This window comes from Pongo abelii, chromosome 14 (genome assembly GCF_028885655.2).
Source record: "Pongo abelii isolate AG06213 chromosome 14, NHGRI_mPonAbe1-v2.0_pri, whole genome shotgun sequence".
NCBI classification, from domain to species: domain Eukaryota; kingdom Metazoa; phylum Chordata; class Mammalia; order Primates; family Hominidae; genus Pongo; species Pongo abelii.
Genome location: NC_071999.2, coordinates 97,231,532 through 97,375,710, shown reverse-complemented (window position 1 = coordinate 97,375,710; position 144,179 = coordinate 97,231,532). Strand labels below are relative to the sequence as shown.

The following is a 144,179-nucleotide window of genomic DNA, read 5'->3' as shown; positions in this document are numbered from 1 at the left end:
TCCTGAAACAAAGGAAACCAGATTGTTTGCTCTTCCCTGCATGAGAGCCCTCCTGCTTGTGACCAAACAGTGACTGGACCCCTCCCAGTGGAGACATGGGTGTGGTGCTAATCTCTAAAGCGGGGAAGGATTGTTCTGCCTCAGCAGCAAGCAGCACCATTGGCCAGGAATTAACATGGAGAGGAAGTCTTCTCCTGCTTCCCCTGTCCACTGTTATGGACACAACTGTGACCTCTCCTACTGGGAGCTGGCATGGATGGACTTGGAATAAGTCCTTCCAGTGCCATGCAGGGTGATGTATCCCCACTGAAAGTGAGCCCACTGGCCCAGGCTTGCACAAAGGGAAGGATTCATCTCTCCCTTTCTATGCAGAATGGCAGTGTTCCTGCAGTGGCATGCAGACCAGCTGAGGGCTGTCTGTTTGGGGCTGAGGAAAGAGGTTCCACCCTGAAGCCATTTTGGTGGTAGTTGTGGGACGGGCATTTTTCACAGACCTCAGTTGCACTGTGGCCTGGAAGTAAAAGACAGTACTTATGTGAACTGAAGATTGCAAGTCCTGGGATGGGGTCTGATAGGGAAGTGGATCATGTTTCTGCCTGGCAGGATGAGAAACTGATGCAGCCCCCCTTGCACACCCGCTACAAAGATGTCAGAGCATCCCACCAGGAGGTATCCCCACAACCCCTGTCAAGACAAGTGATTTCATTCATTATTGGGGTATCTGAGGAAGAGTCAGCGCTTACTTGTAAGTGCCACGTACTGGGCTGGAAACTGAAATGCACAACCAAATGAAAAACCTGCTGACACAAGGGCATAGTGCTATGGAACTAGATAAGCTTGCTGGGACATCCGCAGCCCTGTAGAAGACAGTTAGTTGGCTTATACACTCCATACATTGTTACAACAACCAGAATTTGAGAAAACCACTTATACAAAATCATCTGCAACCAAGGAACTCATAGGGAGCCTTGGTCCCCTGAAAGTGCCCAGTCTTGAAGCCAAATGATGACACACAACATACATTACAGTTATACCCTCAAGGGAGAGGATAATACAAATTTAAAAATCCAACCCAAATGAAAGCAAATTCAAATATAAGAAGTGACAGCTTCTTCAAATAAGAAGGAATCATTGTAAAAACTCTAGCAGTACAAAAAGACAGTGTGTCCTGTGAACTTTGAAAGGAGAGAGGGTGAGAGAGGAGTTAGGGTTGAAAAATTACCTCTGGGGTACATGTTTAATATTTGGGTGATGGGTGCACTAGAAGCTCAATCTCCACTATTAAGCATGTACTATCCATGTAACAAACAAGCACATGTATCCCTGAATCTAAAATTTAAAAAAATAAGACAGAGTGTTTAGACACCCCAAAGAATCACACTAGATCTCTAGCAATGGATCTTAAGCAAAATGAAAACTCTGAAATGACAGATAAATAATTCAAAATATGGATTATAAGGAAGCTCAGTGGTATCCAAGACAAAGTTGAAAATCAAAACAAAGAAATTATGAAAACAGGATAGGAATGAAAAATTTACTAAAGAGATAGATATATAAAAAACAGGACTTCTGGAAATGAAAAATTTATTGAAGGAATTATAAAATATAGTAGAAAATTTAACAACAGAGTAGACCAAGTGTAGGAAAGAATTTTAGAGTTTGAAGACCCATTATTTGAATTAACCCAGTCAGACAAAAATAAAAAGAAATGAATTTTAAAAATGAACAAAGCCTTCAAGAAATATGGGATTATGTAAAGTGACCAAAACTATAACATAAGCATTCCTAGAGAGAAGAAGTAAAACAGAGAAAATTTGGAAGATGTATTTGACAGAATGATTCAAGAAAACTTCCCAGTTCTAGATAGATAATTAGATATCCAGATACAGGAACTTCAAAGAGCATTTGGAATAATCTCTGCAAGACAAGGCTCATCAAAGCATATATTCATGAGGCTATCCAAAATTGACATGAAGGAATACATCCTAAAAGCAGCTGGAGAGAAGCATCAAATCACCTATAAAGGAAATCCCATTAGACTGACAGTTGACTTCTCAGCAGAAACCTTACAAGCCAGAAAGGACTGGGGTCCTATTGTCAGCCTCCTTGAAGAAAACAATGCCAGCCAAGAATTTCATATCCTGCTAAACTAAGCTTCATCAATGAGGGAGAAATGAACTCTTTCTCAGATAAGCAAATGCTAAGGGAATTTATTACCAATACACTGGCTCTCCAAGAAATGCTCAAATGAATTCTAAACATAAAAATGAAGGGAAAGGATGTACTCAGAATTATAAAAGCACACATAAGTACAAAGGTCACATCCTACAAAGAAATTACACAATCAAGATTACAAAGCAACTAGGTAACCACATTATGACAGGAACAAAACCTCACATATCAATATTAGCCTTGAACATAAATGGCCTAAATACCCCAGTTAATAGGTATAGACTGGAAAACTGGATAAAACAAAACAAAACAAGATTCAACCATTTGCTGCCGACAAGAGACCCACCTAACAGGTAAATACATACACAGACTCAAAATAAAGGGGTGAAAAAGATATACCAGACAAACATAAAACAAAAACAAGCAGGAGTAGCTATACTTATATCACATTGAACAGACCTTAAATCAACAAAAGTTAAAAAGATAAGATTATTCTATAATGATAAAAGGTTCAATTCAACATGAAGATATAACTATTATAAATTTATATGTACCCAACAGCAGTCCACCCAGATTCATAAAACAAATCCTCCTAGACCTAAGTAAAGAGATAGAGAGCAGTACAATAATACTGAAGCCTTCAAAACACCACTGAGAGCACTAGGCAGATCACTGAGGCAGAAAATCAACAAAGAAACTCTGGACTAAAACTGGTTGCCAGACCAAAAGGACCTAATAGACATTTACAGAATATTCCACCCAACAATTGCAGAGTATACATTTTTCTCATCTGGGCATGGAACATTCTTGAAAATAAACCATATGTTTGGCCATAAAGCAAATCTCAATAAGTTTTTAAAAAACCTGAAATCATGTTGCATATCTTTTTAGACTACAGTGGAATAAAATTAGAAATCAATACCACCAGAAACTCTGAAAGCTATAGAAACACTTGGAGACCAAACAACTTGCTCCCGAATGATCTTCAGGTAAATGATGAAATTAAAGCAGAAATCAAAAAAATTTTTGAAATGAATAAAAATAGAGACACAACATAGCAAAATCTCTAAGATATAGCAAAAACAGTGCTAAGAGGAAAGTTTATAGCAAAATACCTACATAAAAAAGATAGAAAAAATTTAAGTTAACAACCTAATGTCATACTTCAAGGAGCTAGACAAAGAAGAAAAGAAATAAAAAAGATCAGAGCAGGACTGATATTGAGACAAAAAAATACAAAGGATCAATGAAATAAAAAGTTGTTTCTTTGAAAAGATAACAAAATCAATAGACTGCTAGCTAGACTAACCAAGAAAAAGACAGAAGATTCAAATAATATTCAACATTGTACTGGAAATCCTAACCAGAGCAACCGGGCAAGGGAAAGAAATAAAAAAACAAAAACAAAAACAAAAACAAAACAAAAAACATTCACATTGGAAAAGAGGAAGTCAAATTATCTCTGTTCACTGATGTCATGATCTTATACCTGGAAAACACTAAAGACCCCTCCAAATGACTCCTAGACTTGATAAATGACTTCGGTCAAGTTTCAGGTTACAAACTTAATGTACAAAAATCAGTAGCATTTCTATACACCAATAACGTTCAATCTCAGCAGCAAATCAAGAACTCAGTCTCATTTATAGTAGCCACAAAAAATTAAATAAAATACTTTGGAGTACAGCTAACCAAAGAGGTAAAAGATCTCTACAAGGAGAATTGCAGAACACCAATAAAAAAATAGTAGATAACACAAATGGAAAAACATCTCATGCTCATGGATTGAAAGAATCAATGTCATTAAAATGGTCACATATTCTAAAGCAATGTAAGACTCAGTGCAATTCCTATCAAATTACCAATATCACTTTCCACAGAATTAGAAAAAAAAATCCTAAAATTCATATGGAGCCAAAAAAGAGCCCAGATAGTCAAAACAATCCTAAGCAAAAATAACAAAGGTGGAGGCATCACATTACCTGATTTCAAATTATGCTACAAGACTATTGTAACCAAAACAGCACAGCACTGACACAAAAGTAGACATATAGGTAAGTGGAACAAAATAGAGAACCTACAATAAAATGGTCTTTGACAAAGCCAAAAAAAAAAAAAACAACACAATGGGGAAAGGACACCCTGTGAAAATTGGCATATGCAGAAGAATAAAACTGGATCCATATTTCTCACCATATACAAAAATTAACTCAAAATGGATTAAAGACTTAAGTGTAAGACATGAAACTATAAAAACCCTGAAAGAAATCCTAAGAAAAGTTCTTAAGACGTTGGACTAAGCAAAAAATTTAAGACTAAGACCTCAAAAGCAAATGCAACAAAACCAAAAATAGAAAAGTGGGAGTGAACTAAACTAAAAGGCTTCTGCAGAGCAAAAGAGGTAATCAACAGAGTAAACAGGCAACCTACAGAATGGGAGAAAATATTTTCAAACTGTGCATTGAACAAAGGACTTATATCCAAGGTTGACAAGAAACTCAAACAACTCAACAAGAAAAAACGTGATCCCATGAAAAAGTGGGCAAAGGACATGAACAGATAAGCACATTACTAGATGCTCAACATCATTATTCGTTAGGAAAATAAAATATAAATATACAATGTACTACTTCTGCAAACCCATTATAATACCTAAAATTAAAAGGAATGACCTTATCAAGTGTTGGTAAAAAGATGGAGAAACTGCAAATGTTCCACATTGCTTATGGGATGTAAAATGGTGAAACCACTTTGGAAAACCATTTTGGCAGTTTCTTAAACAGTTATAGATATATCTGTATATAACCAAGCTATTTAAATTCTAGATATTTCTGTAAGAAAAATGCAAGCCTCAATGACTTGTACATTAATGTTCATAGTAGTCTTATTTGTAACAGTCAAAGCCAGGAAACAACTCCAATGTCCATCAACCAGTGAATGTATAAACAACTGTGGTTTACACTATAAAATACTACTCAGCACTAAAAAGGAATACATGCCTCAATGCAGACAAATCTCAAATAATTATGCTGTCCAGCAAATACTGGATAAATACAAAAGGTATCTCAAAGAAGCAAATGTTCAATTTTGAAAAGTGTGATAATAAAAACCAGGAGTTGTTAGGGGAGCAAATCAGATGTTACTTTGCTGTCTCTGCGAATGGCATCAGTCTTTATTCATTTGCTGAAGTAAAATACGTGGACATCCTCTTACGCTTATTTTATCCCTTGCTCTTTCATCCAATTAGTTATAGTTGCTTTTCTCTCCTATATTAGATATTTTCAAAATGTATCTTATTTCTGTCTTGTTTTCTCTGATTCATCATCCACTACTTTGGTCAGCTCCTAATTATTTCCTACCTACAAGTACTTTGTAACCATTCACTCTACTTCCAGTCTTCTACAATCAATCTTCATGCAACAAAGGGAAGCAGTTACCTGAGGACAGGGTACCAAGCACCTACAACAAGCAGGAAAGAGAAAGTTCTAGCTATAGGGGGCCAGGTGACAAGAGCTGTAGTCTTTGATAGAGACCATGGTTCAGCACAGCCATTGCTGAACCATGGCCTGGAGGGAAATGGGGACAAAAACACTGACTTCACCTTCCTCTCTCTGTTCAGTCTCCTGTGGTTGTCTTTTATTGGACAAACCAAAACTGGAAGCCAGGGAGACCGGTTGATGCAGTCTACAAAGGTCAGCCTTCCAGGGCACAAAGCAGGGTGGAAAAGAGAATGGATTTGGAGAGGCAAATAGAGACTATATCAGTTCATCCTTCTAAAATATAACCCTGACCATATCATTCCCCTTATGAAAATAGCCTTGTGCATGTTTTGGGGCAGGAGCAGATCTTTGACCCTTCCTTCAAACTTGAAGGGTAATACTTTGTTGTTATCATTAATATTTATTTGTAAGAAAAATTATGTGCTGAATTAAATTAATGATAACTATAATTTATTAAGTGACTGCTATGTGACAGGCACACTCTTAAGTATTTTATATATATTGTCTCATTTAATCCTCTCAATATCTCTGTGAAAGAGTTGTTATTTTCATTATTTTACTGTTAAGGAAGCTTGTCTGGCTTTACCATGGTGTTGGATTACATACGCATAGTCAGTAATCTTACATGAATTCAGTAATACTTGTAAGGAGGAAGATGTGACAAGCAAAATGACAAATTAAATAATACAGATGATTCCACTCGCCTTTCCACTGTCAACACTGAGTGAAAAACTAGAGTTTATTTATTTTTTAAACATACACTAACTAGCTTATCTGGTACTCAATGGAAGAAACAAAGCAGGAAAAAAATTGGCAATTATGATTTATTAAGAGATAGTGAGTTGTTTTCCAATGTGGCTCAATTTGTGTACCTTATTTTCATCTTATTCACTGACTTTGAAACCTAACCCTTTGATAAGCTGGCTCCACTGTTAAGAATTAGAGCCTAGATTAAAACCCAGGCTGATTAGCAAAGTCTGTCTGATGATCAACCCTGTGCTCCTCAGCACTGTTGTATATAGCCTGGATAAATAAAAGGATAAAAGCAGTCAACTTTTTTTTTGTTTCTCCTTGCAGAATTGGGAGCTCATGATTATTTCCCTTTCCCTCAGTTTGCTGTTACTTAATATTTTCGAATGCCTGCAACTTGAAAGGCATTGGAAATTTTATATATCCTTCCATTGTCTTTTATTAGCATGATTTTTATGAAAGGGTACACTTATAAAATAGTATTCATATTTTAGAGTATAGGATATGTCAAATTTCTATTGGATATAAAAAGTTTATTTCTATAACATACATATGTCAGAAAAATGCTAGTGTTTTCAAGACTGGTAGCAGTTGTTTTTTTCTTTCTGTTGGTTTTCTTTGTCTAAATACTGTGCAGAAATATTTAGTACTCATAATCTAACACTGTTAGAGATTCAAATACGTCAATTTTTTAAAGCAGAAGATACTTTTTTTAAAAAGAAACTATTAATGAATACTACACTCTAGTTGGAATAATCATATATTTCTCTTTGAGTCCATATTCCTCCTTTCAAAATATCTTTCTAATTCATAAGGCACATCAACTTTATTGCTATTTATTTTTAAACTTTATCTTCTGTATTAAAGATTCATGTATTTTTTAATTTGAATTTTGAAGGTGCCTAGTATGTCCCTGCAAATAAGATACCCAGCAATGACTGCTGAATGAATGAATTTTCTAGATGACAGCTACCAAGATTTATTCTGAATTTTCATTAATTTCATTTATAGTTGACCTCGAACATCTGCAATATTTATATATAAGAAATGATATAAAATTCTGATAGAGTTATCATTACATTTTTATACTTTGAAATAAAATGCGTTTATTTTAAGCAAAAAGCAACAATAAGAGCAACAACAAGAAAACTATCAATGGCAGAAAGCAAAAAGTAGCAGTAAGTGTTCTGTTGGGTGCACATAGAATTTTTTTCAAAGTTTTTGAGTCAACAGTTTAAAGTTAGATTATTTGAAATAAAAATTGGGATTTCTAGATTTTCTTAAAATCTGAAGATAAGCCAACACTTTCTCTATTCCCAATGCAGCCTTTTAGACCTGGCCCTTGGCACCCTCGGGTTCACCACTGGCCCCACCCCTCATGCAGTGCATGCATCTTCACTTGTAACTGGCTCCAGTCATCATTTTTACCAGTTGCCTTGAGACTGAGAGCACATGAGAAGAATAGTCAGATTGAATGGTTTTAAGGAAATCGGTTTTTGGATTATCAAGTTCTGGTATTCTTTCCTAAATTAGTCTGACGGAGAACCTGCCTTAGTTCATGACAACCCTTCTTCCACTATAGAAAACAAGGTGTGTCCTCTCCCATCCCAAATCTATTTGTGGAGTAGGGCTTTGGGGCATACAATTTATTTTATACAAGCCTCTTGTAATGATTAATCAGAGCACCACAGAACTCGGGAGCTGCTTGTCCTTCCTGTATTCCATTTTTGGGTTCTTGGAGAAGCCAGGCATAAGAAAGGAGGTCCCTATCTGATGCTTTAAATTCAGATAAATTCTTTAATAAGGTTATGAGAACAATGTTTATTTTACTCATTTGCTAACTAATTAAACCTATTTTGAACAAACATATGATTCTATTGAGGGAAAGTCTCTCTATTCATACAACTAAAGAGTATAAGAGACATTGAACCAATAAAAACCTACTTATTTATTTAGTTTTTAAAATTTAATTGTAAAGAGTTATCTTTCGTCAATCTTAATTTTCTTCTTATTTCAGATTGCTATCCAGGTATGATTTAGCAATATACACCTTTCTCTTTTATAAATAAACAGGAAAAAAAATTATTATAACGTCCAATGAAATTAATGGCTTTTGCTATAACTTTGATACTCAATTATTATTTTTAATTGTTCCTCAAATCTGCACACCAGAGGACCACTACACTGTGTATTATCCTTCTCAGTCTATATATAACTTAAAATTTTAGCTACACACCTTGGATTGCATTATTACAAATTAAGTATCCGTCTTGGTCAGTGTTTTTTATTTATATAATTCCCTGAAACTCCTATTATATATATTTGAATTGAAAATGGTGTTGTGACTTTTTGTTTTTGTAAGAATATAAGTCTAATTTTGTTGATTCATTTGACAGTGAGGATGGTTCTATCAATTAGATATGATAGGTATTTTCTGTAAATCATGTGAGCTAAATCTGCAGGTCTAAGTTATGATGAAAATATATTTTAAAAGTATAATAATATAAAACTTTTACTTAAAACATTGTATGTTCAATTAACATTATATTTGCAAAATTAACAATATTTTTATTTTCTCAACTCTTCTGAGTCTTTTGGGCTAAACTAAATATTTCCAGGTGAAAGAACAACAGAACTATTTAATAATCATTTGATAAGTGTTGGCAAAGACTTTTTTATTTCGTTCCTAGAAATTGAGTAAGGGAATGATAGGACATAAATAAAATTCTATTTTTTTTTTGAGACAGTCTTGCTCTGTCGCCCACGCTGGAGTGCCGCACGGCAAGATCTCGGCTCTCTACAATCTCCGCCTCCTGGATTCAATCGATTCTCCTTCTGCAGCCTCTCTAATAGCTGGAATTACAGGCGCCCGCTACCACACCCAGCTAATTTTTGTATTTTTAGTGGAGACGGGGTTTCGCCATGTTGGCCAGGCTGGTCTCCACCGTGTGATCCGCCCGCCTCGGCCTCCCAAAATGCTGGGATTACAGGCTTGAGCCACCGCACCCGGCTCACAAAATTCTTTTACGCTTTAGGTGGTTTCCAATTCTTTGCTTTCAACAAGTTTGGAAGAGAACTTAATAAAGTAGACAGCTGATAGCATATAAAAAAGTAACTTTTAAAGATAGATGGTTATGTGATTTTGACAGATAGCTCATAAAAGTTTTAAAAATTTAGTGACACTACAATAACAAAACTTGTTTATATAAGGTTTCTCAGAGCTTACATTAATTAAAATGAAAAATTGCAACAGAATTGATACTGACCCCTTTATCAGTCTGGCCAGATGAAATATGGAATAATTGAAAAAAGGAAACCTAATCCCATCTATGTCATGCTAGAGATGCATTCACAGTAAAATTTTGTTTTATGTTCATTACGATTTGTATGGTATTTATGTTGTTTTAATCCATTGTTTATAAAATATAGAATATATTAAAATTTACATACATGTATTAGTTATAGAAAAGCCTGATGCATAATCATTAAAATACTTTGTGATTTTTAATTTTCAAGCATAATACACTACATACAAATAAAGTTCAACGGAGAAAAGGCATGGAAATACAACTTAAAGGAAAAGAAGAAAATGTATAAAATTTCTAAATGTTAAAGATGAGCTTTTCTTTATAATGGTGATGGTAAATAACATCATTAAAGTGTTTAGCTTCCACTTGATAAATTTAAAACCATGATTTAACTGCTTTGTTAAAAATGTTTTATTTATGGCCAGGCGCGATGGCTCACGCCTGTAATCCCAGCACTTTGGGAGGCCGAGGCCGGCAGATCACGGGGTCAGGAGATCGAGACCATCCTGGCTAAAACGGTGAAACCCCGTCTCTACTAAAAATACAAAAAATTAGGTGGGCGTGGTGGTGGGCGCCTGTAGTCTCAGCTACTCGGGAGGCTGAGGCAGAAGAATGGCGTGAACCTCGGAGGCGGAGCTTGCAGTGAGCCGAGATCTAGCCACTGCACTCAGCCTGGGAGGCAGAGCAAGACTCGGGACTCAAAAAAGAAAAAAAAGTTTTATTTACAATATGCTGAAAAACAAATGCATTGCAATTATTTAAACGCATAATGAAAAATTTTAGATGACTTAAAAATATGTGAGGGACGCATAGTTTTTCCGAAATTACTTTAGGGGCTATATGAGCAAAACGTTTGTTCCTGTAGCGTTTGAATTTGTAACTTCTGCTCTAAGGTAGGTTTTTGTGCATAATAGAAAACGTCTTCACTTGAGGGAAACGGTTCCAGAATATTTAAATTAATCTTAAGTAACTGGGACTAAATATTTAAAAGAGCCTCTGTAGTCAGAATGCACACTGCTTAGTGAGAAAGAGAAAAACTCTCTAAGAGAGGGGTGTCCAATCTTTGGGCTTTCCTGGGCGACTTTGGAAAAATAATTGTCTTGGGCCACACATAAAATACACCAACACTAACGATAGCTGATGAGCTTTAAAAAATCTCAAAAAAAACCCCTCATAACTTTTTGAGAAAGTTTATGAATTTGTTTTGAGCTACATTCAAAGACATCTTGGGCCACATGTGGCCAATGGGCCGGGGGTTGGACAGGCTTGCTATAAGAGATGAAGTGGATTTCAACACACAAGGTGCACGTGTTTCACAGCTAAATGAACATTAAATTCATACCAAAGAATGGAAAGAAATTAAAAGTTCTCACTGTGTACATTGAAGTTTAAGATGCTACAAACCTTAGAGAGCTATCAACAGGTTTACTGTTGTGTAGGATAAATAACCTTGTCTTACATAAATGAATTTCTTATCATTGTCTTCTGTTGAGTGAATTTTAGTACTTAAAAAAGATTTTGGATGAGAGAGTTAGCTGATTTAACTTTTTGTGTTTATATTTATAGGTTAGTGTAACTATTTAGTTCTATAAGGATAAAAAATGATAAATGTCATAAATAGAAAATAATTTTTGAATATTCAATTGACACAAACAATTTTAATGGATTAAATAACAGACCTTTAATGGTATTGGTGTCTTCCTTGATTTTAATTTTTGCTTTTGACACCAGAAAGGAAAAACAAAGAATAGTCTTTGCTTTCTTGCTTTCAACTAAACGTGATTTTAGCAAAAGGTATGGAGGGAAAATAAGTCATCCCAAAATGAAGAGGATATTAAAGAAGTAAGGAAGTGATATAAGTTTTTCTCTTTTTTGATAATGCTGTCTTCACATACACCAACTCCAGTACAACAATAGTAACAAACTGAAAAAATGATGATGAAATGTACAATGTTCGTGGATTAAGTTAAACCCACAATGAATAAAGGGACTATGCATCACAGCAATATTATCCCTAGTGATTAGCAAATTTTCTCAAAAAATCCAGTGCACTCCACAATGCAGCTCCTTCTTTCTCCTTACATTCATGACAAAAGGACACGTCAGTGGCACTGAAAATCACAGGGCACCTTTGCTAGCTGAGATGGAGGAAAGTCAGAGCTGTAGAAAGTTGTCCACAGCAATAATAATCTCCAGTCCATAAAATGACACAAATTTTGCCCCTTTGGCATATTTTGTGAATGGGGCCTGGCTTCCTGTGAGCTGGCAACATGCTCCAGACTGGGGTTCTACCAGTGGTATAGAAGCTTACCTGTCTCTGTTGCTCAACTATAGTCACTTTACAGATAAATAAATGGAGGCTTAAAAATGTAAGTAAATTACCCAGAGTACATGATTTGTAGGTGGTTGAAACTGGAATTTTACATGTCTGACTCTCTGTTCTTTATAAAAATTTTAAAAATAGATTTATAGATTTGGAGGGAGTACAAGTGCAGATTTCTTTTTCTTTTTATTTTTTGAGATGGAGTCTTGCTCTGTCACCCAGGCTGGAGTGCAGTAGTGCACTCTCAGCTCACTGCAGCCTCTGCCTCCTGGGTTCAAGTGATTCTCCTGCCTCAGCCTCCTTAGTAGCTGGGATTACAGACTCCCACCACCACACCTGGCTAATTTTGTTGTTGTTGTTGTTGTTTTAGTAGAGACGGGATTTCACCATGTTGGTCAGGCTAGTCTCAAACTCCTGATCTCAGGTAATCCACCTGCCTGGGCCTCCCAAAGTGCTGGGATTACAGATGTGAGCCACCGTGCCCGCCCCAGTGCAGATTTCTTATTTCTTATATGCATGTATTGCATAGTGGTGAAGTCTGGGCTTTTAGGGTAACTGCCACCGGAATACCGAACATCGTACCCAATAGGTAATTTTTCCACCCTCACCCTGCTCCCACCCTCCCACCCTCCTCCCCTTGGTAGTCTCCAGCGTCTAGTGTTCCACTCTGCCTGTCCATATGTACTCATTGTTTAGCTCCCACTTATAAGTGAGAACATGTATTTGACTTTTTGTTTCTGTGTTATTTTGCTTTGGGTAACGGCCTCCAATTTCTTCCATGTTGCTGCAGAAGAGGTGATTTCTTTCTTTTTTATGACTAAGTAGTATTCCATGGTATAATTAGACCACATTTTCTTTATCTAACCCTCTGTTGATGGACTCTTAGGTTGATTCCATATCTTTGTTATTGTGAATAGTGCTGTGGTAAACATACAAGTGCAGATATCTTTTGATATAATGATATTTTTTTCCTTTGGGTAGCTATCCTATAGTGGGATTGCTGGGTGGAATAGTAGTTCTATTTTCAGCTCTTTGAGAAATCCCATGCTGTTTTCAATAAAGGTTGTACCAAGGTTCCTTCCCACCAACAGTGTAAAAGCATTCCCTTCTAAGTTTGTATTCTGAACTGCTCTATTATACTATCTTTTATTAAATTTCAACCTCTCAGAAATGCACAGATCTTATTTATAAGTTTTATCCAGTTCCACCTTCTGGCTCACCTATGTCTTGCTTGTTTTGAGAGTTATCCTCCAGCCTGAGGCTCTGCAATTCCTCCTGTCCATCTGGGTACTTAGAGGTATCCTTCAACAATGTCTACCTAAGGCCAAAATAATAAAAACAAAAGAAAACAAAGACCACAAAGACCAAAAATGAAAACCCAAAACAAACAAAAAATGTTTTAAGGCATACATAAAATTGCGATTGATCATTTTATATTTTTATTACATGTGAGAATCTTAAAATCACTTAAAAGATATATCTGTGTTAATATTCAACATACATTAAGTGTAAATTACCTTGGGCTCAGTTCTGTGATCCACACTTAGGAAATACTAGTTCATGTAGCCAAGGGAATACAATTCTCCTTGGGACTATATGATGTGGGGGAATTAATTCTGATTTCTTCTGCCACAAGCAAAGTAAGTTTCCGGAAACTTGCTTTACTCCTGAAATCCATGACATATTCAGAAGTATTTAGGGGCCTTGCAAATTCCCTGCACAATTTTCTAAAACAGAGAAAATCATAAAATCTCTAAGTAACCACAATATCTGTTTATTGTTGTGGCTGTTTCACACTGACCTTAAGGAGTCAGGCTCCCTTATGGTGCTTACTTTAATTAAAATTATTATATTAAGAAAGGAAAAGAAAATCAGTCTCTTAGATATTATCACACAAAAGGCAAAATTGTTAGAACTCAATAATTTGGTTGAAAATTTTAATAACTAATGAAAAATTTTAAAGAAAATTAAAAGTTAAATACACAGTGATACACGTTGTGTTTTTAGATACACCCGTGTCTGCATTATGCGTCTGAGATTTTAAGTCTATACTAGACAAAGATTTTTTAAACTTGTTCCATATAATGCTCTCAATTTTTGAAGATAATAAGATTGAAAGTTCATGCTTCTATATCATATTGTACTTTGACAATTAGAAAGACTAATAATCAGAATCCAATTTTTGTGTGTTTCTTAATTGATACCTTTCCACATAAACTCTACTAATTTCTTTAGAATTTCCCTTCTTGTCTAGATATTAATCATATTTGATTACATAGAAAATCCCCATTATATTATGGTTTATAAATGCATGGACTCAGAAAATGCCACATTTTCTAAAATGTATTTTTTTTAAAAGCATGATCTAATATATTAGCATGTTAGTCAGGGTTCTTCAGAGAAACAGAATCAATGTGTTGTTTATTAATTTATTTATTATTAGGTACTGGTCCATGCAATTGTGGAGGCTGATTTGTCCCAAGATCTGCAATCCAAAGGCCTGACAACTAGGAGAGTTGACGGTGAAAGTTCCAGTCTGAGTCCAAAGTCAAGTGATCTCTGATGTCCCAGCTCGAAGACTGTCAGGCAGGGAGAGTGAATTCTTTCCTGCTCAGCCTTTTCTTCCATCCAGGCCTTCGGCGGATTGGAGGAGCCCATCCACACTGGAGAGGACAATGTGTCTTACCGGGTCTACTGATTCAAATGTTAACCTTAACCCTGAAACATGGGGGTTTTTAAATCAAATATCTGGGCACCCTGTAGCCCAGTTGAATCGGTACATAACATTAACCATCACAATTACTTCTGTGTGAATTTCAGCAATGTGCCTATGGTCACTGCATACAATTTGTGCAGGCTGTGTACTTCACAAATTTAGGAAACATTATTCATCAAATTATTCATCCAAAGGTCTTAAAGGTGCAGGCATTCTCCCCACTAATTTATGTAAAATTAATGTTTAGGCTAGATAGAGGATTGCCTTTACCTATCAAACTGTTATAAAAGGATCTCTAAGTTATGATTTAAAAACGGCTCGGTGGCTCACGTTTGTAATCCTAGCACTTTGGGAGGCCAAGGCAGGCAGATCACTTGAGGTCAGGACTTTAAGACCAGCTTGGACAATATGGTGAAACCCCCATCTCTACTAAAAATACAAAAATCAGCCGGGCGTGGTGGCATGTACCTGTAGTCCCAGCTACTTGGGAGGCTAAGGTGGAAGAATCTCTTGAACCTGGGAGAGCAAGGTTGCAGTGAGACATGATTATGCCATTGCACTCCAGCCTGGGTGACAGAGAAAGACTCCATCTCAAAAAACAAACAAACAAAAAACCCTGCTCCTACACAGTTAATAAGATAATTAGGTAATTATCTTTACAATAAAATAAAATTCCCTTTTCCTTTAAGGCATATTGGAGATTGAGTTGCCTCTGTTCTTCATTTACTCATTCCTAGCTTAGTGATGAGTTTTTGAAATGAAATTGTATTCTTAATTAAGTATACAATGTTGCAATCTCAAAAAATATATGGTAACTTGTAACTTACAATATTAAAATGCTTCTAAAGGGCAACAACTTAAATATTTCCAAATAGAAAATGAAGAGAAAGAAGGCAAAATTAACTAAAATAATTTTACAGTTATTTTTTCAAGTCATGAAAAAATCAGTTATGCAACTGATTATTATCAGTTTGCATAAACTATGGCAACAATGAGAAAAATCTAGTTTAATCAGTTTTGAAAATTAGAGTCTCTCTCGTTTTTTTGTTTTGTTTTGTTTTTACAATAAACTTTTTTCTCAAACTTGTTTGCCATGTTAAAATAACTGTTGATTTGGAGTTCATTTTGTCGTGAAAATCATTGCACCGAGAGGAAACAGTGTCTGGCTTGTCAGAGTATAAAAATGCAGTAATCTGGAACTGCCCCCCACCCCTTTCTGTCTAAGATGAAAGTTGTTGAATAGAAATAAAATCAACGACTTTGAATTTAGACTAATGGCTTCAGAAATCTTTGCAAAATGACCTCTTTTAGTGATCCAAAGGGTCTTATGAATTTTCATGGGAATAATATCTAGCAAGTAATTCCTAAATTTGATAACAAATTATCTTACGATTTAGTTCCATTCTCAACTACTATCACTTTTGTTGAAAGATGACCCTAAAATTAACCTAAAAATAATCTGTCCTTCATCTCAGTGATGTGTATGTGTACCCTCACCTCATGCTCAAGATTTTTATTTCTCTCTGGACTTCCTTATTTTCTCAAACTAACAAACTATCCTTGTTGTCATTCTGACTTAAGAGGTTTGCTTTATGCCTTTTTCTCATCTTCTCCAAATCCAGTAGGGAGAAACTCACAGTTATTTTTGCCTGTCATTGATACCTCATTTTAATTCCCACTGTTATCATCTTGGTACTAGAACTCATTACTTCACAGCAAGACGATTTTAATAATTTCTCGGCTGGTCTTTCTTGATCGTGTTTCTGGCCTCTCCAATATTTTCTGTATGCCACTGCTTGCTTTATTCAGTTCATCTTTCTACTCAAAATCCATCCAGAATTCCTCATAATTAATAGAATAGCTTTCAGATTCCTTTCGATTTTCTTTAAGATTTTCCACACTCAGACTCCAATCTACTAATCTAACATATGATTTGGCTCTGTGTCCCCACCCAAATCGCATCTTGAATTGTAATTCCCGCAGGTCAAGGGAGGGAGGTGGTTGGATTTGGGGGACAATTTCTCCCAAGCTGTTCTAGTGATAGTGAGCAAGTCTCAGGAGATCTGGTTGCTTGATAAGTGTGGGGCTCTTCCCTCTTCATGCTCTCTCTTCTTTCTCACCTGCTGCCATGTAACATGTGCCTGCTTCCCCTTCTGCCATGACTGTAAGTTTCCTAAGACCTCCCCAGAAATGTGGAACTGTGAGTCAATTAAACCACTTTTCTTTATAAATTACCCAGTCTTGGGTATTTCTGTATAGTAGTGTGAAAACGGGTTAATACAGTAACATCATTGATTGGCTCACTTAGAAGACATTTTTAAGAGTTACTCTGTGCCAGGGGCTGTGCTGGGAACCTGATGCATGAAGTTAAGGCGTATGATTATTGGTCTTGACAAGCTCACAATGCTTCTCAGCAAGAGGACCTTAGAGGCTGGTAATGCTTTCCACTACCCCCTCCCCAATTTCAAGTGCTATTTTTTCATTTAATAACTAGTTCATTTCTCATTTTTTTTCCATGAAACCTTCTTTAACTATCCCAGTCCATTTTGATTGCTTTCTCCTCTGAACTTTTATCTTATTACATTTACTTATAATAATCTAGATCACTTGTTCTTAACTGGGGTGGACTTTGCTCCCCAGGAGATGTTTAGCAATTTCTGGAGACATTTTTAATAGTCAGAACTGAGAAGGGGTGTGCTATTGGCATATAACAAATAGAGGCCAAGGATACTGCAAAACGTTAGGAAATATGGGGACAGCCCCCCATAACAAAGAATTATCTGGCCCCAAGTGTCAATCAATAGTGCCAGTTAAGAAACCCTGATCTAGGTAGTTGTTATCTATATATAAGCCTTATTTCCAGTTATGCTGTAAACTTATTGAAGTAGAAACCATTTATTTTTCCAAATATTTTTCTTTCTTTTTAAAAACATAGTGTAGGCTGGGTGCAGTGGTTCACGCCTATAATCCCAGCACTTTGGGAGACCAAAGCGGGAAGATTGGTTGAGCCCTAGAGTTCGAGACCTGCCTGGGCAACATAAGGAGACCGCATCTCTACAAAAACTTAAAACATTAGCTAGACATGGTGGCATGTAGTCCCAGCTACTCAGGAGGCTGAGGTCGGGGGATTGATTGATTGAGCCTGGGAGGTCAAGGCTGCAGTGAGCCGTGTTTCTACCACTGCACTCCATCCAGCCTGGGTGACAGAGTGAGACCCTGTCTCAAAAAACATGGTGTAGTGGGTTGAATGGTGGCCCCCCTCCACAAAAGATATGTCCACATCAAATCCCTGGAACATGTGAATGTTACCATATTTTGAGAAAGGGTCTTTGTAGATGTAATTAAGTTAAGGGTCTTAAAAATGAAGATATCCTGGATTATTTAGACAGGCACCAAATTGAATGATAGACAATAAATAGAAGCACAATAAATGATCCTTATAAGACATACAAAGAGGAGATGCATAGACAGGAGAGACACACAGAGAGAGGAGGAAATGTGAAGATAGAAGCAGAGATTGCAGCCATGCAGCCACAGCCCAACACAGAGGTGAGGAGAAAAGAGAGACAGAGATGGAAATGATGTGGCTACAAGCCAAGGAAGACAAGGATTGCCAGAAGCCACCAGAAGCTGCAAGAAACAAGGAAGAAGTATTCTCCCCCAGAGCCTCCAGAGAGACTGCAGTGTGCCAAAACTTTGCTTTTGAACTTCTGGCCTTCAGAACTGTGAGAGAGTAAATTTCTGCTATTTTAAGCCACCAGGTTTTCAGTAATTTGTTATGACAGCCTCAGGAAACAAATACACCTAGTAGGTACAATGCATTATTTACCCATAGTGGGTGGTTAATGAATATTTCATATTTATAATGAAAACCATCTTTCTTCTTTGTAGAAGTTCAATTATGCCTTCTTACAAAAATTAATCTAATTAATATTCTTGTACTTCAATATAACTTTCCTCAGTTAAACTTCTAGATATATCAGCACAGGCATACCACCTACCCACATGAGAAGCCACACAATACAAATATCAGATGCCAATGCAAATCCGTTTGTGTAAGTAGTCATTAATTTATTGAAAATATACTCTATGTAGATGTACTTTAATGAAAACTTAACCTACCCTGCTAAACCTATTAGCTATAAAATATAATGTTATACTTTAGAAGCTGGTTGTGTTTAATGTAGCTTGTAGCAACATCAGCTTTAATCTCTAGATGGCACTATGTTATAAGGAATCAACCCAAAATCTGATATTACAATTTTCATATAACTCTTCTTGGAAATGAAGAAAATTGTCCTGCTAAGAATCTTCTGAGGAATTATATACCATACACTGAAAGTCCGATTTTACTAAATATGGATAGGCTTCTAATTTATACATTACTGTGGGATAAGGAAAGATAATAGGGGAATTGAGTTCTTAAAACATGCTAGTCAACAGTAAAAAATATATCATAAAAGTTGTTCACTTACACTTTTGGATTATTTTGTGTACATTTTGTTGGAAAATTATATATAAACAACAGAGCCAGCGCTAGGGTTCTTACATGAGAATGTCCATATAACCTAACACTTTATCTTTGATAGTTATAGGTGAAGATTAATGAACTACTTTTCACTTTAGCTTAAAATATAAACAAGATAACACATTTGCTTTTTTAACTCGTTATTGAAATTCCAACTTTGATCTCAGTAGAAAGAGAAAAAGCTACTTGTATCATCTTTTTCCTAATTCTCTTTTTTACATTCCTGACCTCTCCTCTGAAGAATATATTTTGCCTTGAGTCTCCAGTGACTTCTAGGGATTTAAAAAATTCTTTTAACTTCCTGAAGCCTTTAGTAATGAGATTTTTCTCTATTTGCATATGTGGTAAACTCAACGAGGCAATCAATAATCTCTTATCTTGGGCTTCTTCACTTTCATAGCATTTTGAACCACTCCTAAAGTACACCTTTTCATTTATTGTTTTGTATTTTAATTATCTGCAAATAGGTCTCACCATCTCTACAAAATTATACATTCCTGGGGAGATGGCATCCTGACTACCTTTATCCACATGCTATGTGCTTAGTAACTTCCTATTGAATTAAATGGATTTAGTAGCATACAACATTATCCTATTCAAAGTGAAAAAAAAAAAAGCTTATTTGTAAGTTGACCTTCAAAAACCCCCAAAACATCACAGCATCTTTTATTGAAGTATAAAATGAAGGTTTCAAGTAAAATTACATATACTTTTCTTGGTCAGATCAATGATTTATGGATTAATTTTTAGGTAAAATTTGAGTACCTTCAAAACCAGTGTGTTTGAATTTTTGTACTCTCTATGTACAAATAGAAAAATAATCTCTATCATCACCCCTACCAATCCCATTCCCTTAACCTTTGCTCTTCCTTCAGATCTCAACTTACCTGCCAATTCTTGCAGGAACAATTCTTTCATCTTCAGAGAGATGCCACATTTCTGTGTTCCTAAGTCACACCACCCTTCCCCTATTATAGCACAATATTAGACTTACATTGCTTATTTCTTTGTCTATGTCTTTTACTAGTTCAAAAGAACAGGAACCATGTGTATTTTATTTATTCTTATAAGCCCAGGAGCTAGCACAAAGCCTGCTGCATCTTAATCCACACCTGTGGATGAGGGTAGATGGAATGATTTCAGGATGAAAGGAAAACATTTACATTTTTACTTTACAAATATGTTGGGATATTTATGAAGTGTCAAGCACTTGTGTATTCTAGACTCAAACAATAGAGCAGTGAGCAAGGCAGAAACTTCCCCTGCCTCCATGGAGCTTCCATTTTAGTGGGGCAAAGACAGGCAAGTCAACAAATAAATACATAAGTAAGCAAGTGAATACAAAATAAAGAATTGGTAAAAAAAAAGCTACAAATATTAATAAACAAATAAGTATGTAACATATATAACTTAGGTAAGTACATGTGATAAAGAATGATGGAGGCCAGGCGTGGCAGCTCATGCCTGTTGTTCCAGCACTTTGGGAGGCTGAGGCGGGAGGATTGCCTGAACCCAAGAGTTTGAGACCAGCTCATGATAATTTGAAATAAAAGATGATGGTACTTAATTATAGCACATTGAATTAAAAATATGCAGGGACGCTAGTAATACTTAGTAATAAGAAAGAAGGAAAAAAGAAAGAGGGGGCCAGGCAGGGTGGCTCATGCCTGTAATATCAGCACTTTGGGAGGCTGAGGCAAAAGGATCTTCTCAGCTCAGGAGTTTGAAACCAGGCTGGGCAACATAGCAAGACCTCATCTCTACAAAACATTAAAAAAAGAAAAAAAAAAGCCAGGTCTGGTAGCGCATTCCTATAATCCCAGCTACTCTGGAGGCTGAAGTGGAAGGATCACTTGAGCCCAGGAGTTGGAGGGTGCTTTGAGCTAGGATTGTGCTATTGCACTCCAGCCTGGGTAACAGCATGAGATCCTACCAAAAATAAATAAATAAATAAATAAATAAATAAATAAATAAATAAAAGTGACGAAGGCCTTTCCAAGGAGATACAATTGAGGCAGAATCTGAATGAAGTGGATGAGGGGAAGGGTATCTGTGTGTGTGTTTGTGGAAAGGCAGTTAATGTGAGGGGCATGGAAGCAGAAGATTGCTTGGTGTTTTCCAGGAACAGGCGTGAGGCTGGAGTGCATGAACAAGAGCAGCAGAGTGTGGTTGGAGATATGGCTGGAGAGGAACCTGGTGTCAGATAATGAAGAACCTTGTAAAACCTGACAATAACTTTGGATTTCACTGGCTATGGGAGGTCCTTGTACTGAGGTGGTGGTGATGGCGGTAGCGGGCATAGTCAGATTTGGTTTATATTTGAGTTGGAGCTGTCAGAATTTGCTGATAAATGTGGAGTATGAGGGAAAGGGAGGCATTAAAGATAACTCCAGGTTTTTGGTAAAGGCAACTGGAAAAATGGAGCTGCTGTTTATTGAGACAGATAAGAAGTAGAAGTTTTAAATTTCTGAAGCAGACATAGGGACAGGGAGGCTTTTGCTTTTAAGGTAGGAGCTATATCAGTGTGTGTGTATGCTAAAGGAAGTGATCCTCAAGTGTGGGAATGATTAAAGGTGCAGAAAAGAGAGGATAATTCCAGGAGTGCTCCTTTATTTGGTGAGAAGAGCTGTGAACCTATACAGGTGAAGTGGTTGCCCCAGGTAGTTCACCCCATGTGTAAGGAGGAACTGTAAGGGTATAAAAGTCAGATGCAGAAAAACTGATAGATTTGAAGCTGGGAGTACATCAAAGCTCTTTTTGACGCCTTCTATGTTAATTGATGAATCAATAAATATGTAATGTTTCTGAATTATTGCAGGAGGCTATGAAGAAACCTCGAGTAGCCTGGCAGCCTAAGGGTAGGTTCTGAAGTCAGAGAGATTTAGGAATTGATCCACAGGTCCTCCACTTAGTGGCTGTGCAGTTTTGGAAAAAGTAATATCTCCGAGTCTCATTTAGAAAAAGAAAAAAAAAAAAAAGGCCACCATTTATGAGCCAGTCGACCATCTGAGAACCAGGAATTTGTGTTAAAGCTTTACATTAATTATTTCATTTCATCTTTATGACATATATATAAACCAAGTATTATTTATCTCCATATCTTGATGATGTGAGAAACCAAATTTGGGAAGGCTATAAGGATCTTGATTAGGACCACATATCAGATGAGTGGCAGAGGCAGAATGCCTCTGTGGAGGCAGAATGCCTCTGTGGAGGCAGACCCCAGATCTCATGCTCTTAAATACTAAATTAAATTACTCATTAATAAACATCATGGAAATACCAGCCTTTGAATGAAATATCTGAAAATGTCTAAGACAGCTTTGGGTCTCATCCATCATATGCCAGTGCTAGGCAAAATTCTGAGATGGCCCTCAATGTTCTCTGCCCTCTGGTGCATATAGCCTGTATAGCCCCTGGATTTGTGAATATGAAGATTTCAGTCTCTAATTATATTATGTTCTATGGCACAGTGGACCCTTAAAAAGGAAGATTGGCCAGGTGTGGTGGCTCATGCCTATAATCCTAGTACTTCAGGAGGCTGAGTAGGCGGATTCCTTGAGCCCAGGAGTTTGAGACCAGCCTGGACAACATGGGAAGATCCTGTCTCTACAAAAAAAATTAAAAATTAGCTGGGTGCAGTGGCACATGCCTGTGGCCCCAGCTACTTGTGAGGCTGAGGCAGGAGGATCACTTGAGCCCAGGAATTTAAGGCGGTGGTGAACTATGATCCCATCACTGCATACCTGCCCGATTGACAAAAATGTGTGTGGCCTCAAGGACCACACAATGGCCCTGGGTGGCCTCTTAGAGCTAGAAAACCCTCGGCTGACAACCATCAAGGAAACGTGGACATCAATCTCACCGCCACAAGTAGCTGAATTCTTCCATTACCCTGAATAGCTTAGAAGTGGAATTTTCCCCAAAGCTTCCAGATAACAACTCCATTTGGCCAACATCTCAATTTCAGTCTTGTAAGAACCTGAATAGAGAACTCAGTCACAGACTTCTGACCCACAGAACTGTGAGCTAATAAATGGCCATGGCTTCAAGTCACTACAATTGTGGTAATTTACCATGCAGCAAGAGAAGCATAATACAATATCTCAAAGATTATTGTGATGATCAAGTACCCAGTATTCCTACTTACTTATCAAAAGGAGGTAGGAGACCAGCAGCACTTGTTTTCCGGTCAGAATTCTGCTGACCAAAACAGGATCTGGTCTAGACAGGATGAAATGAAGAAACTGTCAGGAACCAGCAGATGATGAAAAAAGAGATCCCAAGGTGCTCATTGCTCATTAGCATAAGACACTCCCATCAGCACCATGACAGTTTACAAGTGTCATGGCAATGACCTGGAGTTACTGCCCCTTTTCATGGCAACAACCTTGGCGTTACCACCCCTTTTCTAGAAAGTTCTAAATAATCCACTCCTCAATTTGTATTGACCTACCCCTTAATTTGCATGCAATTGAAAGTGGATTTACCTGACTATAAATGCGGTTACCAAGAGCCCATATGTGGCCAACTCTGGGCACACTGCCTCTGAGTTAGCCCTGCTCTACAAGGGGCAGTACCATTCAGTGAAACAGTGCTCTCTAACACCACTGGCTTGCCCTTGAATTAGTTCCAGGGTAAAGCCAAAAACCCTCCCTGGCTAAGCCCCAATTTGGGCTTACCCATCCTGCAACAAAACCATAGTAATTTTCTTGAGAAAGCATTCATTTTCAGTCAGATTTCATTCACTTGAGAATGGAGATCTAAAATAGCAGAAAAGCCTCAAAAGAGCAACTGGTTATGGGAAGCTGAACAGATCTGGAAGAAAGCCCAGATGTGAAAAACACAGGAGGAGGTGGTGTGTTGGAAACCCACACATGAGCCATGGGGAAATAGGAGTGGCTATTAAGGATCCTCAGAAAGTTCACACTCCAGAGGTTCTTGCTGTGGAACCTAAGGCTGAAACTAAAGGGTGGTTCTTACAGTGGAGGAAAGGTATTTAGGGTGGATAGAGCCAAAGCAAACTTGTGTGGTTTGCTTTGTGAGCAAACCATTTCACACTGGCTTTGCCCTTAATATATGTTTTTTCTAATTAGACTCTAATATTTAGTCTCCTAGGTTCAAAGCAATGCCATTATTTGTGTTGTTGTTGTTGTTGTTGTTTTTGAGATGGAGTCTTGCTCTGTTGCCCAGGCTGGAGTGCAGTGGCGCGATCTTGGCTCACTGCAAGCTTGCCCTCCCGGGTTCATGCCATTCTAGTGCCTCAGCTTCCTGAGTAGCTGGGACTACAGACACCCGCCACCACGCCCGGCTATTTTTTTTTTTTTTTAATTTTTAGTAGAGACGGGGTTTCACCGTGTTAGCCAGGATGGTCTCAATCTCCTAACCTCGTAATCCACCCTCCTCAGCCTCCCAGAGTGCTGGGATTACAGGTGTGAGCCACTGCGCCAGAGCAATGCCATTATTTTTAAGTCAGTCCTTCTACAAGTCATTGAGTCTGACGAATGATGCCTTCAAATATTTCTTACATTGCCATTTCTTCTGCTTGCTCCTTACATTAAAACTTCGTCTTCTGGTAACTGGTTTGCTGTTGCAAACACTTCCTTGGCCATTACCCAGGCCATTTCTGTGCATCAGAATGGTCTTACCCAAACCTTTCACTCCTCATGGCATTTCCTTGCTCGTACCTTCTCTGCTCAGGACTCTATCTTGCCTAGAACTTTGAGTCCTTGGGTCTGTCTCGATTCATGTATGAGGAAACTGAAGTCAATGCAGTGCACTTGTTAGAGCAGCAAACAGGGCCAAAGGAAGGCCTAGAACAAGATCTCCTGATTTAGCTCAGTGTTTTTCTCCATTACACTATTCATAGTTCTCACAATGGCTTCAAGGATTTTCTCATTTATTTCCAGCCTTACCCCTCCACCTTTGCTGTCTTTACTCCTCATTGTGAATCATCCACTCCAGACAGCTCCATTTCCCATCTGTCCTGTGAATGTGTCAGACTTACCTTATTCCACCCAGTGGATGCCCTCTTTTCTCCTTTGCCTTTCTAATGATGGTGTTTATGCTTGCCTGTCACTCTACCAACACAGATTTCTTCTTTCTCTGAATTCTGCCAGCATTCACTGTTAGTATCACTCATTAAAACATAAAGTTTACAAACCACCTTATTTGGTTGTAAATGTTTCATGGGTGCCTGTCTTATTTTCCAAGGAGATTATACATTCCCAGACGATATCCATGGTTTCCCTTTTATTTGTAGCCAGCTCTATGCCTTGTACAGCATAAATAAATAACATATTGAACTAAATTAGTCTTAGTGTTCTGCACTGTTTACAGATTAAATCATGAACATTTACTGAGGGCCTATTAGGTATTAGTCAGGGGATAAATCTCTCCTCAAAAGGAGCCCACACTCTAATGGGGAATTTAGGCAAGTGAATTGCTCCAAAGTTGTATGATAAATACATTGTGTGGAGAGTTTTGAGGTTATGCTACTCCAAATACCAATCCAATTATTACAGAAAAGCGAGATGTCATGGCTGGTCTTGCTCTTGGCATGGCTTTTCTCCAGATGAGACTGATGATTCATGCAGGGATTTTATCCATGCTACATGTTACATTAGTTCCATGCTCTAGACAGTTGAACACACTCAGAGAACTAAAATATATTGCAGCAAAGCCACATTTTAAGGACTTTGCTGTAGCATGGATTCAATTATTCTGGGTAAATAACCTATCTGATTAGATGCCATATTGTATTTTCATTTGAAAAGTTCTCTGATCCAGATCCAGTTAATTAAAAATTGATTTTCAACCTGATCTTTTTCATTTTAAACAAATATACCCTTACCACATTGTGAACAATTTACAGTTTGGAATGTTGGCCCTTCAGAAACATGTTGAACTTAATTATAATAAATTATGTTGCTTTGACACTGGCTACAAATGACAACAAATCTTTTTCACATAATACTGTCTAAAAAAGCAAAATAAATAAATAAATGAGAAAGACTGAAAAGTCCAGTTGACAAACTGCAACCGGTCTGCACTAGGATGCTTTAGTACATCATTCAGTATCACTGAAATGTAAAGGAGTTTTGTTAGGATTTAAAAAACTGAGGACTTGGATTCCTACCCGGTTGCAGTAACACAGGGTAGCATTGTTAGTTCTGATTCAAGTGCAACTGATCAAAAGGTTATTGAATATTCCTTGTCTCTCTGCCAACTCTGAATGTCTTCTCCCTGACTAGAATATTTGGATCCTGTTGTTCATTAATGCTTATCTTACATTCCACTCACTATCATGATCTACCTTTCTCAGTAATTAGCTAATTATATTTTGAGATAATTAGTTTAATGAAAGTGTGGGAAGTATGCAGTAAGAATCTAAGTGATACTGTCATGACCTCTGCAAGTAGATTAAGCAAAAAGTAAGGGACACAAAATATACAAAAATAAGGAACACTTACAATATTATGCATGTTCAAACGATGGTATGTACTTTAGTGAAATATCTCAGATAAGCTCTAGTCTCCTTTTTGTTTCTACTCTACGACTCCTTGAGAGTATATAATGGTCCATTGCATGTTAGAGATATGAGATTACTGTTTCAAGCCATTAGGGCAGCTTTTTGGCTCTATAGTGGTAATTTGTGTGTTTTGTTTATGGATTTCTCAAATACAAATAAAGAAATGCAGGAATTTAGGAAAATGAAGTGAAATAAGATGAGTAAAGTAGCTTTCTTAGTAGAGGCAACGTAGCCACAATTGTATAATTTCTCTATTTTTTAAAAAAGAGCATATTAAAAAAAGAGCAAGTTGAAAGTAAAACTAAATGCTTATTTATTACCTTGTGATCTATTTATTTGTAGCTATGTATGTGTGCATTTATGTATGTATGTCCTTGAATATGGCACTTTGCAGTTTGCTATGGAAGAAAAAAAGAATATTAGACACGATTTCCATCTGTAAGGAGGTTATTCCTCCTTAATGGCAGTTATGAGAATGTGCCGCTCAGTTCTCCAACTCTGGGGGTATTGAGTATGACTGACTGTGTTAGTCCATTCTCCTACTGCTATGAAGAAATACCCGAGACTAGGTAATATATAAAGGAAAGATGTTTAATTGACTCACAGTTCCACATTCCTGGGGAGGCCTCAGGAAACTTACAATCATGGTGGAAAGCAAAGGAAAAGCAGGCATCTTCTTCGCAGGGCAGCAGGACAGAGTGAATGCAAACAGGGGAAATGCCAGATGCTTATAAAACCATCTCACTATCACGAGAACAGCATGGAGGATACTGCCTCCATGATCCTATTATCTCCATCTAGTCCCACCCTTGACACATGGGGATTATGGGGATTACAACTTGAGGTAAGATTTGGGTGGGGACACAAAGCCAAACCATATTACTGACCAAGGACCTCTGCTGTTGTGCTTTGAAGGCCATCACTGCCACATTTGCACTGTGCATAAGGAAAATGATACACTTATCACAGCCTTCCAAGCTACAGTTAAATTCTCTACATTTCCTAGTGACTGTTCTCAGCCGATAACTGAGTACAGCTGAGATACTAAAACAGCTTATTCCCAGAAGACATGAGACTCCTAAGATAGCCCAATTTGGATTAAGGACTCTCCATGTATATTACCAGACCTTCCTCTGACTGCATCGCAGTCTAGGATGATTCCACCCAAGCTTCCTTCCCACTCTTCTTCCTTCGGGATCAGACTTGCACTGTATGTGAATAGTTCTTCCAGCCTCCCCTGGCTTGCTCCTTATTTTCCTGAGCAGGCACATTTTCCCCAACAAAAATCCTCACATGCTTAATCTTGTCTTGACATTTTATCTTGGAGGACACAGACTAACATGCTAGATGAAGAAATCAAATATTACTCAGGAAAAAATTAAAAACAACATTATCAGTAAGTATAAAACAAGAGGAAATGGACAACACAGTGGAAGAGGTCACAAAATGACATAAAGTACTTGATTCAGATAGGTAAAAAGGGGCTGATATAGAAATTATAATGCATAACATATTTTGGGCATGGTAGGCATCCTAACTGAATGGAATACCGAAGAACTGAGGATATGTTGGAAAGGTTTATTGAAATCAGATTATGGAGGAACTTGAATATCATGCTGAAGAATTTGGTCTTTTTTCTCTACATTTCTTTTGAAAATGTGGCAGCAGTGGAGCTCCAAGGATTTGAGAATGCTGGACACCAGCTGGCATTTTCTTTCTCAGACTATCAGTATAGAGGCAGAACTAATGTCTAGTGGAGTTCAGCAGCCCAGGAAGAAAGCTGTGAAAAGGAATTTTAACACTGGACTGGGATTTGCGATCCTAACCCCTTTGTAGTTTCCCAGTGAGCTAAAAACATAACTACACATGCGTGCAACAGATTGCTTTTGAGAATCAGATTTCATTTCTGCACAAGAACAAGCAAAGGAGCTTCTTTTACTTCTTTCTTCTAGAAATGGGGTAACAATGAGCAGTTATGGGCTAGAGTTGAAAGGTTTTGTTTGGCAATCCAAAATAGGGTTTGTTTGGCAACAAATATACTTAAAAAATCCAGAAATTTAACATTAAAATATAATTTTATGACCATTCTTGAATAATGAGTTTATGCAAACAGATTTTTATTCTTGCATGGTCACAAAACTAGATTTGAGTAGCAATCCCTCTGTTTAGATAGGGTAAGCGTTCTTCGGTGCACCAGAATCCCCACTCAACCCTATCATCTAACATCTCTTTCATGTTGTAAATCTATAGTCCTGTCCAGTGTTTGTAATTTTTGAGTGTATGACCCCAATCTAAACCTACACTTAAACTTTAGCTTTTTAGATCCTCCCACATTAGTGTTGAAACCTCATACCAGCTCAGTCACATGGGCAGGGTGTTTTTCTTTTGGGCAATTACTTTGTGTCTGTGAGTTAAAACAGCTGAAATGCATTGGATGCCAGGGAAATTTGCTGTGAGATTTTCTTGTTGACCAAGACACAGAAGGCTAACATTTTCTACCAAGCTCCAAGAGGAATGAATTGATGATCATGGCAACTGAGCTTCCATGCAATGATTGTTGAGAACAATGGTTGGGGAGTCTCGCTCCAAGGAATAACCTGAGTATTTTCTTCCTCTACAGGTGCTGAGGAACATCAAGCATTACTTGAAAACAAGTGCTCTCAAACTATTTAATATGTGATCACGTTATATGTCTATGTTATGTGAGAGCGTGCATAATCATCCTCTAAAGGTTCAAAAACTTTTATTTAAAGACCACAGGAGCCACCTACTCTGTGTCTCAAACCACGAGGTTCATATTTGATTTCTCTAATCATGGCACCTACCTTACAGATCCATAGATTGGAAATCAGCAAACTTTTTCTATGAAGTAGCAGATAATAAACACTTCCAGTTTTGTGGGCCATACAATCTTTGTCACAACTATTCAACTTGGCCCTTGTAGTGTGAAAGCAGTCATAGACATTATGTAAATGAAGGAGCGTGGTTGTATTCCAATAAAACTTTATTTACAAAAACAGGCCGTGGATAGGATTTGGCCTGCAAATATAGTTTGCCAACACTGCCACAGAGCATAAGGAAAATGATACACTTATCACAGCCTTCCAAGCTACAGTTAAATTCTCCAAGAATTTAGGAAGTGTAAAAACTCCAACCACCACTCCATGTATTCCAGGTCCCTTCCCACTCTGGTCAAAATGTAAGCTTCTCCATATTTCTACAATCTGCTTTCCAGAAAACTCTCATTTTTTTCTTCCTAACTTGCTCCTGAACTCTCCAAGAATTTTGTCCTTCCTAAGCCTCTGTAGTTTCTTGGCCTTACCAAAAGCCTGGTTCTCCCCCTGAGCACACCACCTCCATAGCCTGTGTAAGTGAATGGATAATCCGGAACCTGGACTTTCAGGTCATTGACCCTCTCATGCTGAAATAATTGAGCTCTGGCGACTCCTGACAACCTCCTCTAACATTTCCATTGCCTATATTATTTCCACATTTCTATCTGCAGTCCTGACAAGAATTTCAACTTGTTTATCCTACTGCATGACTGATACCCTTTTAGAGACCTAACAAAGAACCCAAACTTAGTATTTCCAGAACAGAATTTATTATTGCTGCCCCTAAATCTGCTCCATCTTTGTCTTCTCACCTCTGAAAATGACTTCACTTGACCCTCATTGCCTTAGTACCAAGCTTATCTTGTTCTCTTTTTCTTATTCCCCACCTCCAAGTCATGAAAACATATTCCAGCTCTCACCTTGTCACTGTCGCTCTTTAGACTACTCTACCTTCGTCTCTTCCCTGGATCACTGGAATGATTACCAGCAACCTGATATCCCTGAGGCCTACTGTTCACAGTCTACACAAAGCAGCCAGAATTGACTTTGAAAGCACGAAGTAGATCACTCCTCCATTTTAATCTTCTGACATGAAAAAAAAAAAAGGAGCAAACTCCATGTATTTTTCTATTAGGCTGTACACAATATGGCCTGTGTCACTTGGATGTCATTCTTGTTTATTTTATTTTATTTATTTATTTATTTTTTTGAGACGGAGTCTTGCTGGTCTCCCATGCTGGAGTGCAATGGTGCAATCTCAGCTCACTGCAACCTCTGCTTCCTGGGTTCAAGCGATTCTTCTGCCTCAGCGTCCCGAGTAGCTGGGATTACAGGCACCCGCCACCACGTTCGGCCAATTTTTGTATTTTTAGTAGTGATGGGGTTTCACCATGTCAGCTAGGCTGTTCTCGATCTCTTGACCTCAAGTGATCCCCTGCCTCGCCTCCCAAAGTGCTGGGATTACAGGCGTGAGCCACCGAGCCTGGCCGCATGTTATTCTTAATCACTCTTCTCCGTGTTTGCTCCCCCTCGTGCCGTGGGCCTTCTCTCCATTCTAAGCTCATTCCCATCTTAGTGCATATGCACTTTTGCTCTGTCATCTTTCCAAATTGTTTTTCCCTTCATGTTTCAAAGAAGAATATTTCTTGTCATTCAGATTTTAACTTAAATGGAGTCTCCCAGAGATCCTGACCTCTCAATAGAAAGTAGGCACCCTGTCCTTCTGTATCCCTTCACCATGGTTTAATTTTCTCTGTGGTATTCATCACGCTCTTCACCATTTTATCTATGTTTCTTTTATGGCTCCTCCGGTAGAATGTGAGCTTCAAAGGAACAATAATTGTCTGCTTATTCAATTACGTTGGGTCCTTAGTCATCACCCCTTCTAGTTTTCTCTCCTTGGTTTTGGTTGTAAATTATCTTGATGATCATTTCAGCAACTTTCCTGCCAATTGTTCCGGCCTCTTTTCTTTTCCTCACATCATTCTGCCAAGTCGTCATCCCTGGATAATCTAACTTCTACCCACTCTGTGCCACTAGTCTGCCTGATAAGACTTGCTGTAGAAAATTACATAACCAAGATTGGTACCATTATAAATTTACAGTCATTACTTCCCCTGGGCTCTCATTGTTTCCTTGCATTCTTAATATATTTCCCAATTGGCTCATGCTGGTGTGCATCACAACAGTTATTTTAAATCTCCACCCTTTCACTCTCACCAAATGACTTCACCCCGATTCCATATAAACAAAGTCCCAAGAGAGGTGCTTTTACACCTTCCACTACCAAACCTACAAATCTTCCTTTCTTCCTTCCCTCCTGTCATACTGGCAGAGGTGGTTCTTTCTTGGATGTAGCTGCACTCTTATTTTTGCTTTGGACACTATCCTTTCCCCTCTTTCAGGATCTTGCCCTATTAGTTATTTTCTGCTCTGTATCAGACACTTCCCCCTCTTACTGGCCCTTCCTCACTCATTGTTCTTGATAGGTTGAATTCATTTTCAGTTCCTGGCCTCCATCAACCTTACTCTCTTTCTCGCTCTTTCCTTTTTCTCTCTCTTTTGGGATTTCTAGCAGCTTCCTCTGCTTGCATCATTCCATCTTCTGTTCCTCAGCGCCCCTTCCCCTCATATCATATGGCTGATTCCCTTTCCTGCAGATTTTAGCTTAGATGTCAATTCTTCAAAGTGGTCTTTTCTTTCTGCAGACTATATTAGGGCCCTTATTATTTCTTCTATCACATTTTTATTTTCCTTTTTAAACCCCCATCATAGTTGTAATTATTTGTTTAATATCTGTTTTCCTTGAGCAGGGAATGAATGCTCCATGAGAGAAAGGACCGTGAGTATCTTGTTTGCCACCTGATATTTGTACCTGACACAGCACTGGTATTCACGCAGTGGCTATTTGTTAGATGAATGAATGAAAGAATAGAAGAAAAAGGAAGGGGAGGAGAAAGAATGACAAAAGAAAAGGAAGAACAACCAAAAGAAAAGCACACCCAAAAGCCTGAAGCTGATAAGACTATCTATTTCATACTTACTTTCACTAGAGTCACCCTGTGGCTCCCAATAGATGGGAGGCCCTGGCCCTTCCTATCAGGTAGGTGGTCCAGTCTCACTTCATTACCCATATGGGTGATAAGCATTCTAAGCTAGCTCCAAGCTCCTCCAGCCTGATGTGCTTAATACTCCATCTCCTAGTATTGTTGCCCAATGAGTCTGATGTGTACTCAGACCTCCTTGAGGGTGGATTTGGTGTGGGGACAGGGAGGAGAATGTTGTGCTCCTCTTAGTGGTCATGACCCCTAACAAGGAAGTTTTGGGTGGAGGGGAGAGATAAGAGTTTGTAGGGGTAGACTGGGCTAATAGGAGGATATTGCAATGATGAAAAATGAGGTGATAAGGATCTATGTTGGAGCAGTGAGAACTCTGGCTTTATACTGCTAATCATGTGTATACTACTGAATATTAACACACAGCTTAAAAATCACTAAAAACAGAAGACTAATTCAAACAGTTGTGTTCTTGTGTGCTTCCACCTAGGGAGATTAGGCTAAGAAATTAACAAAATAAAAATAAAAAGCTAATTTGAACATGTCAAATTGGGTTAGTGAATAACAAGAACCTTGTTTTAAACAAAGGAGGACATATTCAAAATATCAGATTACTGTTTTAATTAGTAAGTAGGGTTAAAAGAAAAAAAGAGAGAGAAGAAACAAAAAAATCCCTTTAGAATTCAATTATAGAATCCTCTTAGATAAATGCTATGTGAATTTGATTTTCCTTTTATAATCTTTACCGTGTCACATAAAGAGTAGCAGATGACATAAGCAGATGGACTTGTGTTATCTGCTACTGCTTAAAACCTTCTCTAACATTTTTTTGGCCATATTCATAAACATAGGGTATGGTAGAACTAACTTACATCTGTTTAAAATCCTTGGTAACTTCTGTTAAAATTTATTTTAGTAAGTTATAACATGGCAAGGCTTTTCTTTTTTTATTATGGACAATATTCTATCCATTTTAGAAGTAAAGTCTGAGGTATATTTCAATACTTCTAGATAAGTATAAGTTTGAAAAAGGACATGTGCCTTTACTTGAGCTTTCATATGGGTGAGCATTCCTAAGGAAACCATTGATTTTGGATGGCAGTTTCAATTCATGGAGGAAAGGGGAGAAGGCTTGTTTTAATTCATAATTTCTATAGCTTTTCACAATTTTCAAAGCATTTTAGTACCATCAATTTCATTCTTTACCTAGGCGTGGCGTTTTGATAAGTAGTATGTTTTCCAAATGAGCAGAAAATGAACCACACTCTGTTTACATTACCTTCATTAACTTTATCTGAGAAAAGAATGCAACAATCACCACTCCTTACTTGGTAATAATTTGCCTGATTATAGTTAAAGCAACCACAGGGAATTCCTTGAGCATTGTACCCAGGAAATGTCACACAGAGTCTTAAGGAATCTTAAATAATTAACCTTAATGAAAGGAATAGGTTAATACTTATGTAGTTATTGTTCAGGTTATGACCAAATTCAAATCTAATGAAATTTGTGTTTACTCCAGTTAATTTTTAAAGAAAATTATTTCTTAAAACAGGACCTCTAATAAATGTAGTTAGCTGTAGAACTAAACAGCAGTAAGAAATATACTTTCTGAAATAATAGTCATAACTTTCAAGTTCTGATTATATGACTAGTTTTTTTTTATTTTAGAACAAATCTGATGACTTTCTAAAATTGTCTTAAAAAGCAAGATTTAAAAACTAGAAGCTGAAAGCCTCAAAGAAGCTCCAGGTCAGATGTAGTTAAACACAGAAAATGTGTTAGTGAAGTATACATTCATTTGCAGGCAAATACTCTTAAAAGAGTTTCTTTAACAGGAATCATTGAGGAAGGACAATTCCTTCAGTTATGTCTGGATTGTTGCAGCAGGTCACTGATTTCAGACGAACTTTATGGAGTCCTAGAGTCCCATAGAATTCCCTGAGAGACTCTCAGTGGGTAGCAGGGAGATGAGAGGGGGTGGGCTACTTGGAAGATATCCTAAAGCATGTAGTTGAAACACAAATCCAAGAAAGTAACCACGTAAACCACAATGACTCCGTACTTTTTTTTTTTCTGGCAGATACCTAGTCAGAACAGAAAGAAATAAAATAATGATAATAAGAATAACATCATGAATAATTTTTGTGGAGAGCTTACTAGGTCCCAGGTACTAGAATAAATATCTTACATATATTAATACATGTAATTTTCACCTCATCCTCACTAGGTGGCTAATATTATTATTATCCTCATTTATGTTTGAGGAAACTGAGGCAGAAAGTAATGAAATATCTTGTTCAAAATTTATCCAGGCAGCAGGTGGTAGAGTCCAGATTGAGGCTGACTCTAAGCTTCCCCAAACTTCCCCCTTCTAAAGAGCAGCTCTGCCTTTATATTTGATTTATTGAGGTTTCATCTAAGATGTTTTATTTATTTATTTATTTTTTACTTTTATTATACTTTAAGTTTTAGGGTACATGTGCACAACGTGCAGGTTTGTTACATATGTATTCATGTGCCATGTTGGTGTGCTGCACCCATTAACTCATCATTTACATTAGGTATATCTCCTACTGCTATCCCTCCCCCCTCCCCCCACCCCACAACAGGCCCCAGGGGTGTGATGTTCCCCTTCCTGTGTCCCCTCATTGTTCAGTTCCCACCTATGAGTGAGAACATGCGGTGTCTGGTTTTTTGTCTTTGCGATAGTTTGCTGAGAATGATGGTTTCCAGCTTCATCCATGTCCCTACAAAGGGCATGAATTCATCATATTTTATGGCTGCATAGTATTCCATAGTGTATATGTGCCACATTTTCTTACTTCAGTCTATCATTGTTGGACATTTGGGTTGGTTCCAAGTCTTTGCTATTGTGAATAGTGCCACAATAAACATACATGTGCATGTGTCTTTATAGCAGCATGATTTATACTCCTTTGGGTATATACCCAGTAATGGGATGGCTGGGTCAAATGGTATTTCTAGTTCTAGATCTCTGAGAAATCGCCACACTGACTTCAAGCTACCAATGACTTTCTTCACAGAATTGGAAAAAACTACTTTAAAGTTCATATGGAACCAAAAAAGAGCCCACATGGCCAAGCCAATCCTAAGCCAAAAGAACAAAGCTGGAGGCATCACCCTACCTGACTTCAAACTATACTACAAGCCTACAGTAACCAAAACAGCTGGTACTGGTACCAAAACAGAGATATAGACCAGTGGAACAGAACAGAGCCCTCAGAAATAATGCCACACATCTACAACTATCTGATCTTTGGCAAACCTGACAAAAACAAGAAATAGGGAATGGATTCCCTATTTAATAAATGGTACTGGGAAAACTGGCCAGCCATATGTAGAAAGCTGAAACTGGACCCCTTCCTTAAACCTTATACAAAAATCAAATTCACGATGGATTAAAGATTTAAATGTTAGACCTAAAACCATAAAAACCCTGGAAGAAAACCTAGGCAATACCATTCAGGATATAGGCATGGGCAAGGACTTCATGTCTAAAACACCAAAAGCAATGGCAACAAAAGCCAAAATTGACAAATGGGATCTAATTAAACTAAAGAGCTTCTGCACAGCAAAAGAAACTACCATCAGAGTGAACAGGCAACCTACACAATGGGAGAAAATTTTTGCAATCTACTCATCTGACAAAGGGCTAATATCCAGAATCTACAAAGAACTCAAACAAATTTACAAGAAAAAAACAAACAACCCCATCAAAAAGTGGGTGAAGGATATGAACAGACACTTCTCAAAAGAAGACATTTATGTAGCCAAAAGACACATGAAAAAATGCTCATTATCACTGGCCATCAGAGAGATGCAAATCAAAACCACAATGAGATACCATCTCACACCAGTTAGAATGGCGATCATTAAAAAGTCAGGAAACAACAGGTGCCGGAGAGGATGTGGAGAAATAGGAACACTTTTACACTGTTGGTGGGACTGTAAATTAGATGTTTTATTTGTTAATTTGCTATTAAACACAACTAATAACCACCATACAAGATAAACAAAATAATTATTTCTAATTAAGGATGTTAAAATGATGAGCTACATCAAATAGCAATCAGATAGATCAGCTACTATTTTCTGAGCATTTGGGCAGTTATTTCTATTTGAATTCCACCCAAGAATCCCAGTATAGTCTCAATGTGTTTTTGAGGTTATTTTGGTGTAACATATTGGCATTAGAATATTTATAACATGCTTTTCTCCTTGATTCTTAATCGTCCTAAAAATCCTCCTTGTACAATTCAACAATTTGCTAACAAAATTTGCTAATCTGTTCATTTTCAAGACAATGCAAAATAATTATTCAATTTATAAATGCATTAAAATGATGTGAAGTCAGTTTTATATGACTAGGAACTAACAGCAGGGGAGTCTTAGCTAGTAGCAAACATAGATCCTGAAGTTTATACCTGTTTTGCCATTACTGTACTCAACAGCTACAGATGCTTAGAATCAGGTCGTAGAGAAAAGTCCAAGTTGATAGGTCAAATGAAAAATGATACTTTAAAAGATTAAAAGTCAAGAATTCCCAACCAAGAACAGAAAAAATTGGTTGAGATATGAATAGCAGTTCTTTTGTGTGTATCAGATACTTTTGGTTTCTAGTACCTGAGGATAGAAGAGTGTGATACCCACAGACATACCTACTTATATTCCACACCAATGTGTTTACTTCCAGCTCTTAATGATGGGGCTGAAGGCCTACAATTCAACAGGGCCATTCGATTCATAATGTCACCCAGGGAATACATTAATGCCAACCACTATTTCTCAGAAAAGAAACCTTCTCATTCTGAATTCCTGTGAAGCACTTTCCTTCTTTGTTGGCCACACAGTCTGAAATATTTAGCTCACAATGGAAAAAGATAAAAACTTCAACTCTATCCATTTTTTTTCGGGCTAAAGAGAAATAAACCTTAATGCCTCTCAAGCTTGTGATAGGTGACCTGTGTTGTCTGACAGGAAAATGAAAAGCCCCCTATTTTTATATTTGGCTTAGTAAGGTACTTGAGGTAGTATGCTCAGTAGCCAAAACTGACTGGTGATTTCCTTTCTAGATGACCCATTAAAATTGGCTGAAGATAATGAATTCATCCATCACTTATGACTAAGTGTACTGTCCCCTGCATGCACTCAGCATAATAGCATTTCAAAATGAAGGGTATTAAAATCATCAGATAAATCTAACATTACTGAGGAAAGTCATTTCAAAATTATCACCCTGAGGTCATCATTATGCACATTGATGCCGGTTTCCAACTGGTTGAGGCCCAAAATTGGAGACGGGAACAGGGCAAGGAGCAGTTTCTTGTGAGTGACATCACTATTTTTTAGCTACTAGGTTTCTCAGCCTTTTTCAGGAAGAAAGTGACTGAGATAGAGAGAGATAAGAATGTTTTTCAGTTCCAGGTTTGTAGAAAATTTTTCTGCATTTTACATAACTGAACCTTTATTTATTTTATTAATATGAAGCCATATGAAGTCGTAATATTTCCAGAGAATAGGATGAAAATGTGATGAAAGGCACACAGCTTTGACACAGCTCCAGGAGAAGCTGTCTCCAGCATAAGAGTGAGGGCTAACTCAGCTTCAATCTGGACTCTACCACTTGCTGCCTGGATAAACTTTGAACAAGGTATTTAATTACTTTCTGCCTCAGTTTCCTCAAACATAAATGGGGATAATAATAATATTAGCCACCTAACGAGGATGAGGTGAAAATCACATGTATTAATATATGTAAGATATTTATCATAGTAACTTGGACCTAGTAAGCCCTCCACAAAGGTTATCATGATATTATTCTTATCATTGTTTTATTTCTTTCTGTTCTGACTAGGTATCTGAAAAAAAGTACTGAGTAACTGTGGTTTTTGTGGTAACTTTCTTGGATTTGTGTTTCAACTAAATTCTTTACAATATCTTCCAAGCCAGCTTGCATTTTCTCTTATTAATTGGATTTCATAACACTCATGATCAGAAACTACTCTTGTTTAATCCAACTTACCTATTACTTTGGGAAACATGGGATACTGAGAGCATAATATTGCACTTAGTTTGTTGGTGGGGGGTGGTAGAGCAAGGAGTCTGGAATGATAAGAACCCTCTGGAATATGAATGGTCTGATGTTCTTTCATTGTGGAAGGTGTTAAAAAGACAGGATAGGAGTGTCAATCTATCTCAACCAAAACCTTCTATCGTTCATTATGGGTGACTGTTGTTATGGTAAAGGAACATAGTGGAGCAGAATGGATGTTGGAGAAGATATTACAACCAATTTACCTATAAAGCAAAATATGCCAAATTCCCCTAATCTACTTTCTCCTTATTACCCTGGGACCCTATAGGAGCTAAAGTAGGAGCCTCCTTCCCACTAAACCTGTAGGGAACATTCTCATTTTTTTCTTTTTATCAGATTAAGAGACTATAACCAACTACTGTGTACAGGGCAAACTTGCTGATGAAAAGTTTCACATATTTGTGGCCCATCTTTATTAAGAAATATCTATTTAGCTAATTAACTCTTTGTTTAGATCCTAGGACTACAAATATAAGTAAGATATAATCCTTGCCTTCAGGGATCTCACAGTCCAACAGAGGAAAACCCTAAGATAGAATGACTCTAACAAGTAATAAATCATTTAAGCATAAAAATTGTTCTAGAAACTGAGAGGAGGAAGAAGCTGGTTGACCAAGTAATCAGTTGCTGCTGACCAATTTTTATAGCATCAGTGAAAATTCATTCATTTAAATGAAGCTCATTCAAAGAGACAGATGGTCTCAGAAATTAAAATATCCCTAGATGCTTTCCTGAGTTAAGATATTTTGATAGAACTGAATAAAAAGAAGACTTCTTTAGACTTTAATGTTTTCTGTGTTACAGCACTGAAAGAGGTGATTCTTATTCAGCAAGGACTTCTTCTAGGCATTCTTGGTCTCTATGTTTGCATTTTGATTCTATTAATATTTATAGAACAGCCACAGGGTGCTCAGCGCAGTCACCAGTTATATAATTTCATTGAGTTTCACTCTTAAAAAGCAATGTTGGAGCATCCAACAGGGATAAATATTTAGTGGTGAAACTATGTATCAGAAGAAATCATTTAAATTCATTACTCACCATGCCCCTGAGCTATAACTCTATAGTATTGGAGGCAAAACTAAGAATAAACCCCCGAATGCCATAACGTGGGTTTAGAATTCAAGACAATGAATGTAGCTATGTAAATTCTATATTTCACAAATAAGATTATTATTCCTTACCACTGTAAACTGAAATGTAAAAGATAAGGGAAGAGTGAGATTACATGTCTTAACCTGATGGTTAATTGAATTATAAGCTGCGAGTTTTGTGGGCCATTTCTACTAAACTACATACATTGGAATATTTTTAAATATAGTAAACTTTTGGTTGCAAGGTAATACATAAAGGTCAAACAGAAATTAGATTGTATTTAATATATGTATCTATTCATCTTTTCTTGTAGATACTTTTAGATTTATACCTCCTCACTTTACCATTTATCACTCTTCCCGCCAGCATTATTACTTGGATGGGTTCAGAGTTCCCAACTTAAAAATTCATTCTCAATTGTATGACTAATCTTTTTAACAATTCTTATTATTTTGGTAAAATATATATATAACATAAAAATTACTATTTTAACCACTTTTAAGTATACAATTTGGTGGCATTAAGTACATTTACAATGTTGTGCAAACATCATCATTATCTAGTTCCAGGAAACTCCGTGTCCATTCAGCAGTCACTCCTTCCCTCCCTCCTTCCCCTAGATCGTGGAAACCACTAATATGCTTTCTGTATCTACGTATTTGTCTATTCTGGATTGTGTGGCTAATTGAGATGACTAGTGCTGATCTGGGAACAAACATTTTAGTACCTGGGATGCTGACCTCATTCTTATTCTGAGAAATGCTTTCAAAATTTTACTTCTTTTCAACTTTGGAATGCACATTCCAACACTTACCATTACTTGCCCCGCTGTAGGATACTGACTTTTAACTCTGTTTTGCCTTTGGGCTCACATTCTGTTTATATTAGACACCCAAGTTGTTAAGAATGCCATCTGTGAATGGCATGTAAATGTAAATGGCATGAGTGTAAATGACATAGGTGAATGAATGTAAATGGCAATAGGATAGTAGAATGAGTAATTAATTCAGAGCTACTACTTGGGGTTTACTCTCCAAAATGATCTTAAAATTCAACACATGTTTATTGAGTCCTTCCTAAGTGCAAAGTGCTGTGAGTGTGTGAAGGTAAAATTTCTGGGGACTATGGATGGATGCACAACACTCAATCCCTCCAACGATAGAAAAGAAAAAAAGGACCATCTCTCAGGCCTCACCACCAAAGGAGGCCCAGCACCTTACTGAACTTTGGGATATTAGGACAGTATGTCTCAGTTGGCCATTCTACTTGATCCTTTATATCAGCTATTCTGCAAATCCATATCCTTTGAATAGCTTGAATCAATGGGCATCTCTGAAAGTTGTCCAAAACGCTTTGACTCATGACAGTCCACATAAGTGGCAATTTTGCCTATTATAGTCTCTGGGAAAGGGAGGCCATCTGAATCACTTATGCAGATGCTTATGGTCTGTTTTATGATGAAATTGACTGCTGTGAAGCTGCTGATCCAGCCTGCACTGCCCTGGGTGACAACACTAATAGCTGGATCCTTCAGTGTATCAGAACTCATAACACATTGACCATCATAGACTGGGCACAAATTAAAAGACTTTATACTTTGAATGCAGAGCTACCACTGCGTGAAAGATTTGTGACTTTCCCCAAAAGTTGAAGGGGAGGTCACTTTGCATGGGCTATGACCTCTGCTTACTCCTGGGAGTCTATCAGGCATATGGCTCCTTTGGGGGCCATAAAGGTGGCCTGATTGCTGTTGATACTTGCCAGGGTATGGAGTTGTTGCCGTCTGATCAGCTGACTCTGGTCACAACATTGTGGCCCTTGAACTAATCGAACGTGTCATGTTTTTGGCTTTTCAGACCATTTTTAGTCTGACAGTTGTGAGCCTTCTAACACAAAAGCCACAGGCAGTGGACTGATAGTCAAAATATTCGATAGCCTTTCATACTCTGTGCTTTTCACAGGCATCTGGTATTTGGCGCACTGCAATGACCCCCTCAAAAGTTGACTCAGAAACATTTTGACTCTACCTCTCTCACTTTCTTCTGATCCATACACCTTCGTGAAGCAGTTTGCTCATTGAATGCACTATTCTCAGAAAGAGATTATTGCCTTTAGGCTACTTCCTGGGTTATGATCAAGGCAAAAAGCATTGGATTGGGAAGTTATACAGACCTAATTTGAAAAATTTGGGATTCTGTTCCAACCGTGCCTGGGCACGATTCTTCTTTCTTTTTCCTTAATGACATCCACATTTTAGTGTGGTTTATGCCTTCATGGGATGGCAGCCTGACCTAGGAGATTCAAACTTTATTTAGTTCAGCCACATGGATTCTATTCTTGCATTGACGTGATCCAAGATCATATGGCTAATGACCACTTGGCTAAGTACATTAGTCATGAATTCCCACAAAATGGCCCACATAAGACAAAACAGAGAATATAATGGGTCTTTGAAAGATTTAGTAAAATGCCTTTATCATTCCTGTGGCTGGCTCTTCATGATGAGTCGTCTGGATGCAACTAGGAGGAGATAAGAAAAAAATGTAAAGCTATAGCTACTGGACTAGGACATGCTTTTTTGCAGGGAGGTGAAATGTGAGCAATGACCTGGAGGGAAACACTGTACACCCTGAGAAGTACAAGAGAATGAGGGACATTAGTGATCACTGACTTTCAGAATCAACACTGGAACTTTTTTCACAACGGAAAATACTCTGATAAGGCTCTCTGAAAGTTTTGTAAACGCCTCGAAATAGTTAACTAACTGTTGGTCTGTCATCTTCTGCCACATGATTTTGACTATGATTTGATCTCTACTCCCTAAAACTTTACCTGGGAGTCTGTTGGAAACATCAGGGAGGGCCAAGCTCCTGCACTTCTCATGCAAAATACCCCGTCAGTACCTCAGAATATTGTTTCTAATCCCATTCCTGCAGCCATTGTAGTGACATGGAAAAACAGGCAGGTTGGACTGATACTCCGAGGCAGTCTCTTCAGAAACAAGGAGTAGATTTAATTATTTGAACTGAACTGGAAATCTAAGCCCTGCCAGTTACCTAAGAAATTGTGTTGGAAGAACTGCCTCCTGTTTCCTTAATTGATACAGGTCCCAGTTAGGAGGCACTGACATTTAATTTGGTCCCAGCCTGTGTTCAGATTAAGTACTGTGGCTGATGAAGTGGTGTACTCAAGAGAAAATTTACCAAAAGACAAGACAGTATAGAAATGAAGAGGAAATATCATTGGGAGACAGTTCTCCATGGATTTCTTCCTTTTCTGCACATCTTGTGAGCAGAGGGACTAACTCACCTTTGTTCAGGGCTCTCTTTTAAAGGATTTTTGTGTGGCAAACAGCCTCAGAAGTCGGAGCTATGTTCACCAAGGACGTGTTACTGTATGTTATAAAACACTGGGATTTCCTAAGCTCAGGGTATCTCTGCTGTAATGCCATTGACTCCACATGCAGGTGTCACCAGACCTTTTTTACATTGTCTTATGGGAATTGGAATGTAGGGGTCAGCTCAAGAAAATTGGCACTCTGACCAATGCTCTTTCTGCAAGTAATAAACTGTGCTTTGTTTCTGACCCAGGAGTCTCTTATCTTCTGCCAGCATCCATGGAACTGGCAGAAGCTTGCTCAACTTGCTAGCTTAAAAGCAGATTAAAAATTTTAGACTCTTTACTGTTTCTTAAGAAGCCTGCCCTGATATAGGGTCTAAGCTGTGATGTGGATGATGCTGTTTGTGAAAATAAAATTTCCAAAGTTTGAAGCCATGGGCCACTAGCCAGAATTGCTAATGAAAATATAGATCATTCTAATATGCTTTGGAAAATCAGAGAAATGAACTTGAGGTTTGATGATTGGTTTTACTTAGAAAGTATGAATTTTTGGTGGGCTAATCAACTGCCTTTCTATTTTAGCTAAATTGACTAAATAATATGATCCCATATTAACCATATTCCTTAACCAAAGAGCCAAAACACTAAATGCTTCTTGGTTATAGCAACTAAGCATAAATAACTGCTAATTCCTGCGTACTTGAATGAGTAACTAGAACACAACTCTCACAATATAAACCAAGATAGAAAGAAACGTAGTTTTGCAAACTGGGTTATAGTTTTGAAGTTAAAGGAAGGCAGGGATCAGGTCCCCCATTTTCAGAAAGAGGCACCATTGTGACAGTGTAAACTGATTTGAGAAACAATGCTGAACGCCCATGGTGAGTACTGAAGGACACTGGGTTAAAGTCACAAAGACGATTCACAGCACAAATGGGGAGTTTCAGGTTGGCAGAAAGAAAACCCTTTGAGATGCATAATGGAGAGAGTGACAAAACTAAGCCCCACAGAATGTGGAAAGTTGGACGGCTTAAACGTATCTTTTCAAACTCATCTTAGCAAGGAATGGATTACTATATTGCTAAACCTGAAGGTGTGGTATATTGGAGCTAGGAGGTGGTGTGCATTCTGCAATCAGTGGGTTGAAAATGTTGGGAAAATCAGGGAACGGGAAAGGAGTCAAGGAGCTGCTGCCTTCTGGAAACTTAGTATCTATGAGAATAGTACACACTGAAGGAGCTGAGGGAGTGGAGAATGGAAAACAGAAGACTGTGCTCCAGGAACTGGGAAAGATTGCCTGAAGAGGAACTAGGATAGTGCCAAAGCATACTTTCTTTGACCTCATAATTGTTTTCTTGGAGCTTCTAGCATGCTTAGTTAGGAGACTCCTCTCCGCATGCAAAGACAGAATGTTTATTGTTATTATTGGTGCCATTATTATTACATGAATATGTATGATTATGTCACACTAAAATATGTCTTTGGACCAAAAAGTAATGAAATTTTGTCATTTTATTACTTTATCAAGTTGAAAGTCACATGAATTCATTTTATTTCTATTTAGCTCTGAAGAATAAATTTGAATTCTTTCCTTCAGTGGCAATATTGCTTTTAGTAATTTCTATCAAAAGATGACAGATGAAATAATTTTGGAAAGATGGGTAGGACTAAATATATGGTTTTATTAATGGGGTCTACAGTATACATTTGCATCATGAAAATATGAATATGTATAAAACATACTTGTAAATTCTGATTTCATAAATTACACCAGCCTTGGGGAGGGATAGGAAGATAAAACTTGGGTAACCTTCAGAGTGGCATTACTCAAGTCTCAAGTCAGATCTTGAAGTTTGTAACTATATTTATTTTAGATTGCAAACTTTATTATGTTTCCTATTTTATAGGTAGGAAAAAAAGCAGATTACTTAGGGAAATATAACAGATACTGAACCAAACTCCGACTGAGTGTTGGTTAGAGAAAAGCAGGGATCAGGAATCCTATTAGCAGATGAGGGCTTTCACGGATCTTGGTTCCCTTTCACCTCTATTTCTCCATTATTTGCATCATAACATACTTTGTGTGTCCAATAAAAATACATCTCAAATGCAATGTGACATTCCCCAAGTGAGGATCATCCCTTTCCATTTTGAAGTAGAATGGCTTTGTTATTGCAAGAATGACCTCTTTCCTTTCGTTGTGTTCCTCCTGTGATAATAATGCCAAGACACAATTATGGTTATTCAGCAAACAGATTTAGTTCTGGTTTCTGCTACAGACTAACACAGAAAAAAAAAAACCCAGAAAACTGGCTCAGTCATTCAAGGTCAAGGTTAAAGAATTCTTTTTTCTAGTTTTGATTTAATTTGGATGCCACTGCCATGTGGTCACAAAGATCCTTTGCTTGGCCAAACTTCAGTCAGGCTTCTGAAATTTCTCCTCAGCCCATCTCTTACTTCCTTATAACATCCTGGTTTAGCAAGGCAGTTTAGCTCAATATCTGCTCACACCAGATATCTGACCGGATTCTTCATCCTTCACCATCCCCCAGGTGGCATCTCGTTACCGTGGCCGGCATTCAGCAAGAATCCTGTTAGGTTGGTTTAGCCAGAATCCCCCTTACCTCTGATGTTTCCTCTTAGTAATTTTCCATCCTTTGACCCCCTACTTTGCTCCTTGGATGTAAATTGCCACCTGTCCATGCTGTATTTGGAGTTGAGCCTGATCTCCCACTACGAGACTATTGCAGTGGTCTCTATACCTATTGCAATGGTCCTGAATAAAGTCTTTCATACTGTGCTTTAACAAACATCATTAAATAATTGTTTCTTTTTTTTTTTTTTGAGACAGAGTCTCGCTTTGTCGCCCAGGTTATAGTGCAGTGGCACGATCTCGGTTCACTGCAAGCTCTGTCTCCCGGGTTCACGCCATTCTCCTGCCTCAGCCTCCCGAGTAGCTGGGACTACAAGCGCCCACCACCACGCCTGGCTAATTTTTTGTATTTTTAGTAGAGACGGGGTTTCACTGAGTTAGCCAGGAAGGTCTCGATCTCCTGACCTCATGATCCGCCCGCCTCGGTCTCCCAAAGTGCTGGGATTACAGGCGTGAGCCACTGCGCCCGGCCTAAATAATTGTTTCTTTAACAATGGTGTCACTTTTTTTTTTTTTTTTTTTGAGACAGGGTCTCACTCTGTTACCCAGGCTGGAGTTTGGTGGCTTGATCATGGCTTACTGAAGCCTCAACCTCCCCAGGCCCAGGTGATCCTCCCACCTCATCCTCCCAAGTAGCTGGGACCACAGGTGCACACGACCACACCCAGCTAATTTATGTATTTTTTTGTAGAGACGGGGTTTTGCCGTATTGCCCAGGTTGGTCTCGAACTGCTAGGCTCAAGTGATCCTCCCCTCTTGGCCTCCCAAAGCATTAGGATTACAGGTGTAAGCCATCGTGCCCTGCCTACGTTTAATAAACAATCTTGCCATGCCACTCATGTGGCAGTGCAGGGAAAACATCTTGGGTGTCTGGAACAGGGTAAGTAAACACCACAGTGAGGCAGAATCGGTGGCCACCGCCTGGTGTGAACCTGGATAGTGAGAGTTAAGGCCTCTCTGTACAGTAGCATCTTCCCAAGTCAGAAAGGGCCACAGATTTGACATCACAGCTTTCTCTCCCTGAATTCGGAACACTGTTTTCTCCTTAAGAACCTCACAGGAAGGCATAAATATACTTCTAGGGTAATATCTAACAAGAGAGAATAAAATAACAATCTCAAGGCTGCCTTTAAGGGGCAATAGTGAAGTTATTCCCATACTGAGGGGAAATATTTTTATCCCCAGCTCACTTATTGCCTTATTTGCTGGGGTTGATTCCTTTGTATTCCTTAAGAATTATTAGCTAATATTTTAATGAGGGTCACTGGGAGATGGGATGTGATCATTAAACAGGGAAAAGATGAGCTTCACACACAAGCTTTAGTCTACTTTTCAGTTTTGCCCAAAGTTGGATAGGGTCTTGGTTCCTCCTCACCTTCATGTTTCCACTATTCACATCTCATGCACACTTTGTACATCCAACAATAATACACCTCAAATGCAATGCTGTTTCCTGAGCCTCTTAAGGAGCTTATTTTTATCATGCCATGAACTTTCTGCTTTCCATGAAAGTAGTTCTTTTAGTTAGCACCTTGAATATTCCTTTTTCTAAGTTCTTGCTCTCAAATGAAGAACCGCTTTGAACACTACAAAAAATCTAAGTAGAGAAGAGGACTGGGAGAAAAACAGACAGTGGCCATCTGTTGCTCTGGCTATCCTTATGCAAATTGGGAAAGCTGTTTCTTTTCTTTTTTTAAAAGACATGTTTAATTTTGAAATTATATAAATGTTTAAAGTAGCTAAAAAGCCCAATATTAAACTAATAATTTATCTCAAGGTTTATGAAACATGATTGACTTTACTCACCTTCTAGGACATAAACATACCTTCTAGCACATAAACATCTGAATAAATATTATCAAAATCAGATTACAAAATGGGAAGCTTTATTCTTGCTCAATTGGTAGTATCATTTTCTAAAACTTTTTAGAAATAAACTTTGGCAATTGGCTTCAAAACTAAATTAAAATTAGACCAAACATTATTTTTACCATATAATCGTATTTTTTCTTTTCCCCAACTTTTCATCAGACTTGAAGCCATGTATATCCTAGCTGTTTTCAAAATTCAAATCTGTTATCAACACAATTTGTTATATTTTATTTTTCAAGACATTTTCTTTTAGTTTCAGAAAAGATCCCTGATTCTATAGAAGTAACAATGAAAAAATGTCTAAAGTCACCAATGAAAACCAATACTATAAAAAGTATTATAAAGGGTCAACAATTTTTGGGTGTATGGCATATGGCAGGTTTGTTTGAAAAAGTCACTTTTCTAAATGTTATACCCCATATTTTGTCTGTTTTCAAAACCAATGTGATTGAGGAAATCAGCTTTGAGTGTCATAATAACTTCCTGAGTTTTCGTTCGTTCGTTTCCTTATTGTCGCGAGATCGCTTATTGCTTACATTTAACCATTTATTTATTCTTCTATAAAGATGCCAATGCCAGAATTTCAGCAGAGAAGCAGTCAGTAGATGTAAGAGGTTCTTTTCTGAAAGAAATAGATTCATGCTTCTTGTCTAGCATTTATGCAGTTATTCTGATAATGAATTTCTAGGTCAATTTTGTAAGTGGAAGGTATACAACTCTCACAACCATAATAGGCATTTGGAATCTGTAGTAAGAAGCACTAGACAATTTGAAAGAAGCACTAGACAATTTGAAACCAAAGTCAGAAACAGGAACTCTTAATGAAATTCATAACGAATATTCAATATATAATATGAAAGATAGCTAACTGCGGAAATCATACACTAAAGAAAAAATAATAAAATTCACCCATACTAAGAAGGCATTTGTAAACACTTTAATAACACCAAGTTGTTGTTTTAATATTTAAACCTCATCAAGATAATTACAGCAATTGAATTCAGTGGGTCCAAATGCCAGTCCATGGATAAACTGCATCAGAATTACCTGGGGAGTTTTAAAATTGTTTCCACTTTAGAAACTTTTGATATAGTCCCTAGGGCCTTACTTTAAAACTATTGAAACAAAATTGCAAAGATCAAGGTATCTTTAATTTAAAAAATATCTCAGGTGATTCCGATACAGTTTAGCTATGGACAGGACTACATTCGAGAACTCCAGGTGCAAAGGAGAGTATCCTTAGCAGTTGTCTCAGAGAAACTGCAGAGTAGGATAACCTTTATCGATCAGAGATGAACAACCCATGATTCCTGCTTTAAAAAAGCTCTGTTAGGGGAGAGGAGTTGGAGGTTGCCAAGAATGGGTTCTTTGCAGACGCTGAAGAGAGAGAAACCTGAAGAATTCTGAAGAATCTAGATGGACTTGGAAAAATGTGGAGGCTTTTACTGAGTAATATAGGATGTTAAGTTCAGCAGGTGATGGAAGATACAGGCAAGACACTATGTGTACGAAGGGATAGGTCTATAAGAGAACATGTAATGATCTCTTAAAATGTTTGCTGGGCCTCTCTCCTTAGAGTTAAATTTCCCTGCAGGGGATCTTTGGCAGATGTCCTTTGAGCTGAGAGCAGAAGGGCAAAGGGCATGACCCTTGCCCTCTAGCTGGTCCCTGTATTCTCTTATGCAGCTGTTAGAGATGCTTATCAGCCTTCAAAGGTTGCCCGCAGGGAATCCCTGCTGGTGCCTACTGGCACGTAGAAGTCCTTTTCTTTAGGGAGTCTCTCTCAAGCTAGAGGCAAATCTAACCAACACATGTTTAACCTAGGACAGTATATAAAACCCTTTTGTATGCACCATTTCATCTAATCTTCACAAAGATCCTGCAAGACAAGCGTTATTTCTCAACATTTTTTTTTTCTTAGGGGATTAAGTCACTTGCTTAAGAACATAAACAGCTAATAAGCTGTGCAGCAGGAACTCAAACCTATGTCTTGGACTCAGAATCCTGTGATCTTTGCTCTACATTTATAAAGCCTCTCTGCTTCTGGGTAAACTGATGAAATTGAGATTCTGGGTTTATAAGGCTGAAAGCCACACCTGCACTAGTCATACTTCCACCCTGAGATGTTAAGTTTCCTTGGAGTGTTCTTCAAAACGACTATGTGGATCTCAGTGAAATCACAACAAATATTTGTTAAAAAATAAACGGATATATTTTATACTTTGAGAGTCTTTGCAAAGTGTATCGAAGTTAATATTCCTTAAAAGTTTAATTCAGAGGAATTTTATTTCTTCTAGGTGTGAAAATTATGCTCCCATGCCTTTAATTAACAGAGGACAATGCCTTAAAAAGAAGGCTTTCCCAACGCAGAGAGCAACATACTAACAGATTGAAATAAGGTAAGCTACTGGTATAAGGGTGTAATGTTGACATGAGAAGGGAAAATACAAAATAGTGGGTATCAAGACCTGTGTGAATAGAAGGGGAACTAGAAGACAGGCTTACAAAAGTGATGATGAGGATATTTCTTTTTTATAATGATGTCTAGGCTTTCCCCAGTCTACACCTGCTATTTTTGTAGTTTCTTTATGAAATACTTTGAGCTATTTAGCAAATTATAGATCATTCATACTCTTTCACTTAGTCCCCTGACTTCTATTGCCAACCTAGCAACTGTTGTTTTCCTCAGTAGAAATAGATATAAAAATAAAGCATCAGACCAAATGTGCTTAAATGCAGTGATCAAATTCTCTTAGAGAGTGGTTTTAAAATCTGGATGCCGCTGAGCCCATTCCTTAAGCAAAAACATGGAAGCCCAATGAGTAAAACAAAAGCAGAGCTGATGTCATAGAAATGGGGTCAGGGGGACAAACCTCTATTTCATCACACCCTTTGGGGCAACCTTTCAACTCCTCTGGCAAGGGAGATCCACTTCTGGGATTTGAAACGAGGTGAATTATCCTGTTTTGTTTTTGTTTTACAATGGGACCTAGAATCTATTCTTTGCATGTCTTTTCTGGCTCCACTAAAAAGTAGAGTTCAGGACAGTCAGGAATCTGGGTGGCACATAAGCTAAGTCCCATGAAAATGGGAAGTGGGGAAACTGACATATATCTAGTAATATTTCAATAGCAACAAAGTACTATTTTTCTTTGAAAATTTTCACAGTGAATATAATCTCATGAAAGAATAAATGTTCTGTCATTTTCGGAATTTAAAGAGTGGGATGAATAACTTTTAAAAATACTGAAAAGTGCATTATATCTCTTTGACTTGTGGTTTAGCTCCACCATCCATCATAATTGTAGGCGATAGGAAGAGAATCTTGATCATCAATCTACCCTCCTGCTCTTGTCAGCGTTGCTGTCCTCAGATAAACATAATTTGTTTCTACTATTTTTATTTTCTGAAAAGATTTGAATAAATGGAAACATACAAGCTTTTATTTTAGGCATTGTCTTTTGTAGAACTGAGTGGCTTTGGAGCTTGTTTAAAGCTTGGACAACCAAAAATAGAGAAAGGAAATTGTATGTACATTTAATGTTATATAGTAAACTTTAGGTCAGCTTGCTTTCTGCTGGGCTAGAGGATATTAGATCTTTCGTGTTTTTGTAAATCACAGGATGAGATATTTATGAAGCTCTTATGAAAATTACATAATTTTCAAAGTGCTGTTTCTATTAAGGATATGTGTCGTTTTTTCACTGAGTAATGTTTCACAGGCAGCATTCTTCTGCCTATGTGCAATAGCTAGAAATCTTGAAGAAAGGAGATTCGGCTGAACTTGGACCTGCCATTGTTGAGTACTTCTCACTTATAAATTAGATTTACCGTCATATGAGATACAAATTCTTTTTGTGTTCAATCAAATTCTTCATTCACTTTATGGCATTTCTCTAGTCTTGGCCTTTTAGGCATCCAAGTTTTTCAGAACTTTAGTCCAATTAAACATCTCTGAAAATATTCATAGGTATACACCGACTATCTCTGAATCCCAGAGAAAATTAGGAGATGCTCGGCTTATTCTCTTTCTGTAATTATCTCTTTAGAAATAAGAAGTCTTCTAAATTTATCTCCATTCTATATTGACTTGAAAGTCCATTACATACACAAGAAAACTTAGAGGTATAAATATACAATGTGAAATATCTGTTTTCTGAGTTTTTTCTTTTCTTTAAAGTAACTTATTTAGAGATTTTGGGGTACAGAAGACTAAGGAAGACAGCACAGATTCAGTAGCAAAAAATTCCTGTGTATCAGAGCATTTCTTTGAGGAAATATCGTGGAGAGGATGTATGGAAATTTTAGTTGACTACCTAAGAAAGAGCTACCATGTTTTTATACACATGGACTCAAAATAAGTTTGGCCACCAATTTTAATTCTCCACATAATCCTTTGGCATCAGGTGGCCAGTCAGATGATCTTGTTGCTAACACTCTCCTTTTTGGTCCTTACAATAGAGACGGTAATTCCTAAAATGGCTACGTAAAGAGGGTGTCATGAAAATAACCTTAAAAATGGGTGCAAAAGTTGAAAAAAAAAAAACTGAATCCAGATTATGAGCTCATTCCACAAGAATGAATCAAACAGGGATGATATTCTTTTCTAAATGCAGATGAGTGTTGGAACAGCATGCACATTCTTACAGGCTCAGACAACCTGAAATTCCATTTCTTTGAGCCCCTCAAAGTTTTGGCTTTTCAGAAAAAGACTAAAGAGAGGAAACGACTCAGCATCATTGAAAAAAGGAATAGATCAAACTTGAACTCAAAAGTTCTATTTTCAGTTGAGGAAATCTTGTCGCTAAAGCATGGATCTGTTCGCAACTTGAACACACTGAACAAGCCCCACTTCTTTTGCAACCTCTAGTCTTACAACAGAATATGTGTAGATGTGTACCCCTTTATAATGATTTTGTTTTGCATGCAATCAAATGGTTATGAAGTTTTTGTACAAGAATTTCCGTTTGAGGCTAAACTTTATTCCTGAAGTGTCATATATAGTTCCTCTTAAAATATTTATTGCTATTACTTTTGATTCCTTAATGTGAGGTTTGGTAGAGCAGTAACTGCCATCTCTTACCGTGTTGTTATCTCAGTTGCCAACTATACTTTTCTATTTTTTAGAGCACTTTTAGATTCCCAGCAAAATTGAGCAGAAAGTACAGAGTTCACATTTACTCCCTGCCCCTGCCAATGCACAGCCTCCCCCACCATCAAGGACCCTCACCAGATGGTACATTTGTTACAATCGATGAACATACATTTATATTTCTTTATCACCCAAAGTCCATAATCTCCATTAGGGTTCACTCTTGGTGTTGTACGTTCTATGGGTTTTGACAAATGCATAATGCCATATAGTAACCATTAAAGTATCATACAGTATCACCTTAAATATTCTCTGTGCTTCACCTATGGACATATGTGTCTCTCCTTCTCCCTCCTCCCAGCCCCTGCCAACTACTGCTCATCTTACTGTCTTCATACTTTTGCCTTTTCCAGAATGCCATGTAGCTGAAATTATACAGTAGCTAGCCTTTTCAGAACAATTATACTTTTGGAAAACCGAAAGTATTTAGTTGCAAATCATAGGATTCATTTCTAAATCCATGGCTATTTTTAAGATGAAAAAATTAGTAACAATTGTAAATATAGTTATTTTAATATAAGACATAAATATATGTGTGTTTCATATAAAATAAAAATATATATGTATTCTTTGCATGATCACTGCATCCAATGTCAGGGGCCATTTTCAGATCCTGAAAGAGGCAAACTATTGTCTTGACTGTATTCATATGTAGTTTCCAAGTCTCCTTCTTTTGTATTCTTAGATAAGATACCTGCTGAGAAAAAAAGACAACTAAGGCTAAAATACTTGAAAAAGAGAGATTCGCTTTTTTCACTTTAAGATTCAGTTTTTCTATTTTCATCTACTTTTCCATCAAGAAAGGAAATCCTGATTTCTACCAGGGTCATAACTTCTTAACATATTTCCTGCCTGACTAGAATTTAGAAGACCTGAAATTTTCAAAATGGATTGCTGGAGGCTTAATTTTTAATTACTATTTTAGGTTAGCCGTCTTGTTCCTCTAAACTAAACCCCGAGTAGTTTGTGTTTATGATTACCCTGGCAGCTGTGAAACAAGGTGACAAGGAGGTCTTGTTTTTGTTTTGTCAGAAGTAACTGTTATGGACCTTGTTAGGCTATAGCGATTTCGTCCCTCTACATGGATGGTGTTAAAGTCTCCTCATAAAGTGAAGTTTTAAAATCTCATAGTAAAAAAATCAATTTTCCTTTGAACTGCCAACCAAGTTTCCATGTCACAATTTGTAAACGTCATTATGGTGTAGTGAAAACTGCTTGAGAAGTCCTAGAGAACTGTGGAAAGAAACACTTATGTGTGAGTTTTGCTAGCTGTCAATTCTTAAATATGGAAACCTAAGACAAGAAAGTGATAATATTTAGAGAAGAAGAGGGATACTGAAGGAACAAAAGAGTGTGTTAAGCTTTGTTCCATGTGTTAATAATGTTAATGCTTTTTAATTGTTATTAAAAATTTGGTAGTTGGCTCTTCTTTTTATCAATGAAATGTCAATTAATTTTGAGAATAATTTTCAACCCCACGTGAGATAAAAAAAGTCACAAAACCGAGAAACATTATTACCTGAAGAAGAAGTGGTTTAGGAAACTTGTCAATCACAGTCATGACTAGGGAACCACTTTGGTCACCGCTTCCGATCCTAACTAGCTGTTATTTGGAGAAGAACAGTTGGTGGCACCCAAGCTAGATGTCATATTCATGATAATTGCTTGCGGTGGGGATGAAGGAGATGGATTTAAGATATATCTCCATGGAGTACGTTTTATTTTAAAAAATCAACTTTAAAAATTACTTGTAAAATATTCTAGTAACCAGCTGAACCTAAAATGTAGATGTTCTTTAATAGAAATAATATTATTGATAAAATTTGCATAAAACAAAGAGTGTTAAACTCTGTTGAAAAGTAAAGCAGATTTCTAATCTAAAATAAACCACCTTTGTTATATGATATGCTGATAGGCGGATTGGTTGATTGAAAGTTATAGAAGAATTAGATAGGACATTAAACACATTAAAAACGTATGTCTGGACAAATGATAATTTGTCAGATTATGGTCAAAAGTTAAGCATGCAGACGTGCAGTCTAATAAAACTTAATTTTCAAATCAATTTTCAACAGATGTGAGTGCTCTCAAAATTCTCAATGTATGAGATACCTTTACAAGAATCATTACTTACTACAAATCCTGGCATAGTTCTGTTTCTTTAAAATGCAGCAGGGTGAAAACATGTTATCTTAACAGCTGCCTCCTGAACTCCTTTCTGGGCAGTACTGTTTTGTTTATGCAACATTCACTAGGACAGGGAGACCCTGAGGGAATGGGTATTGGCAGGAATGAAAGTAAAGAAGGAACAGTTCTGCTTCTGTGAGTCAGGTGGAGAAGAGAGGGTAGGACCAGAGAAGTAGTGTTGGAAGTGAGGTGGGTGTCAGAGATGCCAGAAAGGTTAAAGGCTGGAGTGCTACATGGCATAAATCTGTCAGTGAAAATTTCTTGGGGGAATATGCTGGAACCTCCTTGGGACCCCCAAATCTCCAGTAGAAGTTTTGTTATAGTTAATAGGCTTGATTTCGTTGTAGCTTTTGGGAGATGGGTTAGAAGAGGGACCTTTGCTCCATATTTGGGATGACCCCAGGATGAACATATAAAAATAGGCATGAGACACAGGGCAGGGGTAAAAAATTCAACCTGAGGAAGAAAATCATATCATAAGAGATTATGAGAATTTAAGGCATACCTCCACCTTCTCCATTCCCAGGAATTTGAATATAATTAGGGAACATTTTGAATTTCCACAATCCATGCAATTGGGTGTTTGAATTAATCTTATTTAGATTTTAAGTAGTGAGGAGACCAGGTGTCATGATTACACAATAAAATGTGATTCCTTCCATGGTGTTTGAAACTTCAGAAGAGGTCTTTTGTCCATGTTTTTAGTGGATTTTATTTTTCATATTAACATGTAGAAGTTCTTTATATATATGAACACTAATCCTTGGGCAGTTATGCATGTAGCTAATATTTTTCTACTCTATGGCTCTTACTTTATTGCTTTTATAGTATCTTTTGATGAGCAAAAGTTTGAAGTTTTAATGAACTGTTTATTAATATTTTTCTTTATAGTTGGAACTTTCAGGGTCTTAAGAAATCTTTCCCAATTCTGAAGTCATGAAGATAAACGGTCTTTAACAACTAAGTTTTAGTGAATACATTTAAAGTTAATGTCTATGTATGATACAAAGTATGGATGCAATTTTACTTTGTTTTACTTTTTTGCCATAGAAGCGATAATAATGAATATCTTTGTCATTAAGCTGCTTTATCTTAAAGCAAATAGTCTTAATGTTTTGCCATTAAGTGTGGCATTTGTTTTAATGCTATTTTTATACATGTTCTTTTTCAGGTTAGGAAATTTCTTTCTTGTCATTTTCTTGCTAGTCTCCTTGCTTGGATTTTTTATGAGTGATGCTGAATTTCACCACCCCCCTTTTTTTGTATCCATTGAGGTAATAACATAATTTTCCTTTTTTATTCTTTTAGAGTAGTAACTAATTTTAATACTTTATTATTATTAATTCAATCCTACGTTTCTGAAATAATTCCAGCTGGGTCATGACATATATACACTTTTAAACAATGCTGTGCTCAACTTGTTGAATTTATGCTCATAAGTAAGATTGATAAGTAATGTTTTCCTTGTTTTTCCTTGGTATCACAGCTTGAGTGTTCCATCTCAAGCTTGAGAACTACATTCAAAATGTATTGAGGAGACTATCGCTTTCTTCTATTCTCTGAAAACTTGTGTAGGATTGGAATTACCTGCTACAAAGCCATTTGGACCTGGTGTTCTCTTTTGGAGAAGATTTTAAACTGCTGATTTAATTTCTTTAATGGCTCTAAGACTATTAAACTTTTACTTGCTCTTTGAGTAAAGTTAGGAATTTGTGTTTTTAAAGGACTTATCTATTTTGTCGACATTTTCAAGATATTTGACATTACTGTTGAGCCTAAAAACTTGTCACCTTTTTAAATCTCTGTAGCGTGTGTTGTAATGTCTCTTTTTTATTACAAATATTTTTTATTTTGTGTCTTCTATTTGTCTTTCAGTTGATCTAGCCAGAAGTCTTTCTGTATTATTAATCTGTCCAAAGGCTTAATTTTTGGCTTTGTCGATTCTCTCTATTATATGTTTTTGCTTCTCATTGTTATGATTTTATTTTAAATATTTCTTTCCTCTTATTTCCTTTGTTTTTGATTTTCTGTTCTTTTTCTAAATTTCTGGGTTGCACACTAAACTTATTAATGTTGAGCATTTCTACTTCTCTAATGTAGGTATTTCATGATATATATTTTACTCTATGTATCAATATAGCTATGTCAAGTATTTTTTGTTGTGTTGTGTGTGTGTATATTTCTTTCATTTTTTGTGTCTTTTTTTTCCTTTTACTTTTTTCTCCTCAACTTGTTTAGCAGCTATGTGTTCCACGTCTATTCTTCTAGAAGTATCAAAACATTTACCTTCATCCTGAAAATTACAAGAACCTTAAAATGCTTTAACTTTGATCATACTTCCTTTCTAATTTACATACAGTGGTACCTGATATTTTAATTCTGCTAATCTTTAAAGACAGAAATTAAATGCTACTACTTTATTCAATCATTGCTGAGATTTAATAAAAAAATTAATGATATCTCTGCTTATGATCCCTTCTCATACTCAGACCTTCTCCCTGGTATTATCTTTATTCTGCCTAAAATACATCCTCAGACTTTCCATTACTAAGGATTTGGTATGACAAAATGATTTTTAGTTTGTTTCTTTCTCAGTTTTTGTTACAGAAATTCAGTTTTACTTCATTTACTCAAAAGAAGAAAGTAGTAGTTTAAAAGACAGGCTGTGGGACTGAGGGAGGGAGAAAAGAGAATTCATCTTAAAAGGTAGTGAGTTTCTGTTTGGGATGATGAAAAAGTTGTGGAAATTGATAGGGGTCGTGGTTGTACAATGTTGTGAATGCACTTAATGTCACTGAATTGTATACTTGAAAATAATTAGAATGGTTTTATGTTATTGTGTTTACACACAGACTCGCACACACACACATACACTCACACACACACGTGTGCACACACAGGTTCTGTGTGTGCATGTATAAATGTACCTGTATTCAAATCGCCCATCTCTTGCTAACAGTGATTTTCAGGCAAGTAAATTAACCCTGCTCTGCCTTTCTTATCTGTCAAATGGAACTGTACATGAGGTAGACTGCCTACCTCAGGGTTTTTATGAGCACTAAATGAGGTGGTATATGTAAAATGATTAAAACAAGGCTGGTTTATATTCACTATTTAGTAAGCATTAGCTATTATTATTGTTCCTTGTTCCTTATATGCAGAGATCGCTATGCAGTGATAACAAAGACAACACAGGCCTAGGGAGGCCATGGAATTCACTCCAAGCTTAAACACAAGCTGAAAAACGTCTATGCTGCTTCCCCTGAAATCACGGCTGCATACCCAATGATCTTACACAATTCAGACTTATTTCCACTCACCTTTTTCTGGAATATGAACATGTGACTTTAATTTCATCATTTGAAAACCAAGTTTCGCCAGGCGCGGCGCCTGTAGTCCCAGCTACTCAGGAGGCTGAGGCAGGAGAATGGCGTGAACCCGGGAGGCGGAGCTTGCAGTGAGCCGAGATCGCGCCACTGCACTCCAGCCTGGGCTACAGAGCGAGACTCCGTCTCAAAAAAAAAAAAAAAACAAAAACAAACAAAAAACAACAAAAAAACAAGTTTCAGCTTAATAATTCAGTGTTTAAGATGGTTTATGAAGCAAAAGTCATCATCCTGTGAGGGTAACTGTCATACCATTTCATGTTAGTATTAGAGTACTTGAGTACTTGTCAGAGAACAAATCTTTGGCTGCCTTTCAATTCTTGTAATAGCCTGAAGGTGCTTGTGAGTAGGATGATTTTTGGCTGTTTTATGTATTTGTTTGTAGTTCTGAACAAAGATATGTGTTTAACCTGGATGTGAAGGCCCGGTCTATTTTCATTCTTTAAATTTTTTTTTCTTTCTTGTTTTGATGTCTTGAAAAAAATAAAATTAAAGATATCATTGTAGTTTATGAAGAAAAATAATAGGAAGTTACACAATATAAACGTATCTTATTTCTTAATCTGCAGATTTTATTGGGCATAGAGTATATATTTTTGAATACAGTTAGGAAATTGCTAAAGATTTAATCAATATGAAAGAATTAATGTTATCTCTATTCTTGTAAGAGACATATTCAACTGCAGTCATTAAAATTGCTAACCTTATTTATCAGGCAGTCCAAGTATCTTTTAAAGGTATGTAGAATGTTTAAAATACTCACACATGCATAGACTGGAAAGAGTTTATATTGAAATTTACCCAGTTGTTTGGTTTGGAAAAAAATGTAAACCTCTGTAATGACATTTGTAATATGAAAATTATTAGTGAAGACAGAAAGTATCTAACTGATTGAAAACTCATAAACAGAGAAAAAGCTTCTTTCAGGCACCCATGGGATATCAGAGCTCTGCAGCCCCTTGACGCTGAGAGTCCCTCCCAGGCACAGCCACTTCAAAGCCTCCATTTTTCCCAGCTGGCTCTCCACTTCATATTAATTCCGCTAGGAATATTTCACCAAGCTGGAAGATAAAAATACCTTTCAGTGTCAAAACCTCACAATTTTTAATAATAAGGTGTATTAATTGGCTTTTCTGCTTTTGTTTTTTAAATAGGGCAGCACAGACTAATAACTCAGAGCTGGCATATCTTTTGGTGGTCAAATGTAAGAAATCCACGAATTCCAACTTTTTAATGTTGTAAATAGAGCAAGATCTGGTGGCCGCTGATTTTCAAACCAATTAAAATTATGCGACAAAAAACTTAGTGATGACTACTGTATACTGCTGGTTTTATGTCATATTTTAAGGGAAAATTAAATTAAATGTCTCTAGGAGAGACTTCATATTCGTTGTTTGTTCGTAGTTTTTGTTTGTTTTGAGGGACACGGAACCTGGAAGAATAACACTCACTTTCGAAATTAGCATCTTCAAAGATGAAGTATTGGATTTTAAATCCCCAAACTGCTGAATCATAGGGTTGCAAGGGATCTTGTTTTGTATTTTTATTCAGTTATTTTGCCTTTTAGAAGGATGTATGTAATGTAGTCGGATAAGATTATAGTCCGTATTGAAAGTTTCTCCAAAGAAATAAATGTAATATACAGTTCACTTTTTCCAATAGTAGACAGAGATATTTGCCTTACAGAAATAGAGAAATCTAAGTTAACAGTTTACTTTCTCCTCACTTTTGAATGTAATGTCTTCTGTCTTTTATTGTTCAGAAGTTTGTTGTCAGTCTATTGTTGATCCCTTGTAAATAATCTGTCCTTTTTTTTTCTGGTTGCTTTAAACACCTTCTCTATGACTGTAACTATACAGTTTCAATATTATTTGTCTATCTATCTATCTATCTATCTATCTATCTATCTATCTATCTAGATACATGTCTACCTATGTATCTATTTATCTATCATCCATCTATTATCTACCCACCCATCTATTAATCTTGAGAGGATCTCTTGCTTTTTGACTCATGAATGACAGCCTGAATACATTATCAATTAGTAACATTCACAGCCATTATATTTTTGAGTAATATTTCTACATTCCCTCTGTTATCACTATCCAGAACTCCAAATAGCTGTATATTTGAACATCTCATCTTGTTTTCTTTGATGCTTAAATTGTCTTTTATTTTCCTAATTCCTTATCCCTCTTTGATACATTTTAGGTGTTTTCCTTATCTTTCAATTTGTCAATTGTGCCTTATATTTTGTTTTATCTCCTCTGTCATCTGCCTATTAAGATTTAATTTCTATGATTATATTTTTTACTTTTACAAGTTTGAATTGTTCTTTCTCAAAGCTAGCCAGTCTTTTTCCATTGTGTCTTGTTCTTTTTAGATGTTGATTTCTCGTTCAATAATTTTAAACATGCTCATTTCCAAAGGGTTTATCAGATTCTTTTATAATATAAAGTTTGTGGGATTCTAATCCTTTTGGCTGTCCCTGCTAATCATTGCTCATAGTGGAATATTTAAAAGTAACTTTAAACATATCTTTAGCATTGCAATTTTAGTGTACTTGTAGGTATGTAGTGAGCTTAGGTGGAAGTCGTGGCCCTTCAATGCAGATTTGCTTTTGCTTCTACCAGATACCCTACAAGCTATCAACGCTCAGAATCATTTTGCTATTGTTGCTAATGTCTTGGCTTGGGAGTTCCTAAACAAGCTAGTAGGAGAATTCTGAACTGAAAATCCATGCAAGGTGCTGGTCAATGGTTTTTGATACTCAGGGGAGATTCTCTTTTTTTCCTACCTAAGCCCATGGCAGAGACATAGCTTCCTTGTTATTTTGTATGGAGTATATTTTTGCCTTAGTCTACTTGTCATTGATAGTGAAATATTTTGAGGTCCCAGATTTCGGTAGAGGTTTTAGTTCTAACTTCCTCCTTCTGTTTGGGCCCAAGGCCTCATTTCTTGTCACTCATGGTATTTAAACCCAGGCTGTAAGTTTATGGAAGCTGTCCACATCTATCATCCACGGCAAGGATAGCTGCCAGTATATTCGCATACTGCTTTAGTTTTTCAACTCTCTTTTGTTTCTGACTCCTGAGTACTTTCTGTTCTTGGACTTTCAACTACAGATTTAGGTGGATTTTATCCAGCGTTTCTAGGTGTTTGCATCTGGATAATTTTTAGTTTATTATTTTCCACCATCTTGTTAGAATATGTCATATAGCCACTAAATGCTGCTCCCTCAAAAAGCCAGCTGATGCTTTAAAATGACCTCTTCCTAAGCAAAATGCCGTCTTTCTCCATGGCTTCTCTTTGAAGTGAGTATAGTTGTAGTTATAATTTGTTGAATTATTACCATATATTTATGCTTCAATTATATTATTTAATGCTCACATAAAAACCTGAAAAGTTGGGTTTATATGCATTTTATAAGTGAGGATATTGAGACTCAGAGAGGTTAAATGACGTGCCCAAGGTCACATAGTAGAAAAATATCACAGGCATGATGTCAGTGGAGGTCTATTCAATGCAAAAACATTGCTTATAAACATTTACAGGTTGAGTATCCCTTATGCCAAATGCTTGGGACCAGAAGTGTTTGAGATTTCAGGTTTTTGGGGGTATTTTAGAATATGCACATATACATAATGAGAAATCTTGGGGATGGGACCCAAGTCTAAACACAAAATTTATTTGTGTTTCGTACACATTTATACACATAGCCTGAAGATAAGTTTACACAAGATTTGTAATAATTTTGTGCATGAAACAAAATTTTGACTGCAATCCATCACATAACGTCAGGTATGAAATTTTCCACTTGTGATACTGTGTTTTACTGAAAATAGCTTTGGATTTTGGAACATTTTGGATTTCAGATTTTCAGACTAGGGATGTTTAACTTGTGTCTATGTGGCCCACAGAGAAAATTAGTTTCAAGAGATACTATTTGATACGAATTATCTGGTATGCTCCTTGTAAAAAGTTTTGTAGCCATTAATATTTGGCTTTAGAATATGCTATTTATATGTATATATTCACATGCATACATGGAATTTTTAAATTTAAATAAAGATCCCTTCCCATTAATGTTTGACTTGAGAATGCATTTTATGATTTAACAAATTTTCTCCCTGTTTCCTAGCCAGACATTAAAATTAATCAGAGCCTACTTATCACTAATGAAAATTCACAGAGTGCCTTATAAATATATTCTTTCATTTAGCTATATGACAAGGCAATGCTAGCAGTGACTGAATGGCACAATTGTCTATAGGATAATGCCTACAGTTTTCAGCTTGTCACATGAAACCTTTGTAAACTATTCCCATCTTGTTATTACTCACCCTCCCAAACATTGTCCTATGCTTTCGAAGTGAGAGGTGAAGTAGGAAGTGACCCACGGAATGCTCCTTCTCATTCTAATTTAGTAACTGAATGGGTTGGGGCAGTTGCTAAGACAGAGAATGTTGGAGGTGAGGATCTGGTCTGGGGACTGGAGGAGAAAACAAATGAGCATTGAGCCTAATAAGTTTTAGCTCTGGTGGGACATCCAAGTGAAGATGTCTAGGAGGAAGTTTGGTTGCGGAAAAAAGGGGAGAAAGCTTTGGCCTCTATCTTCCCAATTACAGTGAATTTTCTGGGCAGCAGGGGTTGAATTTATATTTTACAATGTCCCAACACAGTGCCTTGCTCAATAGGCCCTCTTGGTCTAGCATCTGAGTCCTTGAAGTTATTTAGCTACATTATCTCCATGCATTTCTGGAACACTCTATTTACCTAAGCCTTAGCCCTTTTTACACTACGTGCCTTAGATACTATCACACTGTTTTGAAAACTTCTGCTTAATTTGTGTTCTCCCCACTGGACTATAAGCTTTTGGAGAAAAGGGAAAGCTGCCTTGTTTATTATCACAAATAGTACCTGGTGCTAAATACTTACTCGTGGACTAAATGAGTAGATGCTGACTAATTATAGTTCTAATTCAATACAGCATTACAAAAGCACAGCAGGTAAGGAAGGAAGCCAGGGAATTGTTATGGGGGAATGAGTAGTAAAAAATTAGGGCATTCTCTTTGGGCTAGGTCAGAAGAAAAGTGCCATGAAAGATAAGCTTCATGAAATGCACTTGTTTGGAATTATTTCTTAGTATATAACTCGGGAATAAACTGGAGTAAGCTCACTTATTTCTGCTCTTATTATACTTTAGTGTTCTATGCACTCCAGTTCCTTATTCATTTTTCACAAGTTAAAAGGGTTATTGGGAATTATAGAGAGGTCTTCCATTGCTACGAAAGGAATGTGTGTTGGTAACTTCCATTAACATTTATCAAAGTTTATATATCCTTAACTCAATGTAAACAAAATGCTTCAAATTTATGTCTCTTACAAACTTTGTTTATCATTAATAATTTTCCTATTTAAATGACACAAAAAGGTACATGCTTTAAAACTGTATTAGTTGTTTAAAAATGTCAAGAAAGTTAAAGTTTATGTAGTCTGCCACCTGCTTAATGCCTGTAAAATCATTCCTGCTGGAGATACTGAATTGTTTTCCATTATATTAACATTGCAGGAATAAAAATCCAAGCCTTTTAAATCACAAGTTTCATAAGGAGTTGATTGGCCTGGAGCAAGATAAATTCAGACAAATATTTATGGTGCCAAGAGTTGTGTATATAAATATTCTTCCTTGAAAATGTTCCTAGTGTACTGTTAAACTGCCAAGGTGATGTAATTTAACAGTTAAAGCAGTGAATAGACAGCCAGGGGTCACTGAGTTTGAATTCTTTCTTCATTCCTACTTTAATATTTGATCCTGAACCATTTGGACCTTACCAAAGTCAAATTTCTACTTTGTGAAATGAGGAAAAATTAACCGTTCAGTTGCTGGGGCATGAGGATAGGGTCCGTGGTTAAAGAGACTTTGAAAATATACAATTACTATTAGAATGTAGATAGTCATAACATTGCTTTAATAGTTCATTCAGGCTGGTATAACAAGGGCAGTAAACCAAATCATGACTTAATCACCTCCCAAAGGCTCCACTTCTTAATACCATCACCTTGGCAGTGAGGATTTCAACATATGAGTTTTGAGAAGACACAAACGTCAGACCATAACAATTGTCATGTATGAGGGAATTGGTTTGTATTTATTATTAATCTTCATAAAGCATCATCAAATTAATTTGCAGTGACACTTGTTACTATTTACTGACTTCTTGCTGTTACTCAGACACTGCCCTAAGTGCTCTATGTACCCCGTCTACTCCTTGTAACAAGGAGTTAATAATACCTCTGAGGCAGGTATTATTCCAATATTAGTGAGAGTAATATTAAAGGAGGTGAATGAGCTCAACATCGCCCAGCTTGAAGATGGCAGAATCACATTCAAACCCACGTGATTCTGAAGCCAGAAGTCTGCATTTTTATATTCCACGCTATGATGTCTCCATGCTTTGCAAATGAGGTATCTGAGGCTTAGAAAGTTCAAGCAGTTTGGTGAAGATCACAAGCTAACATACTGGACTGGAATGAAAGCCCTGATGTGTCTGACAAGGGAGCTCTAGCTATTTCTATTATTGCTTCTCTAACATTATTAATGTGCTTGGTATCTTTTGCACCACTTTTCTCTCTTGGATTACGAAGATAATTAGAGTGAGTGTTCTGCTGAATGCCTTGACCTCCCTAATCTCAGAAGCCCAATCTTGCTAATGAATTTTACTTTGGGGGATATGAAGGTGGATTATGCATCAAAGGTGGAATGAGTTGCATTTAAATCTTTTGGAATTCAGTTCCTTATTGCTTCAATGAGGGGTTAAGATGGTAGAATCTATGGGTTTTTATCTCCATTATAGTTTAGCGTCTTTGAGTGCAATGAACAAATGTGGTCCATCTACTGAGGCCCTGGTGCCTAACTTCGTAGATGTACCAAAAATATTCGTCGGCTTTAATGAAGTTGCATTAAATTCCTTGATTTTAAAACTAGGTAAAACAAAATTTCTACTCTATTTCATTGCTTTTTAAAATGGCAAATATGTTATTTTCTTTACAAGATGAAAGGAATTAAATATAGTGGCCAAATGATTTACTTAAATTGTTTATTACATCTTTGTTCATTAGACAGAACATGTGAGGTAGTGGCAGGATCAAACTACTTAGGTAGATCCATTTAGAATAATTCATTTGCTTAATCCAGATGAAGCTGCCTAACCAGTCATGCTGTCTTGCTAAGACTGTTGAGAAGAACATACACTGTGGAGAAGAATATTCACAGAGAGTGTAAAATGGTTAAACAGTAAAGCCCCAGGTGGTTGCAGCCATGGGTTATATTGATTAGGGACATGAAAGTAGTGTCAGAGAGCCCAAGGATTTCAGCATAAATGGGCTTATTTTTAATTCTGACTTCACACTGCTCTCTTAAGACAGTCATAGAGCGTGATGATTGCTTCTAACTTAATAGCATTTACACTAACACGATTTCACGTGGGTAGAGGAAGAATGGAAAGTTTCTTCAGCATTAAGTTACATGTTTCTAGGGAAGTCCAATGCCAGCAGCAGCAATAGCTACATCTGAGATCCTGCCGCTTGTTGCCACAATACAGGACCCTTCCAGTTGGTCCCATGGTGCCTTTAGTAGGTAGAATAGAGCTGTCTAAATATGTGCATGCTCTAATCTTTGAAACCTGTGAATGTGTTACCATGCAGGGCAAAAGGGACTTAGCAGATGTGATTGTTTCCAGACCTGGAGATGGGGGAGATTATCCTAAGTTATCTTTGTGGGCCCAATGCAATCACATGAGTCTTTAAAAGCAAAAAAACCCTTTTCTTGTTTTCTGGCGGCCAGAGAGATGTGATGAGAGGACTCAACCCATTGTCGCTGGCTTTGAAAATAGATTAAAGAGGCCACAAACCAAGAAATGTGGGTGGCCCCTAGAATATGGAAAAGGTAAGAAAACAGGTTTTTTTCCTTCCTAGAGTCTGCAGAAAGAAGTGCAGTTCGTTTGATTTTAGTCTGGTGAAACTTGTGTTGTACTAATGATCTAGAAAACCATAAAATAATAATAAACTTCTGTTAAAGTGGCTATATTTGTGATAATTTGTTAGTGAAGCAATAGAAAACTAATACAATGTCATTGTATATGATATTTCCCGAATCACAGCAATGAGATTCAATAAGAACTACCTTTGGAAGGGTGCGTTAGGTATGGTGTTAAGCTATATGTGTGTGTGTGTATGATTATCATGCAACAACCACCCCCTAAAAATCTATATTATTATCTCCATTTCATAGATGAAAGAACTTACGTAAGTTCTTTTTTGAAAGAACTTAAAGTAACTTACATAAATCACATAAGTAACTTACATAAATCACATATCTAGTAAGTGATTCAACAGTTATTTGAAACCAGGTCATTCTGGAGTCAAAACCCATAGTGGGTCTACAATACCCTTCATATACAAAATGTTAGGATTATTTTTCTTTATCAGAGGGTGTTTAAAAGCAACCATGTTCATGTAAAATAGACTTTGTTATGTCAGATCTTTACTTTAACCTTAGATGTCAAGTCATTTTCTCCAGTAGAGTGCCAGGTATATTATAGGCATTCAACATGTGGTAATAGAATGAATGATCATTGCTGTTTAATAGACATGTGTGATATAGGTATATGTTATTACTTTTATTGTATTCTGTGTACATATCATATTACACTATACCTATATATGTATAGGTATCAGCTTTTTTTTTCTTTGTAAAAATAGGAGAGAGATGTTACTTTTGCCACTGAAAAATCAGGGATTCTAATAGGTTTCTTCTACATTTATAACATTTGAAGTTATAATTACATATTATTTTTAAGAAGTTATTTAGGCCAGGGGTGTTGGCTCATGCCTGTAATCGCAGCACTTTGGGAGGCCGAGGCAGGCAGATCACTTGAGGTCAGGAGTTCGAGATCAGCTTGGCCAACACAGAGAAACCCCGTCTCTACTAAAATTGCAAAAAAATTAGCCAGGCGTGGTGGTGCATGCCTGTAACCCAGCTATTTGGGTGGCTGAGGTACCAGAAACGCTTGAACCCGGGAGGCGGAGGTTGCAGTGAGCTGAGATTGTAACAATGCACTCCAGCCTGCGTGACAGAGCAAGGCTCTGTCTCAGAAAAAAAGAAAAAAGAAAAAGGAAAAATGTGACTTGGAGGTCATGTGTGGTTTATTTTCATAATTAGCATCAGTAATGAGAGTATATTCAATAAGGTAAAGAGACTAAAGTGGAGGGAATCTTTATGAACTTATATATTAATGTTATTTTTCATTAGAATTTTTTAAAAGATTACAAACAATGCAAGGAAAGTTAAATGACCTTTGCTTTTTCAGGCCAAGGATTTCATTTTCTTTTTAAAATTGCTAGTAAAATTGGAAAGATAATAGCATCTTATTAAACTATATTCATTTTATTTTAAAGTGTACACTAGCAGCACATACTTACCAATAATAGTGCAACCCAATTTATTCGTTAAACTTCATTGTATATTAGTCCACCTTTAAATGGTTACTAGATGCCTTAAGGAAGAATCTAGATGCTACAGAAACTTCACTTTCATAAGGGCATCAATTACAACTAAATTGGTAAAGAGCATTGTTAATTAAGAAGCAATTATTCATATAACCTTTCTTAAAATAACCTTTCATTGTACATTTCCTTCCAACTATTTTGTAACAAATTTCAATGAAGACTCCCAAATGAAAATAGGGATTCATTTTATTAATTAGAAAAGTAATTCCTATCCTTTTACTAAAATGACAAGTGTTAATATTTGACAACAAAATAATCATGGGAGATTGGGAATGCTATTTTGCATTTAGCAGAAGTTTATTGAATAGCTAGGAGCAGGATACTTAACCAGGCACTAGAGTAATTTTTAAAATACTTAGTTTTGTATCCTCTAACCTACATCTCCTCATTTCCTCCCCCTCTCCCTCCCACCCCCGGTAACCACTGTTTTGTTCTTTCTATTTGAATTTTTGTTTTAGATTCTACATATAAGTGAGATCACGAAATATTTGTCATCTGTCTGCATAATGTCCTTCAGCCTCATGCATGTGGCAAATGGCAAGATCTTGTTCTTTTTTAGGGCTGAATAATATTCCATTGTATGTCTGTACCACAGTTTCTTTATCCACTCATTTGTTGACAGATACAGAGGTAATTTACATATCTTGGCTATTGTGGCTACTGCTGCAATGAACATGAGTATGCAGATATGTTCATGTGCTAGTGACTTTATTGCCTTGGGGTATACACCCAGAAGATGGATTGCTGGGTCATATAGTAGTTCTATTTCTAATTTCTTTAGAAATCTCCATACTGTTTTCCATAATGGCTGTAGCAACCTAAATTCTCATCAACAGTGGACAGGAGTTCCCTTTTCTTCACATCCTTGCTGACATTTGATATCTTTTGTCTTTTTGTTATCAGCCATCCTAATGGGAGGTGAGGTGGTATCTCACAGTGGTTTTGATTTGTGTTTCCCTTTTATTAATGTGAAGCACCTTTTCTCATACCTGTTGGCCATTTTTATGTATTCTTTGTAGAAATATCTAGTCAGGTCTTTTTCCCATTTTTTAACTGGCTTATTTGTTTTTTCACGATTGAGTTCTCTGTAGTCTAGAGATCCAATGTTGTAACACGAAGACCATGGGCAGTAAATTTGTACTGTATGTGAGATTCATGCTAAATTAGTAGATTTTAGCTGCTATTGCCACCAACACACACATACACACAATATGTAACTGTGTGAGGTTATAGATATGTTAATTTGTTTCACTACAGTAACCTTTTCAGTGTCTCTGTATCCCATAACATAATGTTGTAGACTTTAAATATAAACAATGAAACAGAAACTATGACCATTCTGAATTGAAGGCAGAAACTTTAACAAATATTTGTACATCCACATTCATAGCAGCATTGTTCATAATAGTCAAGAAACAACTCACGTGTTTATCAATGGTTAAAAGAATAAACAAAATGTGGTGTGTGTGTATATGTAATTTTTATACACACACACACACACACACTCACACACAATGGAATGCTATTCAGCCTTAAAAGGGAAGGGAATTCTGACACTTACTAAAACATGAATGAACTTTGAAGACATTATGCTAGCTGTCATAAATGAGTCATAAGTGGACGAATATTGTATGAGCCAACTTATATGAGGTAACTAGAGTAGTCAAATTCATAGAGATAGAAAAGAGAATGGTAGTTTTCAATAGCTGGGAGGAGGGAGAATGAAAAGTTATTGTTTAGTGGTTTCAGTTTGGGAAGATGAAAACGTTCTGGAGATGAATGGTTGCTATGTTGCAGAACAATGTGAATATGCTAATGCCACAAAACTGTACACTTTAAAATAGTTCAGATGGTATTTTGTATTATGTATACTTGACCAGAATAAAATACTTTTCAGTTATTAACAAAATCTTAGTTGTGATATTAACATGATGATTTATTAAAAGTCTGTAACACTGTTATTAATATACATAAATTATATTTGTATATTTTAATAATATAGAATTACACATAATTTTTAAAATTATATATTCTATAATGTATTGGTGCCTAAATAATAAGCAATGTGAAATTCTTCACATTGAAGACCAAAGGTATGAAACGTGTGTTATATATGACAACAATCTAGATTGTGGCATATATCAAATATCTTGATTAGCCAATCCAAATATTTTGTAACGACTGAATGGTTACAGCCATGGAGGTAGGGGTGGATTTTGTCAGAAGAGTAAAAAATAGGGAACATTTCAGATGGTAATATTCATGGTAATTTAGAGAATTCAAATCAGAAGTCAATCATGGAACCCAATCAGATCCATGGAGTACCAGTACCCGGAGGGCGGTCATCAAAATTGAAATGAGACTTGGGGCACAGGGAGAGAGATTTGAACCACGAGAGTTCAGGAAGCACTTCCTCATACCAGTGGCCCAGAAGGAGTGGTTTAGAAGGAGACAAGAACGAATCGAAGCCCATGAAAAAGCAGCAAATATCTTGGCAACTAGTAGTTAATTACATTTGCTTTTGCCTCTTCCCCTTCTGAGGAAAAATTGCTTCTGTGCATTTTCAGGGGAATCCCTTTCCATGTGAGAGAAGAATTCTCATGGCTTTCACCTGCTTTGGGATGTTGCTTCCTAATTATCCTTTGCCATCTTTCTCCCCACTCTCTCTTTTACACCCTTCTCTTGATTATGACGAAGTCAAGTTTATCCACAAAAATGCTTCCCTAAGCCTTCCTGCTAATTTTTATTTTAAAGTTATCTAGTTGATTCCTTTTTCAATCTTATAAATTTTTTAATTCCCTGAAAATAACCACATGCATTGAACTCAAAATATCTTATAGTTTCTGTAACTCTTGGTTTGCATAAACCCTAAAATGAAGTAATGTGTACATTAATTATATGCTTTGCCATTTACTTGTGGTTTCTGTGAAAGCAAATGCCACTATTTTTAGTTCCTGATCTTAAAATTACTCTTTCTCAAATGCTGTTAAACCTTAATGAATATCCAAATTCATATAAATTATTTAAGCTATAATTTCCTATACTAAACAGTCATTAGATTAACATACATCCTTAGAGCTCTTCCCAGCTGTACCAAATTAGCTTTTTTTTTGAATACTTTTAGATTTGAAGCAATGCAGAAAGTATTGCTCTTCTAAGTTATATTCTAAGGTTACAAACAGCAATTTGACTTAAAAATGCCATTTAGAATGTTTCCTCCAGTTAGTATTCATGCAATAAAGCCTCATGTTTTTCCCTAAGAATTATTGAATTTTAAACATATCCTGATCTTTTTATTTACATACAAGTGAGGAAACTAAGATATAGAAAGTCTGGATGAAGTGCTCAGCATTTCAAAGAAGTCTGTATATTGAAACGTTCTCTTCCTCCTTTCTTTCCTCTTCTTTTTTTTTTTCTATTAAGAAAGCAAGTACGACAGAACCATCTTAGTTTGGATAGTAATTCTCACTTAGAAAAAAATATAAACTAATTGAAATGATGGAAATCAAAAATGAAAACATTCGTTTAAATTTTTATGTTTTAAAATTAACACATATTTAAGAATGTATAAATTCCGGCGTGTATCTGTCAAGGTATTCCTGATTTTATTTTTCGCTACACTCTTTTCCTGAGTGTTTTCATCCCTAGAAGACATACTCACATGGAGGAAGCATGTTCATGTTATTCCAACAAATGCATTTTCTTTTTCTTAAATTTCCCTTCTAGCCTCTAGATATAGGCTGTCTTTCTGTTTCTATCTCACATCTTTTAGAGATTCTTTTCACATACTTTACTGTGTAGTTATTAATGTTTCCTCTCTGACAATTCTTTATTTCTCTTACCTTGAAAGAGAACCCTGCTGCTGTCATTACTTTTTCTTCAGATTTCCTTCAGATCTCTCCTTTTGCCAGGTACCCAATTCCCAGTTTACAGGGAACCCACTGATGGCAATATTTCTTTCCTTTTTTTTGATTCAGAATACTCAGAATGCTGTTTGAATAATAATGATGATAGGTATATTGTATTTACAAATTACTGGTTATTTGGTGATTTCAATGTAATTTATGTGCATGAATTCATTAGTAGTCTCAATTTTCGCACGATGTGTTGGAACAACTTGTGTTTTTTCTCAGTGAGGAAATAAAGGACAAAAGGAAGACAAGATTAGGAACTAACATTATCTATTAGTGTGATGTAGGCACAGTGTCTAATAGAATAGGATTTGTCTTAGTCCATTTTGTGTTGCTATAAAGGAATACCCGAGGCTGGGTAATTAATAAAGAAAAGATATTTACTGAGCTCATGGTTCTGCAGGCTGTACAAGAAGCATGACACCCACATCAGCTTTTGGGGGAGGGCCTCAGGAAGGTTCCATTCATGGAGGAGCAGAAGTAGGCATTACATGGTGAAACAGAAGCAAGAGAAAGGAGAGAATGGCTCTTTTTAAGAGCCAGCTCTTGTCGGAACTTCTAGTGAGAACTCACTTAATCCTTTAAGAATGGCACCAAGTCACACATGAGGGATCCGTCCACACACCTCCCGCCAGGCCTCACCTCCAACACCGTGCATCAAATTTCAACATGAGATTTGGAGGGGACAAATGCACCAACTATAACAGGGACTTTTTTCGGACAATATAATAAACATGTATTTCAAAAATTTGATAATTTTGGTAATTTTAAGAAAATGATATTAAGTGAAGACAGATTACCAGGGTTTTAAATTTATTCCACGAAATTCTACTTTCAATTTTCCTTCCCCTACTAGCATTTCTAGGTGCAGACAAGACATCTGGGGCATAGAAGATCACACTCTTCTTCTGCTGTGTCTTAAGGTGGGTTTAATTTTATTTTTTTGGTTTATTACGTTGCCCTTCACATTTGCATCTCAGTCTTTTGTCCCAAGTTGTGGCCTGATTATAATTATGATGGATACCAAAGAAATTTTAGGAGCTATCCAGAACTTGGCTTAGTGATTTTTGTGCAAATGGTCTGTTGGAAGAGTACATGCAGGAGAAAGGAAGACAGGGAAGCAAGGCAGGGCAGGGAAAAAGCTCCCGAACAAAGCAAGATTTCAGAGGGAAACTCAGAAACTCACTCCGGCTCCCCAGAGAGAGCCCACAACACCTGAATTGCACCCATTTTGCAGTAGAGGTTTGACCTGTTGTACCTCCCTGTCAGGCATTTATTGTTGACTGCCTTGGGGGCAGAGTGTAATCTCTAAGGTAAGGCAGTTCTCTGAAGTAGGAGCAGCTCTGGGCCCTCAGTAACCTTACAGCAGCTGGAGAACAGGTATTTTAGACTGGAAAAGAAGATTGGAACGTGTGTATGGTTGAAGTTTGGCAGTGTAGCAAACCACCTAGAGCTTAAAACTGCAGTGACTGAGTTCATTTCAGATTTCTTCAGGTTGTTCATGTGATGGGGCAACTGGACCATCCTGTAGGTCTCTGGTGGTTTCGGCTGATCAAGCTGGGCTTGCCCGCATGTCTGCGGCCTTAGCTGGGATGACTGGGGCAGTTGGCACGGCTGAAGCCTCTCTTCACATAGTTTCTTATCTTCTATCATATGGATCTGAAACTGTGACCCATGGACCAAATCCAGTTTTTTTGCTTGTTTTTGTAAATAAATCTTTATTGTAGTACATTCTTTTATATATTGCCTGTATCTGCTTTATCAGTAAAATGAAAGAGTTAGGCAGAGACTGTACAGACCCCAAAGCTAATATATTTACCATCTGACTCTTTACAGAAAAAGTTTGCTGACCCCTGATTCAGAAAGCTAGCTCAGGCTTGCTTGTGTGGTGGGAGGGTTCTCAGTATAAGAGTGCAAGCTGCAAGGCTTCTTGAGGTCCAGGCTTGGGGCATGCACAAGGTTACTTCCGCCACATTCTGTTGGTCAAAGGAAGTCACAAGGCCAGTTCAGTGCCAAGGAATGGAGAAATAGATTCCACCTGATGGGAAGAACTAAAAAAAAAAAAATGTGTGGCCATTGTTTTTTGTCTACCATGGTGAGGCCCCAACAACATCCCTTACAGAATTAAGCCTTGTCCCTGTCCACTGCAGGTGAGGAGACTGAGATGAGGACAGGAGATATACGTCAAATATCATACAACTTGTTAGGGGAAGAACTCAAACTAGAATCTAGGTCTCCTGATCAATATTCTGCTACTATTTGAACTCTGTCATGGTGACTTTCCTATATCATTACCTGCCAGAAGCATCTATTTTTGGCTATTGAATGTTACTCCACAGAACTTTTAACAGAATTCTACAACACACCAAAGAAAAATGAAATCAAACTCATGCCGAAACCTGCTTCCCCACATCCTGGATTGATGTACAGTTGCTCTTTGTCTCGTATTGTTTTCAAAGTCAGCCACCTTCATTGATCTGTTTATGAAATGTATCTCCATAGATTTCAACTCAAATTTATTGGCAAATTCTATTTATCTTCATTTTTTTTCTTTAACAAGTATCTGTTAAATAGTTAGAATAAACCAAACCCTATGCTAGGTCATGGGAAATAAAAATACATCAAAATGCAGTCTGAGACCTCAAAGAGCTTTATAATGAAAAGTAGTGGTTTCCAACCTGTGTGTATTACAGACCTCCAAGGATGATAGAAATGAGAGTTGCATTTTCTGTAGATTGACTCATGCTTCACAAATTACCTATATAATTACTTTTCAAAAAGGTGTGTACTTTTATGACTAATAAAATACAAGTGTATGAATGTCTACTTGTTTGTCATGATGTTTGTCACTCAATGTTGTTAAGAGTGGCAAACTGTTAATATTTTTAAGCATGAGCCCTGAATGTCCCCACACACTGCAAGGCGTATCCCACTACTGGTGAACCCATTTCTGTAGCTAGTAATACAGGCAACTAGTAGGTAAAGGGATCATAGTCTGACTTCCCTGTAAATGTGTGCTACTTGGAGAGAAGAGGACTGACTATTATTTGCTACAATGTTTGCTGCTTGCTCAAAAATAATGCTGAAGGCTAGGTACGGTGGCACAGGCTTATAATCCCAGGACTTTGGGAGGCCAAAGTGGGCAAATCACTTGAGCCCGGAAGTTCAGGACTAACCTGGGCAACATGGTAAAACCCCACCTCTACAAAAAACACGCACAAATTAGCCAGGCATGGTGGCCTGCACCTATAGTCCCAGCTACTCAGGAGGCTAAGGTGGGAGGACTGCTTGAGCAAGAGGTTGAGGCTGCAGTGAGCCATGATTGTGCCACTGTACTCCAGCCTGGGCAACAGAGCAATGCTTTCTCAAAAAAAAAAAATTAAAAAATAATGCTGAGATGATGTGCCATATGATCCAGCAATCCCACCACTGGGTCTTTATCCAAAGGAAAATAAATCAGCATATCAAAGAAATACCTATGCTCTCATGTTTATTGCGCCACTATACATAGTAGCAAAGATATAGAATCGGCTGGGCGCAGTGGCTCACACCTGTAATCCCAACACTTTAGGAGGCTGAGGAGGGTGGATCATGAGGTCAGGAGTTTGAGACCAGCCTGGCCAACATGGTGAAACCCCATCTCTACTAAAAATACAAAAATTAGCCAGGTGTGGTGGCACACGCCTGTAATCCCATCTACTCAGGAGGCTAAAGCAGGAGAATTGCTTGAACCTGGGAGGCGGAGGTTGCAGTGAGCCGAGATCGTGCCACTGCACTCCAGTCTGGGTGACGAAACAAACAAAACAAAACAAAACAAAAACAACAACAACAAAAAAAGATAAGAAAAGATATGGCTGATTCCATTAACAACAATGTATTTTATATTTGAAAGTAGTTAGAAGAGACGACTTGAATTGTTCCCAACATATAGAAATAAATACTTGAGGTGATGGATACCTCAAATACCATGACTTGTCCATTACATATTCTATCATATAACAAAATATCACGCGAACCATATAAATGTCTGAAATATTATGTATCAATTAATAATTAAATTTAGAAAAAAAAATAATGTTGAGACCTAGGCCCTGGGTTTCTGATATGTGAGCAAACTCAGTGGATGTGAAAGACCTATCTGGGCCTGTAATATTGCTCTGGTAGTATGGGGTACAAGGGCTATAGGCCTCAATATCCTGATGTGCTTGCTGCTTATTTCATTACCAGGATGCAAAAGTCCTTTGTCTTTGGTCTAGGATTCTCCTGCCTCTGCCAGCATTAATGAAACAGTAACAGGCTAACTTATTAGCTTGCAAGTAGTTAAAATCTCAGCCCCTTCACAGTTCATGACAGACCTGGAAATCTTCAACATTTAATTTTTTTAGCACTAAAATGATCTCTAGTACTCCATGGGCTGAAAGTCATTGGTCTGAGGTCTTAGATAAATAAAACACTATTAATTAAAGATTTACATGAGCTAAAAAGAAAAAAGGAAGGGCATTGGAGAAGAAGAGAGTAACCATGAGCAAAGGTATGGTGTAGAGGAAGAGATCTAAAGTATGGAGTAAGAGAAATGTGCCTACTTCATTGGATAAAGGAGAAGGGATTGAGTGAGAGAATTCTGAAAAGGTTGGCTGGCACCAGACTTTGGAGCACACTGAGTGTCAGGCAACAGGGAACTCTTAAAGGTATTCTAGCAAGAAATGACATAATTAGTTTTTCTCGGGGAAAATTAATTTTTAGTAGGGAGAGACTGGACATGAGAGAGCAGTAAGGAAGGTTTTAAAAATGCTTTAGGCACAAGTTCTAAACTATTAGTATAAGAGGAATAAGAGGTTGACAGATCAAGATATTCCATGAAGAAAGATAAAATGGTTGGCCAGGTGCAGTGGCTCATGCCTGTAATACTAGCACTTTAGGAGGCCGAGGTGGGAGGATCACTTGAGGTCAGGAGTTCAAGACTAGCCTGGCCAACATGGCAAAATCTCTTCTCTACTAAAAATACAAAAATTAGCCAGGTGTGTTAGTGCATGCCTGCAATCCCAGCTACTCAGGAGGCTAAGGCAGGAGAATTGTTTGAACCTGGGAGGTGGAGGTTGCAGTGAGCCGAGATCGCACTATTGTACTCCAGCCTGGGCAACAGAGCAGACTCTGTCTCAAAAAAAGAAAGATAAGATGGCGTTCTAATGGATTGCCTTTCAAGGGATTGAGCAAAAAAGTCAGATAGGACTATGGGTTTAAAGTGGGAGATAGTGAAAGCACTGAAAAAAAAAAAAAAAAAAAAAAACCCAGAAAAACCCTCACATAAACCTAGAGAGAGAGAACTCCAGGGAGTTTCAATTGTGGGGGAAAAAAATGGGTTCACTTTTATTCCATTTCGATGGAGATTGGCAATACAACCAGCCTTCCTTCTTTCCTTTCTCCCTCTGTTACTCCATCCTTCTCTTTCTTCTTTCTTTCATTCCACCCATCTATTATTAAATATTTAGCTTTTTGCCAGTCATGTGCTAAGACTTCGGAATAGAAGTAAAAATGTTACAATCTAAGAGTGTAAAAAGGTGGATTTAAAACTTCAGTATAAGGTGGTGAGTTAAATAATACAGATAATACATGCTATGAGTATAGGGAAAGGAACAGCAAGCTCTGTCCAAGGGAATTGAGGAAACCATCCCAGTGGAGGTGATAATTGAGTTGGGAATGAAATGCTGGGTAGGAGCTTATCAGTGTGAAAAGGGTAAGAAGAGGACATTCCAAAGCATGGGAATAGAGAATATGTTCATGGTACAACCAGGTAGAAAACATATTCAAGGAGTCAATGATGAAGGATTAGAATAATAACTTGCATGTCATTCTATGATATTATACTAGCTCCAACTTGGACACAATGATAGCAACTTATCTTTCTATGTGTTTACTATGTGCCATGCCTCTTATTTAAAAACGTTTTACAGGCATTACTTTTTCTAATACTCAAAATGGTGATACAGGGTTACAGGTGAAGAAACCGAGACTAAGAACTTGACCAAGTTCATGGAGTTTATGAATGGTGGGGGTGGATTTGAACCCCATCAGAGCTAGGATACCATTCTCTTTATCCTCCCTCTGTGTCGAGCTGTGCACAATGACCCTGAACCATCCAAACCTGGTTCTAGAATTGCTCTTCATCATCATGTTATACATTATCACATTCCTTTTTTATCCTGCTTATCTTATTCCTACCTACATTATCACCTTCTTAAATTGAATAAAACTTCTGTGAATCTTCTGAAACATGCAGAACTGAAGGGAACGTACGTGGATTTTTCTGGAGAGATCTTCAAATTCTCAAAGGGATATGTAACAACAACAATTACTACTACTATTACAAAGATTGAAAATCATTATACAAAATGGTCAACTTTAATTATTGGATGGATATTTCTGGGTTTTTTTTTTTTGACAGAAAATCAGGAAAACAAAATAAGAGGCAGTTTTCTCAAAACATGGTCAATCATTACTCAACATAAAACCCCAATGTATATTTCAATTTGTGGTAAATGATTCAGGGTAGCAGAACTTTTCAAGTTATCTCTGCTAACTTTTCAAGTTAGTTTCTGTCTTTCGTGAAATCTAAAGAGTGATGAGGCTTCACAGTCCCTTATGACCGATGACATTTACTATCCTGAACAGGCAGACAATCGGTAAGTGGTTCCCCCCACCCCCCTGCCATTTTATTCTTTTTTTTCAATATTTCCACATTATTTTTGAGGCTGAATTAGAGATGCAATGCTGACTTTTTTCCTGAGTATTTTAGATATTCTTATCAAGAAATGGAGAGAGCTTTAGATGCTAAAAACATTAGCTGGCAAATTTTTTCTTGCACTCTTCACATTAAACTTGTGATAAAAGGCCCACTTGAGGGCTGTGTTCAGTGCCTAAAGTGAATGCTTTAAATTTAATGATACAATCAAAATCATTTTTCCCTAGTAACTACTATTGTGTTCATTTAAATGGATTCCAGAACATTATGCTTTGTGTATAAATATAATTGAGATGGTTTAGTTCATGTATAACAAGTATCCAGCTAATAATTTACTTTGCCCATTATTTATCTGTGTCAGGATGAATGTCTGCCTCTTTTCTGTCCCTAGTTCATAGCCATTATTATAATAATGTTACTTCTGCATTTTAAGAATTCCACATGGAGTTGCTGAAAATTGCTTAGAAGTACTTCATACCAGAAGGTTAAATCTTAAAGAATTTTGGTTTTGCATCTAGCAAGCTGAATTGCTCCTAACAACATTATATTAATTAATGTCAGGTCAAGCTATTTCTTTTTCTTTGTATTCAATTCCAAATACCCCAGCAAATGGTTTCAGCTGTGCCAGCAACAAACTGATTTGAACAGTAGAGGCTGAATGGACTCAAATCACTTGCTATTCTGAAAATAGCTATTCATTTCAAATTTGACAGTATTTTATCAGTTTTCAGAATCACTTTTAATAATAATTCAACTCTTTCTTAGAAACTGGCTTGAAATTGCATAAATACTATCTTTTCCTATTTTGTCTAAATACATGCATAAATGTCATAAGATGGAATTGGTCAATATGTAGGGACAGATCTATCCCTGGATGGTTTTCTGCCCTTTATAAACAGTCATCCTACTTTTTAATTTAATTTTGTCAGCCTTAGAAGAGCGACAAAGCAAGCAGATCTAAGGGCAATGGGGAAGGGAGGATGCTCGGTGGATAAATCATGGCAAGTTCATCTCTTACTTAGGGATCCTCTTTTCTGGCCCTGAAATTTTGTTTTGCACACTGCTCAAGTTGTCTTTCCATATGCCATATGGGATGGAGCCATGTCTCAGGCCCACTCATGATGTGAGAACTATCCTTGTGAAACTGATTAACCAATGGGGTCTACTCGTGGTTTAGTTATACTAATCAAAGCATTCTTACTTTGGGGAAGTTGGGGAAGTTGAAGGATCAAATGAGCTTTACGCCATGAATTGGATTCTTCTAGGTGTAATATGTATGTGGTTATTATAGCACTAGTTATCTAAAACTTGCTCAATCATGTTGACAAGAATGAATATATCAGTTTTGTTTTGTTTTTTCTTCTTCTTTTTTTTTTTTTTGGAGACAGAGTCTCACTGTATACCCCAGGCTGGAGTGCAGTGGTGCCATCTTGGCTCGTTGCAACATCCACCTCCTAGGTTCAAATGATTCTCATGCCTCAGCCTCCCGAGTAGCTGGGATTACAGGTGCCTGCCACCATGCCTGGATAGTTTTTGTATTTTTAGTAGAGTCAGGGTTTCATCATGTTGACCAGGCTGGTCTCGAGCTCCTGACCCCAGGTGATCCACCTGCCTTGGCTTCCCAAAGTGCTGGGATTATAAGCGTGAGCCACCACACACAGCTGAATACGTAATTTTTGGAAGTCACGTTAAGAGGAGACTATTAGTTAACATGTAGATTATAAAAATGTAATAATTTATAGAATGTTTTAAATTTAAGTAAAGATTAAATAAACATGTAAAACCTATGGGAACTTTTCAGGAAGAGTAAAGGTTCTTTAACTTAACAATATGTAAATTACCATGAATAAGTTTTCTTTTCATCTTTTATGTCCAAGCTAAAAGGATCCCAGGGTCATCCAATCTTCTTGTTACCAGCAAATAATTATCAATCAACTATCGAGAAATAATCCAAGAGAGATAAAAGTAGAACAATCTACACATTTACATTGATACATGTAAGTAAAAGTGAAAATAAACCATACTCTTTTTTTTCTTTTCTTTCTTTTTTTTTTTTTTTAAAGATGGAGTCTCACTCTATTGCCCAGGCTGGAGTGCAATGGTGTTGTCATAGCTAACTGCAGCCTCAAACTCCTGGGCTCAAGTGATCCTCACTCCTTAGCCTTCTAAGCAGCTGGGATTACAGACATGAGTGAATTGTGCCTAGCATAGATTATACTTTTCTTTATGCATACAGTACCTGGTCTTATTGTCACACTTTAGACTTTGTTTAGCTTCTGCATTTTTATTTGGTATATTTCTCCAGGCCAAGGAAAAACATGTTTTATCAATACACTTCTCAAGAAGAAGCAAGAGAGGAAAAAATATCTAAAGAGATTTAAATAGAAAGCAAAATAAATATTGATTATTTCAGTAGGGTTTTACTGACAGTATTTTGTGATGTTGGTCTTATACCTTGTGGGTGGTTATAATGAAATCAGTTTTTGTAATGACTATGCCACCATACCGTGAAACTAAGGTGCCTAAAGCTGGACTGTAATGCTAAAGAGCCACAGTCTCTTGTTACTTTCTAAAGTTTATCTCACAATGATTGATACAGTTATAGGATCCTAGCTGATAATACAATTTGTGCTGCCATTTCTGTTAGTAATGTTGGAGGACAGCACCAGGACACATTCAGTCTAAAATAAATTTGGATTTCTCCATTGGGCATTAGATGGCAGTATTAATCAAGACATTCAGAGCTGACTTATGTTGCAGCTATTTCTAAAGATACTCATAATTCTCCTAAGAGCGTTTCATGAAATAGGTATTTATCCTGCATTTCCTACTCATGCAAAGAAAAAGCATAAAATGGACTGCAGGTCTGGTTTTGTAATCTTTTGCATCTTATATTTATTTTTGCTTTAGGGAGGTTCCGAGAGGACAAGTGACTTTATTTCCAGTTAGTTATCACTAATGTGTCCAAAATGTTTCTTGTACAATTTTTAGTTCTTCTTTTCTTGTGGATATAAATGTATATATGTCAATGATTACAATTTCAGAGTCAGAGAATGCTCAATATTAAGAAGTATTTATAATGGTTACATAAACATGGGTTTATCATGCCATTTGAAAGAGAGCAGAGCACTAGAAGCCGTGCTCAGCATCTTATTAGCCATGTCTATGGGCAATCTATTCAACCCCTCTGTGCCTAACATTCCTAACCTGTAAAATGGAGATAATACTGGTTTCCATCTCATGGTGTTGCTGTTGAGGACTGAGTGAATTATTACATGTAAAGTGCTTAGAACAATAGCTGGTATTATATAAATATAATATAGTAGCTTGCATTATATAACACTTAGAGCAAAAGTGTTATATAAATATTTGCTGTTTTTAAGGGGAAAGTGGGATGGAGGTGCCACTGTATGTGTAATAAAAACCCTTCTAGAGTGTGTTTCTGTTCTGCAGTACACAACATGTGAGGAATGCAGTTCATACAAAGTGAGGTCTTGTGGCTGCTGTAACCAGGTGGGTTGATGTTCAATGGGGCTAAGCAGGTGGCATCATATCTTACTTGCCAAACAATGGGGGATTCTTTATGGTGATGACCAAACTCAGAGGTGACTCCTCCGACCAGAAGTGTTATGGAGTCAGGTTCCCTCCATCCCTACCACAACACAGAGCAAACGACACAGATCTGGCAGCGCTGAGGGGTGTCAGGCTCAGAGCCCTCCCAGAGGAACAAGAAGCTACGGCATGCACACACTGAGAGAGAAGTCACTTTCTGGGACATGAGTAATCCTTGGCAGGCATTCAGAAGAGCACTTTGGAGGAGAGTTTGAAGATCATTTACCATGGTATACAAAGACTCGGATATTGAAATGTGAACTTTTGAGATATTGCAGATAACATCTGAGACTTCTCAGCCCTGATGCTGGGAGGCACTTGACCCCCACCCCCACCCTGAAGGGCAGAATAAGAACATTGTGAGGGACTTAGAAGATGGTATGTAAACCCCAGAGACCCAAAGAGAACTATAGCTCAGATTCTTAGCATTGTACATGGCTAAGGGTTTTCACCAATCCTCTGTGAGGAGAAAGTATATTTTCTATAATGTGCATGATAAAAAATAATAGCTAACGCTTTAAAAAGCTAGGTGCATGCCAAGCACTCTGCTTGCATTATTTCATTAAATTCACATTAACATTAAGGTATGTGTTTTTCCATTACACTCCTCAGGAGAAACTGAAGCTAAGAGATGTTAAGTAACTGCAGGTTGTATAACTGAATTAACTAATTCAGTGTCAGTACATACATTAACTGATTAGTAAAACAGAATATAAGTCTTTTATCATATTAGTTCAGTCCTCCTCCATGAAGCCTTTTATAGGTTCAGAAAACTCTAAGTGGAAGGACCCCTCTAGGTAATTTTATAGATACCTTTGGATTGCAACAGATGCAATAGGCCTGAAAGGATTTTCCCTGGAGATCTCAGTAAAGGCACTGGGTCCCAGAACAGACAAAGGAAGCAGCTTTCTTTATAGAATATTAGGTAGTGCTACATGTATGTATCTCTGTATACAAAGACACATACACACATATATTTATATGTATATGTGAATGATTGTATTCATTGCATATGGAACTTGCCTTCTTTGTGCCTGATATGTCATCCAATCAAAATTAAATGTAGGATAATTTTCACCATTCAAATGCTGGGATTTTAAGAGCTCTAGACTTGACTTAAAGTCTTATGTCTTTTAATTTTCCAAGATATAGCGTTCACTTTAATGTATAAATTTGACCTTGTCTGCCCTCATTACTCCCATCCGTCTATATTATCAAATGGAACAACTTCAGATTCCATCGTTAATGTCTATTAATGGAATTCTGGTTTTTCATCTAAATGCTCCCAAGTTAACCTTTCTAATAAGGAGTTAAGCACCTCATTTAAGCAAGAATTTTTTAACTTCAAGTGATCTGAATGAAAATATCATTTTAACTCTCCCTGACATCCCCTTTCCTTTTATATTCCATAAAATTTATTATTAGCTTTCAATTAAGCCTCCAGTAATGTTTTTTTTCTTGTGCTTGCATCTGACACTAAATACAAAAAAAAAAAAAAAAAAAGAGTGACTCCTCTGCCACAGTGGTTGGATATAATGTCTGAAACCACTGTTGACAAGGTCCATCAGTGTTTACAGCCCTGCCACTTTCCTTCATGGTCTGCAAAGCATTTTAGTTCAAACTGAGTTATTCTTTCATAGCAACAAATTTTCTATATCTCTTGGATATCTCTTCAGTGTAGAAAACTCCAAAGCAAGTTCTGCTGTCTTCTGTGTGAAGGCCAGGTAATACATGAATGTTGCAGTTCAGCACAGCCCAGTACACTATGATTTGTTTGTGATGCAAGGTGAGCTGTGCATCCAGAACTCCAAAGTCAAAATGGTATCAGAGATGATGCTGTCCAATTTCTACTAAACTGTCCAAAAGCTTGGTGTATTTTTCCTATCAGACAATTCTGTTTTTCTTTAATAATCTCTGGTGCCATCACCACTTCAGGTCCTCCATACCTGTGAATACGCTATGCATGAACATGTACACACGGTAAAATGTGATTTGGATGGAGACAGATCTTGGACTAAAACTTTGTCTACAATATTCATCTATAAAATGAGTAATATAATACTTAGTACCCAAGGAGTCAAGAAAGGCCAGGACTAGAGGGAGGGAAGAGAAGAGCCCATAGAGAAGGCCCTTGCAGGATCTTGAGTGAATTCCTCCTTACATTGTGCACCCAAGGTGCCTCTTGCTTTGCCCTGGTGCCATGATGCTAGTGTCAAGAAACGTGAAGGGTCTGAGATTTTATCTTATTTGCAAGCTAACAAGTTAGCCTACTTCAGTTTCATGGATGCTGGCAAAAACCAGAAGATCCCTGGCCCAAAGACTGAGGACTCATGGCATATGGAGCAGCCCGAGCTTCACATTCATGCTAGTTCCCTTGCCACCCAAGTCTGCTCTGTAACGGTGAGCAGCCTAGGTGGATGCTGTGTCCTAAGTGGGTTTGTCACATAGCTCAGGAATTCCAGGCTTAAAGAATCCACATCTTTTATTATGGTGTGCAAGCAAAGCTGCCTGACCTTTGTCCCAGACTAAGATATTATCTTCATTATATTGGGCCGTAGAAAAGAAGAAAAAAAAAAAAGCAGCAACAACAAAAACCAACCAAACACAACCCCTGCCCTCTGCTCTGGAAGGAGACACCATTTTATCTTTCAAGGCTGTTTGCTATACGAAGATACTCTGGAACTAAAGCTGTGAGTGACTTTGCTCATAACATGTTTACAATTATCAGAGACTCATGGAGAATTGTCTACTAACACAAGGTTTTATATGACTAAATGAAGCAGTGTTGATAAAGCCCTCAGTACCCATACTCAGTATGGGTAAATAGATGGCCCACCGACATGGCTAGCCTAGGGAATATAATAGGAGCTCAATAAACGTTAGCTCACTTTTTATTCCTTCCTCTCCACTCTGAAGCACGGTGTCACTTACATCATTTTGCTACAACCAGAGGGTTAATTGAAGGTGGGAACCATATTTTGTTTCTTCTACTATGGAAAAACATTTTCAGTTGGTTTCTGATTACTTTATGTCTGCATATGAATCCAGTCGAGTCAACCACTACTGAGTTCATGTGCATCACTGATATTCTCTACTTCAGGACCAATCAATTGAATCATTGATTATGAATCAATCCTCACTAAAGCAGACCATGTTTGAGTAGTCTTGACCTACCAGGCTTACTGATGCAGATCTAGTAACCAGTATCAGAGACTGGTGGATTACTGGGCAACTTATTTGCTCTCTGATCCATTTCCCTCCTTTTGCCCTGTATGGTATAATATTGACTCCTGCCACCTGCATTTCTCTAGCTTCTTATCCAATCAGCTTCCAGCTGGGTTTGGCCAGTGGGAAAAAGAGGCAGGAGATAGAAGGAGAGCAAGAGAGTAGAAGCCAGGGAATTTTTCTCACCCCTAACCTTCCTGTTTTGGATGGATTTCTAATTATAGTTTTATCAACTGTGCTTTTAGCTTTGCTAGGCAGCATCACCCTCTATAATCCCACATCCTCATGGGCAGCCCTAACTCTTGTGTTCTATTAGCCCTATCTTCTCCTTCTGTTTCTCCAAACGCATAGGTGGTAGTATCTCCCTGCTACTGCGTGGGTTGCCGCTCTAATTCCACACTTGACCACTTTTTTTGCCCTGTGTAATTATCTCATAAAGGTTCTATTTCTTGACTGGTTTCTGTTCTGATAAACTTAGATATCTATACATTTTCTTATAATACTTTCTTCTAGACTTTTCTGAGGTAGTCCAGCCTGTTGACCATGATTCCATCTTGAATCGTTTATTGCCTTGGGAGTTATTTGGTTGTAGAAAAGAGAAAGGAATTTAAGCTAGCTCCATTGAAGGGGAATATATTGTAAGGATGTTGGATATTTTTCCAGAAACACAAAGTCGGACATGCAATCAATCTGCCTTGTCTGCTTTAATAGCTGATTTTCTTGAATAGGGATAGATTTAATCTGGTCCTTTGGGGTTGATTTTGAGAAGGAGGGCCAAAGCAAGGAAATCTTTCAACCTAAAATTTTGTTACTGTTCAGCTAAACTATATGTACTAAGGAGCCAGTCCAGTATGGGAACTGGGTAGGTGTTGACAGGACCATCAAGAGGCAACCAGGGAAGGCCCAACATGCTAAGTAGACCTGATTATGGGAGTAGTTGGCTATATGTCCCAGCTATGAAGACCCTTATCTTAGTAATATGCACCCGCAGGGGGCAACCATGGCCTTTAAAAACATTCATCAAACTAATATCTATAGGAATGTTAATGTGATACTAGTGGCTACAGATACCTAGGAGTAGATGGTGACTGATAAGAGAGTTTGAAATAGAGGCCTGGATCTGTATTGACCTCGAGGCATATTCTACATTTTTTTAAAGGTACGTCTTGCTTTCTGCCATATTTTTAATTTTATTTTTTTGTAATTTGCCTCTTCCTTGGGAAAATGGGGTGCAAACATGCAGCAAAACACCATGATTAGCATAGGTAAAAGCATTTGATCAAAAGAATCCGATCAGACAGAGTGTGGTGGCTCACATTTGTAGTCCCAACACTTTGGGAGGCTGAGGCAGGTGGATCACCTGAGGCCAGGAGTTTGAGATCAGCCTGGCCAACATGGTGACACTCTGTCTCTACTAAATATACAAAAAATTAGCCAGGCATGGGGGTGCATGCCTATGATTCCAGCTACTCAGGAGGCTGAGGCAGGAGAATCGCTTGAACCCTGGAGGCGGAGGTTGCCGTGAGCCGAGATCACACCACTGCACTCCAGCCTGGGCAACAGAGCAAGACTCTGTCAAAGAAAAAAAAAGTATTTAATCAAAAGCATTTGATCAAATTATTTAGAGCAATAATTTTATATTGTATTTGTTTTGTGGGACTTCAATAAAATTGTGGTCTTTGCTATCTTTGTTGGTGAACTTTTACACTTTAGTGGCATTTTAAACATGTTATGTTTTAGCATTTGCAAGCATCTCAACCTCCTAGGTAGCCTCAACTATACTTTCATACATTCATATTATTTTCATAAAGGGATACCGGTATTTGGTAATTTTTTTTATTACTGTGCTAAAGACTCAAATCAACTTTGTGTTTTTACAATCATGTGTGTAAATGAGACTTCATAGTCTAGTTGCTTTCCGCTGGATTTAACTAGGTACTCTATACTTGAACAAGGTTGAATTTTTACATCTTTAAAAACCAAGGTGCTGTGGACTGAATTGTGCCCACCCCGCCATACTTGTATGTTGAAGCTCTGGCCCCACAGTGTGACTATATTTGGAGGTAGAGCCTTCACAAAAATAATGAAGGTTGAATGAGGTCATAAGGGTGGAGCCCTGATTAGATTGGATTAGTATTCTTATAAGAAGAGACCTAGGGGCACAGTGGCTCATGCCTGTAATTCCAGCACTTTGGAAGGCTGAGGCGGGTGGATCATCTGAGGTCAGGATTGTGAGACCAGCCTGGCCAACATGGTGAAACCCCATCTCCACTAAAAATGCAAAAAATTAGCTTGGCCTGGTGGTGGACACCTGTAATCCCAGCTACTTGGAAGGCTAAGGCGGGAGAATCACTTGAACCTGGAAGGCGGAGGTTGCAGTGAGCCAAGATGGCACCACTGCACTCCAGCCTGGGTAACAATAACAAAACTCCATCTCAAAAAAAAAAAAAAAAAAAAAGACCTAGACTTTCTCTCTGTCCCTCTCATCTGTGAGGACACAGTGAGGAGGTCACCCTCCACAAACCAGGAAGGTGGACCTCCCCAGCACCAGCCCATGCCGGTACCCTGATCTTGGACATTCAGCCCGCAGACCTGTGAGACAATAACTTCTATTGTTTAAACCACCCAGTCTATGGTATTTAGTTATGGCAGCTCAAGTTGACTAGTACACAAGGTTTCACTCTAGTAGATTACGCTGGTGTTGCTACATCTGTTCTTAATTTAATGGCAAGTGAGGTGTCTGAATGACTTGAAGTAGCCTTGAAACATGAGGTAGGAATAAGTTTGAGGAAACAAATATTTGTTTGTGAATCAATAACATTTTTTTTTCATTGTCAGAGAGAGACTACCCAAGCCCCAAATGATTGCCTTTTCCAAAAATTACAATATGAGGTTTTTGGCAAAAATTTTTGTTTATCAAAGCACACAATACAGTACTGAAATGCTGTAATTTTGCATTAATTCTGGATTAAAAGAATCACATATTTTTAAACAGGTTGAGTGCTAAATGGAGAGCAACTTGTGAACATATCTGTTACTTAGGATTTTCTCTTTTAATAGAATTCATTTTAGCCCCACCACAGCCAAGTAGTATTAGTAATGGCTGGGATCCAGGCCTGGAAATAGTATCATTCAATCAAAATGGATGCTATAAGTCTAGTTTTTAAAATGGAAATCCACATGTATGCATTTAGTTTACATACCTTACTAAGAATGATGAGCAGGGAGGTGACCCATTATTAGGTGAACAAATAGCACTGACATTAACCAGCAATAAGCTTTTCCAACTTTATTTTGAGTGGATAAAGATTGATCCCAGTTTATGAATGGTTGCCCTGTTGTATCAAAGATGGGCATTATTTCTTTTAACAATTAGTAAAATATAATGTTCGCTATTTTGGATGCCTCATAGCCTTTATTACATAATTTTTAGCCTCCTCCTTATCTGACAGTTGGTGTAGTTTCCCCAAATATCTAACCTAGCACATACGTGAAGAGTTGGCACTATTTCCTACAGAGAACCATGCATGGGAATTTTTAAACAAACATTGATTGAAATGTACATATGTAAGCACCTACTCTGTGCCTATCACTCCGCTTCAGGCTCAACGTACCACAAAAATAAAGCTTCTATTTTCTGTCTTCGAGGCACTGAAGGGCTCCTAGGGAAAGCAAACCTACACACAAACAGCTTTGGGTAGAGGTAGGGCTGAGGGAAGTGGACTAAAAATGGAACTAGCCTACTTCAGCTTCTACCTGGAAGACTGCTGTGGCTTATACATGCCATATTAAAGACAGATCCTCCATACTTGTTTGCTTGATGCTTATAAATAATGCACATCTACAAAAAAGAGGGCAATCTTGCTTTGACCTCCAGTGATTTTAGCAAATCCCTTAAGCAAGTGCCTGGTTTAATATGAATAAGAAAAAATATCTTTCCCTCTCTCTACTCTTGACACCTTCCTATTCTCTTTCCCTACATTCTCCTGTCTCTTACTAATTCACAAAACTTCTCAGTACTCTCATACTGCCATTGTCTGGTAGGATAACAGGGTCCCCCACCATATGACCCTCTAGTCTAGAATGGAATCTTTTTTTCTGTAAGGGGCCATCTAGTAAATATTTTAGGCTCTGTGGGCATAGCCTTATCTGTTTGCTGCTTATATATAGTTCTTTTAAAATATGCATATTATTTTAGTTCTGTGGATGATATAGCATGGTGTAGACCAGACAACCCTCATTGGTTTGTCAGACTTCGGTGTGCATCAGAATCATCTGGAGGGCTTATTGAAACACAGATTACTGGGCCTCACCTCCAGAGTTCCTCATTCAGTCTGTCTGGGGTGTGACCTGAGGATCTGCGTTTCTCACCAGCTTCCAGGTTATGATGATACTGCTGGTCTTGGAACTGTGTTTTGAGAAGGCTTTTAGCAGCACTTCTTAATCATAACGGTATCTTAGAATCACCCAAGGAATAAAAAAAAAGCAAAACAAAACTCCCCAAATTATGTCCAGGCTTCATCCCAGAGCATAAGAATGGTTTTTATATTTTTCAATGATTAATATATATCCAGGTCCTATCCCTGGTGCTGTGTGTACACTTGCATGCACGCTCACGTACACACACAAACACACACACATACACACACACACATACCTACATGGCTCCCTGGTGAATATTATGTGCAGTCAGGACGGAATACCATTGCTCTCTACCTTGCTCTAGAACCCCTCCTTCCTACAAAAGATATCTGCTAAGTACCCTTTCAGGGGTACCATATGCTGTGTGCTGGGCAATACCTGATAAGCTGAGACATGTTTTTAAGTTACCGATATAGAAGTTTAACTTCTATTACTCCAGGGTCTAGTCTGATCCCTTTCAACACACAGGTGCCCCCTGCCAGCAAGATCTCAAAGTCAAAGGGTCCTCGGGAGAAATAGTGGGATCATAGAGTGTATCTGGAGGCTCTATGGTTATTAGCACACTCAGACCTAAAGAGAAGAGAATTTTTAGTATGAAATAACTACCTTGGGTGAGAAGTTTGTGGACTCCTTTTACTTGGTTTTAATGAACATATCCACTGAGGGACAGGGTAAGGGGGGAGATTTGGTGGGAGAAGAGGGAGAGACAAGTGCAGGCTTAGGCTAAGTGGAGGTGGAGCGGATATATCCCAGTCACCTGGCAGGCCCTGGAGAAAATGAGACAGGAGAGTATCCATTTGATGCAGAAAGACATAGCACATATGTTCTCATTGTTTATTTCTCGGGGGAGGGATAGCATTAGGAGATATACGTAATGTAAACGACGAGTTAATGGGTGCAACACACCAACATAGCACGTGTATACATATGTAACAAACCTGCACGTTGTGCACATGTACCCTAGAACTTAAAGTATAATAAATATATATGTATATTAAAAAAAAAAAGAAAGACATAGCATATAAAATGCCATCTGTGGGGAGCGGCTGGGTCCCGCAGAGGGTGAACACATGGATGTGCGCATGCCTGCTTGGCGGTGTGTGTGCGCGATCACAGAAGGGCAATGATGTAATCACTTGATAATTTCGCCCAGGGTTGATGTTTCTCTTGGACTACTGTTTCCAGGTGTGCATGTGTGGGAGTGAATGGGATATGACTCTTTCTAGAAGCCCGATCCTTTACTTTTTCTTTTCCAACCCAGCTTGGAAGGGACCATCAGGAATGTGCAAAGTCAAAAGGGCAGCAGGGCGGTGGCTCCTCCTCCCACTGTTTCAGTGAGTATCTGGGAGGAGAGCTACAGAAAGATCGAGAATAGTGGGAAGGATGGAAGGATCGAAGCGGAGAAGGAAGAGGAGAGGGAATGGGATAAGAAATAAAGGGGAAAGGAAGCCGAGAGGTGCCTGCACCCCTGCGCCCCGCCCTCCTTCCTGGGCAGCGAGTCCCTTTCGCTTGGGCCCGCGGCTCCCGGCGCACAAGATTGCGCTGACCTGGGTGGGATCCGGCCAGCGGGGACCACCAGTGCCGGGCTCGCCGTTTCCCCGCGGGAGTCTGGGAGGCCCCAGACTCAGTTGTGAACGCAGATTGTCCGTTCCTGGGCGGAGGGCGGTCCCCGCGTCCCCTCGGGGCTGGGCACTGCGCGCTCGCGGAGGACGCGCCCGGCTGCGGCCATAGAGGCGCGCCCAGGCCCGCGGGCACCGGGGCAAACGCCCAGGGAGAGGCGCCGTCCACCGGACGTGGAAAACAACAGAAGATCGGCCCTTTCGCTTCTTCTCCCTTCTTGCTGGCCCTTTACCCTTCCTTCCGGGTTGTGCCGGAGGAGCTGGGCTCCCCTGTCAAGGCGCCCGGGGCTGGCGAGGGACAGCGCACACCGGGGATTCCCGGGAGGGGGCTATGAGTGGGTGAGGTGACTGGGCGGCTCTGTTGGACTCTAGCTTAGGTTTGGCCCTGGCCGCCAGCTCAATGCTGTGCTTCAGGGAGTGAAGCCAGAGCCTTTAATTTCGGCAAAACTTGACTGAGCCACTTTGGAAAGACGCTGGGGATGGGGTGGGGTGAAGCTGATCAGTGGCTTCGGAACAGAAGGCAATGCCGCTTGCCATAACACCTCCTGTTCTTGGGCTCACGCTGTGTAACTCTCATCAGATCGTTGTCATCAGAAGATGGAAAGTAAACGGGACATTTGGGGTTTAAGATCGCCAGTCTATAGTCTGTAAAAGCCCACCTGACGTTGCCTTGTCCATGGTCACCGTCAAATCCTAAAGCCGCGTAATAATTTGAGAGGCTGCTGAAAGGGCTGTGTGGAAAGCCTTCCCACAGTAAGACTTAATCCTTTCTTCTTCTGGACTATTATAGTACATTGTTATTCTTTCCCGATGATACCATACCAAATTAGAAGCTCACTTCCAATTTTTCTTTATAGACAGAGTGCCTGGGCACAGGAAAGACTCACAAAATATCGTGGAATGACTGTCCTCTTGCAGTGGTTCTCAAACTTGAGCAGGATATTCGGTCAGAATATCCTGGAGGCATTGCTAAAGCAGTCCTGGGCCTCACCCTTGGAATCCTGATTCAGTAGGCTTGGGGTGGACCCTGAGAATCTGCATTTCTAACAAGTTCCCAGGTGATCCCGATGCTGCTGACTTGGAGACCACATTTTGAGAGCCACTGCCCTAGGGAATGATTTGCCAACTTTGCTGCACATTAACATTAGAATCACCTTCGAAGCATTTAAACCAAACCAAACGAACAACAAAGTGTGCTCAAGCCCCAGTGCCAGGTATTCTGAATTAATAGGTTTTGCTGGTTAGGAATTGGATTTGGTGGCCGGGCGCGGTGGCTCACGCCTGTAACCTCAGCACTTTGGGAGGCTGAGGCGGGCGGATCATGAGGTCAGGAGATTGAGACCATCCTGGCTAACACGGTGAAACCCCGTCTCTACTAAAAATAATAATAAAAAAAATTAGCCAGGCGTGGTGGTGGGCTCCTGTAGTCCCAGCTACTCAGGAGGCTGAGGCAGGAGAATGGTGTGAACCCGGGAGGCGGAGCTTGCAGTGAGCAGAGATCGCGCCACTGCACTCCAGCCTGGGCGACAGAGCAAGACTCTGTCTCCAAAAAAAAAAAAAAGAAAAGAAAAGAAAAAAGAAAGAAAGAAAGAAATTGGCTTTGGTGTGATCCTCAGGTGATTGAATCTGCTTCCAGGGCCGAGCACCCATGCCGTGGGGCCAGCAAGTGCCACCATTAGAACCACCTGTTTAGAGTAAGAATAGAGTTAATAGATACACCCACTGCCTCATTAATAGGGATAAGTTTGATTGATTTGCTTATCCTGAGAAAATGGCAAATGGTACAAATGCAGTCTTATGTGAAAGGCTTTGTGAAAAGAAGGAAGGTCTGTCTTGCAGGCAGATGACCCGAAGAGGGGATAAAGTAAGGAGAAGGATACTTAAGCAGAGGTGACCTAATTACCAATGATATTCTCCTGTGGGCCTGCAATTCATCCCAACTGCATCCCGACTCCTTAAGCCTTCTTTTCCCAATTAGCCAAGAAACCTGGTTTATGGAGTTGTGATTTAATTCTAGCAGAAAGGAAGTCATTATTTGACAGTGGGCAATATTTCTCTAACATCTTATGTGCCTAATCATATTTGAAGTTATGAGCAACAGGAAGGACCTAGAATCCCAGGTAGGAATAGCAAAAATAATAGGTAACTATAGGTGTGAACTAAAGGTACATCTAAGCCCCAAGGTTTAGAACACAGGGGAGACTTAGAGATTCTGTAGGTCTGTAGAAGACATGCTGCTGTCGTGGCATAGGTGGTCCCAGTGGGAAGGGAGTTCCATAAGCCTTAATTTGCATTCACTTTTCCAATCTGCAAGTTGCCCTTCTAGTGCAATGTGTTTTCTTACCAATCTGATAGTTGACATATAACCTCTCATTTTCGTTTTGAGTTGAAATTTTGAATTGCTGCTGAAACTGAAATCTTTATATGCCCACTGTCGATTTTAACTGATTATGCTGTGATGTGATTATTCTAATCCTTTGTTCATGTTTCTATTGGTACCTCTTTTTCTAAATAACTTGTAAGAACTTTAGGTGTCTTAAATTCATGGATATCTTCTATATATGTTTGTATACATTTATTGCTATGTATGCCAATGTGTGCATTGACTTTTAGGTGTCTTAAAGACATGAATATCTTTTGTATACATTTTCCAAATTTTCATCACTTTCCTGTGATAAATGCTCTGATATTTATTTCATATATTTTTTCATGTATTTATTTCATGTATTTTTTTCATATATTTATTTCATGTAAGCCATTTTTTGGTCTGGAAATAATTTTGCTATATAAAATGAGGTAGAGATTGGTTTTTGCTGCTTTTTCCAAATGGAGAACTAGTTATTCCAGCATCATTAACCCCTAATCTTTTTTCTTGATCTGAGATGCTGCCTTAACCTATAAATATATACATACATGTATGTGTGTATATATATAATTTGTGTGTGTATATATGTGCATATATATGTGTGTGTATATATGTGTATGTGTGCTTATGTGTGCATATATGTGCATGTGTGTATATGTGTATGTGTATCTGTGTATATATGTGTGTGTATGTGTGTGTATATATATGTGTGTGTATATGTGTGTGTGTGTGTATATGTGTGTGTATTCTGTCTCATCTTGTCATCTGTCTGTTCTCTGGCCAGTATCTCCCTTTAAAAAACGATTGTAGTTTTTGAAAGCATTTTAATATTTCAAAGGGCAAGGACCTCCTTATTATTATTTTTAAAATTCTGTTCTATTCTAGCTCACTTATAATTCCAACTGAAATAAGAAATTGCTTTGTCATATACTCTCTCTTCTCAAAACTTATAATTATGATAACTTGGAACAACTGCAGATGTTCAAGGATGTCATTCAGATGAAGGGAACAGCCTCAAGGAAAATATATCACTGGGAAAGCACAGTTCACGTAAGTTTGTTTAACAGGTACAAATGAAATTTGCTTATTTTTGGTCCAGAATGGCAAGGTATTGAATATTCAAAGCTGTTTTTAATTAATAAATTAGTATAAAGTTAATTAACTAACTGACAAATGTGAATATCTAGGCTGTATACGGCATATTATTTGGGATAAAACTAAACTTCAAGAGACAGTCTTAAAGAATATAGAAGATGGTTCCTTGCTCAGAGGATAGTTGAAGGTCAGTAGGTTGACTCTATTCCTTGAAGTTAATTTGGTGTCTAGATTTCTGCTAATTTCATGTTCCAGCATTGATATTGTTTGGCTCTGTGTCCCCATCCAAATCTCATCTTGAATTGTAAGCCCCACATTTTCAGGGAGGGAGGTGATTGGATCATGGGGGGCGGTTCCCCTCCTGCTATTCTCGTGATAGTGAGCTCTCATAAGATCTGATGGTTTTATAAGTGTCTGACAGTTCCTCCTTCATGCTTTCTCTCCTGCCGCCTTGTGAATAGGTTGGTGCCTACTTCCCCTTCTGCTATGATTGTAAGTTTCCTGAGGCCTCCTCAGCTATGTGAAACTGAGTCAATGAAACCTCTTTCCTTTACCCAGTCTTGGATATTACTTTATAGCAGAGTAAAAATGGACTAATACAGGCATCCTCTGGGGCAATCACAATGCTGAACTGCTGCCTTGTCTGGGTTGCAGCAAGAAGAGAAAAGAAAGAGAGCATGGAACAGATATGTTCATGGTTTTAAGGCACAGTCTTATTTCATTATAAAACTAAAAAGACATCCATCACTTCTGCCTACATTGTTTTGCCAAAAGCATAGTGATATGGCCACACCTAAGTGTAAATAAACCTAAAACCTGGAACCATGGGAGGGGACATGCTCAGCACTGTCTATACTGTGTAAGAGAAAGATCAGATTTTGTGATCAGCTTGCAGTCACCATTCAGAGAGCAAAGAGACAGCCAGTGTATCAGCACTAGAAAAAGCATGTGGTATGCTAATGTCTGATCATCTAAATTCCTTTCTACCCACAATTGCTATCAACGTCGCAAAGGGCAAAAGCCAGTTCTTTAGTTTGTCAACCCATAGTTGCCTTCGATGTCACCTTCTTACAAGAGCAATTGTAGGAGCAGCTGTATAACAAGCTAGGGATGGCTAGTGAAAGTTGGCTAGGGGTTATTCAGAGTCATAATTTGTATTTCTCCAGACATTGTGGAACCAAACTACTGAAATCACTGTAGTTGTTAGATTGGCTACAATGAATTTTTCTGTCTAGCGTTTCTGAACTTTTTTTTCCTAATTACACTCTCATGTCTGGCACTGTCCCTATCGATAACTACGGAGCATCAGGAAAGAACAATATGGTCTTAGATGCTACAGCCACATTCTGAAGTCTCAGCCAACCCGCCTCTACTAGGCTGAAACATCTAGTGTGCCAATAGGCAGCGTTTTGGTTAAGAGTAAGACATCTCCTTTGCTTTATTTTTTCTTTTGTAGATACAGGATCTTGCTATGTTGCCCAGGCTGGTCTTGAACTCCTGCCCTCAGCCTCCCCCGTCGCTGGGTTACAGGCATGAGCCACTGCACCCCGCTAAAACATCTCCATTTCTTTAAGTGATTGATGGTTGGGAAGGTTGCTTTCATATTTGATGCACTCATAATGGGAAAAACAAATCCACAGGCTCTGGAGTTGAGCAATAAGGCCATAAACTAAGATTTAGACCTACTCTGTTAGCAGCCAAGCTAATACTGGTACTGGATATAGATTTAAACTTCATTTTTATTCATTAGAACTACAGCATTTACTGTTATTTTGCAAGAAAAGATTTATAGTTGTTTAGGTAGATAGTATTTTCATGCAGCTTTAGTGGAATTATGTTTGCTGCTGTGTGAAATTCTTCCTGATAATCTAAAATTAAAGCCATTCTTTGGCAATTTTCACATTTTCCCCCTAGAGAGTTTTTCTGATTTTTTTTTTTTCTTTTTTTGATCATGTAGTGAAACCAATTGCAATTTAGGACAGATTTATTCTAATTAGCTTGAGTGTCATAGACTGCTTAAAGACTGAGACCTTTGGTCTGACAGTAGGAAAATAAGATTTGATCTCTCCTTTTTTTTTTTCTTTTTTTTTTTTTTTCTTAGCAGTGAAGCACAACAAGCTGTTTGACTTTTCTTTGTTTCATTGAAAGGATTTTCCTTTCTTGGCCCGTTGCCTTATGTCTCCAAGAGAAAAAAAAATCCCCTCTTTAACCACATGGATTTCTGGGTGCAGATGAAAAACTTCTTGGTATTTTCTTTTTAATGGTAATGGAAAACCTAACCTATGTTATGTTTGATGATGGGATTACAAAAAATTTCATAGAAAGGGGCTAGACTGGGGCTATCTGATATCAACTGAAAACCAGAGTCAGGGATTATGGACCGTTTTTCCCTGTGAGTGTATTCATTGCCATGTTTAAATACTGGTTTTCTTGAAGATTTAGCATGGCCAAACCAGTTTTTCAAGTAAGCAGATTATATATGTGTGTGCGTGTGTGTACTGACCTGCCACCAATGATCCTGAGTACACTTCTGGATTAATTTGTCTCTAATACCACTTTTCTTGTATCTTTCTCTTCTTCAAAACTTTAGAACAGTTTCTCATGAGCCACTGACTTCTGTCTCTCAGGGTGTCCAGACATTTGCTCTCTGTGTCTGTTTCCTAACAACTCCTATCAGACTCTCTGTTCTACCAAGTAAGCTTCTTTGTTGTCATTGTACACATCATGCTTATTTCTCTCCCTACCAGAAATCTAACACCTATTATATTTGCTTGGTTAATGAATGAATAAACGAATTCTTGACTTAAGTGCTTTGTTCAGGCTGATACCTAAGATACCCAGAATGAAGAAAATGAAATTCACACCCTTTTCTCCATTTTGCTTCAAATCCCTCAATGCCTGTCTCTAGTCAACTCTTCCTTCATGAAAGCTTCCTTGATAACTGTCCAGCTCTTTCTTTTCCCTTCAGGTCGTTCATCCTGAAATCATGTAGTATATACTTGGGTATTTAATTTTATGTTTAATTTAGCATTTTATTGTACAGTTTCTTATATTCTTTGGCTCTTTGTTTCACAGTAAGTATTTACTATACCATACCAAAGATTTCTAAGTGCTGGTACTTTGCCATATATTTTTTCAGTCCTCTAAGGAACATGCACACACTATCAAACACATAATACAGCCTTAAAAAAAATACTTTGAGAATTGAAATGAATGATATTGATATTCAAAGAGAATGTGATCAATTTGTGCTATGGCTACAATTCAGTTCAATTCAGTTCAGCACCTGCCCCTCTATACTATTACCATTAAGCCAGTGAATCATATTTCATATGTATTTCTTACACACACACACACCCAAAACCAATAGTCCACTGCAGGATTAATTTTAAGCGATTTTGATCCTATGCAAAAGAAAAGGAAGTCATTCACTGATCTCTCCTTTCATTCTCCTTCCCAGTCATGGGAAACCACCACAAATGGTTGCAACTGCACTTATTCTCTAAATCCTGGGCAAGGCTGCGTTGTTAAAACGTTGCCCCGAGTTTAATGGCTGCTCTGCCATTTACAAACTGTATGACCTTGGGCAAGTTATGGAAGCTGTCTGAACCTTGATTTCCTCCTTGTAAAATGAAGATAATCATGGCACCCTTTCAAGGCCACTTTTGGGATTAGCAATAACGCTTATAGTAGTCACTATTTATAGAGATTACTATGTGCTTGGCAGTAGGCTGTGTACATAAATTTTCTCCTTGAATTGTTATGACATTTTTGGCATATATTAGATGCTCAGTAACAGTGGCTATTATATTTCATGCTTTGGCTTAAATGCACACTGAGTCAGACTGGAGATTGCCAAAGACTCATTTCTCATTTCACAGGCTTGGCAGAAAAGTTTAATAAAGTCAGGCTACCATCAGGAGCATGTGGTTAGTGTAATGGTTACTCTGAGTGGAAACCAAAATGTGGGGTCCTGCCATCCCATCCACCTGACGGCCCTTGGAACAGAGATGCTTGCTCTCACAACAGCATCTGGCTTAGGAGACAAGATGGATGCTGCTTTGGGTGGCTTGTGAGCTGATTCCTAGGACAGCCTGGCAGAAATGGTGACTCGATTTCATTAAGCATGAAAGGAACTCACCTTATGTAAACTTGGGTGACACTTCAAGAGAGGGGCAACATCTGAGTGTTGTTGGCAAGTCTTATTTCTTCTGAGCTAAACAGGCTCTGAGCTGGAATAATGGGACTTATCTTTCAATAGAAGGGATTTAGATTAAACTCTAGTAAGAGTTTCTTAACTGTGAAGCTTTTGAGCTATTGGAAACACATCAACAATGGAACCCATAAGAACTTGTTTAGGGTTTTTATCTTTCTGCATGGATTACAGAGTATTTCTAGGAAGTGGGCAAATGATCTAGATGATCTCGATCAGTAACTTCCCTGGATAATGTTTCCTTCTCTCTCTTCCTTTCTAATATAAAATTATATTTTAAATTATATTTATTTTCCCTGTTAATGCAGTTCCACATTAGACTTCTGATGATGGGGCTTGGAGATTGATGTTTTTGAAAAAGTCTTCAAATGATTCCATTGTCTAGCCAGGTTTGAGACCATCTCTTTGGAGAGGACACATCCCAAAGCCTGGGAGAGCCTGGGCTTCAATCCTGTGTGGGTTTGACTGTGATGTTGTCCTTTTTCCTGTCATCATGCTGTTATATCTCTCATTATGATCCACTTGGTGCTGGCTGAGGTTGGAAGAGGGCTTTCTCTCCATTGGTCTTACAATAATTTTGTAAAGTGCCTGAATGGAGTGATCTTAATCTTAGTTTCTTACAGAGTCACTAACTGTTATATCTTCCATTAGCTTATTGTAACCTCTGATCAGAGCATGCCATAGAGCCTTTTCCATTACAGTACCCTGACAGAAGCTTCGGACTACTCATAGTTAAGTGCACTTATTGAGGTAACAATCAAAGGCATTTTTAACGTGCCAGATTCATTAGCATCCTTATTATACAGATGATGCCAATGATTCCTGGAGAGGTTAACTAACTTGTCTAAGGTCACACAACTTATGAGTAGTAGAGGTTGACTCAAAGCCAAGTCCATCTGGCTTCTGAGCTGATGTCATCGTAGCAGGATCCAGTCACTAGGATGCTAGAGATTGGTGGCAAAATGGCTTACAAGATAAAACAAAGCACTAGTCTTAGAAAGGGCTGTTGAGGTGTGTTTCTTTTAAACCAAATATGGAACTCAAGAATACAGGTGAATGCAGAATTTCTTTTATTCACAAGATAATATGTTGAGGAGATGGAGTCTTAAGATAAAGAAGGGTAACTAGACAAACTCCAAAAAGCAGTCAAGATCACTGGACACAGAAGCCTGGTGTCAAGATTCTCCTCAGCTCTGGAAGAAAGAGGAATATAAAAATTTAGGCATTTATTCCAAGTAGCTGTCCTGGTAATGCATGTTTTGGTACCATGGTGGGAGGAAAATGGGGCTGCATAGTCTAAGTGGTAATAGTTGCTGACACTTTACGAGCACTTGCCCATATTCCAGGCAACACGTTAAGGGAGTGATATGCATTTTTTCATTTCATCCTCAGAATGAATCTATGAGGTGAACAGCATTTTTATTTTTGTTTTTGACATCACCAATATGAAGCTATAATAGATTTACCCAAGTTCAAAGATAGTAGATGTTGTAACTGAGATTTAAATCTTGGACTATAGAGCCTTTACCATTAGCCCTCTCCACCTCAATGTTCTCCTCCCCCAGCCATTACCCTACATCTTCGTTTTGTGATGGAAGATCAAACAGGAAAACTGAATTCTAGCTATTTCCATTCATCAATCCAACTAAATTAAATTGAATGCACTGTCAAATATTCCGTTTTCATGGAAGCTATTTGATGAGTCTTACTTGGTGGTGGGAGCAAGGAGAAGGGGCTTCTGTATTTGAGGAATGCGCCCCAGGCCCCCAACACACACACGCACAGTCTATGAGCTGTGGTAAGAGACGTGGTTGTTTCTCTCTTTAGAACCAGTCATGTGACATAGGCTCATCCCATGAAATGTTCTTGTCTGAGACTTTGAACTTTAAATCTCAAGAAGAAAAGTGACTGGTGAGAAATTTTCCAGAGTGGTGGCAGAAGCATCGGAGGAGACTTGAGTGCCCATTGGGAGTGCTCCTAAGAGAGCATCTGAATCACACTTTTCAGTGGTAAGTCTTTAGCCACCTCCTCTCCCTGGGTAGTACCCATTTCTGAAACTCATTCTGCAGCTCCCTCCTCTCAAATCAAGTCTTTGAGATATTGGATATCTTTTAGTAAATTTTATTTTTTTTTTGCTTAAAGTTGAGTTGATTTCTGTTGCTTGCCACCTTGAATCCATACTGATTGACTGCTACACTTTAAGACAACTTATAAATACACGAATTAATTATACATAGGAAATACATAGATTCTTGATACAAATGGGTATTTTAAAAAAAACTATTGCCATCTTACATAGCTGGCTCCCTCAAAATCTTGGTCATGTTATATAAAAGGTTTTTTTCTTGTCTTCTAATTTAATTACATTGATCTTACTCTCAAAGTTTCTTTTTGATCTACTTTTCTGATTTATTCATTTGACTGTTTCTCCAGATTTTTTTTCCCCAGCCAGGTGGGCCACATATGGAGTCTTTAATACTTCCGTCAGCGCTCTCTCTGGGTGTTCTGCACCTAAGCTTCTCTAATCATAACCATGATTGCCTTGTACTTTTACAAGCCATTTGCTTATTTAATTTATTTAGTGTACTGTTCCATTAATGACTTAGTCACAGTCTGCTTAAAGCTTCTGCACCTCTCCACCTTGGAAATGGAAAAAGAGAAGTGTTGCCTTTTTAAAATCCCTGAATTACATTGCAACAGAAAATGAGTATTTTAATTCTTTCATCACTGTTGTATCTCCTATAACCCCGAGTTAGGTTGTTATAAATCTCTTCTCTTGCAAAAGCACTTCTAAAGCTTAAGGGTATTCATTGAGTCTTTGGTTATGATGACCCTGATGTAAAGGACTACATTAGTTGTTGAATAACATAAAGTAACAGAGAGAAAAAAAATGCAAGTTAAAACTACAAATAACATAACTGCTTTTGCCCCTAAGGAGGTGGCATAATTTTTCTCTGGAGTCTTTTGTTTAAGAAAATACGTTAACAGTCTAACCTTGGGAGTTAATGCGTATAGGATTTGGAAGGAGACAGCAAAACAGAAGATTGGTAAATTGGCTTTAAACAAAATAAAAAGAAAGTAGACAGCGGGGAGCTGCCTGGAAGTGAGAAGGACAGATGAGGCCTTGCAATAAGGCAGGAGTTTGCCCAAGTAGAGGGGACACTCAGGAAACAGCCTCTTGAGATGGAGAGGATGAAAAGAATTTTGAGGATAGAATGTTCAATAGTTTAAGTGTTTTTTTCAATTCTCCAGTAAAAAATATTATACATAACCTTGATTTAATTATTTTTGGGGGTGTGAATGGGTGGAGGTGATTGCCAGCCAAGGGGTAGAAGTCTCTGATGGGGTTACCAAAGAGGTGCAGAATAGAAATGACTCAGTAGGAAACAGAACTATCTTCTCTTTCCCCCAAATAGAGCAGAGCTGGAAGAACCCTGCAGGAAGATGACGATGGGCTGACAGCTTTTGGGCTGTAATTGTTATTGCATAGACAAAATTTTGGGGAAAGAATTGACCAAATGGGGAGGCAAAAAAGGAGCTACAAGAACAGTTATCACAAAGAAAGAATCAGCCTGATGAATAAAAGCAGGAAGAATTGAACCTTCCCTTATTTTCCTCCCTACCTTTTGTAATGCTGAAATGTGACGAAGTCTATTGTTCTTTGTAAGTATCGCTCTTAAGTCTATAGCCAAGTCGCATGAACTCTATTTAGCACTGTCTAAAATGAAACGAGAAGAATAAGGTTATTTCCCCACCAAGAGCTTTAGTCAAAAGCAGAAAATATTAAAAGAATATCCAAACAACTAACAGAAATGTAACTAAGTAATTATTTAGAATGTAAGTTTTTTTTAGTGAGAATGTTTGTGTAATGGAAGTGATTTCCTTACAGATGATGGGTAGAGAAGTCACTGTCTGCTATTTTACATTTATGTTTTTGATTCCAAACATGTAAAATTTGATCATAGCTGTGAATTCTTAATATGGCAGGCCTTATTAATCATTTTATGACTGAGAACAACTTTCAAATCTAAAAAAAAATGTGATTACACTCCATGAGAATGAACAATTCCCCAGCTAGGATTTCCAATATCTATAAGAGAGAGGTATAATGATTGAGAGGGAGGAAGTAAGAGTCTTTTACAGAATTAAGACAGAAAGAGAATGAAGAAGAGGATAGGCTAGGGAAAGCAAAGGTATTGAGAAAAACAAAGTTGGTGAGAGTTACTTTTCAAACCATCAGAAATATATTTTCTTCAATTTTTATCGTGGTTGGGGTAAGTTCTCACCTTTAGGAGGTACATACAAAAAATAAAATTTCTACTCAAAAAGTAAAAATGGCTGCTTATTTCTAAGTTAACCCATTATAGCAGCTGGTCAATAATCTTAAAAATCTATGCTACGGTGATGATTTGTAGCCACCACCACGGTCAACATAGAACTTACAGTAGTTTTGAAATAAATACTTTGGTTTAATGTTTCTATACTTGAAAACATCGTAAAGAAATTCATAATTCTTAAAACATTCCCCACTCAATTCAGTTTTAGAACTTAGAATTCAAGTTGTATCATATTTTTAAGAATGTGTAGGTTCTCGTAGGCTATTGGTGGCCACCTGAATCTGAATCTTCCTACACCTTCTCTGAAAAGCCATACATATCAAAATAATAGCAGACAAATCATCCATAACCCATATGTAGAGCATAACTAGGATATGGTGATTTCCACCAACTTATTTTATATGTTAAGTAGGGAAGGAAATATATAGTTAAAACTAGAAAATCCAATTTCATAGCCCACAGTGAAATGGAGAGTTCATTGGAAACTGACTGGAAAAGTTATCAGAGACTTGGCATAAAGTCTTCCCTAGAAATAAAGAGTTATTTGAGTCTTTTACTAAAAGAAGGCATTTAGAAATTTTTCAAAATAACATTTTTTTTTTCTAATAGGATTACTATACTGTGTGGGGACTTGGTGGAGAAAAAAACAACCTTTAGGCAGAAAATGATTAATTTGTGTGAACTGAAAGCTGTTCATCATATTCAACATCATTCTGCTTCCTATTCCTCATTTAAAAGTAAAACATAAGAGGAAAAAATAAATATGCAAAAATATTATTCATTAATATAAACATTAAAAACAATCCAATATAGTGAAAAGATAGAAACCCAATTAGATAGAACCATTGAAAGGAACCTTATAAAAATCCTTATGTAATTAGAACTAAAGAGTTTGGGATGTGAATGTGAGTCAAGTGTAAATCAGGAGGAGTTTTTATGGGACAGTTACAGGTGAGGGCTCCCCAGCATCAGGCACCCAGTCTAGTTACCTTTGATGACAGCCCAAGTCCAGGCAGCTATAAGGCCCCCAAATGGCATACTGTCATTTCTAGCTGACATAAATATAAGTTCTGCCACCTGCAGGATAAAACCTGCCTGCCAGTTTTTTAGGTAAAGACACTTGCTTCTTTCTCCATTGGTAGCAGGCTCCTGCTACAGAAACACTTTTCTTGCTAACTCAGGTACCTGAACAGAAATCACGGAGGTTCCTCTGCTCCCAACCCTGCCCTACTCTGTTTAATAGGCCTTGTCCTCTAGGTCTCAGCTGTGACTTCCTCTGCAGAAGACTTCCCAGAGCCCAAACCCATTTCCCACTCCCGTTCCCCTGCCTACCACCTGCCTCTGCTCATATCCCAGATGGTTCAGCTGTCTTTTCCCATATCTGGTGTTTACTGAACTTACCCTCATCCTTCCCCTTCAATTACATTATTATTTCCTGTTGACTTATCTTCCACTAGACTGTAAGCCCAACTTTTCCCCCTCTTTGAGCTGTGTCTATCATTGTGCCTCTTTGAACTGTGTCTATCATTGTGCACATTGTGTATATTCAACAAATATTTGCTCAGAGAATACCTTTGTTCTTCACCATGAGTATAATGATGGAAACTTTCAGAGGTGCATAGTAAAATATGATTACAATTGTGATTGCTCTATCATATGCCTCATGCACATGAATGAATGGAATAACCCTCTACACAGCTTTCCAGTGAGAGCCATTCCACTTGCATTTTTCTGTCAATTTAGGCAATATTATTCAACTATATGAAAAAATAATGCGTCATTCTCTGCAAATTATACCCCCACTGTAGATAGATAAGTTGGATTGGTTTGAGTATGTCACATGACTTTCTTAACTTCCGACATTCAGTCTAGCCTTTCCATGCCTGTTGCAGCCACCAGCAGTTTGGACCTTTATAGACCTCTGCAGAACTAGTTTTTAAATTGTGAAAAGGTAGCTTTGCTCCCGGTCACTTCATCCAGTCTCTGCCACACATTGCAGCTGCTTCAAACCTCCCCCAGCACAGAGGTGATCATGTCACTCTTTTAACCAACAACCTATAGTGAGTGACTCTCCCTTTCATGTTCGTTTTATTGGCAGTGAATAAAAAGTTATCCAACTTACCTTCGATTTAAAATTTTTCCTTCTTCTTTAGTTTTTTAATCAAGGTGCAATTCACATAACATAAAACTTACCAGTTCAAAGTTAACAATTCAGTGGCCTTTGGTACAGTCACATGTTGTTCAACCACCTCTCTCTAGTTGCAAAACATTTTCATCACCTCGAAAGGAAAACCATACTTACTGAGCAGTTACTCCCTGTGTTAGCCTGTTTTTGCTTTGCTATGAAGAAATACCTGAGGCTGGGTAATTTATAAAGAAAAGAGGTTTAATTGGCTCATGGTTCCGCAGGCTGTGTAAGAAGCATGGTGCCGGCATCTCCTTCTGGTGAGGCCTCAGGAAGCTTTCACTCATGGTGGAAGGTGAAGGGGGATCAGGCACATCACAAGTTGAGAGCAGGAGCAAGAGAGAGAAGCAGGAGGGCCCAGACTCTTCTAAATAACCAGATGTCGCATGAACTCAGAGCGAGAACTCACTCATCACCAGCGGGATGTTGCTAAGGCATTCATGAGGGATAAGCCCCCATGACCCAAACACCTCCCGCCAGGCCCCATCTCCAACACTGTGGATTACACTTCCACATGAGATTTGGAAGGGACAGACATCCAAACTTTATCACTCCCCATTTACTCCTCCCCAGCCACTGACAATCACCAATATCCTTTCTCTCTCTATGGATTTATCTATTCTAAATATTTCATATAGATGAAATTATACAGTTTTGACTGTATAATTCATTATGCAGGTCAAATTATTGACCTTAGTCTGACTTTTTGATGCAGGGCATAATGTTTCCAGTTTTATTGATGTATCAGTAACTTCATTTCTTTTTATGGCCAAACAATATTCCACTACATAGATATGCCACATTTTGTTTAAACATTCATCCATTAATCGACATTTAGGTCATTTCCACTTTTTGGCTATTGTGAATAGAGCTGGTATGCACATGCATGTACATGTGTTTGAGTACTTGTTTTGTATCTTTTGCATATATAAGTCGGTATGGGATTGCTGGGTCATAGGGCAATTTTATGTTTACTTTTTTGAGAAACCACCAAGCTACTTTTTTAACAACAACTCAAAGGTTTTACATTCCCTCCAGCAATGTACAAGGGTGCCAGTTTCTCCACATTCTTGCCAACATATATTTATTTTTATAGCCATTTTTGTGGGTATGAAGTGGCATGTCATTTTGGCTTTAATTTGCATTTCTTTAATGGCTAATGATCTTGAGCATCTTTTCATGTACCTTGGAGAGATATTTATTTAACTCCTTTCCCCTTTTAACATTTGGGCTTTTTTTTTTTTTTTTTTTTTTTTTGTTATCGAGCTCTAAGCGATTTGTATATTCTAGATACCAGACTTTTGTCAGATATATTATTTACAAATATTTCCCTGCCTTCTGTAGGTTCTTTTCACTTTCTTATTAATGTCCTTTGATGCACAAAAGTCTTTAATTTTGCTGTAGTCCAATTTATCTATTTGTTGTTTATGCTTATGTTGTCATATCTAAGAATCCATTGCCAAATCCAATGTTTTGAAGATTTGCTCCTACATTTTCTTCTATGTGTTTTATAGCTGTCAGCTTTTGTATTTAGGTCATTGATCTATTTTAATTTTTGTAAATGGTGTGTAGTTGTGGTTTTCCTCTTTTAAAAATATCATCTGTCGCTCAGGCAAACAGAAATAAAATTATTTCAAATAAATTCCTGTCTCTAAGCCTTTCTTATTTCTTCTGTCTACACTAACCTTCCTTACTCTCATCCTCACCTGAGCTAGTATTACCAATTATTCAATGTTGCACAAACACCAACTCTACCTTATATTTTATCTTAATCTCCTGTATCCGTTTTCCACTTCCCATCTCACCAAAATTAGAAGTAATTTGTCTTTTCTCTGAACCCCCATGACCTCTTTTATGGCACTGCATCATATATTCATGTATTCATTTATCCAAACAATTATCTACACATTCAAATATTCAAAAAATAATTATTGGACATGTGTTCTGCTAAGCTCCGTACCCTTCTCAAATTCTGTTATATGTGTTGTGTTTGTGAAGATATCTTCTTTCTCCTACAGCTGTGAAAGTTTTGAAACATAGAAACACCATCTCATTGATCTCTGCATCTCTCACAGGTCTCAGCTCAGCAAACTGAATGAATTAATGAATGCAGAAATACAAGCATTTTCTGAACATTCTACCACTGTCGATGTAGACAACTGCCTCTAAATCCTTGACCTTCATGTATCTTCAGCTAACATGAAGTATTGATCTCAGCCAAAGCTGGGGAAGTTTGTAGCAGTACTCTTTCTCCAAACTTATCACGTTTACTGCACCATCTCTCCTTTGACCCACTATGCATCCTTTCTTCATAAATAGAATTTTCAGTTTCTCCGGGGTGGGAATTGTTGCATCAAGATAACCATCAGCTATTTCCTGGCAGTGAAACCAAAAGAATACAGGACTACTTCAGCTTGCTTATAGATTTTATATAAATGTTTGTGCCAGACTCATTTGAAGTTTTAGTAAAGCCATCTAACAAAATCCCAATATAAGAAGTGTTTCATACATTTTTAACTATTTCTTTCCCAAATATTCCTTATATGAAGACTAGAGGAAGTTATGATAGTCTTGTTATTATGTATGTGTGTCTGCGTGTTTGTATGTGTGAGATATGCTTCTTCTACCTCATTGATTATAAACAGGTTTTCAAAATTTTTCTAGTCTTGAAGCAATGAAAATGGCCATGGTGAATACAGGACTGATAGCTTCTAACAGAACATCTACCATTTTAATCACATCCAATGTTAAGTAAAGTTAAATTGTTGGATATTTTCTAGGTCTAGACTTTGATTACTTATTTTCTCCAAGCTACAAAATAATCCTAAATTAGCAAATTTCTGAATTTAAATACTATTTCCTACACAGTACTGGTTAAAAAAAATCTATTATTTAAAAATGAGAAAAGATAGTGTGGCAGGTATTCTGTAAATAAATTCAGTTGTGCTAAAAAATAATAAGACACAAGAACCATGATTCATTTAAATACTTCATTCAATTTAATTTGAAGTAAAATCTTGATGATGGCATTTCTAACTAGGTGGTTATTTTCAGTTTCTCTTGTTTCCCAATGTTAAGTTCCCAAAATACTTGCTGATTTTAAGTAATGCATTAGATGGCACTATTCACATAGTTTAGAACGGCAGCCACTGCAGCTGTTTTCAATGCACAGACCCAAATATGCACCTTCTTTTTGGATTTTACACCTTTCCATCTCTGTCTCTAACTGTTAGTTTCCTGGCCTCTTTTTATGCCTTTGGTGCAACTAGGGGAAAAAAAATTAAAAAAAAACTTACACAGGAAAGTTAGTAATTATGGATATCCCATGACAGACATAAAAGCAGGTTCTGTGTCTTTTGAATCTTTATAGCTTACTTAAGCAATAAGGAAATATGGAAGATCGTAGCTGTTTCTCATTCATGGCTATTTATGGTTCACAGAAATACACATCGCTATCTTTTGCTAATACAGTGCCAGCCATGCTCGCTTAAAAGTAATGGGATGACTTTTTTATTAAGAAAATGTTCAGATTTGAGTAACATTCTTCATTAAAAATTGTTACTAATTTAAAAATCTTATTGGATTTTACTATTTTTTCCTTATTATTTCCTCTTTTGCCTTTTCATAGATTTTGACCATTTGGCTTTTTAAAAGAAAACCTCTATTCTAACCTCCTTATGTTTCTATTTATTTTTATCCTCAAATCCAATAAGGATAATTTGGCAGGTCGAAGCCTGACTTAACTCCATTGGAGCAGAATCCCCATGGACCAGATGCCAAATAATTTAATATATCTTAGAGCCATCAGGGAAATATCTCAAAAGCCTAAATCAAGATGCCTTTTAGCATCAGGGCATAGCTTTCTTTTCGAAATTTAGCTTGGAAAAATAAATCCTCAAGTCACTGTTTTTCTTCAAGTAGCTGAATGGTCTACCCTCTCCAATTTCCACCACCCAGTAAAATCTGTTTTCCAGTTTTCCAGAAACCCTGGGACCTCTTGACCCAGGAAGGTATGATGCCATATGTTAAATCCACTTAGACTAAATTTAGAAGCATCTTTTCCCCTTCCCCAAGTGAGATCAAGCAGTCTTTGAGGAGAGGCTAGGCATTGCTTCCGGAACTAAGGGTTGCAAGGTCAGAGGAATAAAGGGGGCTTTGTAATACCTGAGATTTAACCCTTCTTATTCCTTCCAAAAACACCACAGATTTTGGATATATATAATGATAAACTTTCAAATGAATAAAATCTTTTTTGGGGGAATGAGCACTGAAAATATATTTGTTAAATGAATGCCATCTGATAGAATAATAATGTAGATCCAATTAGAGTTACAAAATTCTTTCTCACATAAAAACAGAAGCTCATAATTTCTATTATCCTATGTTATCGATGAGAAAATTGAAAAACAGAAAGACACACTTCAAGTTCACAGATCTAAGACTCATTCATACTCATCTTCTGATTCCTGATTTAGTATACTTTTAAACAAACTTGGAAATCTCAACTAAATTCTTTGTTATTTTTCTGTTTAGCAGTCTACATTATGGATGTCTCACTTAAACATTGGCTTAGATTTGTCTTAATTTATTAACTCAGGGCAAAGCTATAGGTTATTCCCTTTTCTGGTCAGGAAACAATTATTGGAATAGCTAGAAAGTCTCCACTTATTTCTTGGCTAGCTAAATTGCCCTATTACTCGTAAGTTAATCTGAATACTTTTAGGAGCCATGTTCTTCTGGGTTTAAGGATTTTTGAAAGGGTGAAGAGTATTTTAGAGAATTTATCTCTTAAAGGAAAACTGAAAGACAGAAATGACCTTTAAGTGAGAGTTTTCATGAAAAGACAAACAAAAATTTAGGAAATCGTGATAGACTACATTTGCTTTTTAATACCCACCATATGTTTGATTTTATTCAGGGACTAGAGGAGTGGGTTAGTGCTTATTTTCACAGATTGTATAAATAACAGGCCTGCTATTGCTTCTTTCTTCTAGGTGATAACATTTTGGGTTGTACTAAAGTGCTAGTAAAAAACTTAAAACCATCACTAATTGTTAATAGAGACAGTCCACTTATAGGTCTTCGGTTTTCCTGTAATGCTGTGGGCTGTGAGCTTTTAGAGTGGAGGTTGTTTTACCAACCAGAGATAAAGGTGATTGCCCTCAGGCATTTCAATATTAATATTTCATTTCTTGTTGTTTATTTTTCTCTCTGATTTTTTCAGGTTTTGCTTAATGATCTATACAGCTAAAAGTAAGTTTTAAAATAAGGGTCCAGTAACATCTTTTTTTAGTATGTATTTTTACTTTTGTATCTATTCCCTTTTAGGACACCAAACACCAACTTTCCTACTTTCCTTTTCCTGTGTGTCAGTGGTAGGAGGGTAAGTAGATCTTGCTTACTCCTGTGCCCACAGGAAAGGAAGCACTGACATTTGCAGAGTGCTCTCTGGGTCCAGGCACTGTGCTAACCTGTTACATATGTGGTGGTATAATATTTCAAAGTGCTAATTGTCCGGTAGAACTGCCAATTCTCCCAGCTTGGCAGCTAAAAGCAACATGGCCGTGGGGACGATTTACAGTGGGGAACAAAGTTCTTTAGCTTTTAAGTTCAAAGGGCACCATCTGGGTATGAGACAGGGAAATTTCTGAAAAGGAATGCAGTCAGGGAGAACAGGTTTTTCTTCCTAGTTTGAGACTAAAGAGACAAAGGAGCCTGGAGTTTGCAACCGAGTTATCCCCAAAGTCATCCAGTTCTAAAAACACTGGACTTGATGTTACTTTCTGCTTCCCTTCCTTGAAATATGTCTGTGGCTTCTTCATTTCAGAGGTCACCAAGAATCAGCAGTTTCTCAAAGGATAGCAGATTGAGGTTACTTCTTTGGGATTTGTAACAAAAAGGGAACAATTGAGTACAATGGACTGTTACAGAAGAATTCATTAAACATTTTAGTGGACGAGTTTGCAGATACTGCTCTTTGGTAGTAGACATAAATCTCCCTATTCTTCCTCATTTCCAAGTTAATAACAAACAGGTCTTGTCTCAGCCTTACCCTTCTTGCTGCTGCTTCTGTTGGGTTTCAGAGGGCTTGCAGACTTCTGCAATGACTTCATCTCTAAGTATTTTCTAGCCTTTGTGGCAAATCTTTGTAAGTTCCCCATTTTCTTTAAGCCCATCCCTGGGGCCTCCTCATTGGCCACTGGCTTTCTGTCTCTCACTTGCGTTTCTCTTCTCTGTATCTTTGTCCTAATGTATCCAGCATCTGAAGGACACTAACACTACCCTGAGTTATCTTTTTTCCCCCATGAGTTTTTGTCAATATGCAGAATGAAAAGAGTTATTCATTTCCTTTAGAAAATTGTCATTTTGTAATAAAAAGTTTGACTTCCGGTAGTGAAAAATTTAGCATACCAATAGGAGGAATCCTCTCCATTTCCTCCTTCTCCAGAAAATGAATAAGCCACACCCCTTTCTAGTTACTTCCTCTGTTTCTAATTGTAAAGCATCCCCGAAGCAACCATGCTCAGAACAGCAGTGACCAGCAGCTGTGGAATTACAGAAGGGAGACAAAAGCTTTCAACTCTTTACTGCACGTGGTATGTTGGCTACTTCAGCAGTGTGGCCACTGTGAGAGAGCTGGGCTAGATGTTTGGGTTTTAGGTTCGTGCATAGCTCCTTGTACAGATGTCACTTCAGACAAAATCATTTGTCTTAATTCTTCATCTGCAAGACAGATTTCTACTACCGCTGAGTTAGGATAAAATGAGATGAAATATATGTACAAACACTCAAGATAAACATGATTTTATAATGCAGAGTAGTAGTGTTGTTCTTTGGAGATAAGCTGATAAAAAATTCACTGTCTTTTGTTAAAGACGAATAGACTCAAAATATATGTACTGTTTAGATAGGATTTTTTTTTAAGATTAGATTTCAATGCAAATCTGTTTTGAAGATAAGTACAGTTTGAACTGTTTTGGACATCTTTGTTTTGTAAATTATTTAAATGAAACAATTTTTGTAAAGCTGAGCAAATTATGCCACTTATAAGTCAGATTTTTTTCTTTTGTTTTAACATAACAGAGAGGCAAATTAAAAGTCATTGTGCAGAGTGAATACAAAGAACAGTGACTGTGAGATTCTTGCTACTTAATAAGAGTTGTTTAGTTCCAGACCTTAGAAAAAGTTATCACTTTTTATATTTGCTGGTGGCAATCAAATGCAAGGAAAAAACAGTTTTGAAGAAAAAAAACTAAATAAATATTTCAAAGACTATGCAGATCTATTTTCATTTTCACAGATGGAAATACTGCAAAGTTGGTTATAGTATATTTATTTTATTCAGAACAATCTCAGTTGTATCTTTCCTTCTGTACAAAAAAATGTAATTTAAATGAAAAAGCGTGCTTTCATGTCACATTGATGTCCTATGTGGCCTGAATTTCAAAATTGATAGATGATGTACATAATCTTTTCGACTTTGTTAAAAACAATACTCAAATTGTAAGTTTGTTTCTCTTCAGTTGCTGTGATATGGCAGGGAAAGAGTAGAAGATTTGGTCAGGATTTAAGGCTGAAAGATTGATGTAGTTCAGATAGTTGCAACATGAGAAAGCAAGAGGGAAATAGGTGACTGCAAAAATACCATCTTGCATTTCTGAAGGAAAAGGATGGAAAGTGGAAGAAAACCTCATTTGCATCAGAAATGCAAAGCCATCTCAGGACTCCATTAACTACATTCTTGGGATGAGATTCAGAAGTATCACATCTCTCATTTCACCATCCCCTTCCAACATTTGCTCAACTCTGATGGAATTTTAAAGCTATACGCATCGTCAGGTCAATATTTCAACCTGGAATTTTACATCTGGTTAAAGACACAGTACTCTCTTCCTTTCACTTTGTACCATGCACTGGTGTCCTTTTGTAAGCATTTCTGTCTCCTGCACAGGATTAAGAATAACTTTGAGGTCAGGGAAATCTCCCTCTCTCTACTGCTAAGTGTATCTCTAGCAGGACTTACCACAGTACCATGCTTTTAATTAAATTTAAGAAATAAAATATATCCAGTTTACATAGTGTTTGTTTACTGATCAAAAACTACAAATACATCTTTACAACAAATAGAATAATACTGACCATAGGACCAATCAGGCAGAAGCCTACACAGACAACTGAAAAAAATGTGAAAATTTCAGAAAAATAAATACTACTATTAAAAGAAAAATTTTGCTCTGAGAAATGGAAGAACAAAGTATTTGCATATGGCAGAAATGGACAGGTTTCTCCATTTGCCCCTGACTCTCTGTTCCCATGTCTATTCTCCACCTTGGTCTGTTTTCTAGGAATGCAGCTTCTGTGAACATTCTCTTACAGGGTTCTTCATGATTGCATGTTTCTATTTTTCTGGGATAAATGCTCAAGAGTATATGATTGCGGGGTTGTATGGTAAGAGCGTTTTTGGTTTCATACATTAGTTCCACTTTTAGCTACCAGATAGCTTTGTAAATACTATGTTTACAACTCTTCAAATTGGCCATCACTTTCCTGTTGAGATGGAAAGACTGAAATTAGAGAAAAACAAAATGTTGGAAATATAAGAAATTTCTAAATTGTGTAGAATATGTTTAGTCATGCACTCTTTGCATATAAATATATATACCTTCTTTGTCTTCCATTCAACTGCAAACACGGGACAAGACAGATGGACAAAGAATAATAATTGTCTTCTACCTATCAGAGGAAATCCAAGGTAACATTATTTTCTGAAATAGATCAACAGAAGTTTAATTTGGCTCTGGTTATATCTACTAGCTGTTGTCTTCCATAAGGCTGTGTGTACTCTTCATAATAAAAAAAAACTGGAAACATCAAAAAGTTACAAAGCTCAAATTAACACTAAAAATGAGAATCACCCGCATGTATCTGAATGTGTAGTAGCAGGACTGTATCTCACATTGCCTAACACAACAATTGCATAAGTTGCCACAAAGGGCAGAGAAAATATCTTCTGTCTGAGGTATAATTGTGAGTTACAGGATGCTCTAAGCCTCTCCCCAAATCAGAGTGCCTCACGTCACTAATGATTCAGTTATTAATGCATTCTAAATATATCTCTTGGCCACTTACTCTATAAAATGCATGTACAGGAAGACAAGCTATAATTCTATGCTCCAAGATAATTCTCTGAGGACAGAGCAGTTCCTCAGGAATTGCTTGGGATAGCATTCAAACACTAGTAAACATAATAGCAAACTTGAACAGAGGAACTCTGAGTTTTAATAGCTGCATAATATGCATTAACAAAACAATGGAATCAGATAAATTCACCCCAAAACAAAAATCTTGATTTTATAAAATATTGGAAGTGATCATAAAGATGTGTTGTTTTATTGATTTTATTTTTTTCTCATTGTCCTTATTGTGCAAATGACACAAACCTAGATACAAAATTGTTAGATTTTGTAACACCGAAATTTCTGCTCTACAAGTACAAAAATCATGTATTTTTCAAATAAAATCAGAAGCTCGACATGCTTTGTTGTATAAAAGGGTAGTGCAGATAAGGAAACAGCTCGAAGAAGAAAAATAGATACAGATTCTCTTGTTACTCTCCAGGATGCACAGGAATGGAAAGTGGGCAGGAATTGAAAGACCTTGGACAAATTCTGCCTCTAGCATATTCCCACTGTGTGTAACCTTGGTAGATAAATCACCGTCTAGATTCTCCTATCCTCTATCTTTCTCTTTCAAAAAATTAAATAAAAATGGCAGGATAATAATGCCTGCCTTCACAAAGTAATTATAATGCTTACTTCACCAGAGTGCTGAGGTAGTAAAAATATAGTAGGAAAGCACTATTTAATAAATGCTTACACACCTATGCGAACAAATAGTATGATTTCATACAAACAAGTGCTGAAATTCAAATAGTCATTCTTCTTCCTCCCAGTTTTCCATTGTTTAAAATTTTTGGAAATCCTCCTATGACATGTTATTATTAAGATCATTTTCTCAGTCTCATAACAGCATCATTCCCATTATGTTACAGCCGTGTGTCCTGTTTGGTCAGACAATCCCTCTTTCTTCCCTGGCTTAATAACCTACTTTATTCATCACATGGCCTCAAAATTACCTTTGATTTTTCTTTTCAAAATGGTGAATCAAGTCATCAAAGAAGGGACCATTCACCATGAGTGAAGGTATCTCAAAGAATTTGTCTCAAGCTTTTAAGTCGATTCTGTAGTTTAACTAATAAATACGTACAGAAAGCTGCATAAATTAGGTGTAAAGCTTGATCAGTTTTCACAAAATGAACACATTGGCTAACTATAACCTAGGGTTAGGAAACAGAACATCACTGGCAGCTTAGTACCTTCCTTTTTGCCCTCTTATAGTCATTAACAATTTCCTATCTGCCCAAAGGTAATTACTATCCTGATATCCATCTATACAATTTATGGAGATAAAGTTGTTATATACAGGATGACAAAATATGTACATTGTGTCATATTCACTCAAAATTAATAATTACCCACCTCATTACATATGTCTGTAGTCAATTTTCATGTGTTAATACATTGAATAAATATTATGAATATGTCATTATTATTCATTCTGATGTCTTGATGATGATTTGAGAGAAATATTAACCAGTTTCAGGCTATTTCAAATAGTGTGGCCATAAACATCTTCGTATATGTGTTTTGGTGAACATAAATATTTCTGTTGGGTGTATTCTTACGAGTGGAATTACTACATCCATAGACATATATGATTTCCATTTAATTAGATACTGCCAGTTTTCAAAAGTAATGATACCAATTTAGACTCCCACCACTATTATATAAAATTCTAATTTCATTTTTTTGGGAATATTACTTAATTTCTAGACATAAGGTGATTTTATTGTGATTTTGCTGTTATTAATTTCTAGTTTTTTATAGTCAGTGAAGATATTCTCTCTGATTAAAATCCTTTGACATTTGTTGCAGCTTACTTTATAGACTTGTATATGGTCAGTTTTTGATAAATACTCAACATTTCCTTGATATATTAGTGAATTTTCACACTGCTATAAAGAACTACCTGAGACCGGGTAATTTGTTTAAAAAAAGAGGTTTAATTGACTCAGTTCTGCATGGCTGGGGAAGCCTCAGGAAACTTAAAATCATGGCGGAAGGTGAAGGGGAAGCAAGGCACATCTTACCATGGTGGCAGGAGAGAGAGAGAGACAGGGAGAGAGAGAGAGAGAGAATGGGAAGGTGCTGCACTTTTAAACCATCAGATCTCATGAGAACCCACTCACTATCATGAGAAAGCAAGGGGGAAATCCACCCCATGATCCAATCACCTCCCACCAGGCCCCTCCCCTGATGAGACTTGCATGGGGACACATGGCCAAACCATATCACTTGATAAAGAATGTACATTCTGCAGTTGTTGGTGCATTGTTTTATATTTGGTCAATTAGGTCAGATTAGTTACAAGCATCCAAATCTTTTATAATCTTATAGACTTTTTTGGTCTGATTTTTCTTTCTGTTACTAAGATGGGAATGCTAATATCTCCTATTATGGGCCTGGTGCGGTGGGAGGCCAAGGCGGGCGGGGAGGCTAAGGTGGGAGGCCAAGGCGGGTGAATCACGAGGTCAAGAGTTCAACATCAGCCTGGCCAATATGGTAAAACCCAATCTCTATGAAAAATACAAAAATTAGCTGGGCATGGTGGTGCATGCCTGTAATCCCAGCTACTCAGAAGGCTGAGGCAGGAGAATTGCTTGAACCCAGGAGGCGGAGGTTGCAGTGAGCCAAGATCATGCCATTGCATTCCAGCCTGGGAGACAGAGTGACTCCATCTCAAAAAAAAAAAAAAAAAAAAAAAATATATATATATATATATATATGTACACACACACACGTATATATACATATATATGTGTGTAGAGAGATATATATATATGTAAAAGGAGATATATATATATCTCCCATTGTGATAATTCAACTTCTGTGTATAGTCTTGCATTTTTTGCTGTATATATTTTGAAGGTATGTTATTAGATGCGTAGAGTTTTTTTTTTATTTTTTTTGAGGCAGAGTCTCGCTCTGTCGCCCAGGCTGGCATGATCTCGACTCACTGCAACCTCTGCCTCCCGGCTTCAAGCGATTCTCCTGCCTCAGTCTCCAGAGTAGCTGAGATTACAGGTATGTGCCACTGCGCTCAGCTAATTTTTGTGTTTTTAGTAGAGACAAGGTTTCTCCATGTCGACCAGGCTGGTCTTGAACTCCAGACCTCAGGTGATCTGCCCACCTAGGCCTCCCAAAGTGCTAGGATTACAGGTGTGAGTCACTGCACCCGGCCTAGAGTTTTGTTTTAATCTTCTTTGTGGAGGAATGTGAAAGACTATTCCTAGCAATGCTTCTTTCCTTACACTGTATATTGTCTGGTATTAATTTATACACATTAGTTTTCATTGGATTAGTATTTGCATGGAATATCTTTTTTCCATTCTTTTACTTTCAACCTTATTTTGTTCCTTTATGTATCTTTATAATTGTGTCTTATAAGCAGCATTTATTTTGGATTGTTTCATACAGTTTGATAATTTTCAAAAATTAGAATATTGAGTCCATTTATCTTTGTGGGTATACTTTCGTTTTTTGCTTGCTTTTAATTTTTTTTACTAAAGTGAAATTTTCATACAGTGAGACCTATACATATATCTTATCTATAATATGATAACTTTTAAAAAGTATATACTTGTACAAACCACTCAATCAAAATATAGAATATTCCCATCTTTCCAGAAAGTTCCCTGGGTCATATTCCAGGCAATCTCTACTCCCATAGACAACCATTTTTCTGAGCTCTAACTCCATAGACTGGATATGTACTTCATATAAATGAATCATACAGCATGTAAATTTTTGTGTGTATGGTTTCCTTTATTTTACATGATACATGCTTACCATTTATAAGTAATTTTTTTATTGCTGAGTAGTGTTATATTGTATGACTGGTTCTTTTTTTTTTTTTTGGTGATATACAGTTGAGTTGTTTCCAGTCTTCATATATAATGAATAAAGATTCCATAATCATTTATATGTACATACATTCTTATTTTTCTTAGGAAAAATTCAGTGGGGTGGAATTTCAGGGTCAGAGAATGGATGTATATTTAATTTCACATAAGAAACTGTGAAAAAATTTTCCCAAGACATTGCACTACTTTACAATTCTACTAAGCCATGTGTATGTGATATAATCACTGATATATGTGACATTAAGTCTATCGTCTTACTCTTTTCTACTTGTTCTGCCTGTGATATGTCTTTTTTATGCAAGCTTTTTTGTATTTATTGTATTTCATAAAATATGTTATCACTCTACTTTCCTTTCTTTAACTTTGTAGGTAGACATTAGTTACATAACCGTATTAGAAGTCACTGTATGTGTCCTTAACCTATAAGACTCTAATATAAATTGTATCTTTATCACCTCTTATACCTTATGGAGATCTTAGAACCTTTAACACCAGTTACTGTCATTCTCACTTTTTGGATTATTATAATCATGCATTTTACTTCTATAAATATTTCTACCACATAAGGCGAAATTATATTTATTTTCAGTCAATATTTATTTAGATTTACCCACATATTTAAAATTTCTTTTTTCATTCTTTCTTGCATTTCTGTGCTTTGTTACAATTTTCCTTTTGCTTGGAATAACATTTTAATATTTCTTTTATGCAGATATGTTGGCAAAAATTTGTTATAGTTTCAGTTTGCATAGAAAAGTATTTATCTCATTTTAGAAGACTATTATATCTTGGCATAGATTTCTAAATTGGCTGTTTCTCTTTTCTTGAAAGACACAATTTCGTTGTTTTCTGGATTTATTTATTTCTATTGAGAAATTTACTATGAAAAGTATTTTGCCCCTTGAAAGTAAAAGCTTGTAATTTTTCTGTAGCAGCTTTGAAGGTTACCTCTTTTCTTTTGTTTTCAGTAGATTTTACTAATTTACCTAGGCATGGTTTTCATTGTATTTACTCTACTTTGGGTTCATATTGCTTTTTGAATCTGTGGGTTCATAACTTTTATTAGTTTTGAAGAGATCCTGGCTATTATCTTCATAAATGTTGTTCGTTTCACTTTTGTTCTTTCTCTCCTTTGGGACTCTAATCACACATATATTAGACCTTGGCATCTTGTCCCACGTTCTCTGAAGTCTTTTTTCTCTATATTCTAGCTTTGTTCTCCCTCTGTTTTAATCTGGATATTTTTTGTAGTGACTTGTTTTCCAGATCATTGTCTTTTCTTCAGTTGTGTCTAACCTGTCATTATGGCGGTCTATTGTATGTTTATTTTAGTTTATTTTAATTTTTAGATCTAGAGATTTCTTCTTCTTTGAATAGATTTCAATTTTCAAATGCAATTCCTCATTTTGCCAAGTATGTTCTCGAGTTATTGGAAAGTCTGCCTCATAACTTCATTATATCTATTACATCACCATCTGTCTCAGTCATCCACTTTCTCACTGGGTCTCCTTTCAAATTGCTCAGTTCACTTCTCTGTGCTTATCTTCTCTCCAATATTATGGTTCCTTGGGGGTTGGACTCCAAGTTTTAGCTCTCCAGTTTGGTGAGACTGCAGGAAACTCTGGGATTGCTTAGGGAGAAAAGTGGCATAAAATAGGAGACTCATCTCAATGAATTTCTCTGATCTTTGGGATCTTGACTCCTTTAGGTCGGGGCTGCTCTGCTAGCTCTCTAAAACTTTCAGGCAAGTTCTATTTTTTTTTTTTTTAGACATGGTCTTGCTCTGTTGCCAAAGATAGAGTCACTGGTGTGCTCGCGGCTCACTGTTAGCCTCAACCTCCCAGGCACGGGCTATCTTCTCACCTCAGTCTCCTGAGTAGCTGGGACCATGCCTGGCTTATTAATTTTTTTTTTTTTTTGTAAAAACAAGGTCTCCTTGTGTTGCCCAGGCTGGTCTCAAACTTCTGGCCTCAAGTGATCCTTCTGCCTCGGCCTCCCAAAGTGTTGGGATTACAGGCATAAGCCACACGCCTAGCCTCAAGCAGATTCTTGAAAAGTATTTTGTTAAGCTTTTCTAGTTGTTCTGGGTATGAAGACCAGTCAACACTAGTCTGTCATAGCCAATGGTATGTACCTTATGCTTTCATAGCGAAGCTAAATGATTTAATAGCCATAGTACCACTGTGGTTGCACTTTAATCCAAAGGCCCTTGGGATTTTTAGCTTCAGGACAGAGGCAAGCTGCCATCAGGAAAAAACTGATCAGCTGTTCTTCCAAATCAGCCACAAGCAAAGCTTAGAAAAACTGAAGTAGTATGTCCTTGGCCATACTACCTCCCAGACATATTTCTGGAAAGAACAGACGCAGGATAAAGTCTGGTCCGAGCAGCTCTGATCTATTCATGAAAATTTCACACCTGAATTTTCACATTTTTTGCATGATGATTATATTATGGAAATAGTAAAAAAATGAGGAAATCTCCTTACACTTACAAGCAGAAGTGGAGACTGATACAATTATGACATCAACTTGTGCAATGACTATGCAATTAGTTGAAATATTTTAATAATCAAGTACATTGCCCTCCTCCAAAGCACACCAGACACATCTCCCCTCACCAAACCCCAAACCAGTATGCGTTAATTTAAATTTAGGATAAATCAAGAGAAATATTGTCAGCTTCTGTTTCAACTTAAATTGAACTAAAATACCACAAGGATTACTTTTTATTTTCTAAATTTTCAGATTAAAAAAATTTAGCAAAAATGGAACTAGTATGACTAAAAGACAAAATGTAAAATTAACAAAATAAGTACTATAATAAATCAGAGTAATGAAATTAGAAAATAAGTTTATAAAGACAAATATAGTTCACTCATTTCCTTTCAGTTGTAATGAATTTCATCCTTTACTACTGCAACTGTATTATTGCTGTTTACATTATAACTGCATTATAATGCATTTCTGTACAGGTAATTTGATTTTCTTTCTTTTTAAAAATCAAGTCCTATTTTAATTGTGGTAGGGGAGTTCATTATTTAAATGATACTATAAGGAATGCATAAGGAAAAATAATTTATTTGGTAAAGTCAACTCTTCCTTCTCATTTATGTTTTCCAAATTTGAAGTATCCATTATTAATTTTTTAAAAAATGAAACATAGGTGTTTTAGAGTGGGTATAAATTATAAGTAATTCTGATTCCCTAGTCAAGAAAATGGAATTGTATTTGAAGTAATATGACAGATTTTGAAAACACAATTAGAGCCTTTGATATTAATAAACACATATTTATCTAAATTAATGTTTGATACCTGAAATCTTTCACGGGTACATTGTCAAGAGACTTACTCCATAGGAGGAACACCTGTATTCCTATGGTTCTGAGGCCGTATTTAATACTCAGCATGCCCTTAAATGTTACAATAATATGAATTTATGTTTTAATCAGAACAATAAATGTAGCCTTATATGTTCTTTAAGTTCTCATTCTCTTTATTCACTTTCCTTTGGTAGTTGTCTAAATGCCAGAACCCTGCATGTTAGTTTGCTTAGAAATGTTTAAACCAGACTGCCAAAAACCTTTTCCTACAGCTTTAAAAAACCACTTCTCAGACGTATAGGAATTCTTATTTGTTGAAAATCTGCATGAATCTAAAATTAAACACAACAACAGCAATTCATGTTGAAAAGAATTTATAAAGAGGGAAGCCATGGCAACAGAATCATTTATTTTTAACTGTACCAACCCTTATCTCTACTTTCACCCCCAAACTAAGCACACTAAAGCCATAGCCTTTTCTAGACTGCCTTATCCCCACTGTAATTTTGCACCAGTCAAAAATAGCAACAGAAATTGTCGTATTTCCATTACTAAGTACTGTGCATGCCATGCTTCTCTTCCTCTTTACTTGCTCACATTATCCTGCAGACAGCCTTTGAGGAACTTTTGTGGTTGTCAAGGGGAAGCTCAGCTATTGCATACTGCAGGGCCAATGTCACTGCTAATGCCAACGACAGGCTCTCTAGTGGTTAGATTGAGGTCCTGACTTAATTCCTCAGAGATCCCACATCTTATCAGAAGCTAGCTGACCACACAGGACAAGAGAAGATGTAACTGCAGCATATCACAACACAGCATCCCTTGGCTCCCGGGGATCCTGTCTGTACACATATCTGAATAGCCCTGTTTTGCTACACCACTGCCTTTTATCTTCCTGGTCATACTTACACCACAATGCCAGGAGAACTTACACTTACAACATGCTTGCTTTCCTTAACCAAAGGCTTACATACTACAGGAAAAGGTTATTTTTGTTAAAATGTCTTAAAAGTGCTCATCAAAACTTTTCACGGGATTGATAAACTTGGAAAATGTCAACGTATTTTCCCGTTAGTAATTTCAAAAACAAATTACTTGTAAGACCAGTCTAAGTCTGAAAATCTAGTCGCCCATTTTATTAAAATATCAACTGATAGGATATGGTATTTAAAATGTGTCTTTTGCAATTCCTTTGTCTGTTTTGATTTCTGTTAGCTCACTTGCATGAGGAACTTAGGGTGTTCAGAGATAAGGGTTCATTCCTCCTTGATTTGGTTGAGCTAGTCATCCCAGAAGGACCCTAAGAGAAACACAGGCTTTATTATGGAAGATCAAAGACTTGGGTAATACAAATAGGTACAAGAATATGTTTGAAGGCATGAAGGGCACTAACCCAGTAACCCAATTGAATCGCATGGAAAATTGATCTTATATTTTCTGAAATAAATGGAAAATCTGATGGTTAAAAGGACACTGGCCTATTTATCTATGAACCATATTCAGGGTTAAATAAGAGACCCAGAGAAGGCTATGTCTAGTAATGTGCTGGTTACAGCAATAGGAGAGCAGAGGCACTGACTCCTTTTTGGTTCATTTACACATCTTTTTTTTTTTATCTGTTCCTGTCATTTGTTCCCATCGCCCATTTCTCCGAATTGCTCCCATTAGACTAGTCTGTAGGTCCATTTGCCTGACTTTTCTTCACCAAAGGCTTTCTGGAGTATGATCCAAGGTTACCAGGGCTATCTGCATAAAAACATTGACAAGTTCTCACATAGATACTTAACAAAAAGAATGAATATCTACCAACGGCAAAGTGTCACGTTTTCTCTGAAGTAAAGGAAAACAACAAAAACATTGTTTGGAATTCTTTGAAATCAGACGAAGACAAAGCTACGTTGTTTTTCAGCTTCAGTACAGAGAAACAAAATCTGCCTCTCTTTGGAGGAATTATGAAGAGAAAAGCAAGAATATCATATAGTTTCTCTGTTTCCACAGCTGCAGTTACTTTATTTTCTGTGATTGCTTTTTTGTTTCCAAGATTTCCCATTTTTGGTAGCAGCTCTGAGGATTTATTCAGCAAATATTTATTTTGCCCCTACAAGGTATGAGTCACTGCCCATGATAAATGATAGCTGTGGAAGTCTGGCCATGGAAGCACAGAAACATGAGGGAGTCTAGGTGTAAATAAGGTTTTGAATAGTCATCTCTCACCATCCTAGAGACACAAGAAAGAAAGCTGCTTATTCAGCAAAGAAAAAACAATAAGAGCACAAAAATAAGAGAAAGGACACAAATTTTTTTCCCCCACAATTTGTGAAGTATTGCTAAATGACTGTCTTTGAAAGAAACCACATTTTGACACTATAATTTGATAAAGAAATAATAAAAAATAGAAGTTTATTCTTTCTGAGCCTGTGGCCAGCCTTGTAATAGTCAAACGTGATCAATTTGGATATCTTTGCATTGAAAAAATACTAAAAAGTTGATAAAGCCCAGGCTAACAATTTTTGTGATTTGGATATGAAATTGGACATTAATTAAACATATTAATTAGGTAAGCAAGAGGTAAAGGAAATTTTGAAATATCTGAACAAATTGCTCTTGGATCTCTGAGGTGCACTTATTCTCAGGAAGATATAAGTATTTGAATTCTTGCTGTAAGGAAACAGTAATAAAAAGAACAATGATGTTAGCTTGAGGAGAATAGATTTGTACTTTGATATTTTGTTTATAGCCAACTCACTCTTAAATGGATGTTTTAAAGTGTCTGATGTATATAATAGGATAACCATAATAAATACATGAGGCAATCAAGGCAAGGGAAAAAGCAGGGTGGAAAACAACTGAGGTTAAGCCAGAGGAGCAGGAATGTAAAGCGTCATTGCTGTGGGGCACTGCCTGCTTACCAGGTGACAGCCACGGTTTTGCTCTTGACCTTTCTGGCCACTGTTCTAAATAGGAACCAAGCAGTTACATGTTTCACAGTGTCCATGAGCTAAATCCCAAAGAGTCATTCAGAAGAAGCGTGACTATTCCCAGTTCTCAGGCTTGAGAGAAATTTCTTTCTCCCATGGGTCCTCATAAAAACGTCAGTGCATCATCTGGTGCAGCTCCTGGAGAGGGTCCTCAGCAGCAGCCAGGGGAATCTCAAGGAGAAGCTGCCTCCCAGCATGTCCCACACAGCCACTCCATAAACAAAGCGACTTCACCTCTGGGTGACCAGGATGGTTCAACTGGAAAGGCTGGTGGCCTCTTGGGCTCCATCCAGCAGTAAAAATCTATTCCTTGGAGTCTGATGATTACATTAGGTCTTTAAGAAGCTCTGCTTGCTAACATTTTTTTTAGCCTAGTGAAGCAGAATATCCTTGAATTAAGACTGAGTAAATGTCCTATGTATTCAGACTTCTTACTCATTGATTTACTGTACGAGACAGAGTCCAAAAAGGAAACAGAATCAACACCAGTAATTTATCAGGGAATATTTAATAGAAAGAATTACTTACTGGTAGCAGGTGAGTACCACTCAGAGGGTATAAAAGAGAATTCAGGGAATTCCCTTGAATTCTCTGAAAGTCCCAAATGAAGAAATACACTTGGAGAAGGAGGTTCCTCTCCAGCACTAAGATTCAGACTTCATTGGAGACTAAATTCATTGTGGCTGGACCTACTGGATGGCAGAGAAGTTGGATTGCTTCAGGTCAAATCTGGTCCATGGCCAGCTAGCTGGGACTGGTGAGCTGGGAAATCTGGGTAGGAACTGGCATTCAGAAAGCTCTCCACTGGGGTCCAAGCAAAACTGGCTGGAGGGCATGTGCCACGTCACCTCTCGGACACACACCTCCAACTGCTACACTCTAGAACAAGAAGACAGGAAGCAACCAAATCAAGAGAAGTCTCTTCCTCTGGCACTGTCCCTCCTCTGATGTCTTTCACCAACAAAGATTAACATGATGCTGATTAGCAAAAATAAGTCTTTTAGGGTTCCATCTCCAGTGTTCCAAAGCAGGGCAATGAAGGGTGAATTTGGAGCACAGGGGCAATAAATGGGTAACTGGCATACCTACTGTGAACCCCCAAAATCTGAGATTGGTCTTAGTAATTAAGAAGTTTATTTTGCCAAAGTTAAGGACATATGCCCATGACCTGCCTCAGGAGGTCCCGACGACACATGCCCAAGGTGGTCAGAAACAGCTTAGTTTTATACATTTTAGGGAGACATGAGACATCAATCAACTTGTATAAAATGAACATTGGCTCTGTTCAGAAAGGCTGCGACAACTCAAAGCAAAGGTAGGACAACTTGAAGTGCGGAGGGGGCTTCCAGGTCATAGGTAGATAAGAGACAAATGGTTGCATTCTGAGTTTCTGATTAGCCTCTCCAAAGGAGGCAACCAAATACGCATTTACCTCAGTGAGCAGAGGGGTGACTTTGCATAGAATGGGAGGCAGGTTTACCCTAAGCAGTTCCCAGCTTGACTTTTCCCTTTAGCTTAGTGATTTTAGGGCCCCAAGATGTATTTTCCTTTCACACGACTTTTCCCCAAATCATTAAATTCCAAGATATGTAATGCACATTTATGAATGCTCATTACACATTTTATGCTACAATAAATAAAGTGATGCATTTTATAGTTTTCAAGGAGTTGCAATAAGAAACAGTGGCAGTGGAGTCTAAGGCATCTGTAGTTTTTCTAATAGCCCATAGGCAGCTGACAATGAATGTTTGTCAAATAAGCATGCTGTATTGCTATATTTACTTTCTGATATTCATGCATAGAAGCTTGTGATTCAGACCATTACAACATCATTCAGTAAGCCAGTAATTGTCAGAAAAAGGATACCATATTTTGAGTGAATGCGAATCCGTTTATTTGGTCAGTCAACAAATATTTGATGAATACCTACTGTATGTTAGGTATTGGGGATATAGAGCAAGGCAAACGTTTAAAACCCTCAAAGACTTTAATGTGATAAATGTCTTGAGGAAGATGCATAAGTGCTACGACAGCAAATAATGGGGAGACTTCATCTACTCAGGAAGGTTGGGAAGAATTTATAATTGCAAGAGGTGCAATTGAGGTTGAACTGAAAGAGGGAGTTAGTTGCCTAATGGCAGGGTGTAGTGGGAAGAGGTATTCCAGGACTGGGGAATATCATGTGCAAAGATCCTCTGATGAGAAAGAGCATATGTTCAAGGAAATTAAATAAAGTCTGTGTGGCTGAAGCGTGGGGATAATGGAAAGGGATCATTGAGGGATATGAATTCTCCAGCAGATTTCATTTGCACCATTGATTCTCCTGGGTCTCCAGTTTACCTGTCTACACTGCAGATTTGGACTTGCTAGCCTTCATAATCATGGAAGCCAACTCCTTATAACAAATCTCTTTCTCTCTATATATGCAAATCCTATTGGTTCAGTTTCTCCGGAGAACCCTGACTATTACAGGCTTTAATAGGTAGGAAAACACCTTAAATCCTTCTTCAGGATTTCATTCCATCTCACTGGTTTATCACTGAGGGCAATTTCCCCCTCCTGGAAACATTTAGCAATATCTCAAGGTGTTTTTGGTTGTCATCACTTGGGGATAATATTCCTGGCATCTAGAGGGTAGAGATTAGGCTAAGTCTCCTAAAATAAAAAAAGACAGTCCTCTCCCCACCCCCATAAAGAATTATCCCATAGTTGAGAAACCCTGCTCCATCTAAATGGATAGCCACTGAACTATTTTATGCAGGACTCTGGGTGGAGAGTTAGGGTGGGTTGAGGAAGGGAGGACAGTGAGAGTGATCTTTTGCATTTCAAAAGTATCTTGCTCTGGAGAAAGCTAATAGTAGATACAGGTTGACATCAAAGGGGTCATAAAGAAATTACTGTCACTATTAGCCATGTGAAGCCTAAAGTAAAATTTGTTTACTGTCTTATATAGTAGTATTAATTTTTTTTTATCATGACTATAAAAACTGCATCCATCCCTCAGGAGGATGGAGAAAGTCAGTGACATTATTCATTCAAATGGCTTAACATAGGGGAGAAAATTAAAACATGGATAATATTCGTTGTTTAGTTATTTCATTCCGATGACGTGTGTTACAGATTTTCATGAAATTAAGGAATCTATTTTCTATCAACTCAACTTTCAGACCTGTAAACATTTTCAGGTAAGAAAGCAAGGCAACAAATTCCCCCAAATTTCCATATGGTTAAAAGCTATTGAAGCCTAGCTCTACAGGAAGTCATAAATATTCTAGTGGAAAGGTAATGAAAACTAAATCCTGAGAGTTTTAATTGGAAACCATAGGACCCTTAGCTGAGATCTGAGGGGAAAGAATTTTGACTGCTCTAGGAAGTATTTGGTATTGTGGTGATAGATCTGAAAATGAGGAAAAAGTACATTCAGGCAGCATAGGATGTCACAGGCTGGCCACTGTTAAGTATTTTTTTCAACAGTTATCAGCCCATTCAAATGACCCTACCTCTAACTCAGGAAGGGTAATATTTTAATCCTCTGGGCATCTTTTTGTCTAATCTTTTTCTGTGTAGCCACCATAAAAACTATAGGCTGCAGATACACTGCTATAAACAGATCTATGTAAGAATTTTAGAAGAGATTTTGTTTTCAACTCTCTTTAAAATGAATTACAAATATTGAAAGCCTTTGTTGCAAAGGCTTTAACTAAATGAGCATTTATTTGGCAAGCTCTTAATTTTCCTTTTAAATTCTGATTGAACCAGGTGTATTGGCTCACCTAAACTGACTTCATTAAGGTGCCAATTTTCACTGTTTTCGAAGAATCAAACACGTGTTTTGAGCCTCAGAGAAAGAGAAACTGCCAGGAAAAAACAAAACAGTGGATTGTGAATGAATGCAAAAAGTAAGTGGAAATAGCTAAAAATAAAACTATTCCCAAAGCAAATATTAAAATACTTCTGTCTTGGTGCAAAAAGAAAAAAATAAGAATCTCCATGCTGGCTGGGCAGTAAAAATAACCACAAAACATCCCATAAGTAGACAAATCCTAAAGTATTATGATCCAAGAGATTTCATTCATTCTCGTCTTGGTGAAAATGTATACATCATTCTTTGTTGTGTCGAAACTTCTAGACACTTTAATTAATGTATATCTTCAAGCTTTTTTCTCCTTATTACTTGCTTAAAACAAGCAAGCAAACAAACTTCAGTATTAGAAAGGAAAACTTGTGAAAACTCGAATCATGTGTTACCAATCAGAAGTGTGTATTAAATAGATTCTGAATAGTTGCTATTATCATAAAGACTAAATAAAGTTTGGGACTTAGAATTGTATGTGTTAAGTGGTTGAATATTCTACCCGGAGAGCTTCTATGTATGCTTTTGCAAGCCTGGTTTCCTCTTCTGTACTTGAGTTGGCTCCAACACTACATTTTATTCCCAAAGTTTGCACATATTCACCTTTCACTGACAATCTTGATAAAAGGAATTGCATTTCTTTGGAAATGGAAACAATCTAGAAAGTGAGTAAAAGGAGGTATTGATAACACACAGCTGTGAGATGATGTCTGCAATTTTTAGTGACTAGAGTGCAAAGTACAAGAAGTATAATTTATTAAATCACCAATCTTTCCACTTCTTACTACATTATATTTTAAATCAAAGAAAGTAAAGGTTTTTAAGAGGGAACATGAATCCAGGTGTTTACACTGTAGTCATTGAAATCAATCTACACCACTGGAGGAAACTTTATATGTTAGAGCATTTTCCTCCATGCTTTGTAATTTTTTTTTTATACTTATTCTCTCTTTGCCTGATGGTTGGCGGACAAACTATTTGCAAACATTTATATGACTTCTGCTTATGTGTTCCAGAGGGGAAAAGGCCTTTTGTTGTAGGCAGTAAAAATCAAGCGAAACAGATAGGGTCATGATTTGCCAAAGGTCAAAGGTCATGACAAGTGAGTGACTCAAGAAGCCTCGAGGTCAAAGGTGCAGCTGGAATCCCATAACCTCCACTCCACTTTTTACATGACAAAGGAAAGCTGTGCTTCCTAACTTCTGTGAAGGAATCTAGCTACATGTTCACATTTTTCCTTGAAAAATTATTTTCAAATGATTCTGCCCATGATTATTTTCTCCCTTGAAACCAAGTGGCATGAAATAGGCTTTTATATAAATTGAATGTCTCCTTAGCCTTTTATTAGTATTCTATATTGGGAACCTAGAAGAGGAAGAACTAACAGAGATTAATATGTGTTTTTTAAATGGAAAATAAGCACATTTTTTAGATCAACACAGACTAAAGAAGTACATTTATCCTCTTTGTTATTTTCTTTTTCAATCCCTTGTGTATTTACTGACTGTACCTAAAAATGTTTTTCTTGCAAAAGTAACTAAGAGTAATAGTGATCTCTTATGCTTTCCATGTGGAACATGTTCTTCTGGTAAATCCTTAATACAGCTCCAAAAATAAGGTTTTGTAACAAGAACCATTCTGGTGTTAATGTGTTTTTTTGTTTTTGTTTTTTGTTTTTTATTTTTCTTCCTGATTTAAAGCAATTAAAACTTTAGTGATGCCAGGAGGGCCACTGTTTAGGTCAGAATGTCTGTGGCAGATCTCAGGATATCTTAGTAGCTGCCTATATCTCTACCATGTGAACTGGAGGAAAAACGCAGAACCTTGCTTTTCAACTCCATTGGTTTCTAACCTCTCATGAGCACTTAATTCCTCATAGAGAAGGAAATAGTCACGCTGTAGAATCCTGTGGCCCATGAAGGGTAATTGGATAACATCTTTTGAAAGATTTACAAGGCTGCCAAGGATTTTGCCAGCTTTAAACCTGATTGATTCAGTGTGAAAAGAGCTGAACAATTCTGACCTAAAAGTTTAAAGACAGACCTTTCCTGTGGAAGTATAATTTAGAGCCTGTAATAAAATTGTATTGGAAAACACCACGTTGAAGAACACAGCCATAAATTGCATTATGTTAAAGGACCCTTTCCCCTTAAATCCTCTGAAAGAAGCCTAATTGTTCACCAGATACTTTAATAATGAAGTGTGTTTGTTTTTGCTCTCCTACCCCCTAAATAAGTCCCTAAAGAAAGACAAACTTGCCAACTACTTTGCCTCTCTAACCAAAAAGTTTGACTTCTTGGTTATATGTACAGATAGAATTTATGTACCTTTTTTTTTCTCATTAGGTACAATAAAGGAAAGCAAAATTTCATTTATCTTTAACAAAGAGTAGACCAAACAGACTTGTCCCATATTTTAATTTTTCAAAGTGCTAATTCTCATCTCATATTAATTTCCATCTTGACAAAATATACACACTCATGATTAGTGGAATATTTTATGGGTAAGCTCAAATGCTTCTGATGACCCAGACAAATTAATGATTAAACATCTTCCAGCTAATTACTCCAGGCCATTAATTATTTATCCAAGTCCATCAGTCTATCATCTATATTAGCCTCTCTTTTCTTCTGCCCATTTTAGAAGAGACAGGTTTGGAAAAACTAAAACATAAGAATTTCAAGTAAACAAAATTAAATAGAATACTTAGAATACTTACTTTTTTTTTTTCTTTTTCTCTAGAATCTGGGAAATTGAGACCATGGTATTTAGACAAAAGCCTCTTTATCTTTAAACAATACCCGCTTTGTCACACGCTCACTAACTTTGTGTTTCCTCCTCAAATTTCAGTTTGAAGGATTTAGGGAAGAATGCCATGTGCCCACTTACCTGTGATTTGGGTGCTAGGCCATTTTGCCTTTTGAAATTTCAAATCATACAAACTAGTCTTAGATGTTTAAAATAGGAAGCCTGATACGCGTACTAGGCATATTTACAAGTGACCAAGAATGATTGCTTTTTATAGAGGTTGGTGAGAACAGAAACTTTCCAACAAATTGAAAGCCTACTTCCCTCTCATGATTTAAAAAAAAAAAAAAAAAAAAGACAAAACGAAAACAGAACTGTGACATTAAGAAAAAAAGAAATTTGCTTAAGAAATATGTAAAGGAGCGAGCCCTCAGCAGTGTAAAGTAGTTGATAGCGTGAAAAGCCACTTGGAAAGGAAAGAGGGGACACAGTGCTGTACTCTCACATTTCTTTCCTGAAGAATTAGGTAGTAAGTTGGCTCAGACTTTCATCTCCTTCCACATCCTACCTAGAGTTAAGTGTCAAGAAGGTAATTTAACCAGCCACCTGAAAAACCTCTCCGTCTTGTGAACCAGAACAGCTCCCCACTTCTGGAAGTCATAGAGGGTCGAACAAATTCCACTGTATCAACTTCCAGCTGGTCATTAACATTTTCTGTAGGATGTGTTGTTTATGATTTTGGTCTACAATAGTCTCTAAACTGGCACAGTCCCCAGAAGTTCTTCAGAACGTTGCAGTCGGTTAAGATGAAAATTGTTAACTCCTGGAAAAATACACCAGAGTGAATGAAGAGGCCGATTAGAAATTGGTAATAAAAATATATTTTGACATGTTCACCTCACAAGTATCTTTATAGGAGTCATCCTGCAGTAAAGGCTTGGAACTGTGAGACAACCTTCCAGGAGTTCTGATTTTGAGTTCTGGTGCCACCTTGTGGACAGTGGGAGGAAGAGACGATGCAAAAGAGGCTTGACTGAGTCATTCTGCAGTAGATCAAGAATGTCATCTGATTAATTTCCTTCATACCCTTTGTATCTAAAACAAAACAAAACAAAAAACTCCAAACCAGAAAAAAAAAAAAAAAGGCAAAACTTTATCACTTTCCCAAGGAGAAACTCTTTAGGGCTTCCCATCAGTTAAAGGATTACGAGGATTAAGACCAAAACCCGATTTTGCTGACATTCAGGGCCTCTCGCAATCTGATTTTGGCCGATTTTTGCAGCATTACTGGAAACTACTCTTCTCTATGAATTTCTCATTACAGCCAGACTGGTCTGCTCCTCCCAGATAGTCATTACCTTTGCCCATGTTATCTTCCCATCCAGAATAGACCTTTAGATCCTTTTACAATCTTCCATTTGGAAGGACTTTACAATTGGATTTGATGTCTTCAATGTTGGTGCCTCTCATAAAACTCCCTCCTAAGAAGTCCTTGAACCTCTTCTTGAACATCTCTCGGGCAGTGCATTTAACCTGATTGAGATGACTTATGATTTTTTCAGTGATCTCTAGTAGTAAACGTTTTCTTAAGTTGGACATGTACCTTTTGCTCAAGAGCAGGGTGAGTGCTGGATGTATGAAGACTTCTGTGCACAGACTCTGGACCAAGATGAGTTGGGTTAAAACTTCAGCTTTGTAGCTTTCTAGCTGTGTGGCATTGGGTACATAACTTATCTAGGCCTCAGCTGTTTCTTCGCCTGTAAAATAAGAATAAAAACAGTGCCTACTATCAATCATATCAGTGTTGTAAGTCATCTTATATGTATGAAAGTACTTACAACAGTGTGTACCATGTAGTTGATACTTTGTAAGTGCTGGTTTTATTATAGCTTTGGGAAGTCATCAAGATGTGGGATGATTGCAGTAATGGAAACAGATGAAAAGAGAGTATTGAACAACATATCTCAATGTGTACACTTGGAGCATCCAACCTAAAGATGCCACACTAAAGTTCCACAGGGATACAAGTTTGGGATATGCTGAATGCTGTATACAGATGCATACTGTGTGCATGTATGTACTCTATCTATGCAGATATATGATAATTAACATAATCGAGGCTCCTAATTCTTTACATATAACAACCCACCTTTGTCTAACTTGGCATTTCCTAAACTTATGTGACCCATGAATCCTTTTCAAAGTAACATCTTAACATCTCATTACATATGTATGTTGTAGAAGAAGAATCCTCAACTCAAAACATTTAGGGACAAAGCAAATAATGTAAATGAGGGAAGAAGGCCAGGTAAAATACAGTATGGAGTAGTGTGTGAGTTATGGAAGTCTAGAGGACGCATGCTTCTCCTAAATGCATTTCACTTTGGCTTGTGTAAAAACACCGTGTAGGCCAAGGAAAACATATCTGAAATCTGAATCTGGGCCGTGTCCAGCAAATTTGTGATTCCTGTAGAGTGAGAAAAGGGAAGTAACTGCATAATCTAGAGAAGAACCAATTTTTAGAGATAAAGAGAAGCCAGAAAAAGAGACCGTGAAGGAAAAGTAGGAGATGTAGCCAGGAAACAGCAGCATCCTGGAAACAGAAAGAGGCAAAACAGAGGGGTCTCTGGGTCTCGAGAGGTCATGTTGGTTTCCTATTGCTGCTGTTCCGAATTACCACACATTTAGTGGCCTAAAGCAACACAAATTTATTATCTTATAATTCTACAGGCCAGAAGTTTGATGTGGGTCTGACTGGGCTAAAATCAAGGTGTGGTCAGGGCTGCGTTACTTCTGGAGGTTCTAGGACAGGGGTCCTCAACCCCAGGGCCACGGGCTGGTACTGCACAGCAGCAGATAAGTGGCAGTCAGGTGAGAAGCTTCATCTGTACTGAAGGCTGCTCCCCCATCGCTCCACTGGCATTACTGCCTGAGCTCCACCTCCTGTCACATCAGAGCAGCATTAGATTCTCATAAGAGCCCAAACCCTATTGTGAACTGTGTATCTAGGTTGCACACTCCTTATGAGAATCTAATGTCTGATGATCTGTCACTGTCTTCCATCACCCCCAGATGGGACCATCTAGTTGCAGGAAAACAAACTCAGGGCTCCGACTGATTATACTTTATGGTGAGTTGTATAATCATTTCATTATATATTACAACATAATAATAATGGAAATAAAGTGCACAATAAATGTAATGCACTTGAACTGTCTTGAAACCATCCACCCTCCACAGTCAGTGGAAAAATTGCTTTCCACGAAACTGGTCCCTGGTGCCAAAAAGGCTGGGGATCACTGTTCTAGGAGAAAATCCACTTCCTTACTTTCCTAGCCTCTAGAGGCTGCTTGCAGACTTTGGCTTATGGCCCCTTCCCCCAGCCAGGAGTGTGGAGTCCTTCTCATATCACACCATCTGACCTCCTCTCCTGCTTCCCTCTCCTGCTTTTCACCCCTCCACCAAAGAAATAATGTTCATTTTATTAACTCTAAGCCAAATAAATTAACAAGGCTTTCTAGACACGTATTAGGAATTATCACAGTAATATGTTATTGACACAATTAGTAATGTCTCAAAATGTATTGAACTTACTGAAATATTGTTATGGTTATTTTAATTGTTGTTAGTGCTATTAATCATATGCATTATTGTTTGATAGTTTTTTGAACTTACATGAGGCAAGGTATAACATGGAAACAAATTATAATTGTGTAGTAATTAATTTTAGGTGTTGAAGAAAATATTCAAGAAGTTGTTGAGCATATCACTGAGGGTGTGTGCAGGCCTCTAATGGCAAAATATTTTGTTTTTATATATGCTTATGATATCTGGTTAAATTATTGCCTTATTAGTAGGAATTTTTAAAAAAACTGATACCAGCTTGAACTCAAGCTGTTATTTTTTTCAAATTAACACACAAATATAGGCTAATAAAATACATTTGAAATAATAATTGCCAGTTTTCTCTCTGAGAAAGAAAATTGGAAAATTCTTAGTTTATATATATATATAGACTTTTTTTTTTTTTACAGATTTTACTTTATAGTAATTTATCTTAGTCCAGGTGCAGTGCCTCACACCTGTAATCCCAGCACTTTGGAAGGCTGAGCTGGGAGGATTGCTTGAGGCTGGCAGTTTGAGACTTCTTCCATTTTAAGGGACCTTGTGATTACAGCTGGTCCATCTGGATATTCTAAGATACTCTCCCTATTTTAAGGTCAGTCAGTTAACAACATTAATTCCATTTTCAACCTTAATTCTCCTTTGTCATGTAACACAACGTATTGACAAGTTCGGGGGATTAGAACATGAACATCTCTGGGGGACCATTATCCTGCCTGTGACAGAGGGTAAACAGAATACTGAAGAAAGGCCAGGAATCTCTGAGAGCTGGAACTAGGGCTTTCTCATCCTCTCCTCTCTTTACCTAAATGATCCATCCTCTTACCTTCTACTAATGGCATAGAAAGTCGGGAAAGGAGAAGAGAATTGAACCCCATTTGACAAGAAATTATGCACATAATTCACAGTGTGTGGCACTTAATAAGGATGGGATGTCTTTTGGTAGGAAGGAAATAGTTCAGGGAAGCAACTCTATGATGTCTGTGCAAATTAGAATAAAGATGCACCCCCCAGGAAGATGAATAAGAAGAGGGAGCCTCTTCCAGGAAGATAAATGCCGAAAAAGCTACCCTTTCTCCATCTGGGGATGGATGATGCCAAAATGATGCCCCCTTCCAGGCTGATATGGTTTGGCTGTGTCCCCACCCAAATCTCATCTTGAATTCCCACATATTGTGGGAGAGACCCAGTGGGAGGTAATTGAATCATGGGAGCAGGTCTTTCTGTGCTATTCTCGTGATAGTGAAGAAGTCTTATGAGATCTGATGGTTTTATAAGGCGGAGTTTCCCTGCACAAGCTCTCTCTTTGCCTGCTGCCATCTATGTGAGATGTGACTTGCTCCTCCTTGCCTTCTGCCATGATTGTGAGGCCTCCCCAGCCACGTGGAACTATGAGTCAATTAAACCTCTTTTTCTTCCCAGTCTCGGGTATGTCTTTATCAGCAGTGTGAAAACAGACTAATTCACAGGCCAATGCAGTCCTCTGAAGGTCTGCAGAAATGGACAAGTGGCACGCCCACAAAGCCCTCGGCTGGGTTCCATTGCATGGGGCACAGTCTTCACAACTGTAGGGACAGGCAGGAAACAGCCCAGGTTCTGGGCTCCCCTGACCCTCCTACTCCTCCAACTAGTTCTTTCCTATCAAAAGACATATTACCATTATTTTCATGCTCAGAGACACATTTTTTCCATGGTCTTCCCCTAATTTCTAGGATTTTCTCATAGCATTTTGTACAGAGCTCTAGAATAGCCCATAGCACATGTTACTTTGGTTTCTTACATAATTGTCTTTCTTCTTGGCAGTGAATTCCCAGAGAGCAAAGGAAATTTAATTTTTTTTAACCTCAGTAGAGTGTTTGTATTTATATCATTGAATTTACCACTGAGGGGGTATATGAAACAATTTTACTTGATATGAAGATAAATTTTAAAACATTGCTAGTTAAGTATTTAAGTGTTTATCAGAATATGTATGTGGCATCTTGATATTCATAATGTGGTTCTCAGACTCATCTGAGAACTTGTGAGAAATGCAGAAATGGCCCCAACCCAGACTGATGGCATCAGAATCATTTTAGCTTTATCCCAGGTGACTTGAGCTCACATCAAAGTATGATAAGCGGCCACGGGGGCTCATGCCTGTAATCCCAGCACTTTGGGAGGCTGAGGCAGTGAATCACCACCTGAGGTCAAGAGTTCGAGACCAGCCTGGCCAATATGGCGAAAATCCGTCTCTACTAAAAATACAAAAAATTAGCCAGGCATGGTGGCAGGCGCCTGTAATCCCAGCTACTTGGGAGGCTGAGGCAGGAGAGTTGTTTGAACCCAGGAGGCCGAGGTGCAGTGAGCCGAGATCGCACCATTGCACTCCAGCCCAGGCAACAAGAGCGAAACACTGCCTAAAAAAAAACACACACAAAAAAACCACAAAAGTATGAGAAGCACTGAGAACACCAAACCCATCATCTAACAGGTGATATTGTGTAGAGTGGGCTGCATTTAAAAAAGATCCATTGATTGAAGTTTCATTTAAAGGAAAATAACACATAGATATTGCTTCAATATGACAAATTGTGAAGGAACTAAACAAATGACTGATGTGTGGGAAACAGTGAACTAACGCATGAAGGTGGCCGTGAATGTGTGTGGAATTTGTTGAGTATTTAATTTTCTGTAACTTTTGACAACATATTGATCTACTAACCTAATAGGTACCTAATTCTTTCTTTCCTTCCACCTACACCCAGATTTTTTCTTTTTCCTGCCTAACTCACTCACTTCCAGGCTTTGCCTTATACATTTCTTCACTCAGTCATCAAGCAACAGATAGTTATTGAGCCTTTGTCAATGCCCCATCTTAGGTATCCATAAATGAGTCAAAATCCATGCTTCATCAATATAACATTGCGTTACCATACATAAGGTCTCAGAAATCCTTTTAAGCACTTAAAGTAATTCCTTTATTACTGACAACTTAACTAAGAACAAACTCAACTCTTCTCAGGATTGAGTTAATCACACAGAGCAAGGAACACAGGTACATGTTACAATAGTTACATTGTAACATGAAGTCCATCAGATTACATAAGGAAGTTCTAGCTGCACATGCAAAATCAGCTGAGCCATGTTGGCAATCCGGATTCCACCTAGATGCCACAGGTTTCAGGAATGGAGTCTGCCACTTATTCATTCTAACTTGACGTGTCAGTCATCAGCAGACTTGAGCACTCTCAGGCAAATAGCAGCAAGAGGTTAGAAAGCAGAGAAAGAACCCTAGGCTCAGAACTGCTAATTGCTAACTGCTTTGGGGCTACCACCTGGGGCAATACAGTTTTATTCTTGAGATCCTGGGCATAAATTGTTCAACCCTGCTATACTTAGCCTAGCCCTCACTAAACCAGTAATCTGACAAGCAAAATGCCCCACCTATAATTCTTCTCAAATTGTCAAAATACCCATACTTTATGTACAAAATGGAAGATACTTGTTATGATTCTATGTTGCCTGTTTATGGATAAATCTTTTAAGATGTAACATTAGGAACACTGTTAGATTGTGTTATGCTGATTTGACACTTCCAAATGACTGATTCAAGTGATTCATGAGTGGTTTGGTGTGTGGTTTTAAGCTAGAGAGGCAAAGAGCATTTGTGCCCATAGAATATGATTCATTTTTAAAAAACCCTTATTATTTGAAAATTTAGGGAGATTGGCAATCAATACTTTATTCACTGGAGAATTGATTCAACAATCCAATGCAGATCTAGTATGAATTGTTGATAATTGAAGCATCTTTGTTATCTAAGACATTTAAATGCTCACTTCTGCATGTTATTTTGATGTAAGAGCTATAATTTAATGTTTACCAGGTATCTTAAGTGCTTTACTTGTGTCTTATCATTTAATCATTACAACTTTCATTTTACAGGAGAGAAATCTGAAATCTGAGGTGCAGTTGATTTGAATCCAGGAAATCTAAGGAAAAAGTTCAAGCTCTTAATCATTTCATACCCTCCTTGTTGTTAATTTAAACTTTTTTTTAAAAAAAGTTAATCTTGTCTATGAAGCATGAATCTCTAATACTAGGGGAAAAACTGGCTAACTTGAAGAAAAAATAAATTGAAATGGAAAGCAATTAATTCCTCTTAATATGAATAAAGGATGATCTAAATGCCTTTCGAGAAATGATTTCAAGTAATGAAATTTACAGGAAAAAATCCTCTTTTCTGAATAAGCAATCATGGTACTAATCCTAAGTTCTTTAATCTTTATATTTACATTTGTTCTTAAAGCTTGGTGTTTTCTACCAAAACCATCTGTGTATCTCTGTCTATCTTCACGTGCTCTTTCTGTATACATTCATGCATGCGCATACACACAGATTTCATTATTTATTCATAAAATAGTTGAAAATCACTGCTTTGGCCCTTTTAACTATATATAAATCTCTCAGTTCTCTAGTGCTTGGAAAGGAAGTATTTATTTTATTTTATTTTTATTTTATTTATTTTGAGATAGATTCTCACTCTGTTGCCCAGGCTGGAGTGCAGTGGTGCAATCCTGGCTCACTGCAGCTTTGATCTCCAAGGCTCAAGCTGTCCTCCCACCTCAGCTTCCCTCGTAGCTGGGACCACAGGCATGCCACCACACCCAGCTAATTTTTGTGTTTTTTTGTAGAGATGGGGTTTCATCACGTTGCTCACGGTGGTCTGGAACTCCTGGGTTAAACTGACTGGCCCTACCTTGGCCTCTCAAAGTTCTGTGATTAGAGGCGTGAGTCACCCTCCCTCGCCAGGAAGTATGACAAACAGAATGAGCCTGCAACCAGAGTCTTTGATTCAAACCCTTGCCAATCATGCACTGACTGTTTGAGCCTCAGTATCTTTATGTGGAACATGAGGTCTATAACAGAACTTAACAAACAGGAGATTATTATTAATGAGATTAAATGCAATGAGGAATGTCAGTGGTACCCTCTCTGTAGAGGAACTTAAGGAGTTGAGCCTCCAAGCTTCTTTCTTGATATGCTGATGAAAGACGTAGCCTAGTTTATGGTGGGTGCTGCTTAAATTCCAGCCCTCTCTCTTTCAGTCAACACGCTTGGACTCAAAATAAGCCCCATTCAGGCTGATTTGCCTGCCTGTATCAGTCACAAACTGCACCTCTTGCAAAAATAGCTTTCCCTCCAATGTGTACTGGCCTTGAAGAAGACTGAGAAATAGGGAAACAAAGATCCTTTAAAATCAAGTTACTGAAAGTCACTGAAATAATATACAGTGAAAGATGGATGATGCCATCATTGTATAAATAAAGTCAGTACAACCATTAAAGAACTTACAAGTATGGGTTTTTTTTTCTCTATGGTTACGATCATAGATACAATAATTTTGACATGACCATGATTATATTACATATGGATGGCTTAGAAGTCTTTCTTTTGTGTCTTTCAGAAAATTAATATTTATTATTTGGCATTATACAATTTCTCAAATAAATATGAAGAGAGAAATGTTTTGAATAACAATTCTCTAGTCCCAAATTTTCTATACCTAGCATGTATTGTTTCTTTTTTAATAAATTACAACAACTTTATTTTAAAATTAGTTTGGGTAATGTTTTATGAAATGGTTTCTTTGAAATTGCTTCTTGGAGTGATTATAGCCATTGTGTAAAGCCAGCAATAAAAGAAGGATTTGAAAGTAGAGAGTAGAACGGTAGTTACCAGGGGCTGGAGGCAGGGGTAGAGGAGATATTGGTCAAAGGACACAAAATTTCATTTAGGAGGAATAAGTTAAAGAGACACACTGTCACATGGTGACTACAGTTAATAACAATGTATTGTGTTATTGAAAATCCATGAGAGTAGATTTTAAGTGTTCTGACCACAAAAAAAGTATGTGAGGTAATACATACGTTAATTAGCTCTACGTAGCCATTCTATAATGTATACATGTTTCAAAACAACATGTACACAATAAATATATATGATTTTTTATTTGCTAGTTAAGAAACGGGTTTGACACTTCAAAAAACAAAATACTTTTGGCATATGAAGAGTCATTTACAATCACACCCCAGACTTTGTTGTTAATATTAGCAGGGATAGTCATTGCTGAAAAGGTCTTCACATGCTTATGAAAGAAGTTTCACTAAATCTAGTTAGCATTGAGAAGTGTTGACAAGAAGAGCTGAAAATAAACCTCAGGACAACTTTCTGATTTAAAATTCTATTTCTTGGTGTGTGAATGTTATTTTTGAGGAAATATACACTTTATTGCAACATAATAAATAAATGAGAAAATAAGACAAAGAAAATGTTATTTCACCCAATATAGTAGGGTGGTCTTTAAATAAGTACATAAATAGTCCATGAGATAGTTTGAAGCTTTCAGCTTGGTCACCTTGTTGGTCTAGTCAAATGACTCACATATTAGCAATTTGTTTGCAAAACATCTTCTTCTTATAGTTCCAATTGGATTACATAAGATTGTTTTATCCTGATAGATAATCTGGACTTTCTTCACCAAAAGAAGGTTAATATTTCTACAAATTTTAAACCAGAACATTAAATTTTATACTGAAAATACAACTTCCTTGAGGTCAAGATTGTAGGGGAAGGCAGATTTTTGGTGTCCTTATCCAAATGATGGCCTTGCAAACCAAGCTATTTTCATGAGAGGATTTTCTTACTTTACTTAAATCTTCTCTGAGCGTAACAGGAAATAAATCTGGAGGCTCCAGCTTCTGGAGCTTTTCCACAAAGAAGATAATCTTTGTGATATAAAGACACAACAAACTCTTCTTTCTCCATGTTCTTCAAAATCCATAGATCCCAAATAACTACTTCTTTTCATTCGCTATAGAATAGCATTATTTCCAAAATTGCGTTTAAATCATCTACACACAGAAGGTTAAATTTGTTTAAAAATGAATAATTACATTCATTTCTTTACGTTTGTACTCTGAAGAATGTGGAATTTAAACTAAGGGCGATTGCACTTTAGCTATGAGACATTGGGCAGGTCACTTACTCTCTTCAGAGGATTAAAAGGATAAAATATTTTTAAAAATATCTATCTATATATCTATCTATAGATAGATACACACACACACATAGAGTTCTTATACAAGCCCTCATTAAATGTAATCCAAGTTGTAGACCCATAGTACTGATTTAGGTAGGCAAAATATCAAATTAACAACAACAAAAAAAACCAGACATAAAAAATGTGTCTCATATTCTGGACACATCATTATTCCCTGAAATATCCACAGACCACTCTAATCTGAGCACACCCTAGATGGACCAGGAACACAAGTATTGTGAATGACTGCAATAATAAAATGAGTATGTTAAACTATCAATTACTTGGCTTTGATTCTATGCTTGAAATATATTCAATGAGCCTCTGCTGTGGGCCAGACAACGTTCTGGGCAGCAGCGACACACTGGTGAACAGTCCTTGCCTGTATGGAGCTTACATTTTAGAAGGCAGAGACAGACCAATAAATAAGTCAGCAAACAATTCATCAATATAACTTCAAGTAATAACAAATACTTAGAAGAAAATCAACTAGGGTCGTGCCTTGAGGGCTTGGGAATTAAATGTACTTTAGTTTGGAAACCAGAGTAGTCATAGCTGAGGGATTTATATCTTCACGGACAACTGAAGACCCAGAAGAAACCAGCAACGCAAAGGCTGGGAATCAATGTCTCCAGCTGTGTCCTTGAGGAAACAGGAAATGCAAAAGGTTCTAAAGGAAGAAGGAGCTTACTTATTTGCCAAACAGAAAGAAAGTTGATGAGAGCAATGAAAGCGCAGTAAGTGAAGGGAGAGTGGAAGGAAAAGCCTGGGTCATTAAAAGCCTTTTTTAGTCGTTTTAAGAGTTTTGAAATTTTTAAACAGAGGAATAAGATCATCTGATTTTTGACTGAACAATGACCCTGGTTGCTACATGCAGAATGGCAGCAGGGAGATAAGGATGTAAACAGAAGACTGATTGGGAAGTTATTTTAATTCAGGGAAGACACGATACACTTGGATTGAGGTAGTAGCTACAGAAATAGAGAGGATGTTATAGGTCCTACGACGTAGAAGAGAATACTCTGGAAGCAGAATTGATAGACTTCATGATAGGTTATGTGAGGAAGGATCAAAAAGGAACCAAGGACAGCTATACAATGGTTGGTTTGAACAACTGATGGTTCATGATGCCATTGCCGAGATAAGGATATTTAAGGAGGAAGATAACGCGGTAAGGAAACTTTTTAGAGCAACTAGGTGAACCTTAGGTGTGGATATTGTCCATTTCTCCAAATGTGATGCAGTTACTGGGAAACTGAGAAAAACTACTGCTTTCTCCATCTTTCTAAAATAAAATTCACTTCTTTCTCATGTCTAAAACTCTTTGCAAAACCTAGATTCTTTATGTCTAATGTATGTCCACAACACCATATCTGCAATTCCGAATTCCATTAGCTTGGAAAAGTAATAGATTTGTGTAACCTGCTTGGCAGCAAAATTCAGCTGATCTGGTCTAATTTGGTATCAAAATCCAGCTTGAATTTAAGGGATGTCATTGATAATGTTAAAGCAAGATTAAAATGGAGACTGCCTGAAGAATGCCTTACCAAACAAAAGCAACAAGGCTTTAAAGAGAGCATTAGCCTTGCTTAAGTTGAAAACACAAGCAAAAGTTAACTCGGATCTTTTTGGGTAAATGCTTATGTTATACAGAGACGAAACTTAACCTTAGCCAATCATGAGCAGTCTACTAAGATATGATTATGTGACTAGGGA

At 37.4% G+C, this 144,179-nt stretch overlaps 1 long non-coding RNA gene across 1 annotated transcript; it reads left to right on the top strand.

Annotated features, from left to right (window-relative positions):
* Positions 1-54,877: 54,877 nt before the first annotated feature.
* LOC134759901 (uncharacterized) lies at positions 54,878-139,552 on the top strand. The gene is made up of 4 exons (XR_010136807.1): positions 54,878-55,323; positions 72,858-72,924; positions 135,790-135,974; positions 139,307-139,552. It is a non-coding gene; the product is annotated as an uncharacterized LOC134759901 (long non-coding RNA).
* Positions 139,553-144,179: the final 4,627 nt, after the last annotated feature.